Genomic DNA, 144,179 nt, shown 5'->3' with positions numbered 1-144,179 from the left:
TAGTGTAGCCTGATCTTGTCTGATCTCAGAAGCCAAGCAGAATTGGTACTTGGAAGGGAAGACCACCAAGGAAGACTCTGCAGAGGAAGGCAAACCACCTGCACTTCTCACTTGCCTGAAAAGCCCTTTGCTGTGGATACCATAAGTCAGCAGTGATTTGATGGTATTTTACCCACACAGATAGCCCAAACAGAGGGCACATCATCAGCCAGAGATGCTTGGCCTACTGTCTCCTCCTAAAGGTGTGCAAAACATTAATGCCCCATTCTCTTCTCCAGGGTAGTGCATATACACAAACATGCACACATACATAGGGATGGCATGCTTCGTGGAAAAGTCATTGGGAGACATCTCACCCATTCCCCCCAAACCTGGAGTGCAACCTGTTAATTGTCAAAAGTCATTGGGAGACATCTCACCCATTCACCCCAAACCTGGAGTGCGACCTGTTAATTGTCAAAAAAAAAGGATCTCTGATTCTTTTTTCAGAAAAGTACTGCACAGGAAATATCTATACCCACAATATGGGAATCCAGCAGCACGTACATAAAAAAAGGCAATTTTGTCTATTTCTGCTTTCCTGAAAAGAAAGAGGAACAGAGAGAAAGAGAAGCTGAAAGCAATTGATGAAATAGCAGCGGCAGAATTAGAATGCACAAGAAACATTCCTACAAAAGAAATTCATGCATGGGGTTGCCAACTCTGGGCTGGGAAATTCCTGGAGATTTTGTGGTGGTTCCTGGGGACAGTAGCACTTCGGGAGGGACCTTAGTGGGGTACAATGCCCACCCACCTCACAGGGTGTCTGTTGTGAGGGGAGAAGATATAAGAGATTGTAAGCCACTCTGAGTCTCTGATTCAGAGAGAAAAGCTGGGGTATAAATCTGCAATTCTTCTTCTTCTTCTTCAAGAACGTAAAATTACATAGAATTAAAATAGCTGCTTACCAAATACAAGAACTGGGAAAGAATCCATTTCTACTACAAAAAGAGAAAGAGGAACTTGTGGGGTCACAATCAAGAACTTTGAAATATTGGCAGAATTTTAGAAATATAACATTTTATACAAATCTTAGCAATGAAATCAGAAAGAAATATTTTAAATCCTTATTAGAAGCATATGTTGCTGCGTTCTAAAGAACATCATGTAGCTAAAGAAGTTTCAGCAACAGTTACAAATGAAAAACAAACCAGGTTCTGGGACCGAACGGTTCTACGAGTTCTTCTTACAAAATCTTTGAAGATGTAGTTTCCAGGTTGTTGGTGGAAAATACCTGGAGACTTTGGGAGTGGATCCGGGAGAGGGTGGGGTTTGGGGAGGGAGGAGCCTCTGCATGGTACAATGCCCTAGAGTCCACCCTCCACAGCAGCCATTTTCTCCAGGGGAACTGAACTCTGCCAGCTGGAAAGCAGTTATAAAAGTGAGAGATCTCCAGGCCCCACCTGGAGACTGGCAGATACAGCAAATGAAATTGTAAAAACAAAAACAAGTGTGGTAAGGGTGTGACACAATGCCAGATATTTCTGTGCTTTAAAAGTACCATCTTCACTGGTTTCAAAAAAGCCTGTACAAGATGTAAACAAAAATACAGAATCCGTATAGAATATAAGTATTTATCTATGTCCAGCTTGATTTGAGGGCAGGGCTATCAAGGTTGGGCCTGAAGTTCTTCCAGAAGGACAACTCATCTCCAGACTACAGAGAGCAGTTCCCCTGGGGGAAATGGCCGCTTTGGAGGGTGGACATTATTGTACACCATAGAGTCTAGAACTAAAAGGCTTAGAATGAGGGCAGCCGGAGAAAACGAGACAGGGGGTGGTGGCGGCTGGTGGTGATGGTATGGCATCATTTCTGGAGAAAAAACCCAAACCAAATGGTGCCAATTCTAGGAATTGCAAGAAACGTTATGGTAAAAACAGCAGCCATTTTTCGGCAGTGGGAAAGAGAAGCTGAAGTGAGGGCTCCCCGCTGGGGGCCTGGCAACTAGGGTTGCCAAGTCCAATTCAAGAAATATCTGGGGACTTTGGAGATGGAACTGGGAGTCTGTGGGGTGGAGTCAGGAGACTTGGGGCGACGCCAGGAGACTTTGGGGGTGGAGCCAGGAGCAAGATTGTGACAAGCATAATTGAACGCCAAAGGGAGTTCTGGCCATTACATTTAAAGGGACCAGACCACACACCTTTTAATTGCCTTTCCTCCATTGGAAATAATGGGGCTCATAGAATTTGACCACCTGGTCTAATGTTTTTGAAACTTAGCGGGTATTTTGCGGAGAGGCACGGGATGCTATGCTGAAAATTTGGTGCCTCTACCTCAAAAAACAGCCCCCCCCTCCGGAGCCCCAGATACCCATGGATCAATTCTCCATTATACCCTGTGGTAATTGGTCTCCATAGGGATCAACAGACATTTTCCTCCCCTCCCCCCACTTTCTGATGACCCTGAAGTGTGGGAAGGGCCTCCAAACTGGGGGATCCCTGCCCCTACCTGGGGATTGGCAACCCTACTCACAACCCTGGGTGGCATCACGGTTCTACTGAGTCGTCTTCCCGCTCCACCCCCCACATACATCACCCCCCCAATCTTCAGGGATTTCTCAAGCCACCACTGGCAATGGCAAACTGGTTTGGGCCCCAGCTCCTAGGTTTCCTCAGATCCCTCTGACTGAAAATGAAAATAGACTATCTCTGCAGACTCACAGGACTGCAACTTCTGCAAAGGTGCCAATGAACAGCTGCTGAAAGCAGCCTAGGGTTGCCAGCCTCCAGATGGGGCCAGGAGATCACCCACTCTTACAACTGATCTCCAGTTGGCAGAGATCAGCTCCCCTGGAGAAAATGGCTGCTTTGAAGGGTGGACTCTATGGCATTGTAATTCTGGGAAAGCATTGAGCCCTATGTGGAGGTTGGCAAACCCAGATTTTTGAGACTGTGTTTCTAGGTACCAAAGCTGGAAAATACATGTGTTGTTTTGTTCACACAAAATGATAATTGCACGAATCAGGAGGATCATGCATAACACACTGTACCTTGATGTCAGGCTGGAGAACCAAAACTGTCATTGTGCAGGACTTCCCTTCACTCATTCCTTCATTATGATGGAGGGATCCTTCCACCCCAGTCTATATTGCTCATGTTCAGGTTGTTTGTTTGTTTTTTTTTAAAGCAGGAACGCACAGGAACGCAGTTCCGGCTGGCATGGTGTCAGGGGGTGTGGCCCAATATGCAAATGAGCTCCTACTAAGCTTTTCCTACAAAAAAGCTGTGTGAAACAATGGTGATGGCAGGGGTGTAGTCTAATATGCAAATGAGTTCCTGCTGGTCTTTGTCTACAAAAAAAAGCCCTGCTCATGTTTATTCACAGTATCAGCAGAACTCTTTTCTGCGCAAAGAAACGAATTGGTGGCTTGCCTGCCTGCCTGCTGCCTGCCATCTGAGAATTCAACACCCAGAAGCATGTTTGCTCAAGAACTAGGCTCTCAGGGGAAGTCCCCAAAGAGCTAGCTATCAAAACAGGCAAACGTTGCATGTTGAGATAGAGAACTGAGAGAGGCAGTGACTGGTTTGAGTTGCACCAGAAGCCTCTGGCAGAAAAAGCATCTTGAGAAAAAAGATGAGATGCTGGAAGTCCTGACATCAAATCTTCAGTGCATTATTGTTCTTGCTGGTTAAATAGTAGCTGCAGGAGACCTACATTGGGAACAGGGCAAGGATGCAGAGCCCCTCCCCCCGCTTCTCTTTCCCCAGTTTCAACCCACCCACCCCACTCCACCAAGCTGCTATTTCCCCCTTTGTAGGGGCATTCTTAGCCAATGGGCAACTAGAGCAGTGTTTCCTCTAAGCTGAGTTTGTGTGAGCTAGCACACAGGTTTTTAGCCTCTGGCTCACACATTTTTATCTTGGCTCAGGAAAAATCAGGGTTGCCAGCCTCCCAGTGGAGCCTGGAGATCTCCAGCTGGCAGAGATCAGCTCCCCTGGAGGAAAAGGGCTGCTTTGAAAGGTGGACTTTATGGCATTGCACCACGCTGAAGCCCCTCCCCTTCCCAAACCCCACCTTCTCTCAGATCCACTCCCAAAGTCTCCAGGTATTTTCCAACACAGACCTGGCAATCTTACTTTGGAAAAATGGCGCCAGATCAAGCTACTTTATGCAGTAGCTCATAACTTTAATGCCAGTTGCTCACAAAGCAGAATTTTTGCTCACAAGGCTCCACAGGGTTGAGGGAGCATTGGTCCTAGGGTTCCCAGCTTCCAGATCTGGAGATCTCCCTCTTTTACAACTGATCTCCACCTGGCAAAGAACTCCCCTGGAGAAAATGTCTGCTTTGAAGGGTGGACTCTGCGCCATTGCATCATGCTGAGGCCCCTCCTCTCCCCAGACCCTACCATCTCCCAGTTCCACCCCTCAAAGTCTCCAGATATTTTCCAACACAGACCTAGCAACCCTAATTGATCTTCCTGGGTTCCCATGCTGGGTGGGGCCCCCTAAGCAGCCCCTACCCTGCTGCTGCAACCAACAGCGGGATCTCACAGCTGACTCCCTTTTCCTGCCCCATCTGGCATTCGGCCAGACAGCTGCTGCTGACCTTCCACAGGGTGAGGAGGACTATTCCTCGATTGGCCCCGATGGTGGGGGTGCAGGGACAATGATTCTGGGGCCCCATCCTGGCCTTTTGCTCAGGGCCTTGGAATCACCAACACCACCCCTGCAAGCACCATAATCCCATCCTGTTGGACTCACTTTTTAGCAGCAGCTCCTTTGCATATTAGGCCACACATCCCTGGTGTAGCCAGTCCTCCTGGAGCTTACAGTAGGTAGAGTTGCCAATCCCCCGGTGGGGGCAGGGGATTCCCCGGTTTGGAGCCCCCCCCCCCGATTCAGGGTCGTCAGAAAGCGGGGGGGGGGGAGGGGAGGGAAATATCTTCTGGGAACTCTATTATTCCCTATGGAGATTTATTCCCATAGAAAATCATGGAGGTTTGATCTGCGGGTATCTGGGGCTCTGGGGGGGCTGTTTTTTGGGGTAGAGGCACCAAATTTTCAGTATAGCATCTAGTGCCTCTCCCCAAAATACCCCCCAAGTTTCAAAAAGATTGGACCAGGGGGTCCAATTCTATGAGCCCCAAAAGAAGGTGCCCCTATCCTTCATTATTTCCTATGGAAGGAAGGAATTGAAAAGGTGTGCCATCCCTTTAAATGTGATGGCCAGACAGTTATGCTTGCCACACCCTTGCTCCTGGTTCCACCCCCCAAGTCTCCTGGCTCCACCCCCAAAGACCCCAGATATTTCTTGAATTGGACTTGGCAACCCTAACAGTAGGCCCTGTAAGAAGAGCCCTATAAGCTCCTGGAGGATTAGCTACATCAGAGGTGTGTGGCCTAATATGCAAAGGAGCTCCTGCTACAAAGTGAGCTCTGCGAGTGTGTTTTCTTCAACAGGAGAACAAGCTCAGGAAACCTTCTGAGTGGAGGAGGAGATGCAGGGGGAGGAGTTAACCTCCTTGCCAGTGTCCTGATCTGAATCCACTCCCAGCTGATACTTACACCATATTACATTCCCCTACTCTTACCAAATGCAGGAGAGAAGACTCACACTGAGGGAGGGGGAAGCTGAGAGCTAGGAATAAGGACTGTAGGGCTCTTGTGCCACCCAAGAGATTCCAAGCTCTTTCCTTGATATTTTATAATTGGAGGGTTTTTACATTAACCTTTTCCTTACAAAGATAGAAGGAGAAATATGCAAGCATGCATTTTCCACAGCACGTCTGCAATAAAGCAATGCCTAGTAGGAAGAAGAAGAGGAGGAGGAGGAAGAGGAAGAGATTGGATTTATTCCCTCCCCTTCACTTGGCGTCTCAGAGCAGCTTACAGTCTCCTTTCCCTTTCTGTCCCCACAACAGTGTGAGGTAGGTGGGGCTGAGAGAGCTCTTTCAAGAACTGCTCTTTCAAGAACAGCTCTGATAGAATTTGTGACTGATCCAGGGTCACACCAGCAGCTGCCCATGGCAGAGTGGGGAATCAAACCCAGTTCTCCCAGATAAGAATCGGCGTACTTAACCACTACACCGAATTGGCTCTCTTTGTATCCTGCCTTTCTCCCCCACAGGGACCCAAAGCAGCTTACATTGTTCTCCTCTCCTCTGTTTTATCCTCACAACAACCCTGTGAGATAGATGGCCCAAGGTCACCCAGCAAGCTTCCATAGTACAGGTGGGGGATTTGAACCTGGATCTCCCAGATCCTTGTCTGACACTTTTACCACTACACCACCCTGGCTGTCTTCCAGTAAAATGATTCACACTGCTGGGTCACTTTAATTCAAAGATGTTAAACCAGTGGGTTATGTTTCTGTGATAAAACTGATCGACAAAGACACAGTCCTGAACGCATTAAATGGAAACATATGTCTGGTTCGCACATGCAGGAGAATATAGCGGTGGGATGCTGAGATGGGGGACTGGACCACTCTGCTTCAAATAGCAGGTGGAGGATCATATTTGGAATGCTCTCCTGTGTTCCAAAGTCCCTGCAGTTAGAAAGCCAGCAAGCAACAGGAGAGTTGGAATCAGTGTAAATTTTTCTCCTGGCTGTGCTAACTTTCTTCCAGCCACCAAGCCCTCCCCAAATCCTGGACTGGCTACAGTAAACTGGGAAAGGAGTCCGCAGTGATAGCCTGGAGAGCTATCAACTGGCTGACTTCCTAGTTCTGAAAGCTATAAAGAACATGGTGAGACCAATCTAACCTGACGCACCACTGCTGTCCTTACATCTCCCCCCCCCCCGCCCCACAATTTTCCAAATGCAAACGGAGGGTGAAACGATGCAGTGTTTCCTTCCTGAGTCTGCAGACAGTCTGAGACGATGGCTCGGAGCCATTCAAATGGTTAACTCTCCCTTTTGTACGAAAGCCTGAGACTGGCTAAAAAAAAAAAGAATTTCTGTGGAACCGCTGAAAAAGGGGGTTGCAATTGTGTTGAATTTTTCCCGAAATTCTGGGGTGATGTGTGAAAGAGAGAGTTGCACATCTGTGTTTTTGGGACTCCCCTTTTCAGGGAACCTGGAAACGCAGAAAAAGGAAATTATGAGTCACTCATGCGTCTTGTTTTGGTACTTCCAATAAGGTGCAAAGCCTTCTTCTATTTTACAGTCTTGAAGACAAAGGGTTTTGTGAAAGGGCTCTGGCAAATGCCAGTTGTACAGTGTTACCATGGATTCAGGTGGACCTTTCATGTGAAAGTGCTAAGATGAGGCATCTGTTACTATTCAAAGCCTTCTGGAAATAGTCTCAAGGCACGAGTGGGTTTCCTCATTCAGCCAAGTGGCACCTCTCTGGCAGCGTCTGAGGCTGGGAAATGGGTGTGTGTGACTAAAGTCCAATTCAAACCGGGCATTGTATGCACGGGTATTGAGATAGGGTTGCTAGCACCTTGGTCTGGATGGGGTTCCCCCCGCTGTTGTGAAACCCCGCCTGCAAATGCCCTGAAATGTGGCATGATGACATCACCCAGAAGTGGCGGCATCGCACTACTGGCATCATGTGGCGATTCTCTAGTTCTTGGGCAAAACTCTATGGTAAAACGCTCAAACCATAGCGTTTTGTTCAAAAACTGGAATGTTGCCACATGGGGCAGAAGCTCCCAGAAAGGCCTATTGATCCCCCTGCTGACAGAAAGGTAGCACCTGGCAATGCTAAACTGAGAACCCACCAAATTTACATCTGATTGTGACATCCAGGGGTGGAATTCTAGCAAGAGCTCCTTTGCATATTAGGCCACACACCCCTGATATAGCCAATCCTCCAAGAGCTTACAAGGCTCTTTTTTGTAAGCTCTTGGAGGATTGGTTGCATCAGGGAGGTGTGGTCTAATATGCAAAGGAGCTCTTGCTGGAATTCCACTCCTGGTGACATCTGATCCATAGTGGGGACCTAGGGTGGCCACCTATCACAATTGATCTCCAGAGGACCAAGATCAGTTCCCTTGGAGAAAATGGCTGCTTGGAGGGTAGGCTCTCTGGCACTGTAGCCTGTGAAGTCCCTCCCTTCCCCAAACCCCACCCCCTCAGACTCCACTCTCCAAATCTCCAGGTATTTCCCAACTCACAGCTGGCAACCCTAGGGGCCCTCAGTCTTAAACTGAGTACTCTGTAATGTATGAACCATGTAGCAGGCCTAATTACATGTTACAAAGTTATGTCCAGATCTATCTTAAGGACTTTCAATCAGATGTGAGTTGTGAGTTCCCCACTCAGTTCCCAGGTGCACAGGAACCTGATCTGAGTAAGGACCACAAATGCATGGTGACTGGATGCTTAAACCATCCCTCTTTTCCTGACCTGAAACAGCCCCCAAGGTAGGCACTATTTACTCTGTTGGGAAAACCTATATGAATCTCATCAGTACACAGGGAACACTGAGGAGGGTTCCCAGCCTCCCACTAGGTACAGGGGTTCCTCCAGTTTTGAGGCCCCAACCTGCTGGCACGGAGCTGGCTGGCTGGCAGGGGCATCCCCGCCCCCAAAGAGCTCCTTCAGTGCTCAACATGCCAGGAGTGATGACATCACCTGGAAGTGACGTCATCGTGGGGGAGATGCTCTAACATTTGCATTAAAACTGCATGGTACCATAGAGTTTTTAAACCCAAATGATAGACTGTCCTCCACATGATGTGCCCAGTGCAATGATGTCACTTCCTGGCAACCCTACTCCTGTTTCAGCGCAGGAAAATAGCACCAAGGGGAAAGGAATAAGCATTCTCTCCATGCACAGCCTATGATCCTCCTGATCTGAATCATTCAGGACCCTAAATGCTTGGGAAATAAGTTACCAGCAGGGAATTCACAATTCATGTCTGACTGAAAGTCCTTGTGGCCTACCTAGATCTGACCTAAGGGTATAATGCCATTGATGGAGCTTTCTGGGAGTGGGAAGGCAGGGCGTTGTTGCTGTGCACAACGTCCCCAACATGATGACATCACATGGAAGTGACATCATTGAACTGAGGTGGTTGAGTGGCAACACTCTTGCATTTGGGGCAAAATGGTCACCAGAGACCATTTGGCCAAAATACCAGAGCGTCGTCTTGCAACATGCCCAGCATGATGACATCACTTCCATGCGGGATGTTGCACTGGGTCATGGCTGTTGAGGGTGGGGCTTCCCCCACCAGCCAGCTTGCCAGCAGCGAGCAAGAGTCCACAAAATCAGAGGATCCCCCACTCCCATCTGGGGTCGGGCAAACCTAAGCCCACCCTCCAAAGCAGCCATTTTCTCCAGGTTAACTGATCCTGGTCATCTGGAAAGCAACTGATATAGCAGGAGATCTCTAGGTGCCACCTGGAGATTGGCGGTCCTCAGGGCTTTTTTTGTAGCAGGAACTCATTTGCACATTAGGCCACACTCCTCTTATGTAGCCAATTGTTCAAGAGCTTACAGGGCTCTTATTACAGGGCCTATTGTAAGCTCTTGGAGAATTGGCTACATCAGGGGTGTCTGGCCTAATATGCAAAGAAGTTCCTGCTACAAAAAAAGCCCTGGTTCCTTTTCAGAAAGCCCCCCAGGCTTCCAAGATCATCACAAGATGTCTGAATCACATTCTTTATAGCATTTTAACCCACCCTTCTTCAAAGGTATTATGCACAACAGACTTGTGGAGTAGGTAAGGTTAGGCTGAGAGAGAGAACAACTGACCCAAACATCACCAAAAGAACTTCACCGCTGAGCATGAAATTGAGCAAGGATTTTCTGGCGCAAGTCCAGCACACCAGCTGATGATCATGATGAGGATGATCAAGTAGGCTAAAAGAGATTATTTGCAGAGATTGTGCCTTTGTGGAGCTGGAAGTGCTGAAGACTTAACAGAATTATTTGCTTATCTACTCCATTACATGCATCGGAAGGAAAGTGCAATTTTTGCTCAATATAAGTGCCATATAAATATAGGTAAAAATATAGTTGTGTAAATTATGTATAGTCACTCTTTTTTTGAACAGGCAATGTCTAATATTGGATGATCTCTTATGGCTGTTGTGGAGATAGGATCGTATTATAAGCGGGTGTGGTTGGGTGACCACTGAGTATTTTTGACATAGTTTTGATTAGGGCTTTTTTTGTAGAAGAAGCCCAGCAAGAACTCATTTGCATATTAGGCCACACCCCCTGACACCAAGGCAGCTGGAACTGTGTTCCTGCTAAAAAACAAACCAACCCTGGTTTTGATACTTTTGTGAAGGAATGTATCTGAAAACAGCTAAACCAAACACAATTCCTTAGGGTTTTTAACCTTGTTATTAAATAGCTTTTATCCATGTCATATAGAAGAAGAAGATATTGGATTTATATCCCGCCCTCCACTCCGAAGAATCTCAGAGCGGCTCACAATCTCCTTTATCTTCCTCCCCCACAACAGACACCCTGTGAGGTGGGTGGGGCTGGAGAGGGCTCTCACAGCAGCTGCCCTTTCAAGGACAACAACCTCTGCCAGAGCTATGGCTGACCCAAGGCCATTCCAGCAGGTGCAAGTGGAGGAGTGGGGAATCAAACCCGATTCTCCCAGATAAGAGTCCGCACACTTAACCACTACACCAAACAATCAAGCTCAGACATGAAAATATTCTCGTTTTGGCTGCCAGGTATTGGATGACAATTTTAAAAGTGCACATTTATTTCATAATTTAAAATGTGCATCCTAGGGTTGCCAATCCCCAGGTGGGGGCAGGAGATCCCCCAGTTTGGAGGCCCTCCCCCCACTTCAGGGTCATCAGAAAGTGGGGGGGATGTCTGCTGGGCATTCCATTATTTTCTAGGGAGACCGGTTCCCATAGGGTATAATGGAGAATTGAGCCACGGTTATCTGGGGCTCTGGGCGGGCTGTTTTTTTAGGTAGATGCACCAAATTTTCAGCATAGCATCCAGTGCCACTCCCAAAATACCCTCCAAGTTTCAAAATGATTGGACTGGGGGCTCAATTCTATGAGCCTCCAAAGAAGGTACCCCTGTCCTTTTCTTCCAATGGAGGGAAGGCATTTAAAAGGTGTGCAGTCCTTTTAAATGTGATGGCCAGAACTCCCTTTGGAGTTCAATTATGGTTGTCACACCCATGCTCCTGGCTCCACCCCAATGTCTCCTGGCTTTAACCCCAAAGTCTCCTGATCCACCCCCAAAGACCCCAGATATTTCTTGCTTGGCAACCCTAGTGCAACCTGCGGATAATTTTTTAATTATTATTCTGAAAGGAATACTTGATATGCTCTGTTTGACAGGGTATATCGCCAGAATAACTGGCTTCCTCTTTTGGTTTGCTCGCTGTCACTGTGACACTGTTGAGTTGAGCATTATACCTACTTTCCTCATTAAGTAGGTTTGGTATAGAAACTAAAAGTAGGCCATGATGGGTGCCAAGGCAGGACCCAACCTCCTTTGAGGTGGCAACTTCACATCTGGGATGGAGGCCTTCTTCATCTCACTGGCACTCCGCAACAAGAAAAGCTGCGTTTTCTCCTCATTAATTCACTCAGAAATGTAAATCCTAATGTTGATATTGTAAATAAACTGTCACCAAGGAAACTAACAGACAATTAAAATCAACCATCAAGATGTTAAAATACCATCAACACACACCCCAAAAACCAGCAGAGCAGGATTTAAATCTTGACCACATAATCTAGGGTACCAACCTCCAGGTGAGGCCTGGAGATCTCCTGGAATTACAACACATTTCTAGATGACATTTCTAGTTCCCCTGGAAACAATGGCTGCTCTGGAGAGTGGACCCTATGGGATCCCATCCCTGCTTAGTTCCCTCCCTTCCTCAAATTCCACCATCTCCAGATTCCACCTCAGATCTTCAGGAATTTCCCACCCAGGAGCTGGCAACCCAACATAATACCTCCAAACTATTGCATGTCACAAAAGCTGCTCTCTTATTTAGAGAGGCCTAAGTGATATAAAACAACTGCTGGGCATTATGCAGTATAATAGTTAATAAACCCCTAGTTCAGGGGTGTTGAACTCATTTGTTATGAGGGCCGGATTTGACATAAATGAGACCTTGTTATACAGAAGGAAGCAAGAGAAAGGGAGAAGGAAGCAGATGACAGCCAGTTGCTTGGGGGCCTGACAGGAGCCCTCCAGGGGCCTGATTCGGCCCTCAGGCCACAAATTTGATACCCCTGCTCTAGAATGTCACAATTAAAATCAACCAGCCTTGACTGGCTTCCCTGAGCAGAATATCCCAAATAATGCCACGACAGAAAAAGTCCTGTTTCTTGCATCTACACCAACCTTCAGTTCAAAGGCAAACATGACAGTGCCCAATTCTGTGGGTTTTTTATGCTGTTTTTATGTCCCTGGCTTGGTTTTACTGGCTTATTTTGTTTTTTTGTTTATAACTTTTCACTTGTAAGCCACCATGAGCAGGACTCTGGAGAGGTGGCATAAAGATCTCCTGAATAAAATAACACGACAGAGCTATACCTGATATCCTCTGAGCCAGTGAAGGCACATATATGAGAGGTGGTCACCTTTTAGACACTATATATGCAGGCTGCTTGGTCTATGGACATTAAAAACAGCTCTTGCACTTCTGCCTGGAAACTAGCTGGAAGTCAAATGAATAAGGACTGGTCTTTCCTTCTAGTGTCCCTCTGGCCAGTTCCTTGAGAGTCCGGCCATCACGTTCTGAACAAGGTGACATTTTTGAGCACTCGCCTTGGGTCCACTTGCCAGAAGGTTAGCCAGATTGACGACACACCATGTAGATGCTCCTGGCAATTCACATGGTAGCAGGGAGATTGCAGGGTCTAGATTTCCAAACCCTCAGTTGTTTACGGAGGTTGGGTGAAGGGCTGAACCGCTAGACCATTTCCTATGAGGCGTTCCTAAGAAAGGGAAACAGCTGGGGTGGTTCCTCAAAGTGTAGTAGGGCGGGTAACCGTGAGTAGGCATTTTCTGCAGAATCATGCTACATATATACATATGCACACGCCCTGTGGAAGGCATTGTGGGAGCACTAGGTGCAACCATGGTGCAGAAGGATGAAGACCATCTGTGGCCTGACTGCTGTGAGGAAGTCTCTTGCCCTGTCTTCCTGTCCTCCAGCCTGGAACTACCATGCTAGAATTGTAAACTAGTATTGGCCCGGTAGATTGGAATATAATAAAAAATGTAGATTGCATTTTACTGCCACGAGCCACAGTTCTTGGTGAGTATGTGTTTTAAGTGCTGTCAAGTCAATTCCAACTTATGGCAACCCTATGAATTAATGGTCTCCAAAACATCCTACTGTAAGGGTGTTTTTTGTAGCAGGAACTCCTTTGCTTATTGGGCCACACACCCCTGATGTTGCCAGTCGTCCAAGAGCTTGCAGTAGGTCCTGTACTAAAAGCTCTGTAAGCTCTTGGAGGATTAGCTACATCAGGGATGTGTGGCCTAATATGCAAAGGAGTTCCTACTACAAAAAAAATCCTGCCTACTGTTCAACCTTACTCAGGTCTTGCAAGCTAAGGAACACGGCTTCCTTTATTGAGTCAGACCATCTCATATTGGGTCTTGTTCTTTTTTTGCTGCCTTCAGTCTCTCCTAGCATTGTCTTTCCCAATGACTCTCAACTTCTCATGATGCGACCCAATTACGATAGCCTCAGTTCAGTCATGTTAGCTTCTAGGGAGAGTTCAAGCTTTGACTCTTCAGTAGCACCAGAGACTGTATCTGAATGTTCAAAGAAGCACCCAATATGGGTGGCTTGCAAGAATGCATCTAGCTTTGCCGAATCATGGCCACAAAGGGCCAATTCACCAGCTGTTGTCTAGCTTGAAAGCTTTTTAAGGGTCCTACATGGTGAAATCAGATTTTTAAAATGGGAATCTGGAAACAACAAGCAAAGCTGAACAGTGATCCATGACCCTCAGTTTGCAAGACCTGAGCAAGGCTGTTGATGATAAGAAATTTCAGAGGTCATTTTTTGCATAAGGGGGTTGGACTTGATGACCCTGTAGGCCAACGCTATGATTCTATAATTAATTCATAGGATCACTATAAGCTGGAAACGACTTGACGGCACTTAACACACACATTTATTCGCCTCTCTGCAAGACTGGCTTCTTAAAAATAAATATTGCTGACAAACATCTTATGACCATGTATACCGTGGACAAATAAAACTTAATTTCAACGATGCGTTCATTGTTTAAATGTGACTAATTTCATCCACAGTTTATCTGCTGTAATGTGAATGGAGACAAAATAATATGAGTGTTTTCAGTGCTATAACACTTGTTATCCAAATGTGCTGGTGGTCCTAGTATGGCTATATGGCTGTATGAGACTGAATGCTTCAACATGACGATTTTGTTCCAGTTCGACATTCAAACTGGAGCAGGGTTTGCAGGTGTGTGTGTTTCAGCGGATACATGATGTCATCTCCTAATCATTCACTAGGTTCGCCACCCCACCCCCACTTTGCTCTGATCTTTCCCAAACCTAGTTTGAGAATGATTGCAGTCAAAGCATGTTCACACACTATGTGGACAGGAAGGTACACATTACCATTTTTCAGACTGCAGCCACTTTTTGCATTTTTGCACGTGTTGGGATCAATTCAGACTTCCCCTCACTGTTCCATCTGTTCTGGTTCCTCCCCCCCTCAGTGTTGTTGGTTTTTCTGCACATGCGCTGAAGTGTTTGAGCACTTCAGCAGCCTTGTTTGCTTCACCTGTCTTCCTTTGAACATGTAGGCAGAGTGTAAACATCTTATTTATTTAGACAATTTATATTCTGCCTTTTCCCAAAAAATGGGCTCTGGGCAACTAACATTTTAAAACCATATAAAAGAACAGTTAAAACCAGATCAGTGTGAACAATACAATTTGATAGGTCATAAATTATATATACTAAGAGTCTAGAACAGTGAGTAGAATGAAATTAATATTATAGCAGAGGTGGTATCACAGCATAGGGCCAGCCAGTGTAATAGTAAGCCCACTGCCTCAACCAAACGCCTGGTGAAATAGCTCTGTTTTACAGGCCCTATGGAAAGGTAGTAAGGGCCCAGATCTCTAGAGGGAGTTGATTCCACCAGGCCAGGGCCAAGGCCGAGAAGGAGAGCCAGTAGCAGCAGATGAGAGCATGTGTCGATCCATGTTGTAAAGCATAGAGTTGTGGCTCTGTGTAACGTCAGGAGAAAGAGGCCAAAGAAGTACTGATAAGCGAAACGGTGAAGTTTCCTTTCAAAAGCGGTTTCTTATTCTCTCTGTACCTTCATGAGTGGAACACTAACAGATTCAAAGACTCCACTCACATCTTTACTACGTCTATTTTGAAGAAGCTTGTTTCTAAGAGACCGTGTGGGGAAATTTCAAGCATTAAGTATTTAAGTGTTCCTAAGTTCTGTCTTATTTTAGTTTGCACTAACGCATTTATACACGTTTTACGTGAGAATTTCATTTCTTCCAATGGTTGTTACATATAGCTCACTATATTTCCTCCACATGAGCTGACCTCTGTCTTCTGGAGATCAGTTGCAATAGTGGTCTCCAGCCACTACCTGGAAGTTCACAATCCTGCCATCCACCAATTTCCAAACCAGACAAAAGTGCATTTAAGACTGCATTTCATCCTAGGACTTCCTGCATTTCATCCTAGGACATCCTGCATTTCATCCTAGGACATCCTGCATTTCATCCTAGGACATCAAATGCACTAGAGAAGCTCCAAAGTGCTTTAAGTTAAATGTGTCAAATCAATTTCAGGTTACTTACTAGAAATAATATAACACATATTAGTTAACGTTCAACAACCTCTGATCATCAGTTGTACTTACAAACGCATAAACGAAAAGGTGGGTTTTTCTCCAGTCGTTCAATGCATGCTAAGACATGAAGGAGAAATTTTAATCTTTGTGCTTAAAATCACATGGGACCAGGTGGTGTTATTTCTTCTGGATAAATTAACAAGGAATACAAGGGAGCATTCTTTTTTCTCTCTCTCTCTCATTTTTTTTTTTACAAGGATACATTCTTAAAGGAAATACTTTTCTCCTGTATGACTGCAATCATCTGAAGAGGCCCTTTTTTGGTGTTCATTACCAGGGGCAAAAATACATTATCATGGAAAGCAGGCCTATTCCCATGGTGGAACCAGCCTTCTCAAGGGAAGACGCCTGGACTACTGAGGGGGGGTGGGGTTAAAGAAAATTGGTTTAAAACCTTTTGTTCTGCTGTACATTTAGCGACTGCTGATCCAGGTGCTGTCCAGATGCTAATAGTAATTGCTGTCTCTTGCAAAATGGTTTTATTATCATTCTGCTGTTAAAATGCTGGATATTGGTTTGGAGGGTGGGTTTTGAAGGTTTGAACCGCATTTAGTTTATCGTGCGTTTCTTTTAAGCTGCACATCTGGCTCCTGACAAGCTGAAACAGCAGAACAGGAATCTTAAAGAAATACATGTAAATGTTAAAAAAAAAAAAAAAGTGGCAGTGATACCGTTATGGTGACATTCTTCTGCCTCCGCAAGTCTCTGTTGCGTTTTGGTTCCCTATTACCGCAAAGGGCAAAAGCAGGCCGCAGCTCCTCCCCGTGAGCAGGGTTAAAGGTGGCGGGCTGTGTTTGTCTTGGCGTGAGGTGTAGCCGTGTGCCTGTGACACCAGCAGGATTTATGAGCTCCCATTAAAGCCAAGCAGATCACTGCCCTGAAGGAGAGGAACAGCTGGTTAGCAGGCCTTAGGGCTGGGCCTGAGACAGGGCAGGTTCCTGGCTTCGGCCTCTCACTTTTCAGGCCTCTCTCGGGGCCACTTCTCAAATTACTTTTCAACGGGGTGATTAATGCCACTCCTCCCAGAGAAAAGGAAAAACCCCAGCCGCTTCTCAATGGGTCTTGCGTTCACTGAAAGGTCTCGCTGAGGAGACTCCTCACTTGTAATTTGCCATTAATCTCATGCTCCATCCCTACTCTATCAAATGGAAGCTATAAACCCCCTTGGACACAAGGCTGCCAACAGGCCTGGGCATAAGGTTGCCAACCTCCAGGTGGTAGCTGGAGATTCCCTATCTTGGGATTACAACTGATCTCTAGCCTGGAGAATCCAGGTGAAAGAAGACAGTTTACCTAGAGAAAATAGCTGCTTCAGAAGGCAGACTCTTTGGCATCATACCCATCCATGTCCCTCTGCTCCTTAAACCTGTATCCCCAGGCCTCACTCTCCCAAATCTCCAGGTATTTCCCAACACAGACCTGACAACCCTACCTACGGCAGGGGGGGTTCCTATTTGTTAATTCACTGGGACAAAATTAAGAGATGCTATTTATCAGGGGACAATATTGACTTCGAAGCCATGAAAAGCTTCATCTGCCCATTTCCTAGAGTTGTCAGGTCTGTGTCAGACAATGCCTGGAGACTTTGGGGATAGATCTGGAAGAGGGCAGGGTTTGGGGAGGGGAGAGCTTCTGCATGGTACCTGGAGGCTGGCAACCCTACCATTTCCATACATTAAACCACTGTTAAAGGGAAATGACTTTTTCTCCAGGCGTATTAGCAACCCTATCCTGAAGGGCCCTTGCCCTTTTCCTGCTTCCCACAGCCTTTGAGGCATCCAATTTCTACTTAAAAAAAAACAAAACTGCTGCAAAGTGATAGAATGTAATACCCACTCATCTGCAAGTATTGTGGTAGGGTAGCCAAATCTGAGTTAGGAAATACCTGGAGATTTGGGGGCTGGAGCCTGGGGAGGGTGGGGTTTGGGAGAGGAAGGCTCCCATATGTTGCCAACCTCCAGGTGGTAACTGGAGATCTCCCGCTTTTACAACTGATCTCCAGGCTACAGAGACCAGTTCACCTGGAGAAAATGGCCACTTTGGAATGTGGATTCTATGCCATTGTACCCCAAACCCTGCCCTCCTCAAGCTCCACTCCGAAATCTCCAGGTATTTCCCGACCCGGAGCTAGCAACCCTGCTCAGCAGGGTATAATGCCATAGAGTCCATTTCCCAAAACAACCATTTTCTCCAGAGGAACTAATTTTGGTCATCTGGAGATCACTTGTAAGGTGGGAGATCTCCAGGTGCCACCTGGGGTGTGGCACTCCCCAGATCCTATACAGGAAATGTGTAAAGCCACCTTTCTGTCCCCACAGATGTGGCAACCTTAATTGTGTACACCAGGCCTGTAGCTATAGGGGGCCTGTGAGGGCACTGCACCCTAACCTGACTCCCACGGGGCCTCTAGCATGCGGTCTTCTTATTTCATTTTCTTTTTGCTATGGCTGAGCCAGCGAAGTGTCATTAGTGGCAGCCAGAGCCAGGAGAGCTGAGCAGGGCAAAGTGCAGTGCAGCAGCAAAAGCAATGGGTGGGGAGGAGGGAGGCAGAGGAAGCCATGTGGAATGGGCGGGGAGTGGGGGGCAGGGACAGATGGAGCTCCCGGCTGCAAAGTGCCGGGGTGGGAGAGAGGGAGGTGGAAGGAAACCCCCCTGCTAGCACGCAAGATGCAGTCCCTTCTTCACTCCAAAGTTTTAGGCTTGGCTGCCTCAATTTGACCACATTCAGAGCCTCCAGCTTTTGCCCCTACCTCAGAAAGCTTTTGAGAAGCGGCAAGCCCCACAGTGGGTGGAAAAGGGTGCCCCCCTGACTTTTAAAAAGCCCCCCGACTTGTAAAATCCTGGCTACGGTCCTGGTGTACACCTGTAGTCAATGATTTATAGCAGTGAGTTACACAATGTAAAGGAACTTACTTAACAGCATAGATTTGTCGTATTTCAGCCTGTAGAACTCCTCTCTTCAGCCCTTCTGAATAGCAGCTTGAACTTTGGTCAAAGGTCAGAGGAAGAATTGCAAGCCTGGAGATTTCCCGCCTTAACAACTGATCTCCAGCTGGCAAAGATCAGCTCCCCTGGAGAAAATGGCTACTTTGAAGGATGGACTCTTTGGCAGTATACCCTGCTGAAGTCATTCCCCTCCTAGCTCCACCCCCAAAGCCTCCAGGTATTTTCCTGTTCCTGACCTGACAACATTCATGATTAAATCAACCAGTGTTGTTGGGAATGGGCTCTATTGTGGCAACAATTTCTCATCCCATGGGCCCCTGTCTGTGGGCAAGACAGGATAGAGTCTCTCCTCTGAAATAATGTGAGGAAAAGCCCCCTTTCCGAACATCGTAGTCACCAGCATGGTTGCCAGGGCACCTGGAGAAGTAACACACACGTCTGGCCAGAGAGTGTGGGCAAACCTATCCAGGGATACAAAGGACTTATGGGTACAAGCAGCCACCAGTTACATAGACACTCTAAACCGGTACAGAATGCCTATCAGCAGAACCGACGTCTTCCCGTCGTAGCGTATGCCAGCCATGGAGCGGAAGAGACTGCGCCGCCAAGGAGCTATCCAGGCGAACGGTTATGAAGCGCTGACCATGGAATCCACCGTGGAGGGCTAACACCACACGCAGCCATCTTCCCGCCAGACTTGAACTCCATTTCATTGTAACAGAAGGCTCACGTACACACCAGATGTCACCTTTGGCCCACAAGCAACCCATCTACTAAAAGAATGGATAATCATCCAACAGTCACTCTCTTTGTCCAACGGAACCCTGGACAAAGACTAGTGCACAGAAGAAGAGGAAGACCATCTCCAGCCAAAAGCCAAGTCCTTTGTCTAAGTCGGGTGTTACCTAGGCCAACATTTGACTCTCTATTGTCACCCTTCTAGATAAGCCCATCTAATCTTAAGTGTCCCCCACCCGGTAGTCACCTCTATTCTTCTTCCCAACTGTCACTTTGGAGCCGCCCCAGGGTCCGTTTCAACCTGAAAGTTCTCTCAGGTACACAGGATCCAGGCAAGTCCATTGGTCAAGAGCAAGCACCCAATTAGGGGCCACCAATGAACTTTCTATTGGCTACTGCAGTAGTCCAGCCCTTATGGTCACTGCAGAGCCTCCCCTTTCTCCTCCCTCGTACCTCCCATCTCCTGAGGGCTCAAGAGAGTCCTTATAACCTGTGGACTAGCTACCCACAGGTGTGCTTCTATCAGTATCCCACCTTCCGCTGCATAGATCCCCGATTCCTGATCAGTTTCGGGTCCCTTACCCATGCCCTCACTCGTTGCCAATTGGAGCCTTCCTTGAAGACTACGATAGGTAAATATTACCCTGTGTGTCTACCCTTTTTGTTCCCCTATCCATCTATCTATATTTCCTAGGACTGTATGTGTGATTGTATGAGCATTTTTATCTTGTATGGAAGTCTATATTTTTCCAATAAATTATAATTGATTTTACTAAATTGGAGTCCCTATTATTTTAAGCATTACTCTCTGGTTGGTTAATCTTTTATACATTGGGAAAAAGATCCCGAGTGAGCCAGGTGCCCACCTGACTAATTCCCCAACCTCGTTTTGAGGGCATTTTGGCCTACAATAATTCCTAGCTCTCTTGCCCAATGCTGCAGTTTCCAGGATCTAATTAAAACTGGGAAGGGAAGGCAACACGGTTCAGCCTGATCTCGTCAAATCTTGGAAGCTCAGCAGGGTCAACACTTGGAAGGAAGACTACCAAGGCAGACTCTGCAGAGGAAGGCAATGGCAAACCACCTCCAATTCTCACTTGCCTGGAAAGCCCCTTGCTAACGCCACCTTAAATCATGACTTTACAGCACTTTGCACAGACTCGAAACTAGTTCTGAAGCACTTGACATTTGTAGAGTAGATGTGTCCTCGCCCTTTTTTAAAAAAAAAAAGCCAGTTTGCAATCCTGTTTTTCAAATATTTTTAGAAATGTTCAAGTGTCCAAAGAATGCTGGAAAATGTAACGTTTTAATAACACATCAAGAAGAAGAAGACAAAGCCATACCATCTTTAGTGCCACTTCCAGACTTCTGACCCTAAACAGTCACGACCTTTCAACTCAAGTCTTGATGCTCTCTCATTCAAATCAAAGGAAACTCTTTCCACATCGACTTCCCTTTTACCTTTCCCAAACATTAGGCAAGCTTAGTTAATCGCAGCCAGAACCTTTACCACCCTCACAAAATCCTTCATAGTGGTTTTCAAGATGCTTTCTAGAGAAGGGTTCCTTGGAAGTTTACCAGGGGTTCTCACAGGAAATAAGCCTGTGTATGGCTTTCTGAACTTCCCCTACAATGGGCAACCACAGAAAAATGTTGGGTGCGAACTAGGGCACATTGGCGGGTCAGTATGACTTAGTGGGGAGATCAAATATGCCTGCCTGAATGAAAGCACAGATTGTAATTCCCCAGAATCCTTTGCAACACTGATAGGTTCCATGGTAGGTCCACAGAGGTTAGAATCATAGAATCGTAGAATTGGAAGGGACCTCCAGGGTCATCTAGTCCTACACAATGCAGGAAATTTACAGATACCTCCCTCTAAAGTCACAGGATCTGCATTGCTGTCAGATGGCAATTAGCCTCTGTTTAAAACCTTCCAAGAAAGAAGAGTCCACCACCTACCGAGGAAGCCTGTTCCACTGAGGAATCACTTTGTCAGGAAGTTCTTCCTAATGTTGAGCCGGAAACTCTTCTGATTTAATTTCAACCCATTGGTTCTGGTCTGAACTTCTGGTTCCTTGGCAGACACAAGGCAAACATTTCCCTGAAGGTAGAAAGTCTGAAAATAATTGCAAATGCATTATTACAGGACAAATTTCTGTGTATTTGGTTTTTTAGATATCCACAGCCTACTTTTCTCCACACTGAAGAGACAAAAAGTGGTTTTTAACATAATTCTCCTCCCACCATTTTATCCTCACAACAACCTATGAAGTAACTTTCCATGCAAACTTGAGTCTCCCAGAGTCTAACCTGACACTCTAGACACTACACTACACTGGCTCTCTCATTGGATCTTGTTGAGGTCCTTTTTCCAGCATTCTTTGCCAATTTGTAGCTGCTGCTGATGCCTCAGAGAAGTGGAACGCTCCCTAGATCCTATGTAGGAAATATCTAAATCCACCTTTCTGTCCTCCTAGGTGATGAACAGCTTTTCTTTCCCCCAAATCATCACAACAAATCCTCTATCACTTTACAACATCATTATAAACACAATGCCCTGTCATATGAAGTCACATAAAGATGGTTTATAGCCCTGCTAGAGCAGAGAAGATCTGTGGAAGCAAAGAGGAGTGAGCCCAGCTTAGAATTTCCAAGTTTATGTTGCTGCATTTGATGAATTCCTTCAGTCTTCCCTTTGCTTAACTGATTCATGGCATTGGCTCTACCGTTTTCACAAGGGTTGTGTTTGTTTTGTTCTTTCTTCAGTGGGAGAATTCTTCATGGTTGTCAGCAGAAGAGAATTCTAAGTTGATTTGTGGAGCAGGTGGAAAGGAAGGGAAGGTGATTTCCCACTCCTTCCTGCAGCAGCAAATGAAATCCATGTTCTGGTGAGGATATTCCCCAGCCCCAGCATATACAAGGGAGGCCTGAGTTTGAATCTTTGCTCAGTGATGGTCTGCCAGAATGAGAAGGGCAAATTGTGTGATTTCAAGGTCAGCCACAGACAATTCCATGTTTCAGGCAGCCAGTCCAAATGGCGCTGTCCTCCCTCTCCTCATAACTCAGTCACATTTATTTATTTAGAAATAAATAAAGGACTCAAAGTGATTAACAACCCCACTGTCCCCTAATCCATTTTATCTTCATCTGTCCCATGAAGTACATGAGGCTGAGCAGTAACATATGAAGGGCAGAGTGGGGGGAGGGGTGCAGTCCACCCTGGGTGCAGCTTGAGGAAGGTCCTTAAAGAGGGCTCTTGAAATCAGCGTCACGCTGCATCCAGCCAAACCTCTTTCCTTTCCTTTTTCAAATGCAGTTCTTGCTGCAGCCACTAAGGGCTCAGGGACATCTCAGACTGATTCCCCCACCAGCAGGGGACTTGTGATTGGAGCAGGGCAGCAGGGATTTGGATCCTACTGCCCATTGTTCTTGAGTCCCCAAGCTCAGTCACTGCAGTGACTTGGCCTGCCTCTTTCTCACGGCAAGCAAGATCCTCTGAAAGCCAGTTTCTGCTTGCTACGGGAAAGAGGCAGGCCAAGTCACAGCTGTGGGGCAGCTTGTGCAAAATCAGACAGAAGTGTCAAGGGGAAAAGAACTACGATGCCAGAACAAGCCTAGTGGGGAATTGGTCCCAGCATAGCAAAAGGCACTCTTGGATCAGATAGATTTCCCTTTCTCCAAGACTGAAGCAAACTTGCTTAACGGATCATACAACCAAGCCAGGACGCTGATAGTTGCTATAGTAATTGACAGCCTACATGTTGTTTTCTCCAAAAACGTAGCCTTTCTCTCTTCCTTTCCTTGCACTCAGCTCAGCCAGGTCTTGCAAAAGCAATAGTTAGGATGCTGCAGCAAGATAAAATAACCTTTCCCTCTCTTAATTTCTCTTGCTCTTTTCCACATGTTTCTCATTTGTCTCCCTTCGCCTGATTTTTCTGTCTTAGTGTGTTTCTTAACATCCAGTCTGGTGAAGCTTGTGATCACTATTTTGTGATGCTTTGGCTAGTGTTAGTCAATAAAAGTCACAAAAATACCTTGTAGATGTTTGGGATGGTCAGCTCTTGGGATTCAAAATGGAGAACAGAAGCCTGATCAAGAGTCTGCTTAGAACATGAGTGGTGTGATGGATTTTTTTTTTTTTTTGCCTTCAAGTCAAGCTGATTTATGGGGACCCTGTAGGGCAGGGGTGTCAAACTCAGGAGGGCCAGATCTAACACAAATGGGACTTAATGGGGCCGAGCCATGTGTGTCATAAAATGTAATGCTGGGTAGTGGAGACATAAATTTTATAAAGGACACAGACAAACACAAAGCTTTTTTAAAAAAATTTAAAACAAAATATGCTTTAAAGATTAGCACTCTTGCAATGTTTTAACAGGTTCTGATAACTTACACCTCTTGTTCTGAATTATTGCATCTAAACCTGGAGGTGATGTCTGTGCTGTAGCAATCTTGAGTATGTTGTTCAGGTGTGTCTGCAAGTTGCAAGCCTGCTTTTGATTTATTGACATGGATTACAGTAAAGATCCAGGGGGAAACATGAAATGGCTGGGCATTGCTAGCTTTTGTGCATAGATTGCTTCATGTGCTGGTCAGCCAATGGAGAAAACAGAGGCTTTGCTCTGTAGCTCCATTGCAATTGAGCAAGCCTGGCAAAGCAAGCTGTGATGCAGAAGGAAGCAAGAGAGAGAGAAGGAATCAGATGACAGTGAGTTGCTCACGGGCCTGATTGGAGTCTTTTGGGGGCCTGATCTGGCCCTTGGGCTGCATGTTGGACAGCCCTGGGTTTTCAAGGAAAGAGACATTTGGAGGTAGTTGACCATTGCCTGCCCTGCTTAACTTCTGAGATCTGACAAGATTAGGCTGTCCTGGGGCTATCCAAGTCAGGGCTAGGCTGAGAGTCATGTGACTGGCTCAAGGTCACCCAGCAACCTTCCATAGCCTGAGCTGAGATTTGAACTTGGATTTCCCAGATCCTAGTCCAGCACTTGAACTACTACACCATGCTGGATCTCGTGTTGGAATATGATTTTTTTTTACAGCACGATTATATCTACAAAGTTAAATAAAAGAATTTTTTCACTGTCTAAATTTCTTTTGTGGCCACTGAAACAAAGTTTGGGTCCAGTGGCACCTTTGACCAAATTTTGCTCTGCTGCTTGTGACCAACATGGTTATCAATTTGAACCTTTTTTCTGGCCATTATTATTATTTGTTTTATTTCATTATTATTACAGTAAAGGGTTTTTTTCTGGAGGAACATGGCAAAATGGAGTTCTGGAATCTCTTCATGGAAACAGAATTCTCAAAAAAATATTTAAAAGTTCATAAGGGGGGGCTGTGGGCTTCTCCATTTCCCTCTTGAGAGTTCGGCACCTCTTTTTCCAAGGGGGGGGGAACCCTGATTATGGTAAATAATTTTGTTGTGTAGAGGAGGGGCCCTGACCTGAATAGCCACAGGATAGCCTGATCTTGTCAGATCTCAGAAGAGAAGCAGAGCCAAGGCAAAGACAGGCAATGGCAAACCACCTCTGCATCAGTGTTCCCTCTAAGCTGAGTTAGCATGAGCTAGCTCACAGATTTTTAGCCTCCAGCTCACACCTTTTTGTCTTTGCTCAGGAAAAATGGCCTCAGAGCAAACTAATTTATGCAGTAGCTCACAACGTTAATGCCAGGAACTCACAAAGTAGAATTTTTGCTCACAAGACTCCACAGAGGGAACTGCTTTGAATGTCTCTTGCCTTGAAAACCTTTCAGGGTCACCATAAATCAGCTGTGACTTGACAGCAAAAATAAATAAATAAAGGAGGACAGTGTTAAAAAAATTATCCACCCTGCCCACCGAAGATGGCTGCCAGGCTCCTGCTGGAGGCAGGGGATCCCCTGGTTTGGGAGGCCCAACACACCAGCACAGAGCAGGTCACCAGGGGATCTCTGCCCCCCCAAACAGCCCTGTTGCCATGTGATGTGTCCTGTGTGATGATGACATCACCCAGAAGTGATGTCACTGCACCGGGCACATCATGCCATGGATGCTCTAGGATTTGTAAAACTCTATGGTACCATAAAGTGTTTACTGTGAATCCTAGAGCGTCACTCCAGATGTGCAAGAGAAGAGTCCACCGCTGGAGAGGCGGATGGACTTGGCAACCCTAGCACCAAATAGGTTAGGTACAACACTGAGGCTGAGAGAATGACTGGGCCAAAGTCATCCAATGAGCTTCCATTGCAGACTGAACACTCAGACCTGGGTCTCCCAGATCCTACCACTATAAACAAAACACTATGCTGGCTCTCTTAAGTAACTAAGATAAGAAACATGTCTTTTGTGAAAGCCTTGTTGACATTGGGAGTTGTGTGACCTGTGCCTCATGGGTCAGAGCTGTCCCATTCTCTCACCCTGCCATCTTTAATGATGCCCTAAATCTAACTCCTGTTGTGGCCACTATCCCCCTCAATTCATCCTTGTGACACAGCTTGTATGGCCAGAGGTCCACAGCTGGAATTGTGAGAAGCTGTAGAGAGCAAGTATCTTTTCCACACCATTATCTCCCTCCACCACCATGAGGTTGCCACGTTCAGCTTGTGAAATTCCTTGAGATGTGAGGGTGCAGCCTGTGAATAAAAGGATTTGAGGCGGGGAGGTACCTTAGCTGAGAATCAGGGCTTTTTTGGTAGCAGGAACTCCTTTGCATATCAGGCCACACAACCCTGATGTAGCCAATCTTCCTGGAGCTTATAGTTGGCCCTGTAATAAGCTCTTGGAGAATTGGCTACATCAGGGGTGTATGGCCTGACATGCAAATGAGTTCCTGCTACAAAAAAAAGCCCTGCTGGGAATAATTCCACCCTCCAAAGCAGCCATTTTCTCCAGCAGAACCGGTCTCTGTAGTCTGGAGTTTAGTTGTAATTCTGAGAGATTTCCGGACATACACACACAAACACCCTGTCCAAGATTGCCAATCCGAATCACCACCCTGCTCATAACACTAGGCAGTTTGTATTGCCTGCCCTACTGGAATACATGTGATCCAACATAAATAGCATGCAAGGGATTATTTTCTTCTCTCGGGCAGCTTCTGACCCCAATACTCAGGCCTGTGGTCTTTTGCTTGTGGGATGACAGATCTTGTGGTTAACACATGGGACTGTCTGCTGTCAGCTCTGGGCTTTACTCCTCTTTGGCCATTCATTCCCATCCCAGTGTGATTTAACCCCGCCTAATAAGTTTCTCTGTCTCTCTCTCTCTATCTATATATCTCCTTTTCTCTGCTTCTGAACTTGCAGGAAAGTTGGAAATAAAGGTATGGAAACCCTGACATAAATGCTGAAAGAACTGGATTGGCCTCAAAAGACATTCCTATTCCTTCCCTCTATTGAGGAGATGTATACAAGTGACAGCCTTTCTAAGAACAGGAGGAGTAAACCCTTTTCAGACATTACAGTTACGTATACCGGGAGCCCACTAATGGGACCACACGCTACCCATGATGCTCCCAATACATGTGGCTGCCATTTTGGGTGAAGTGAACAGCATGCAGGCCCAGACAAGAGGCTAAAGCATAAGGTGTTTTCATGCCTGGTGGCTCCTTATACAATCTCACTACATGGTAAATGCATCCATGTGAGGAGATGGTTGTCTGTAATAACTGACTACACAGTAAAACCATCTTCTACCACAGGGGTGGCCAAACTGTGGCTCTATCACACGTATTGTGTGGCTCTTGAATCCCTTATCACCACATCAGCCAGCTTGGAGAAGGCATTTCTCTCTTTAAATCACTTCTCCAAGCCAAGCTAGCTGGTGGCTTGGAGAATGCATTTAAAGTTGCTTTCTATCTCCCCCACCCCCACCTATCTTCCTTCCTTCCTTCATTCCTTCCTTAGAGCTCTCAAACATTTGACATTCATGTCTTGTGCCTCTCAAACATCTAACGTTTATTCTATGCGGCTACCACTGTTTTACCACATAGCATGATTATTTACAGCTATGATGCTAAGCTAGCTATGTCATTAGAAACCAAGGTTTTAAAAAATCCTTCCGAAGGAGAAAGAAACTAAGTGTGAAGTAGGGTTGCTAACCTCCAGGCCACTAGAGCTGATTTGGATGATGAACAGCCTAACTAAGTAGTCTGAAGTCTTAATTCAGAAATATACAATGAAGGCAGACAATACTAGAAGTCACAGTACATCCTTCCGCTACACTGTAAACATGACCCCACCTTTGATATCTGATTGACAGCCCTGACCTGGATAGCCCAGGCAAGCCTGATCTTGTCAGATCTCAGAAGCTAAGCAGGGTCATCTCTGTTGAGTACTTGGATGGGAGACCTCCTTGGAATACCAGAGCTGGAGGACAGGAGTAGACTTTATTCAGCCACCTTTCTGAATATCCTCCAGTCGCCCAGTAGGGGTCAGTCACCAGAGATTGTCATGACTTCTAGATGGAGCCATACAGATACAAAGACCAAAAAAAAAAATCTGATTGACAGGTACCAGTAAATTGGAAGCTGATTCTGCTATCCATTTATCTATCCATGTGTTGTATTATTTGTATTTAAAAGTTTTTCTACGGTAAAAGTAAGGGATTTGGGGACAGGTTCTTTGTAGATGTTACAGGCTCTAGCCAAACAGTGCTGTGCGCCTTTGGCTTTTGCTGGCATCTTGTAGAACTGGCAGTTGGATTGTTGGCTCATGGGAGGATTATGGAAAGTTGATCCCAAAGGAGACTAAAGTCTTTTCTGAGAATTTTTAATGAGATCTGCAGTGAGGATTTCAAACCAATAATTTGGCAATATAAACAACTGGATTTGCCTGGTTTGAGTTCGGTGAGGAACATGAGATGAGTGTGCTTGCCAGTTAGGATCACAAGGCTAAAAATCTATATTTCCAACTAGTACTGGTGTTAATTTTTCCTTAAACCCAGAGCCCAGAAGTTCAGTCCTGTTCTAGCTGATGGAGTCCCTTTCAATCAGAATCACATGTCATCAATCATAAATAAACTTCTTTTAAGGAGGGAAAAAAGAATCACACATCAGTGCAGATAGCATGCTTAGAAGTATACAGAAGACTACTTGCAAGCAGGACTTTGTTGTAGAAAGCCAGTTGGGTGACATTGGGGCTGTTGATAGTGGGGATTATCAAGGGATTGTTCAAAGAGAACAAGTTATATTCAGGGCCGGCTCTGTCATTAGGCAAACTAGGCAATTGCCTAGGGTGCAGACCTTCTGGGGGTACCACATCCCCCCCCCTGTGACTTGGTGACATTATCAGTGCAGGGGGGTGCCAGAAGTTAGCCTTGCCTAGAGTGCCAGACAGTCTAGGGCTGGCCTTGGTTTGGTGCCTAATGAAAAGGACAAACTTTGGGTTCAGATTCCTCAGCCAGTTACCACCCCATTTTCAACCTTCCCACGTTGGAGAAGATCACTTACTGAGTGAAAGATGGCTCACCAGCTTCTGATGGGGAAGCCAGCAACGTTTTATCTTTGCAGTGCCCCTATGAATTAACATCTTCCAAAATGTCCCTTGTTCAGGTTTTGCAAAATGAGGGCTGACTGGAGCTTCCATTACTGAGTCCATCCACCTCATCTTGGGCCTTCCTCTTTTCCTGTTGCTTTCAGCTTTTCATAGGAATTTTGATAGTTGGCTTGTATTTTTAATTGGTTTTTGTGTTTTTAATTTTTCTTGTTATGCAAGTTTGCACTTTTCGATTCTTTATTCAATCGGTTTCAATGGGAAACACATTTTTGGCAGGGACTTTTTTGGTTTGTTTTAATATCCATTTGGGGATAGGCAATTAAAGTAACAATACATTTCTGCCTCTTTTTTTGTCTCCCAACAAACTGGGATGACATTCTCAGGGACTGGGCCTCTTATCCTGTCAAATTTTAGGCCCACAAGAGAAAATGTCTCCTTTTCCTAGGCAATTAAAATCCTCACTTACACAGTGGTCCCCAGAGGTGTTTGACAACAGATGTTTACACCCTTAAAAGGGCATAATTCTGCCTAGTTTGAACAGTGGGTACCTAGTCACTGTGCTGTCCCCAGAAGAATTACACTCTTTTAAGACTATTGACTACAATGGATTTAGGACTGCATGATAAGTCACTCTCTCACACCCAAGTTAGTAATGGCAAAGCAACACAAATTTGTATTTATTTACATTATTTATAGTTCACTTTTCTCACAGAGACTCAATGTAAATAAATGCAAATTTGTGTTGCTTTGCCGTTACTAACTCAGCTGAATTAGTATGCGCTAGCTCACAGTTTTTAAGCCTCTGGCTCACACATTTTTGTCTTAGCTCAGGAAAAATGGCCCCAGAGCACAATAATTTATGCAGTAGCTCACAACATTAATGCCAGTAGCACAGAACTTTAATACCAGTAGCTCACAAAGTAGAACTTTTGCTCACAAGACTCTGCAGCTTAGAGGGAACATTGCTCACAAGACTCCATAGCTTAGAGGGAGCATTGCTAGCAAGCCAGTACAATCACAAAAAACAGGACACCCTGCTTAGTTTCTGAGATTTGATGAGGCCGCACCAGGCTATACCATGCTACCTTCTTTCCTCCATAAAAGCTTAATTCAGACTATAATGTATAGTCTTTAACTACTGTTACTTGATTATGTAAGCCAGTGCAGAAAAAAGCAACGCTGGTTTGTCCTCTAATCTTAAATGCTATGAACCGGGGGGGGGGGGGGGGGGGGGTAGGAAAAAGTCCAGCAGGAACTCATTTGCATATTAGGCCACACACCCTGCCATTGTGTCACACACCAAAAGGCCCAGCAGGAACTCATTTGCATATTAGGCCACACCCCTCACACTAAGCCAGCTGGAACTGCGTTCCTGTGCATTCCTGTTCAAAAAAAGCCCTGCTATGAACAATATCTGTGGAGGGTGGGGGAATTCAACCTTGTGGGGCCCCAGGACAGTATCGCCTCTTTTGCCTTCCTTTTCTCTGCACTCCAGTTTGGGACAGAGTGAGAGTCATAAATGAAATAGACAATTACCATTCCTTTCTACCATTACTGGCTCCCTGTAGGAATTAGTACAAGTGCAATAAAGAGTTATTATCATTGTACAGAGACAACTGCCCTCAGCAGAAAATTTGATTCCCAGATAGCATATTCTAGAATTGTTTCTGCTTGTGAACTCCAGGCCAGGGATTCTGGAAAACGTTCCCATCATCCCAGACTGGTAGCTCCAAGGCCAGGATAAACGATAGGGTCTGCCAAAGTCCAAGAGAAGCTTCCATGATTACTTGGCAAGGGCAGTGCTTTTACCTACCACAAGGGGGCACTTAGTGTTTCCCCAAAGGGGCAGTTGAGGACAGAGCCCTCCACAGTGTCTCTATGACTACATTGTCTTTTGCAATGGGCCTCTGATGCTCACGCATACTTGTGACGTTGAAATTTGACCACAGTGGGTGTTGTAAAGAAACCACAGCAGCTGGCATCTGGGGAGAAATGTAACCCCTTCCTGGTTTCATAGAAAAATGAAAAGAAAAGATGGCATGATAGCTTAGGCAGCTGCCTGCCCATCTCAGTTCACTATTCTCTCCCGATCACCCCAAAATCAGAGAATGTGTGCAACACTAACCTCTGCAGAAATTAATTAATGGGGCATGGAGTATGATTTTTTAATTTTGCAAAACTGAGAAGTCTGAGCGACGGACAGTACAAAGTGTCTTAAACGTTGAGGGTTAAGAAAAATTCAGCTGTCCTGTAGGTCTTGAATTAGGATGCAACAGCAGGCTAGAGTGAGGCTCGCATTGGGATTCCTCTGCTACTGAGAGGAAAACCTATTTTTGTGTCTTTTACCTCAGGATTTACATCCATTATGGGCAACTCCAGGAGAAATCCTGCACACAGGAACAGCCTAGGAGGGGACAAGTTAAATTAGTAGTCAATAAAAATATGAGTGGCAAGCCAGAAGGTCCTTAATTCAAATTTATTTTAGGCATGAATTCATTATCGGTCATTTTTGGCAAGCTGTGGTTCTCAGGCTAGATGAGGCAGTGGTAGGCCAAAACTCAGGGGCCTCTCAGTCTTGTATAAAGCAAACGTAGGGGGAGAGGGAATCTAATTTTAAGACCCATATTGATATATAAGTAAGAAGTACTGGTATCCACCCTTTCAAGGTCAGTAAACTGAGTACCCAGCTTGCTGGGGGGTAAAGTGAATATGTCTGGGGAAGGCAATGGCAAACCACCCTATAACAAAAAGTCTGCCAAGAAAACCTTGTGATGTGACATCACCCTACAGGTCGGCAATGACTCAGTGCTTGCACAGGGGACTTACTGGTAAGGATGCCAGTATCCAGGTGGGACCTTGGAAACCCCTGGAATTATAGCTTATTTCCACAGAGATCAGTTCTCCAGGAGAAAATTGATGTTTTGGAAGGTGGACTTTCTGGCATTGTGTTCTGCTGAGGTCCCTGCCCTCCCCAGGCTACATCCCCAAATTTCCAGGAGTTTCTCAACCTGGACCTGGCAACTCTACCCCCATCCCGCTTTAATGTGGCCAGGGAACTGGCAAACCAAGGTACTGGACTCTGTGGCTGGCAGGGGGACTTACCTGGAGAAAGAGAAAGGCCCAGGTCTTGTTGCCGGCATTGCACAGGAAGTGACATCACACTAGTGATGTCAAGGTGACACTCTGGTATTTGGTTAGAAAGTATATGGTAACACCAGGTTCTACCATAGAGCTTTTGCCCAAATAAAAGAGGATCACCTAGATGTCACTGGAGGACAAGAATAGCCCACAGGGACAGACCACAGGGGAGCCCCACCTCCACTGGGGGATCTGGCAACCATAGCTCTTTGGTTGGGTTGCCAACCTCCAGGTGATGACTGAAGATCTCCCAAAATTGCAACTGATCTCCAGTTGACAGAGATCAATTTCCCTAGAGAAAATGGTTGTTCTGGAGGGTGGACTCTATTGGCATTATACCGTGCTGAGGTCCCTCCCCTCTTCCAAGCTGACTATCCCCTGTTGGGTTCTCACTCCCACTGGGGGGTGGGGGTTTCCTTGGTTTTGGGGCCCCCAACCTGCCGACACAGAGCTGGAGGGCAGGGGATCCCCACCACCAAAGAGCCCTGTCAGTGTCCAACATGCCCAGAGCAATTACATCACTCAGCAGTGCCTGACACATTGCACGGGGGACACTCTAGCATTTGGGCAAAACACGGAGACACTCTAGCATTTGCACAAGAAGCTTCCCTCACTGGCAACCAGGTAAGACCTGACAACCCTAATCCCCAGGCTCAACCCTCAAATCTCCAAGCATTTCCAAACCAGAACTTAGCAACTAAAATAGTAGCAGTTAGGAATATAAATTAAAAAAGGTTTCAGTGGGAAGGATTAATTTACCATTTCTATAGTACTGTAATGTTTAAACAAATAAGGCCAAGCAGGGGCTCTGTTACAAAAAGAGAAACCATAGGATCTGCAGTGTTGATCCCCCACCCTGCATCTGAGGCTGTTTATAATTAACATTTAAATGGTAAACATGTTTTTATCGTTTAAGCAGTTGCTTTTTAAAACAAAATCTGCATCCGGTACACCCTGGGAGAGCCCCACAGTAGTGGCGATTATGTGATTTAAAATTGCTGCTATTATTATTATTATTATTATTTCATACTAATGATGCAGCTTTTAAAAGATCCCTTTCATTATCTGTGTCCAAGAAGAAAGAATAATCCCAGGGAAAGTGATGAAATCTGAGCCTCAAATCCAGCTTCACCACTTACTCTGAAAGTTGTAGAGAGACCAGGGTCGCCAGTCTTGGACTGTGGAATTCTTGGAGATTTGGGGGTGGAGCCTGGAGAGGGTGGGGTATGAGGAGGAGAGGGAGGGTTTGGGGTATAATGCCATAGAGTCTACCCTCTAAAGCAGCCATTTTCTCCAGGGGGCTGATAGGGTTGCCAATTCTAGATTGGGAGTTTCATGGAGATTTGGTGAAGTATCCTGGGGAGGTCAGGGTTTGGGGAGGGGAGGGACCTCAGTGGGGTATAATGCCATTGAGTGCATGAGGGTTGCCAGCCTCCAGGTGGTGAGGCCCGAAGACTTCCTGGTGCTGCAACTGATCTCCAGGCAACAGAGATCAGTTCCTAGGGTTGCCAATCCCCAGGTGGGGGCAGGGGATCCGCTGGTTTGGAGGCCCTCCCCCTGCTTCAGGGTCATCAGAAAGCGAGGGGAGGGGAGGGAAATGTCTACTGGGAACTCTATTATTCCCTATGGAGACTTATTCCCATAGAAAATAATGGAGAATTGATCCACGGGTAACTGGGGCTCTGGGGGGGGGGAGCTGTTTTTTGAGGCAGAGGCACCATATTTTCAATATATTATCCAGTGCCTCTCCCCAAAATACCCCCAGCTTTCAAAACGATTGGACCAGGGGGTCTAATTCTATGAGCCCAAAAGAAGGTGCCTCTTTCCTTCATTATTTTCAATGGAAGGAAGGCATTTAAAGGTATGTGGTCCCTTTAAATATGATGTCCAGAACTCCCTTTGGAGTTCAATTATGCTTGTCACACCCTTGCGCCTGGATCCATCCCCAAAGTCTCTTGGCTTCACCCCCAAAGTACTCAGATATTTCTTGAGTTAGACTTGGCAACCCTATCAGTTCTCCTGGAGAAAATGGCTGCTTTGGAGGGTGGATTCTGGCATTATACCCTGCTGAAGACCTTTCCCTCCCCAAACCCTCCCTTTCCAGGCTCCACCTCCAAATCTCTAGGAATTCTTTCAGCCTGGAGTTGGCAACCCTCGAATCCACTTCCAGAGCTGCCATTTTTTCCCTAGGCAAACTGATCTCTGTCATCTGGAGATTAGGTGAAATTCCACGAGTTCTCTAGGTCCCACATGGAAGTTGGAAACCCTGGGGACAGATCCCTGTTGTCTAGAGCAGTGCTTCCCATTTGCAGGGTCGTGACCCAGTACCGGGCCACAGAAGCCTCACTACCGGGTCACAAGAAAAGCCAAAGCTAGCCCCGCCCCCAGCAAAGCATGACCTCTGCTCTGCTTCCTTCCTTCTCTCATCTCTCCATTGTGCAGAGAAAGGCTAGCCTTGAAGACTGACACAGGATGCAAAGCCTGAGCTCCATTTTGCTTCCTTCCCCCATCTCTCTGTAGTGCAGAGAAAAGCTAGCCTTGAAGACTGACACAGGATGCAAAGCCTGAGCTCTGTTTGGCTTTCTTCCTTCCCCCATTTCTGTGTTGTGCTGCCTCTCCTTCCTTCTCTCCCTCTCCCAGTGTCTGAGAGAAAAGCTGGCATCCACTGGCACTTTAGACCCATAAACTGTTCTTCAAGATATGAGCTTTCATGTGCCTTGCGGTATGTTCTCTTGGGGAGATTTCCCTGGTAGGCCTGGGCAGCAAAGAAGGGGGGGTGTTTTCTTCAGTAGCTATTTTTTTTAATCAAACGACCCCTGGACAGAATTGTTGCTGACTGGGGTAATCTGATGGTAAGGCTTTTTTTTCCTTTGCCCCTCCCCCCTTCTTTCTTTCTTTCTTTCTTTCCTACAAGTGATGCTCTGTCTATATTCTTCGTGCTGGGAGGGGGGGAGCAACAGTGGGAGGGCTTCTAGTGCCTTGGCCCCATAGGTGGACATTATGGTGCTTTTGGGGCATTCTATGGGAGAATTTTGGACTGGATGGTCCACTGGCCTGATCCAACATGGCTCCTCTTATGTTCTTTCTTCCCATGTCTTTCTTGCCATGTCTTTCTTTTCCTTTCCTTTCCTTCCATTTCATTCTTTCCCTTTCTCTTTCTTTCTTTCCTTCCATTTTTACTGGATGAAACTTTTCTGTTCATCATACTGTTGTTGCAGACATAGGAGCTCTGCCAATGAAAAGTTGGCACCCCCAGTTGTAGCCAGCTGGCCTTTCTATGAGATTTCTGTGTGAGTGAGTGAGAGTTGTGGGGCAGAAAGAGATTATTGGAGATTACTGCTGTATATCTCAACAGCACTGGAAGTGATGGTACTATGAACCTGGCACCATTTTACTGCTTCTAACAGCTGTCTGACACCCAAATTAAACTCCTCCTGTAGATATTAGAAAGGATGAAAGAAGTTCACTGGCTAAATATCTGCACAACAGGTTGCTTTTAAAAGGCATGGGAAACACAGCCAGTAAAAAGCTGCAAGCCCCACATAAATATCCTTTTTGGGATGACTGCAGAAAAGCTTGTATGAACTTCATATAACTTGAAATTAATTGATTAATTGCGGTACAGTTCTCTACTACCTTTCACAGCAATTTCCCGGTGTTTCAGCCAAGGAAAAGTATGAAAAATAGCTGTCAAAAGACTTTCTTGAAACCAAGAAAGCTTGGTTGTAGCATGAGGCAGTGTTCCAGTAGCAGCAGCTGAAGGAAGGGCCTACTAAATGTGTCAGCATATTTTGAGGTAGAGCAGCTGCCAGGGCCCAGTGTGGGTGATACACAGTGCTGGCATTCCTGATGGCAATGGCAACAGCACTCCGAACTGCATACACTGGCCAGTGCTGTTGAGGAAGGGGTGTGTAGGTGGTGCAGGCAATTGAACATGAGCATTAGGAGTGCTTGCAAGCTGGAGAAGAACACACACAAACAGATAGGTGCATGCAGGTGTGGGGGTGGAAAGAGAGGACCACCCACTTTCCACCCCCATTTTGGCTCAGCATGAGTTTCAGAGAGATTTTTCTGAAAAAGAAGTTACTTTAGAAGAAGAGGCAGGTTTGGGGGAGAGCCCTGGAAGTGACATCACAGGAAAAGGTGGAGTTTTGATTCAGTGTGCCCTGGAGGTGACATCACTTGGCCCTTGACCTGGAAGTGACACCACAGGAAATGATATAATTCCTGTTTCCCAGTTCCATCCCCAAAGTCTCCTGGCTCCACCCCCGAATTTGTGGCCATGAAGGAGAAGTGTTAAAAATAACTGGGTCACGGGAAAGAAAAGTTTGGGAAACCCTGGTCTAGAGATCAGTTGTAATTCTGGGAGATCTTCATGGCCCAGCAGGAGGTTGTCAATTGTATTTTGTTACCTTCCAGTTTTTCAGTATAACGAGTGAAAGGTGGGCAGGACTTGGGGTTCTGGGACATCTGCGTTCTTATCTCCTCTATCATTTATACCCTGGGCCAGCCCTAGACCGTCTGGCACCCTAGGCTAGGCTAACTTCTGATGCCCCCTCACACTGATAATATCACCAAGTCACATGGGGGACACTCAATTCGGCACCCCCAGAAGGCCGGCGCCCTGGGCAGTCACCTAGTTCGCCTAGAAGCAGGGCCAGCCTTGTTTATACCTCTGTATGACTTGAAAGTTTGCTCAAAGCTCCAGCAAGACAGTGAGAGCTGACCTATATTTCTATCTCTGCTTGTATTTCTACCTCCATTGAAGCTATTCAAAGTGCCCAAGTGGGATTAGATATCCTGATGCTTGATGCTGGGAGCAGAACATCTCCCTGCAGGTTCAAGCACCTGAGCTGGCACAGTTTAGCGCTCCCACCTTTCTCTCGGCCCTGGTTCCCTGAGGCTAAAGAACAGGGTACTGTGGCAAGGGAAGAGGTAGGGATTGATAGTCTTTTTTATGGCAACAGAAAATACGGCAAGTTAGGCCCATTGCCGGGAGCCTCCCAGGTAATGAATGGCTAATAGGATTACCTGAAAGATCCCAAGGGAGGTTGCCACCTGCGGAAACGCTATCTATTTATATTGGTTAGTCCTTCTGTACTGACATGGCTGAGGTCATTGGAAGGCCCTGACCCAATCAATGATCAAGACCTGAGGAGAGGAGCTTCATTTTATAGAGATGGCCTGAGGCCTTGGACTCTCTGCCCCCACCATTTCGCTGCATACTGGGGGGAGGGGGTGGATGATTAAAGAAAGATGAATTAGCCCATCCGACTAAATGCCTTGGCTTCTTAAAGCATAGTAGAGTAATGTTGACTGGAGCTGTCGGTGGGGAAGGGTCCGTTTCCCTCCTCATCTTTACAAAGAGGAAGATATCCTGTCAGGAATGATCAGTGGCAGACTGGGTCTAAAAATATTGCTTGCCAGGAGACAAAGGGGGCCCAGCCACAGCTATAAGACTACCATTTAATTCTTATAAGAAATAAATCATTTTTTCAAAATACGTAAGTGGAAAAAAGGTACAATTAAAACTTTTTGCAAAATTAATGTGTGTGTATAAAACAGTGTACATACATTGCACATTTTACTGGCAGTATGCAGTAGATATTAAATGTAAATACAGATTGCATTTTCTCCAGGGGAGATGATCTCTGCCAGCTGGAGATCAGTTGTAAAAGCGGGAGATCCCCAGGCCCCACCTGGAGGCTGGCAACCCTAAATACAATGCAAATTTTAGTTGCATTACAGTAAAAATTTTGTAACTTCTATTATATTTTCAAGCTACTAAAAGGACATTAACCTTTTTAACTTATTGTCTAATGTTTAAGGGAGCCCATTTGCCATTGGGCCAGTCCGCCAACGGGAATGATGGTCAGTTCTTTTGGGATTACTGCCCTTTATTTACTTGACCCCCTTCCCTTTCCACACCACTGTTTTCAAAAAGGGGTGTTATTTCGGATTTCAGTTGTGGGGAGAATTGCCAGTGACAGTATCCTGTCAGAGCAGTAGCAGGTTTATAAATAATGTTGTCAATACAGAACCAACAATTCCAGGAGGGGTTTTTTGTTGTTGTTGTTGGTTGTTGGTTCTAAAAATAAAGGATACCTGCAATCAATACACAATGTGGCTTGCTGCTTATTGCCTAGGAAGAGTCATTTTCACCACATCAACTTGTCTTGCTCACTGCAATTTGTTTTCTCTGGGCCCAATTCAGAGTGCTGATTTTGGCCATTAAAGATCTAAATTGTTCAGGACCACAAGAGATGTAGGATTGCCCACTCCCACATGAGGTTACTGGTGCACTGAGGTCATCTGACAAAGGCTTAGCAAGAAGGAGAGGAGCTGTGGCTCAGAGGCAGAGCATCTGCTTGGCATGTGGCAGGTCCCAGGTTTTCTGTAGTGTGGTTCAGAGCAGCATGGAGAACCAGGTTTGATTTCCCATTCCTCCACATGCAGCTGCTGGATGACCTTGGGTCAGCCACAGTTCTCGCAGAGTTCTCTCGGCCCAACCTACACCACAGGGCATCTGCTGTGGGGAGAAGAAGGGAAGGAGATTGTAAGTCACTCTGTGATCAGTTTCTCACCAGCGTTGCTCTGCCGCCAGGCTTCTGTTTCCCCCCTGCACAGGCATTCCATTCCCCACCAGTTGCTCCTCAGGTGCATTTTTATGCGGGGCTCCATCCAGTTCCCCTTGTGGCTTTGTGATGCTGTCTCTTAAGGATTGAGAAGAAGAAGACTGTAGATTTATACCCCGCCCTTCTCTCTGAATCAGAGTCTCACAATCTCCTTTATCTTCTTCCCCCACAACACACACTCTGCGAGGTGCCCTCTTCTGTTGCTGTCTTCCACCAGAGGGTGAAAACTTTTCTGTTTTGTTTTGCATATCCTCAGTGATCCCTCTTTCCTAACCAATATTTAAATGGCTGTTTATATTTTGAAAGTATTTTAGCTCTGTTTTAGTTTTAATGATGTGTGTTTGTGGGGACTGTTTTTAACAGTTTTAAGATGCAACTTTATTGTGTATGTTTTAAATTGTTAGCCACCTTGGTAGCCCTTGTAAGAGCAGAACTGTAGAAGACAAATTTTAAATAATAATAATAATAATAATAAAAATAAAAAATACTGGTGAATCAGGACTGTACAAGTAGGAGAGGGCAAAGGTCATGTACTTAATCCCTCTCCCACCCACTATGCCCCCGCTCCAACTTCTGAATCTGCCCATAAAAAACACTAATATTGGCACCTACGTTTCATTTTTATACCTGGAAGGGCCACTCATCCAAGAGTGGTCTCTAGCTAGGGCTGCCAGAACCCAGTGCTTTTCTTTTGTAGCAGGAACTCCTTTGCATATTAGGCCACACACCCCTGATGTAGCCAATCCTCCAAGAGCTTAAAGGGCTCTTAGTACAGGGCCTACTGTAAGCTCTAGGATTGGCTACATCAGAGATGTGTAGCCTAATATGCAAAGGAGTTCCTGCTACAAAAATAAGCCCTGCCAGCGCCTACTTTAGCAATTCTTGGAGATTTGGGGGTGGAGCCTGGGGAGGTTGGTGTTTGGGGAGGGGAGGACCAAAGAATCCATAATACCATAGAATCCATCCTCCAAAGCAGCCATTTTCTCCAGGGGAACTTATCTTTGTCACTTGCAGATCAGTGGTAAATCTAGGAGATTTCCAGGTCCTACCTGAAGAGCCCCGTGGCGCAGAGTGGTAAAGCTGCAGTTCTGCAGTCCGAGCTCTCTGCTGATGACCTGAGTTCAATCTCGGTGGAAGCTGGTTCAGGTAGTTGGCTCGAGGTTGACTCAGCCTTCCATCCTTCCGAGGTTGGTAAAATTGGACTATAGATCTCTATAGTCCAATTCTCCGGACTATAGCTTGCTGGGGGAGAAGTGTAGATGACTGGGGAAGGCAATGGCAAACCACCCCGTAAAAAGTCTGCCGTGGAAATGTCGTGATACGACATCACCCCAGAGTCAGAAATGACTGGTGCTTACACAGGGGACTGACTACCTTTACCTTTTTACCTGGAGACTGGCAATCTTACCAATAGCAAATAACTCTCTGGCTTCCAGGAATTGGGGGAGGCTATCTCAGAGCAGGCAGAAAATCCAGTCACAGTCTGGAGATGAGACCTGCCACCATGAACTGACCAACAACCACCCATCTCCCTTCGAGTCAAGATGCCCGTCCGCCTCTCCAAGCACATCAGAGCCACCTTCGAGGCCCTAACCGGATTACCTCCTTCCCAGAAGCCAGCCCATTTCGCTCCATCCCCCGCCCCTTCTATAAACAGCTCACTTCAGACTTTCTTCATTTTTCCAAATCGAATTTATTTCAGGCACATTTGAAGTCATTGTGCCAGCTCTTGATTTCATTAGCTGGACCCATGGCCCGCAGGGTGGAAAGGCCTGTCGGCTCGATGGAGATCTATAGTCCAATATTGGCCCAAACAGCCATAAAGGCAGGTTCCCGGCAGAGAGATTACGTAGGGGACAATCTACTCCTGGCTTCTACATTGAGGGTGATGGATTAACATATAAATTTTCACACATTGGGAATGGGCAGGGGGAGGGAGGTGGCGGCTGGAAATAGTTCTTTGGTTCAGGCCAACTTTCAAAGCCTGGAGGGCTTGTGAGGCAACCTGAAAGGTCCATTCTCCCCCACCCACCGCTGCTTGAAGATTCAGTGCAGCCTCATGGGTTCAAAGGCTTTCAAAGGTGAGACCTCAGAGTAGGATATAGAGCAACCCAGGGCTTTTTGGTAGCAGGAACTCCTTTGCATATTAGGCTCCCCCCTCCTGATGTAGCCAATCTAGGGTTGCCAACTCCCCTCCGTTCTCCGGAGGAGTGACACCCAGAAGTGACGTCATTGTGCCGGCGCACGCACTCACAGCAATTTTAGGCATTTATTGGAAAGCTTTATGGTTTTCTCGGACGCTCTAGCCATTTGAGAGGGGAAAACTCTATGGTACCTATTGTACCATAGAGTTTACCCCTCCCAAATGGCTAGAGCATCCGGGAAAACCATGGAGTTTCTCTGGAAACGCCTAAAATGGCAGCCACACACTGGTGCAATGACATCATTTCTGGGTGATGTCATCATGATGTCAGGGGAGGTTTCCCCTGCCAGCCCAATGTGGGCCGGCAGGTTGGGAACCCCCCAGGCAGGGGGAACCCCCGCCCAGATCGGGGGCTTGGCAGCCCTAAGCCAATCCTCCAAGAGCTTACAGGGCTCTTAGTACAGGGCCTACTGTAAGCTCTTGATGGATTGGCTATATCAGGGGGGTGTAGCCTAATATGCAAAGGAGTTCCTGCTGCAAAAGAGTCTAGGGTTACCAATCTCCAGGCAAGATCTAGAGATCTCATAAGAACATAAGGAGAGTCATGCTGGATCAGGCCAAAGGCCCATCACGTCCACCATTCTGTTTACACAGTGGCCAACAGTGGCTATCTCTAGGACACCCACAAAGAGGAAGAGCATCATCCTGCCTGCACTCCTCAGAAACTGATTTAAGAGGCATACTCAGGGCCCTTTTTGTAGAAAAGGCCAGGCAGGATCTCATTTGCATATTAGGCCACATTCCCTGACACCAAGCTAGCTGGAAAAAAATGGCTGCTTTGGAAGGTGAATTCTACAGCATTGTACCTCATTGAAGTCCCTCCGCTCCCCAAACCTTACCCTCTCAGGTTCCACCCCCAAAATGTCCAGGTATTTCCAAACCCAGAGCTGACAATGCCACCACTGAATTCCCTCCCCTCCCCAAAGCCTGCTGTCCCCAGGCTACTTTCCCAAATCTCCATCCATTTTCTCATCTGCAGTTGACAACCATTTATCACACTTACATTCATACTTTCCCTTTATTGTATTCTGGTTATAGTATAGGAGATGAATGCTCCAGAACAGGGCCATCTTAACAGTATTATGGGCCCTGGGCAAAGCAGTGTACTGGGCCCCTACGACAACTACTCACAGGAATAAAAATGTAAATGGTTACAGACCCCACCTACTTGGAAGTTGTCTACTTGGAGATCTCCAGCCCCCACCTACTTGGAAGTTGTCTACCCTACTCCCCAAGCTCCACCCCAAAAAGCGCCAGGAATTTCCCAACCCAGAGTTGCCAGCCCTATGCCAAGCAGATTTCAGAACAATGCTTCTGGGTCACGGGCAGGGATCATTTTGTAGAAAAACAGGTGATGGAGCTCATCCAGGGATTGTTATGCAGCTGCACCTACTATTCAATGGACAAGGTGGGAAGGAGGAGGGGGAACTCTCAGAAAGGTTCAGGAGCTGTGCTCCTGTGAGCTCCCGCTGAATCTGAGGCCTGGTCATCAATGTTCCCTCTAAGCTGCAGAGTCTTAGCAAAATTTCTACTTTGTGAGCTATTGATATTAAAGTTGTGAGTGACTGCATCAATTAGAGTGCTCTGGGGCCATTTTTCCTGAGCTAAGACAAAAATGTGTGAGCTGAAGGCAAAAAATCCGTGAGCTAGCTCACACTAACGCAGCTTAGAGGGAACACTGCTGGTCACGGGTATCACCAGGCTTTCTGCTTGGACCTCTCTTCTCCATAACCACAGCGTTGTGTCCGTTGGAGCTCCCTGCTTGCATTTAGCCAGGATCCAACAACCCAAGATACAACTCGACAGGAGCCACAGTGTTTGGGGATTTGGGAAGGTGGACCTTGCCGGTGTGGATACAGCTTCATCAGCCAGGTGTTGACACGCAACATGAAGTCAGAGGCCAGCTTCCCTGCAAGGCCCGGAGGTTTGCTTAACTTTTTGGACTCATCAGTGAGCCAGTGGGGAGGGGGGAAAGTCTGGTGCCAGCTCACCACACCACACAGATTTTCTTTGCACAGCAAACCATTTGCAGATGTGACGGGGGAGAGAAGGGAAGGGGGAATGGAAAAAGAGCTGAGGCATCTGGTGAAACCTGGGGAAGGGACAGCCTGAGTCCTGAAAAGAAGGAGTCCTCTCATGCGTAGCAGCCATGTCTTCTCCCGCTTCACAAACGGCAGAGTTGTCTTTGGACGGACCCCTGTGCAAACAGCAATTGCCAACATAATCTGAGCTGCATCCACGGCCTGCAGGAGAGGCATCCGTGTGATTTTAGTTCCCTCTCTCCTGCAGTTTAACAATGTCATTCAATCTTGCGCACAGTATTATGCTGTCTCCATCCTCGCTTTTCTTCTCTTTGTCTTCTAGACAAGATAACCTTGGGGCAGGGAACAGGAGGTATGGCTGTCTCATGCTACCTGTCCTTCCATGTCCCCGTCCCTTCAGAAACTGAACTTTCATCAGTGTTGACTTCCCCCACTGGGGAGATCTGCAAAGTTGCTTTGGAAACATCATCGTGTTCAAAAGATCTGTGGAGTTCTTCAGCCCTGGCCATCTCTACTTGCTAGGGTTGCCAACTCTGGGTTGTGAAACAGCTGAAGATTTTGGGGGTGGAACCTAGAGGAGGTGGGGTTTGGGAAGGAGGCACCTAAGTAGGGTGTAATGCCATAGAGCAGGGGTGTCAAACATGTGGCCTGGGGGCTGAATCAGAAGCCTCCTATCAGGCCCCTAAGCATTGGCCATTGTCTGCGCCCTCTCTCTTGCTCCCTTGCTTTGCAAGGCTTGCTCAATTGCATAGGAGCTGCAAAGCAAAACCTCCATTGGCTGAAGCTTCTCCCTTGGGGAGGAAGGAAGGCGAGGCAGAGCTTGCTTTGCCAGGCTCTTTCAATCACACAGCAGAACTACTGAGCCAAGCCTCTCTTCCTTCTATTAGCTGAGGCTGGTCCCCTGAGGAAGGAAAGAGCCAGAGCTTCCTTTGCCCAGTTCCTTGGATCCTATGGGAGCAATACAAAGAAAGCACCTGTAAGACCAACGAATGCTAATGTTTTAACCTTTTTTATTTTAAGGTTGTTTTTTAAAAAAAATTAATTGTGTCCTTTATAAAGTTTCTATCTCTGCTACCTAATCTTAAATAGGAACACACATGGCCCGGCCCGACACGGTCCAGCCTGACAAAGTCTCATTTATGTCAGATCCAGCCTTCATAACAAATGTATTTGAAACCTCTGCCATAAAGTCCACCCTCCAAAGTGGCCATTTTTTTTCAGGGGAACTGAGCTTGGTCGTCTAGAGATCAATTGTAATAGCAGGAGATCTCCAGGTGCCACCTGGAAGTTGGCAACACTACTGCCTGCCCCATCTCACTTATGTCTTGGGGATCATTCTTGACCCTGCTACATATGAATCTTTTTACATGAGATGCCAGGAACTGAACCCATAACCTTAAATAATCAAAGCAGTTGTGGGCTATATCATTCAGCTATGCTGAGGTCTCTTTGTTAGTTGAATATGCCATTGTGACTAAACCTTTATTTGGTATTCTACATGCAAAGCAGATGTAATCCCCCTCTCCTGAGTTTTGAGAATCAGCAGTTTGCTATGGCATTAGGGAGGGTTTTTCTGGTCACTTATAACGGGGGGCACTCTAAAATCCTGGAACCAGGCCTGGAGAAATACCCTCTGCATTCCAGGCTTGGGACCAAAATACACTCCATCAAGGGGAGTGGCAACAGCTCCAACCTGCTAGAAAATTCTCTACTAGTAAAGCAAGCCCCTAAAGGGAGGTCTGGGGGGAATCCCAACTTCCTGGCTTTGAATGTTACTTTTTAATCTCAATTCTAAAGCAATTGGGAGGCAAGAGACACATGCAGGGCACCCCCATGGGATTCAGTGATGTTATCAGCCAGGAGGGATGCCGGAAGTTAGCCTTGCCTAGGATGCCAGAGTCTAGGGTCAGCCCTGGATACATGATTTGTGTCCTGTAGATGAATCAATCTCTGCCTAAACAGTCACACCAGATGATAAGAACACAGTGAGCAGTATACTGGGGTGTCCAGAGATTGCATTTGGTTGATGATGTTTTGCCTCATTACTAAGGTCGCCAACCTCCAAGTGGTGCCTGAAAATCTCCTGCTATTACAGTTTATCTCCAGACAACCAAGATCAGTGCCCTGGGAAACAATGGCAGCTTTGGAGGGTGGATTCTATTATACCCTGTTTAGATCTCTCCCCTCCCCCCAAACCCACCCTCTCTAGGCTCCACCCACCAAATCTCCAGGTATTTCCTGATGCAGAGCTGGTAACACTACTCATTACACAGAGCACTCATACAGGCTGTGGGATCTCTTCTTCTGTGTAATACTCAGGGGTGGAATTCTAGCAGGAGCTCCTTTGCATATTAGGCCACACACCCCTGATGTAGCCACTCCTCCAAGAGCTTCGAAAAAAGAGCCTTGTAAACTCTTGGAGGATTGGCTACATCAGGTGTGTGTGGCCTAATATGCAAAGGAGCTTCTGCTAGAATTCCACCCCTGGTAATACTCATAAGTGAGTTACAGGTTCTCCTCAGTTGCCGTGTGTGCAGATTGTGACTGTGGTTCATGTGGAAAGGGGACTTCGGCCTTACACCACCCTGCACCATCTTCCTGCCTTGAAATGGTCTTGGTGAGTGCTATTTAGCCTTTTGGGGTATGTTTGTATGGGTTTCCACAGTGGGCCAAATAGTGCCCCCAAGGGACCATTTCCAGGGCAGGGGGAGGCTGAAGCACTTATCCACATGCACTACGGTCATCATCCAAATGGGGCAACATAATTGAGGAGAATCTGAAATTTGCAAAGGACTGTTACACAGGAGAATAGACCCCCCCACACCCTACCAGTGTGCTCTGTAATAGACAGGAATTAGGATTGAAATCTGGGAAGACACTACCTTAGCAGGGCATTGAGCAGGGAAGAGAAGGATAGCAACTGAGCCCTTTGGAAGATCAGTGAAGTGAGGCAGAGAACATGGCTTATTGGTTGCTAGAATTATGACTAAGTCTGGGAAAGTTCTGTAAAGACAATGTAAGGCCAGGGCTTTTTTTGAGCAGGAATGCAGTTCCGGCTGGCTTGGAGTCATGGGGTGTGGCTTGATATGCAAATGAGTTCCTGCTGGGCTTTTTCTACAAGAAGCCCTGTGTGAAACACCATGATGTCTGGGGTGTGGCCTAATATGCAAATGAGTTCCTGCTGGGCTTTTTCTACAAAAAAAGCCCTGCGTAAGGCTTTCAGCCAATCAAGGAGTCAGGCTGGGTGTCTGTCTCTCTAGACCTCGGAAATGCCACTGGAGAGGAAATCCAGTGCTTGTTAAGCCACTGTTTTAAGGTGCCTGCCCCTGGACCTAGAGGGCAAAGCTTACAGTTGCCTGATGGTCTGCACCAAACAATACATTGGCTCCAACCAGCCCTTGGTGAAAAGGAGAGGATGGGGAAATGTCCCCACCACCACCACCACCATGAGAAAGGCTTACTGGCAAAGCTAAATTTTTGGGACCCTGAAGCTTGAACTGTTATGAGGTTCCCTTGTCAACCAGAAACAAATAGGGTAACGCCCAACAAGGTCCAAAGGGCTTTGCTGCCCTTGCAAGGACCTCAAGGTCCAAATGGTGGAGAAATGGGCCATACAGTGAACCCAAGAAAATTTTGAAATTTAACCAATTACAGGGACATTTTGTGGCATATGAAACAGATATTAGAGCATATTCTAAGGTCGATATTAAGTACTTCAACTCCATTGGCTTCTGTTTCTGTCACTTGAAATAGCCTTATTTTAATAACAAACTTTTAAAAAAAAACTCCGTCAATTTTGTTGAAAAATTAGCTCATTTTTTTTTTAAAGTTACTTCAGGGTCCCTCCAGGATTAGGGGCCCTGAAGCTTAAGCTTCATTTGTTTCATAGTAGATCCGCCCCTCAAAAGGCTATTCTGGGAATCACAGTACCTGCATGGACAACAGCCATGGAGGACAAGGCTCTGGTAAGGAGGGGGATTAGTGATATGAAAAGGATGGCTGAATCCAATGTTGAAAATCAATAGCAACTTTCTAAAAACACTTGCTGGGCATTGGGAAAGGTGTTGGGCAGGCATCAAGGCACACGCTAGGGTTACCAAGTCCAATTCAAGAAATATCTGGGGACTTTGGGGGTGAAGCCAGGAGACATTGGTGGTGGAGCCAGGAGCAAGGGTGTGACAAGCATAATTGAACTCCAAAGGGAGTTCCGGCCATCATATTCAAAGGGACCGCACACCTTCCCTCCATTGGAAATAATGAAGAATAGGGGCACCTTCTTTTGGGGCTCATAGAATTGGACCCCATGGTCCAATCTTTTTGAAACTTGGAGGGTATTTTGGAGAGAGGCACTGGATACTATGCTGCAAATTTGGTGCCTCTACCTCAAAAAACAGCTCCCTGGAGCCAGCCCCAGCACTAAGAGTTCTGCCACTCTAGGCAGACCCCAGCTCTATGCCCCCTCCCCCCGCAAGCTCCCCTATGGGTAATCGTTTTGCACATGTGCAGCACAATTTCTTGAGAAGGGCAGGGAGAGGGAGCAACGGGTGGTGCACAAGAGTGCTGCACCACCACCACTTTCCCTACAGTGCACTCTTCAGAGGCTTCCAAGGAAAGAGCGCACTGTTTAAGCGTTGCCCAGCTGCTTTCCCTTGACCCGAAAGCGGCTGGGCACCGCCAAAATAGTGTGCTCTTCAGAAGTGCATAGTACACCGTGTAGAGCTCCTCCGAGCCTGCCTTCAAGGGGCAAGAGGGAGTAAGAGGCATCTAGCGGCGCCTGCAAGACGGGGTAGTTCTCTAGGCAGCCGCTGACTCCACATACTCCCACATGCCGGCCCTGCCCAGAGCCCCAGATACCCATGGATCAATTCTCCATTATACCCTATGGGAATTGGTCTCCACAGGGAATAATGGAGTAGCCAGCAGACATTTCCCTTCCCCCCCACCGCCTGCTTTCTGTTGACCTTGAAGTGGGGGAGGGCCTCCAAACTAGGGGATCCCCTGCCCTCACCTGCAGATTGGCAACCCTAGCACACACTAGTACCATGTTGGGGACCCCTGATCTAAACAGTGATTGAGGAGATGGAGCAAGAGGCTTCCAGCCAAGACAGATGATACATGAGTCTGCAGTTCCTCTTTCTTGTTCTTTTGGTCTCTCGGCCTCCCATTTAGCTATGTGTCTGAGAAGCCTACAATCTTCTACAACACTGCAGTGAGTATTGAGCCCATGCCCTGCGGGAGCCAAGAACTAAGTCTCAGCATCATTTGCAGTATCCCTGTGGATAGTGGGGCCCAATTACTGAATCCAGATTTACCCAGCAGAGGTGCCAAAATGTTAGTACTTTACTATGTAAAAGTTGGTATTGTGAAAAAGGTCTGGAGTTCACTACACTCTGCAGTGTGTGGTTTGGTTTGGTTTTATGATTCATCTCGAGCTATTTGTTCTCAAGGTTTCTTTCTGCAAACTACAACTGCAACAGAATGGATTATTATAGTAAGGGATGTTGCCAAGTTCTAGTGTTGCCAGCCTCCAGGTGGGGTCCAGAGATCTCCTGGAATTACAACTTATCTCCAGACTACATAAATCACTTATCTATTTATAATTTATATGTTTAAAACATTTACTCCGCTTCTTCTCAAGAAAATGGCTGCTTTTGAAGGTGGACTGCATGGCATTATATCCTACTGAGGTCCCTCCCCTCCTTAAACCCCACTCACCCAGGCTCTGCCCTCAAATCTCCACATATTTCTAAGCCTGGAATTGGCAACCCTATTGCCAACCTTTACCTAGGGCCTGGAGATCTCCTACCTAGATAATAGATTAGAAATACAAGCGATCTTCAGAATGTAGTGATCAGTTCTTCTGGAGGAAGTGGCTGCTTTGAAGGGTAGACTCTATGACAGGGGTGGCCAAACTGCAGCTTGGGAGCTGTATGTGGCTCTTTCACACATATTGTGTGGCTCTTGAAGTTAAAGTTGCTTCCTTTTCACCCCTCTCTTCCTCCCCCCTCCCCCATCTATTTGCCTTCTTTCCTTTCTGCCTCCCTCCCTGACTCCGTCCCTTTCTGCCTTATCTCAAACATCTGATGTTTATTCTCTGTGGCTCTTACATTAAGCAAGTTTGGCCATTCCTGTTCTATAACCTACTGAGATATCTTCCCTCCCCAAAGGTGCCCTCCCCAGGATCCACTCTCAAATCTTCTGGAATGTTCCAACCTGGAGCTGGCAACCTATAATGGTGAAGCCTTCTAACACTTAGGCCTGGTCAACCCAGTCAGCAGAATGAGGGGGTAGAATGTCAAGGTGGTAAACAGGCAGTACCACTTCTGGCTGTAGGTGTGGAAACCCAGGTTTTTGATCTTCCCCATGTCAAAACTCCCTACCGATACAAATTAGGATAATACAGAGAAAGGTTCTAACACAGCCCATTTTGGTTTTCTGCTTACAGAGATTTGTTAAGGGAATAAACCTTTGAAAAATATCATCCCTCCCTTGCCGTATGAAGTGATACGCTCCATTCTACCACCTCAATACTCTTCCACCTCATTACCACCTCATCCTGCATCATGTCTGACCACTGGTCTATCGATAATGGGATGGGAAAACCCTGGAGATTTGGAGGCGGAGCCTGAGTACCAGCCTCCAGGTGGGACCCGTGGATCCCCTGGAATCATAGCCCATCTCCAGACTTCAGACATCAGTTCTCTGGAAAAAACTGATGCTTCAGAGGGAAGACTGTATGGCATTGTACCCCTCTGAGGTCCCTGTCCTCCTCAGGCTTCATCCCCAGATCTTCAGAGTTTCCCAATCTGTATCTGGCAACTTTACCTCCACATTCCCTGCTGGTGTCCAAGGGGGATCTGGCCTCCCTAAACCTCAGCAGTGTATAATATTATAGATTTGGGGAAAGACGGTGGCTCAGTTGGTAGAGCATCTGCTTGGGAAGCAGAAGGTCCCAGGTTCAATCCCTGGCATCTCCAAAAAAGGGTCCAGGCAAATAGGTGTGAAAAACCTCAGCTTGAGACCCTGGAGAGCCGCTGCCAGTCTGAGAAGACAACACTGACTTTGATGGACCAAGAGTCTGATTCAATATAAGGCAACTTCATATGTTCATATTCTGCCCTCCAAAGCAGCCCTTTTCTCCAGGGGAACTGATTCCTGTCATCTGGAGATCAGTTGAAATTCCAGAAGATTTCTAGGCTCCACCTGGAGGACGGCAAGCTTATCTGTTATGACTGGCAACATCTCGCCAAAGTCTTTTCCACCTCTTTGTGATAAAGACAGATACTCTCTCTCGCTAAGCTGTAGCTTCACACTGGTGGGTAGCTGGTGCTGTTATGCTACGGGGGCTGACCTGTCAGTCTTTCAGCTTCTCTGTATTTGTATTGCTTTCAGTGATACAAATGAGACTCCCTCCCCAACCCCCAACCCGGGTATTTGCTCCACATTTACCATATCAGTCCTGCTATATCTGCTTCTATACTCCCAGCACTAGGTCAGCAGAGAGGAGGGAAGCTCTAGTAACAGAATCCCAGTTTCAGGAGACTTCTTTCCCACTCTTCTCCCAGCTCCAAAGCTCTCGACAATCCTTGCCTTGTCCAGGCCTCTTGGCTGAGTCTCAAGTCAAACAAAGTCGATGGCTGGTTACCGCAAAGTGAGGTGATTCCGGGGGCTGCAGGGCCAAGCCAGGCGGTACAGGAACAACGGGGCTATTGAGGGAAGGGGGCCTTACCCTGTTGAGACAGAAAAAGAAATATATATCTTTGCATTTTGCCAAATTACACTGCTGGGGCATGATGAGCGATGAGTCAAAATGGGCGCCGTGTTCTGAGAGGAGAGGTGAAAATGGGACTTGCTCTTGATGTAGCTCTGGAGGATGCCTCAGAAGTAAAGGACAGTTTTGACTCTTTAAAAGTTTCCCCCTCTTGTACTCCAAAGGCCCCCTCAAGAGCTACAGCATGGCAAATCCCATTTTCTCCTCAGAATACAGGGCCCATTTTTCTACCCTGTGTAACCTGGTTAGATGCAAGGATGTGTTTTCCTAGCTCATCAAGGTAAGTTTCTCCCCATAACAGCCAAAGACCTTTATGTTCCCTCTCCTTCTTCAAGAGCCCTTGAAAGGCATTTGCTCCCACCTCAGTGGTGTAAGACTCTCTCCAGGCCCAGACAATTCAATCAATTCAGTTGGATTAATCAGTTAAAAACCCTTGAGACTTATTAAAAGGATACTCTTAATTAATCAATCAATTAAAGTAGTTTTAATGTAGGAACCCTGGGAGAGGACAGTGCAGACCCTTAACACCCAACTTCTGGACAAAGACTTGATCCCACTTTCCACTGGTAAAGGACTCTTCCCACCACATCACATGGGTTTATTGTCGAAAGGTGAAGCAGCGGATTCTTCAACATTTTTTTCTAACCCTGTGTTTAGAAAGGGTAACTCAAGTAGGGTTGCCAGTTACCTTGAGAGAAAAAGAACAAATTTTGAGTCCGGTGGCACCTTTAAGACCAGCAAAAGTTTTTTTTCAAGGTATGAGCTTTCATGTTCATGCATACTTCCTCAGATACATAGACGTGGAAGTTAACAGTTCATATATAGAGATAGCTGCAAATCAGCATGTTTGACACATGCAACAATTAAATATGTTTGATATATATATATATAAATAACAATAACAAGCTGAGTTTACAGGTCACTATTTATTGCTATTTAGTCTTTGCATATGTCAAAACATCTTCATTAAGTTGTATGATAATTTCCTGTTCACCTATGTAAAGGCATTTGTTCATATATATACGAACTGTTAACTTCCATTTCTATGTATCTGAGGAAGTGTACATGCACATGAAACAAAATACCTTGAATAAACTTTTGTTGGCCTTAAAGGTGCCACTGGCCTCAAAATTTGTTCAACTGCTTCAGACCAACACAGCTGCCCAGTGCCCACCTGGATCTATCCTGAAAGAAAGAAATTGCCCTGACCCTTTAATAGAGCTTTGTGATGTTATCTACCAGGTAGTGTGATTTACCTCTATGCCAAGCTTCACCTGTCAGTAGCCACACATTAAGCCTCTATTAAAGGGACCGGATGCTTTTTCTCCAGGTGCTTGGCAAGGCTAAACTCAAACACTATTCCAAGGTTTTCGGCTGCTTGGGCTGGGGCCGTGACTCAGGGGCAGAGCATCTGCTTTGCATGCAAGAAGTTCCAGGTTCAGTGCCTGCTCTCTCCAGTTAAAAAGGAAATGATACAAAAGGCCAGCTCTACCTGAGACTCTAGAAATCTGCTGCCAGGCAAAGGTGACAATGTCGACGGTTATTGTGATCAATTAAGGGACTGATTTAGGGTTACCAGGTCTGTGTTGGAAAATACCTGGAGACTTTGGGGGTAGATCTGGATGAGGGCAGGGTTTGTGAGGAAAGGGGACTCAGCATGGCACAGTGCCTTAGATTCCACCCTCCAAAGCAGCCATTTTCTCCAGGGGAGCAATCTCTGCCAGCTGGAGATCAGTTGTAAAAGCGGGAGATCTCCAGGCCCCACCTGGAGACTTGCAACCCTAGCCAATTCCATAAAAGGCAGCTTAATGTATTTGTCTGTGTAATACAAAAGCAGCTGGTGTTCTTCTCACTCTGTTCCAGTCATCCTTGAAATTATGAGTTGGATGTTGGACTACCACAATCTGGTGGGGCCCATTCTCACACAATCATTGAAAAGGTGGAAGCTATGATCAATGTGTTTAAAAATCCTGGTTATGGCAAGCAAGGTCATCTGTCCTGCTGTCAGACATAGGGTCCTTTTTTAAAAAAAGCATCCCTCCATAAATATCCCATTTCCTACACTGACAGGACTATGACAGAAACACTCAGTGACAGATCCATAGAACTAGCTGCCCATGGCTTGTGCTAGTTGTATTTAATGTTTCCAGAGCAGGCCTGGTAAGTGATTGGGGAAGCGGGGAGGGATTATTGTGGTTTCCACTGACCTCTACAGGTGAGATATGGTCATTGCAACTAGCAGGAAAGAAGAATGATCTGTTAATGCAGAGGTCTCCAACCCCCAGGCCGTGGACCGGTACCAGTCCATGGCCTGTTAGTGATCGGATCATGAGTTGTATAATTATTTCATTATATATTGCAATGTAGTAATAACAATAATAACAAGACATTGGATTTATATCCTGCTCTTAGCTCTGCATTTCAGAATCTCAGACTGGCTCACCATCTCCTTTACCTTCCTCCCCTACAACAGACACCCTGTGAGGTAGGTGGGGCTGAGAGAGTTCTCCCAGAAGCTGCCATTTCAAGGACAAGTTCTGCAAGAGCTATGGCTGACCTAAGGCCATTCCAGCAGCTGCATTGCAAGGGGGGGACGGATCGTGGCAGAAGGGAAGGGAAGGGAGGCGGCTGGTGATGACGGCAGTGATGAGGGGGAGAGGCAAATTTAGGTGTTTGTCTTGGGCTCCAGGAGGGGGTCCCAATTCGGCAACCCCCTCCCAGTGCCCTAGACAACCACCTAGTTTGCCTAGTGGGCGAGTCAACCCTATCCATGTCATAATCTGACACTGTTACTATGGACAGACATAAGTGCCAGCAAGTTGCACCCAATTTATGGTGACTCCAGAAAAGGCTCTCCCAGTGGTTTCTCATTGCCTTTCTTTGCAGAGCCTTCCTTGGAGGTTCCCCCACCCAAGTACCAACCCCACTTAGCTTCCAAGATCTGATGAAATCAGGTTATACTTTGCTGTCTTCCCTCCTGACACTGTAAAATATTAAACAATTAGAATTTGTTTACATTTATATATGGATGCATATTGATTCTAGTGCACAGCTGGAGCAGGCTGAAGGAAAGCTCAATCATGTTCCTGCCACAGCTGTACCATGTCCTGAGAACTTATCTGCCTAGCATAGAATATCCAGGTCTCAGCCACTGACAGGGGATAGGGTTACCAGATCCAGAATGGGAAACTCCTGGAGATTTGGGGTTGAAGCCTGGGGAGGGCAGGGGCCTCATGTACGGTGCCAGAGAGCCCACTCTTCAAAGCATCCATTTCCTCCAGGGGATCAGAGATCAGTATCTCTGCAGTCTGGAGATGAGCTATTATAATTCTGGGGGATTCCCAGGTCCGACCTGAAGCCTGGCATCTCTTGCCTAGCAGGAGCATTGGGTGCCCCAGGAGTCATAGCGGCCTGGCACAGGGACCAAACACCTCTGGTTTCTAAAAGACAGAAAAGTGGACATACACACCCACAATCCTTTTGTATAGGGCAGCCTTTTGCTTGTCCCACAAGCAGTCTTGAAAACAAAGCACACAAAAAAGGAGTAATCCCTTGAATTGCTTCACAAAAAGAGATGAAAAGCTTGCTAATGTTTAAAAGACTGACTTTCTAATAGCTTAAACGGTTACTTTTTAAAAACAAAAAATTCATCCCTAACTTTTAACCACTGCCTCAGTTTATCATTCTCTGTTAAAACAATTTTATTTAGTAACATATGGTAACAATATCTATTTCTTGCATCATTAATAACTTCTTTTTATCTATCCCATATATTACTCTCTAACCACCCCTCCCCCGTTACTTGACCCCCGCCAGTGTTATTTATTTAAAATACTAATATTTAAAGGTACCCTTAACTAATAAAAACAAAGATTAATATTCTTCTTCCTTCAAAGACTTAATCATTATCAAAAATTGCCCAATTTCCTTTTATTTTCCACTCTTTTTCTACATATCTTCTGAACTTTTTCCACTCCATCTTAAAAACTTCTAAGTCATAGTCTCTTAAAATTCTTGTTAATTTGTCCATTTCACTCCATGTCATAACTTTTACAATCCAATCCCATTTTTCTGGTATTTTTTCTTGCTTCCACAACTGCGCATACAATGTCCTAGCAGCTGAAAGCAAGTACCAAATTATAGTTCTATCTTCTTTTGGAAATTTTTCCATTTGTAATCCCAACAGAAAAGTCTCTGCAACTTTCTTAAATTCGTATCCCAAGATCCTAGAAATTTCTTTTTGAATCATCTGCCAATACTTTTTTGCTTTTTCACAAGTCCACCACATATGGTAGAAAGAACCTTCATGTTTTTTACATTTCCAACATCTGTCTGGCATCTTATTGTTCATCTTTGCCAACTTTTTAGGAGTCATATACCATCTATACATCATTTTAAAACAGTTCTCTTTAATACTATGACACGTCGAAAGCTTTATAGAATTCTTCCACAAATATTCCCAAGTTTCCATCTGTATTTCTTTATTTACATTAATTGCCCACTTAATCATTTCACTACTTCATCTTCCGTAGACCATTTTAAGAGTAATTTATATAATTTTGAAATTAATTTTTCATTGTCTCGAAGCAGAACTTTTCCATTTCTGTTTGCTCTTTTCTTATTCCTTCAGTTTTAATATCATTTTTCACCAAGCTGTTTATTTGTTGCATTTGAAACCAATCATATTTATTATTCAGCTCTTCAGCAGTTTTCAATTCTATTTTGCCACTTTGTATTTTTAATAGTTAATTATAGACAACCACTTTTCTTCACCCGTCTCAACTGTTATTTTTATTACTTCTGCTGGCACTATCCATAACGGTTTTCTCTCATCCCCATATTTCTTATATTTCACCCATGTATTTAGCAAATTGTTTCTTATATAATGGTGAGAGAAAAAACCATCCATCTTTTTTTCCCATAGTACATATAAGCATGCCAGCCAAATTTATTTCCATGACCTTCCAATGCGAAGAGTATTTTGTTTAACAGCGTCACCCATTCTTTTATCCACACTAAACAAACTGCTTCATGATATAGTTTTAAATCTGGTAATTAGAATCCTCCTCTCTCTTTTGCATCTGTTAAAAATTTCATTTTGATCCTTGGTTTCTTCCCAACCCACACAAAGTCTGAAATTTTCCTTTTGCCATTTATTAAATTGTTTCCTGTTTTTCACAATCGGAATAGTTTGAAACAAATACATTATTCTTGGCAGAATATTCATCTTAATTGCAGCTATTCTGCCAAGCAATGACAAATTAAGTTTATTCCATTTTATCTTATCTTCATCCATTTTACGCCATAGCTTCTCATAATTGTTTTTAAACAAATCAATATTCTTCATTGTTATCTCCACACCCAAATATTTTACCTTAGAGGTCACTTCACAACCCGCTAGCTTCTGCAGTTCCTTTTGTTTGCTTACTTGCATATTTTTACATAGAAGTTTTGATTTTTCTTTATTAATATAAAGTCCCGCAGTTCTCCATATTCTTGTATTTTGACTAACAACAAAGGTGTTACTTGTATGGGATTTTCATTTATAAACATTATATCGTCTGCAAATGCCCTATATTTATAAGTAAATCCTTTAACTTTTAATCCTATTTCTTTGTCTTCTTGCATTTGCATCAGTAAGATTTCAAGAGTCATTATAAACAACAGTGGGGAAAGTGGACAGCCTTGTCTTGTACCTTTGCTAATTATCATATCTTCTGTGAGATTTGCATTTTTCCATAGCCTTGCACGATGTTCAGTATATATTGCTTTTATCATCCTTATAAAGTTTTCCCCCAACTCCATTTTCTCCATTACTGCAAACATAAAGTCCCAGTTTAAATTATCAAATGCTTTCTCTTCATCCGCAAAGAATAATGCAACTTCCTTTTCTGGATGCCTTTCATAATATTCCACAATATTTACAACAGTTCTAATATTGTCTCTTATTTGCCTTTTGGGAAGAAACCCCGCTTGATCCTCCTTTATAAAATTTATCAAATAATGTTTGTTGTTCTGCCAATATTCTTGTATATATTTTATAATCATTATTTAATAGTGAAATTGGTCTATAATTTTTTACATTCGTGACATCTCTATCTTCTTTTGGAATCAACAAAATAACAGCTTCCTTCCATGTATTTGGTATTTTCCCTTTTATTCTTATAATGTTCATCAATTTCTGAAGTTTCGGTATTAATTCCTCTTTGAAGGTTTTAAAAAATTTAGCTGTATATCCATCTGGCCCAGGTGCCTTTCCATTTTTCATTGCATTAATCGCTGCTTCAATTTCTATTTTTTCAATTGGATCGTTCAAAACTTTTTTCATATTTTCTGTAAAGGGTGCTATTTTAATATTTTGTAAATACGCTTCCATCTTTTCTTTCTTTATTTTAACACCCTTAAATAATTTGGCATAGTACTTAAAGAATTCTCTTTTTATTCCTTCCTGATCTACCAACTCTCTTCCATCAACCACAATTTTATTAATAATTTTACTTTCTCTCTTTTTTTTCAGTTGCCAGGCCAAATACTTTCCAAATACTTTCTTCTTCCAAGCTTTCTAGATTTCAATTTCCCACCTTCTGATTTTATTTTGTTTAACTTTAATTAGTCCTGGAATGAAAGATAGCGATCTGTACCTTTTCTGTAGTTATCCAGATCAACACCGGTTTGTGTAGGTTTAGATGTTTAGTTGTATCAAAGAAGATTAGGATCCTGTCGAGCTTATGTCAAATAAATGACTCTGGAAACTTCTGCAGATGATGAAAATGCAACTCGTCTCTGGAGACCCCTCAAAGGAGCACCCCCTCAGGACTCCCTTTTAGCCAAGGTAAATCTCCTCAAAGTTTCCTGTGCATATCTTGGACTGATCTCTGATTGAGAAAAGTAGGCAGTAGGCATTAGATTGCCTTCCACTACCCCGAATAGAAGTTCCAGCCTGCTCCCCTTCTGAGAAGCAGTTCAGCTCGGCATTTTCCAACCCCGGAAGTCCTTCAGTTTATCATTCTCATAGGGTGGACATAAAGGGAGCATTCTTAGGATGGTCACATCACTTGACCTGTGGTGTGAACCCAACTTTCTTACTTGTGTCAAAGGTCAACAGATCAGTGTGCTAAATGCTCAATCTGTGGTTTGCTTCTCATGGCTAGGAAGTCTATCAGATCACAGTCGTATCCCTTCCCTTCACATATTCTCTCATACTGGGGGGTGGGGTGGGAGGGACGCTCTAGGACATATAAGCACATATATGGTCATCCTCCAGCTAATCAAAATGTAAGGCACCTTTTATTTTATTTTTTTAACTGCAAACTTGCAAGTATCAAGGAGATGTGTTTAAGTCAAAGCCACTAGCCAACAGGCAGGACAAGTCCCTACCTGCCCAATTCAAGTGGAATCATATTAAAAACATGTGTTTTTTCTCCTCAGAGTTTGCCTCAGGACAAAAAAATTACTTATTTGGAGGACAGTGATAGTACTAGTAACTATTTTCTAATTCCACCACTCTTTATTCTGAGTTAAAGTTTTATATCACTCTGAGAGAAATTTCTGTCCGTTTGACAGAGAAATATCACACAGACTGAGAGAAAGATCACACTGAGAATGCTGTAATTGGACAGACCTCTCTTAAAAGGGGATCCTGTATCATACCCGTGAACTCTGTGTTAGTAAAAATATCAAAATAGGAACAGTTGCACTTCTTCCCAGGTGCATGCTGCCCACCCTAGAAATGAGAACTCTAGGATTCAGGTATCATGTGAGTAAATGTGAGGTGCAGCTAGCAATTAAGATATTATTTAGGGTTCTCAACCTCTAAGTGTGGCCTGGGGAATTCCAATTGATTCCCAGACTCCAGAGATTAGACCCCTGGAGAAAATTGTTGCTTTAGTGGAATCTATAGCATTATACCCCACTGAGGTTCCTCTCTCCCCCAAACCCCACCCTCATAGGATCCACTCACAGTTCTTCCGAACCTGGAATTTGCATCTCTAGGATTAGAGGGACTGCAGGGTGGTCTGAATGGATCTGGCATTCCACCTTTTCCAACAGCCACTCTGACTTCTTCATGTCCTGCGCAGAAGCAATTCTAGAATGTTCTAGAACTCTAGCCAAGGAACTGGTTCTCATGGACTCCCTTGCCAGAGTTTGCCTCCCTGGGCATGCTCTGAGGAAATTAGTGAGCACTTACCCGTGAAGTTCTTTGCTGACAGCCACAGCTCAGATACTTTTCTCCTTGGACAGCATTCTCCAGGGGCAGATTTGCCATTGCTCTGACCCAATAGTAGGGTTGCCAAGTCCAATTCAAGAAATATCTGGGGACTTTGGGGGTGGAGCCAGGAGCAAGATTGTGACAAGCATCATTGAACTCCAAAAGGAGTTCTGGTCATCACATTTAAAGTGCTGACTTGAAAATAGATAGCGCTGTAGCCTGTAGCACAAGGTTCCGGACATAATTGTGGCTTGATAAAGTCTTCAAAAGAAACATGCATGTAAACCGAGGCAGTATGTTGCCACTGTGCTCTACCTGAAGAGCCGTATGCTGCTCCTTTGAAGGACTTCCTGTACCTCCATTTGAGAGACTTTCTTCTTTTGACTCAGAATACCTCAGTATTAATTTAGAAGACAGCTTCATTCTCTTCACGTTGCAAGTCCAGTGGATCAACCAGAGTACATTGGATGAATAGCTGTCTCTTTCAAGGACTGTTTATTGAAAGACTGAGCCTTTAAGATATTTGTTTTGGAGTATGTGTGGCTGGTATAAGTAATTTGTTTACGTTACAAGCTAGTACATTTGATAGAAAAAGTATATTTAAAAAGTAAAGTATGAATATATGGTGTATAAGGATTATATGCAGTGTTTTCATGTGTTGCCCCACCTGGGGATAGGCAACCCTACCCAATAGCTCAACTAGCCTTACTTTGTCATATCTTGGAAGTTAAGCAGGGTTGGCCTTCCTCAGTATTTGATTAGACCACCAAGAAAGTCTCGGGTTGCTACACAATGCCAGGTAATGACAAACCACCTGTTAGTCTTTTGCCTTGAAAACCTTATGGGTAAGTCAGTTGTGACTTGACAGCAAAAAACCTGGTCCTTGACATCACTGCGATATTTCCCTGTAGGCCTCTACCCTGGAGAAATTGGGGGCGGGGGAGGGCTTTGTTGTTTCCCATGCCTGTCCACCAGAAATAGTTGGAAGTTTCTTCTGGGTCCCATGCTCTTTAACTTGTTCATAAATGATTTAGAGTTGGGAGTGAGCAGTGAAGTGGCCAAGTTTGCGGATGACACTAAATTGTTCAGGGTGGTGAGAACCAGAGAGGATTGTGAGGAACTCCAAAGGGATCTGTTGAGGCTGGGTGAGTGGGCGTCAACGTGGCAGATGCGGTTCAATGTGGCCAAGTGCAAAGTAATGCACATTGGGGCCAAGAATCCCAGCTACAAATACAAGTTGATGGGGTGTGAACTGGCAGAGACTGATCAAGAGAGAGATCTTGGGGTCATGATAGATAACTCACTGAAAGTGTCAAGACAGTGTGCGTTTGCAATAAAAAAGGCCAATGCCATGCTGGGAATTATTAGGAAGGGAATTGAAAACAAATCAGCCAGTATCATAATGCCCCTGTATAAATCGATGGTGCGGTCTCATTTGGAGTACTGTGTGCAGTTCTGGTCGCCGCACCTCAAAAAGGATATTATAGCTTTAGAGAAGGTGCAGAGAAGGGCAACTGGAATGATTAAAGGGCTGGAGCACTTTCCCTATGAAGAAAGGTTGAAACGCTTGGGACTCTTTAGCTTGGAGAAACGTCGACTGCGGGGTGACATGATAGAGGTTTACAAGATAATGCATGGAATGGAGAAAGTAGAGAAAGAAGTACTTTTCTCCCTTTCTCACAATACAAGAACTCGTGGGCATTCGATGAAATTGCTGAGCAGACAGGTTAAGACGGATAAAAGGAAGTACTTCTTCACCCAAAGGGTGATTAACATGTGGAATTCACTGCCACAGGAGGTGGTGGCGGCCACAAGTATAGCCACCTTCAAGAGGGGTTTAGATAAAAATATGGAGCACAGGTCCATCAGTGGCTATTAGCCACAGTGTATGTGTGTATATAACATTTTTTGCCACTGTGTGACACAGAGTGTTGGACTTGATGGGCCGTTGGCCTGATCCAACATGGCTTCTCTTATGTTCTTATGTTCTTCTCAAATGCTAGCTTCAGCTTCCCAGTTCAGGTAGCCCCCCCCTTTTTTTTGTTAGTACAGGTGAATTTGGTTCTTATTTTTTATATATGCTGAGATGGATGCATAAAAATCACCTAGACAGTTATGGAAGCAAACCCTGCCATAGGAATACCTGCTTTTGTGGATGCAAATTCTGCCAAAGATGCAGCAGTGAAATATAAATCCTGTTGGGTCTCAATTTAAGGGCTCTTTGCATCAGTGAGGATATGTCGTTTGAAGCTTGCTGTTTCCATTAAGCAATGTGACATACTTTATATGCCTACGACTTCAAATAAAAGACATTTATTGCTTAGGCAATAATGTCTTAAGACTTTCAGACCAATTGGCCCATCTAGCCTAACAGATGCCAGTGATCTTGAGACCATATACACCGGGGGTCTTCTTTCTGAGCCTGTAGGCACCACTGGAATTCTGACACAACATGGTGGGCACAGCCACAAAATGGCTGCCACAAGAGATAGGGACCAACTATAAAATGGCTGCCACAGCTTACCTTTAGTCACACAGCAAAGATCCTTGTACTGTCATGGCAGCTGCTGCCAAAGCCATATTTTTTAAAACTTGCAAAGCCAGTCAAATCTCTAAAAGCCAATCAGAAGGCTTGCTGTAGAAAGCTTCCCAAGCCCCACCCACTTTCTAAAAGCACTCAGCAGGTGCCAAGGAAAGCATCTGTGGGAACCATGTTGACCCTGTTACACACACTAGAACATGGACTGTACAGCTGAGCCAAGCAGGCAGCTTCCCTCTCCTCCCCAGTAGGGTTGCCAAGTCCAATTTAAGAAATATCTGGGGACTTTGGGGGTGGAGCCAGGAGACTTTGGGGGTGGAGCCAGGAGACATTAGGGATGGAGCCAAGATCAAGGCTGTGACAAGCATCATTGAACTCCAAAGGGAGTTCTGGCCATCACACTTAAAGGGACGGCACACCTTTTCAATGCCTTCCTTCCATAGGAAATAATGAAAGATAGGGGCACCTTCTTTTGGGGCTCATAGAATTGGACCCCCTGGTCCAATCGTTATGAAACTTGGGGGATATTTTGGGGGGAGGCACTAGATGCTGCAGGGAAAATTTGGTGCCTCTACCTCAAAAAACAGCCCCCCCAGAGCCCCGGATACCCGTGGATCAATTCTACATTATTTTCTATGGGAATAAATCTCCATAGGGAATAACAGAGTTCCCAGCAGACATTCCCCTCCCCTCCCCCCGCTTTCTGATGACCCTGAAGTGGGGGGAGGGCCTCCAAACTGGGGGATCCCCTGCCCCCACCTGGGGATTGGCAACCCTACTCCCCAGACATATGTGGAGAGTCTACTTTTGTAGTGATTTCTCTCTCATCATAGCCACCAACTCTTAATAACCCATGTGTTCAGTTCTGATGCCCCAGGCTAGCCTGATCTTGTCAGATCTTGGAGGTTAAGAAGGATCAGCCCTGGCCAGTATTTGGATGGGAGACCTCTATGGAATACCACAGCAGTGACATGAAGGCTGGCAATGGCAAACCAGCTCAAAACATCTCTTGCCTTGAAAACCCTATGGAGTCACCATAAGTCAGCTGTGATTTAACACTTTCTACCACCACTGCTCTTCATTGGAAGTAGGGAAATATTAACACACCCCACCCTGAAACACGTTCTAAATGTCTTTGAAATATTTTGTGTTGCTATTCTACCCCTTCCCCATCAGACTCAGGACTTAGGCAGTGTCCATCAGTATCTACTAGTCATAAGGTATAAAAAGGGAACACTGTGTCTGGGGCAGTGATGCTCTGTATTCTTGGTGCTTAGGTAGCAACACTGAACATAAGAGAAGCTATGTTGGATCAGGCCAACGGCCTGTCCAGTCCAACACTCTGTGTCACACAGTGGCCAAAAAAAATTATATATATATATATATATACACACACACATATACATATATACATATATACACATACACACACACTGTGGCTAATAGCCACTGATGGACCTCTGCTCCGTATTTTTATCCAATCCCCTCTTGAAGCTGGCTATGCTTGTAGTCGCCACCACCTCCTGTGGTAGTGAATTCCACATGTTAATCACCCTTTGGGTGAAGAAGTACTTCCTTTTATCGGTTTTAACCTGACTGCTCAGCAATTTCATCGAATACCCACGAGTTCTTGTATTGTGAGAAAGGGAGAAAAGTACTTCTTTCTCTACTTTCTCCATCCCATGCATTATCTTGTAAACCTCTATCATGTCACCCAGCAGGCGATGTTTCTCCAAGCTAAAGAGCCCCAAGCATTTCAACTTTTCTTCATAGGGAAAGTGTTCCAAACCTTTAATCATTCTAGTTGCCCCTTTCTGGACTTTCTCCAATGCTATAATATCCTTTTTGAGGTGCGGCAACCAGAACTGCACACAGTACTCCAAATGAGACCGCACCATCGATTTATACAGGGGCATTATGATACTGGCTGATTTGTTATCAATTCCCTTCCTAATAATTCCCAGCATGGCGTTGGCCTTTTTTATTGCAATCGCACACTGTTTTGACATTTTCAGTGAGTTATCTACCACGACCCCAAGATCTCTCTTGGTCAGTCTCTGCCAGTTCACATCCCATCAACTTGTATTTGTAGCTGGGATTCTTGGCCCCAATGTGCATTACTTTGCACTTGGCCACATTGAACCTCATCTGCCACGTTGACGCCCACTCACCCAGCCTCAACAGAAGAAGAAGAAGATATTGGATTTATATCCCGCCCTCCACTCCGAAGAGTCTCAGAGCGGCTCACAATCTCCTTTACCTTCCTCCCCCACAACAGACACCCTGTGAGGTGGGTGGGGCTGGAGAGGGCTCTCACAGCAGCTGCCCTTTCAAGGACAACCTCTGCCAGAGCTATGGCTGACCCAAGGCCATGCCAGCAGGTGCAAGTGGAGGAGTGGGGAATCAAACCCGGTTCTCCCAGATAAGAGTCTGCACACTTAACCACTACACCAAACTGGCTCTCTCTCCAAAGATCCTTTTGGAGTGCCTCACAATCCTCTCTGGTTCTCACCACCCTGAACAATTTAGTGTCATCTGCAAACTTGACCACTTCACTGCTCACTCCCAACTCCAAATCATTTATGAACAAGTTAAAGAGCATGGGACCCAGTACTAAGCCCTGCGGCATCCCACTGCTTACCGTCCTCCACTGTGAAGGCTGCCTATACTCACTTTCTGCTTCCCATTAATCAGCCAGTTTTTGATCCACAAGAGGACCTGTTCTTGTACTCCATGACTCTCGAGCTTTCTAAGGAGCCTTTGATGAGGAACTTTATCAAAAGCTTTCTGGAAGTCAAGGTAAACAACATCTATTGGGTCTCCTTTGTCCACATGTTTGTTCACCCCCTCAAAGAAATGTAACAGGTTAGTGAGGCAAGATCTTCCCTTACAGAACCCATGCTGAGTCTTCCTCAATAACCCGTGGTCATCAATGTGCCTACTCATTCTGTCCTTGATAATGGTTTCTACCAACTTTCCCGGTATTGAAGTCAGACTGACTGGCCTGTAATTTCCCGGATCTCCTTTGGAACCCTTTTTAAAGATGGGGGTGAAATTTGCTACCTTCCAGTCCTCAGGAACGGAGGCAGATTTCAATGAAAGATTACAGATTTTTGTCAGAAGATCCACAAGTTCAACTTTGAGTTCTTTCAGAACACTGGGAGGGTTTCTGGAGTTCTGGCCCTGCTAGTGGACCTCCAAATGGCACCTGGGTTTTGGCCACTGTGTGACGCAATGTGTTGGACTGGATGGGCCATTGGCCTGATCCAACATGTCTTCTCTTATGTTCTCAAGCTTCCTTTCTATCTGCACCGTGGCCCATACATTTCTTGGCCCCCACATCTTCAACAACAATTAGGACAGAAACCCATTTCACTGTTAAGCAAGTTTTTTAAAATTTATTGTAATGTGTTTATTGCACTTCAATATTAGACAAAAAATAAACTCTTCTCTCTCTCTCTCTCATCGGCATCTTTTGTGAGTCTTTGGACTCCCAGCAGCAGCAAATAAAAACCTCTCTATTATCCTTTTTTGCAGCAAATATACTCCACTTAAGGGAGGGAATTCTCTCTTTTTAATATATATATAACATATCTTCCCTCCTTTTAGATTTCTAAGAAAAGTGCAACGTTTGGTTTTATTTCAAAGCGAACAGCAGCAGCGACAGCGGCAGTGTCCTTCCCACCCTGCCCAGAACACTAACATCCCTATATCATGCACACAGGAGGGTGACCGTACATGCCATGACATCTCCTGTACATGGTTATGTGAACACCTGATACGTATCAATGCAGAGAACCAGGCAGGGCTGGCCACACCCATACTGGGATCCCACTGGGGAGAAGAGGGGAGTCTGTGTTCCATGTTTGGTCCCCTCCCTCGCAATTTCAAAAAGCGGGGGGGGGGGGTGAGTCCTTCTTCCAAATCCACACAGACCGATAGAATCATAGAGTTGGAAGGGACCTCCAGGGTCATCTAGTCCAACCCCCTGCACAATGCAGGAACTTCACAAATACTTTCCCTACATGCATACATCTACCACAAAAGCAGGAGGGGAAAAGATATTACTAGGACACTTTTATTTCAAAGCAAAATACTCCAGTAAACACTGGTGGAGGGGGCAGGGTAGCATTAGTGGTCTGCCCATAGCAGGCAAATGGCATCTCAAGTATGGGATTGGAGTCCATGACTCCCTTATGCTAAGTTTTCCTTTAAGGGAAAAAGACTTCCTCCAATGGGGAATGGCTTTTTCTGATGGAGAAAAGCCTTTCTTTCTTTTTTAGAAGGAAACCTCAGGGCCAGTGTTCCCTCTAAGCTGAGTTAGTGTGAGCTAGCTCACAGATTTTTACCCTCCAGCTCACACATTTTTGTCTTAGCTCAGGAAGGATGACCCCAGAGTAAACTAATTTATGCAGTAGCTCATAACTTTAATGCTAGTAGCTCACAGCTTTAATGCCAGTAGCTCACAAAGTAGAATTTTTGCTCACAAGACTCTGCAGCTTAGAGGGAACATTGGTCAGGGCTATATATAATCCCTGTGCCTGTAATTGTACCCCGTTTAGGGTTGCAGTTGGCAGGAACTTTGACATTGGTAGCACTCAGTGTGACGATGTCACTTCCCAGACTCAGAAATGACATCACCAAGTCATATGATGCTCTAGGAATTTCCCTGATCATTTTGGTCCTGGGAGGGGATTCCTAGAGCACATCAACGTCACTCCTGAATCCAGAAGTGATGTTGTTAACACTATTTCCGCCTGCTACTCCAGTAAACACTGGTGGAGGGAGCAGGGCAGCATTGGTGGTCTGCCCACAGCACGCAAATGGCACCCCAAGTATGGGATTGGAGTCCATGACTCTCTTATGCTAAATTTTTCTACAAGGGAAAAAGACTTCCTCTGATGGGGAATGGCTTTTTCTGATGGAGAAAAGCCTTTCTTTTTTTTTAGAAGGAAACCTCTTTTCTGCTGGAAGACGCTGGTCTGCCACTATTGTTTGTAATTGGGGCCCTGGAAACCCAGAAGCAGAACTTCTGGAGATCAGTGGGTAGCTTCAGGGCTTGGCACAGCTTCTCAAGTCTTCCAGGTCCCCCTAATTCTACAGTGAGTAGACTTGGAATACACTGTGCAAAGTAATTGCATCTTAGTTTCATTTGCATAACTGATTCAGGTCACAGGTTTTTGCATTTCTTGGCACAGAATCTGGTTCTTTTTTAAGTGCAGAGTAGACATCATCACAAATACTGGGAATGGGGAAAGCTGGAACCAGAACTTCCAGGTTCAATTCTCTCCCTCCTTCACCCAGGGTTTGCTGATGATTCAGAAAGAGTGATCAGCCAGAAATCCAAGGTTATTCTATCCTTGACTCTACAACAAAGATGGGGCCAAGTGAAACAAAAGCACTTTAGAGACAGTGAAGGATTCAGGGATTCTGTGCCTATCTACAACATTCACATCCCACCCTTCTGCCTCCAAGGAGCCTGTCCTATAAAGGAAGTGATGTCTAGTGGTTAGCATAAGACAGGGGTCCCCAGCCTACTAGAACCTGTGGGCACAACTGGAATTTTGAGAGGGGGTGGTAAGCACCACTCCAAAAGCAGCTTCCACAGGAGGTGAACCCAACCCCCCAACAACGCTTTCCTCAGGAAGCAGAGCCAAAATGGAATACCACCCTCCTCAGGAAGGAAAGCCTGTAATCTCTGTAATTGCATGGGGGAATGGAACCATGTACTGATCAAGGGAAGCCCAGGCACCTCCCCATCCTCTTGATTCTACAGTGGAAAACTCATTTCATTTGAATGAGGGTAACCAGGGCTCTTTTTGTAACAGGAACTTCCTTTGCATATTAGGCCACACCCCACTGATGTAGCCATTCCTCCAAGAGGTTACAGGGCGCTTAATACAGGGCCTACTGTAAGCTCCAGGAGGACTGGCTGTATCAGGGGTGTGTGGCCTTATATGCAAAAGAGTTCCTGCTGCAAAAAAAGCCCTGAGGGCAACCAATAACCAAGCCCTGCCTTACAATGGCCCCACCTACTTTTTTAAAAGCTCAACAGCCACTAAGGGGACTACCAGCAGGCACTTGGCGCCCATCAGTACCATGTTGGGGAACCATGGCATAGGCGGCCATGCACTGGAAATTTGGGAAGGAATACTCATAACTTTAAACATACAGGGGGGGAATCACAGGGGGAAAGCACCATTACCCAAAGGGAACCAGCAAGGTTCGACAGAAAGGTACTTAGGAGTGTTTGCTTTGCTTTCCTTAGGCCTTTCTTCTCCGAAGGCTTTGCTAACCTTTTCTTGTCGGTCTCAATCTCACTGGGCAGGGAAGGAATTCTTGGCTTATAGATACCATCTTCTTCCCCTCCCCCCACCAACAGAACCCTCCAACTTGTGCTTGCCTTCCGTTATGAACTGCCTTTCAGAGAAACCAGCCCCAAACCTCATCAGGCATCGTCACGGCCATCTTGAGTGCAATTCCGTCTATGTACCGGTGGAAGCTCCTTTTGTGGTTTCAAGATATTTTTACAAAATATACATTATATAGTTACCCACATCAGACAAGACAAAAAAAAATACGACTGTAGCCCTGCTCGCTTGCTCGGGAAGGAGTGGTAGAAACTGGCTAGTTTGCGTAGTTCTACTTTAGCTCTGAAGATAAGTTACCCAGTTGAATCTGCAGTATATACTGAACAACTTTAAAAGACAGTATAGCACCTAGCCCCACCCTCATACATGCTACTCCTTTCGCCAGGGAACAGAGTCAAAAGAAGGCTAAAACTTGGGGCTAGCATGCAGATTCAGGAAGGGAATGAAGGGTTTTCCCGTCCCGAGAGCTACCAACAGTTACTATTATGTACAATACTCGCGTTGTCTTTATATACAGAATAGAACCTCAAGACAATATCATATGAGAGGAAATGATGTATATATAAAACACACATTTAGGAACAAAACGGTACAATGCATGTCCAGTTCATTTGCTGGATCTCCTCTAGCGAAGAAATGATCTTCAAATCCACACAGGGCCCCGGAGAGCGCTGTCCGGGCGACGCGCTCTTCCTCCTGCATCGGTTCTCCTCACCAGGGAGGAATCTGCTGTTAGCAGATCCCAGCTTTGATGGACAATGGGCTCCCCGCCCTTGCCGGATCCCTTCTGCTCCTCTTCCGCTATCACCTTCTTTCAAAGAGCAAAATGTAGTCCAATCTTGTTTGATTCGGTTGATATGCCGTTCTTCTTCCCTCCCGCATTTCCTAGGGTTTAAGAGGCTGACTTGGTCTAGAGGGCTTACGGGTTGATCCGGAAGGCAAGGAGTTTCTCTGAATGCTGGTTGTTGAGGGTCCTCAGGTCAGGGAGACGGAGAAGCAGCTTGGGGAAGAGTGTGGAGTCATCGGGATGCTTTTTGGTTACTAGAGTTCTCAAGGATCGTATTAAGGTCTCCTGGAGGATTTCAACTGCATCCACATCAGAAATGCCAGAGCGATCTACGGACCAGAACAAAGATGTTAAATTGAGAAAAATGGGAAAGGTGCAGACAATAAAGCAGCTTTCTGGGAGTTTTTCCCCAGAAAAAAAATATTTTGGAGGAAATTTATGTATTTATTTACATTAGACTTTTATCTCGCCCTCTCTGCAAGCGGACTCAGGGCGGCTTACAACAGTTGTTTACACGATTTAAAACAATAAGTCAATAAAATCTATAAAACATTAATACAATTAAAATTTTAAAACTATTCTACAGTGCTGCATCATTACTATGTTGGCGGTTCTGCTTTTCAGACGGTTGGTCACCGGGAATTCTAGCTGATGTCAGGTGGCAGCTCTCTCTCAGTTTAAGCATCGAAGGCCTGTCGAAACAATTCGGTTTTACAGGCCCTGCAGAATGTAGGAAGGTCCCTCAGGGCCCTTATGGCCTCCGGGAGAGCATTCCATAACTCTGGTACTGCCACCGAGAAGGCCCTGGTTCGTGTCAAACACAACCTAGCCTCCTTTGGTCCAGGGGTGGATAGCAGATTTTTTGTCCCTGAACGCAGTGTTCTCTGGGGGATATATGGGGAAAGGCGGTCCCGCAGATAAACAGGTCCCTGACCATAAAGGGCTTTAAAGGTCAATACCAACACCTTGAAACGGATTTGGAATACAATAGGTAGCCAGTGCAGCTCTTTCAGCACTGGCTGAATGTGCTCCCATCAAGGGAGCCTCATTAGCAGCTGTGCCGCAGCGTTCTGCACTAACTGTAGTTTCCGAGTCAGTGTCAAGGGTAGCCCCATGTAGAGAGCATTACAGTGATCTATTCTTGAGGTGACCATAGCATGGATCACCATTGCTAAGTCATTGTGCTCCAGAAAAGGAGCCAGCTGCCGCACCCACCAAAGATGAAAAAAGGCGGATCTAATAGTGGCTGCTACCTGGGCCTCCATTGTAAGGGAGGACTCAAGGAGCACACCCAAGCTCTTGACCTTAGGGGCCGGTATCAATGGCACCCCGTCTAGAGCCGGCAGCTGGACCCCTCCCCTTGGACTACCCCGGCTCAGATAGAGAACCTCCGTCTTCATCGGATTCAATTTCAGGCGACTCAGCCTGAGCCAGGATGCTACAGCCTGAAGAGCCAGGTCCAGATTTTCCAGGGTACAGTCGGACTGGCCACCCATCAATAGATAGAGCTGGGTGTCGTCTGCGTATTGGTGACAACCCAGTCCATACCTCCTGACAATCTGGGCAAGGGGGTGCATATAGATGTTAAATAAAATCGGGGACAACTGCACCCTGAGGCACATCACATGTGAGTGAGTGCCTCTGGGATGACTCCTTTCCTATCACCACTCTTTGTCCCCGATCCTGGAGAAAGGAGGTCAACCACTGTAAGGCGGACCCCTGAATCCCCACATCGGCAAGGCGGCCAGTCAGTAGTAGCTAAACTGAAGTAGCTACAGAGACCTGACCTTGGCTTTTTTTTTTTAAGTTTACTTATTGATTACATTTCCATCTCCTCTTTATCAGAAACATTCAAGGCAGATTACAATAGAAACCTGTCCTAAAATATGCAAAATCTAGCCAGCCTGAGAAAATAGAAACAAAATAAAACCAGGAAAAACAGCAGCAGTCAAAACCACTGGGACAGACCCTCGATAATTACTTCAAACGCTCCACCTTTGTTTACTTCATTTGTACCCCAACTTTTTCCCCAATGGGGAGAGTCACACCCCTGTCTTCCATTTTATCCTCACAACAACCCTGTGAGGTAGATTAGGCTGAGAATATAACTGGCCCAAGGTCACCCAGCGACCTCTCACAGCACACAGATACTAGTCCGACACCCTTAACCACTGTGCCATCCTGGCTCTCTAAACTGCAAGGCTGCCCCTGGCTCAGCTAAATCAACTCCCACCTGCCAGTGAGGGTTCCTGGATTTGATTTCTATCAGGAAATGCCACTAATAAAAGGCACTGGAATGCCTGTCCAGGATAGGATGCCTCACTCCCACCCCCGAGCTGTGGCCTAGTTGTAGCTCCGTGACAGGGCCCATGCCTACCTGCTGAGACAAGAACCACGGCCATGAAGAGAGCCATTTCCTGGGCATCCAAGCCCAGCGAGCTGAGTTTCTCACTGAACTCAAACATGGCGTCCAGCAGGGATCCCATTCCCATGGTGCGTAGGCTGCAAAGAGAGTATGTCTCCCCACTCAGGAAAGTCACCACTTTCTCCTTGGGGTTGAACAGGGAGGAGAAGCGCACCATCAGCACCTGGGAAGGGAGAAGAGGCAGAGAAAGGGTGAGAGGTTGCCAGTGTAAGCAAATGGCGGCACCGTTTTAACAAATTGTTAACACCCCCTTCCCTCACAACAACCTGCTAAAAGTATCCTATTCTCAGGGGAAGAAGTACCGCCAGGCTCTTTCAAAAAAGGGAACACAGGCCTGGTAGTGGTAGGAACTCAGGCCTCTGCTCTGGGCCTCTGGGGAGGGGCTGTGGCTCAGTGGAAAAGCCTCTGCTTTACAAACAGAAGGTCCCAGGTTCAGTCCCCAGCATCTCCAGTTAAAAGGACCAGGGCAGCAGATGGTATGAAAGATGTCTACCTGAGACCAGGGCTTTTTTTGTAGCAGGAACTCCTTTGCATATTAGGCCACGCACTCCTGATGTAGCCAATCTTCCAAGAGCTTACAGTAGGCCCTGTAAGAAGAGCCCTGTGAGCTCTTGAAGGATTAGCTACAACAGGAGTGTGTGGTCTAATATGCAAAGAAGTTCCTGCTACAAAAATACCCTTGCCTGAGACCCTGGAGAGCTGCTACTGGTCTGAGTGGACAATACTGTCCTTGATAGACCAAAGGTCTGATTTAATAGAAGGCAGTTTCATGTGTATTCAGCTACCATCTCTGTTAGATGGGCAATGCCCGAGTTTCACATTTGGGGGCAAGGATGCCAGGCTTTCACAGAAATCAGGAAGACATGGCTTTGTCTCTCTCTAGAACCCCCTCATGAAAAAGTTGTGTTGATCAACTTCTCCCTGCTGCAGCTAATATAGGCAGAAGATTGTGATTTGAGTCAGGGCTTGCTGACCTTTTGCAGGAAAAGTGTTTAACTTGGGCTGTCTATCCTGCAAGAAAAATGTGGAATTCACTGCCAGAGGAGGTAGTGATGGCCACAGGAATAAACAGGATTAGATAGATTCATGCAAGATAAGTTTATCAATGGCTACTAGCCATAGTGACTGAGTGAACCTCCACATTCAGAGGCACCAAGCCTCTGAATCCCAGAGCTAGGAGGCAAGGCAACATCAGGTGAAAGCCTCAGCCTCTTTGCCCTGTTCTTGGCCCTTCAGAGGAACTGGTTGGCCACCCTGTGAGACGGGATGCTGGACCAGACGGGCCAGTGGTCTGATCCACCAGGGTCCTTCCTATGTTCTGAAGAAAGTGAAAGTGCTTCTAGAGTCTGCATTAGCTTAGCATGCTTGCCCTTCAAGTTATTCTCACTTTCATGCACATTTTCATTTTAAAAGGGGAGGAAATGAAGTCTCTATGAAGGAAAGCTGGTTCTCCAAATTGGTGTTTTTTGCTCCCCTTGCTGTGAACCCCACCCCCTTGCCCATCCCCAAAAGCTGGAAAAATTTAATCTTTGACCACAGAAATAAACCCGATATTCAAGTTAGCTTGATTTCTATAAGTTACGGTCCTCAAAGAAATGGCGTTATTTGGAATGCCCTTCGCCTTGTCAGTAGAAGATGCAGCGAGGATGACTGACTGACCTGGAAGGTGCCAGCTTTGAGCAGCATGACCTGGTCCTGCTGGCAGAGTGACTGGAAGCCCGGGATGCTCTTGGCAAACTCCACCACCTCCTTGACGGCTGGCGTGAAGCACTGCGAAAACTCCTCCCACACCTGCTGGCTGCTCTTGCCATTGCTGCAGTAGGGGGTGGCGTTCAGAGGACATGCCTGTGTGGAACAAGGAGGTGGCCAAGGAAGGTTTAGGTTAGCTTCTAGGCAAAATCAGAACTCTTTGAATAGGTAAACTGGAACATTCGTTTCCTTGCTTGCTTATGGAAAAGCATTTCTCCCACCTAACGCCGCAATGGCAGGCTCTCGAGGCATGTACCAAAATCCAAATTAAACCTCTGTTATATTTACAACTGCAACATCTGCTGATACCTAAATATGGCCAGACTGCACGAAGTGTTTCAGAATCTCCAGGGCTTTTTTGGTAGAAAAAGCCCAGGAGGGACTCATTTGCATATTAGGCCATACCCCCTGATGTCACCATTGTTTCGCATAGGGCATTTTGTAGAAAAAGCCCAGCAGGAATTCATGTACATATTAGGCCACACCCCCTGGCACCAAGCCAGCCAGAACGGCATTCCTGTGCGTTCCTGCTCAAAAAAAAGCCCTGAGAATCTCCCTTACTCTTGGAAACTCTCACTGAACCAATGCATGTAAAGGAAACCTAAAAGATTAATTTATAAGTATTTGATGTCTATTAATAAATTGGCTATTCAAAGTCTCAGAAATTAATGGAATAAAGAACTAGATAGCCCTATTTTGCCAGAGCAATGGAATATGACCCTAAATATAGCTGTTGTTTCTGTGGACCTTAAGCTGTGACTTACTGCGCAAAAAAAATATAGATCAATAATAAATAGGTAACTGTGTTAGTCTGCCCACAGCAGTAGAAAAGGGCAATAGTCCAGAAGAGCCTTTAAGGTCTAACAAAATTTGTTGCAGGGTAGGAGCTTTCCTGAGTCATTACTCATTCCTTCAGCTTTCTTCTTCAGTATCATGCAAGCTCATACCCTGCCACAAATTTTGCTAGACTAAGGTAGGAAGAGCCCCATGGTGCAGAGTGGTAAAGCTGCAGTACTGCAGTCAGAGCCCTCTGCACACGACCTGAGTTTGATTCCAGCAGAAGCTGGTTTCAGGTAGCCAGCTCAGGTTGACTCAGCCTTCCATCCTTCCGAGGTCGGTAAAATGAGTACCCAGCTTGCTGGGGGGAAAGTTGTAGATGACTGGGGAAGGCAATGGCAAACCACCCTGTTAAAAGTCTACCGTGAAAACGTTGTGAAAGCAACGTCACCCCAGAGTCAAAAATGACTGGTGCTTGCACAGGGGACTACCTTTACCTTTAAGGTACTATTGGACTCTTGCTCTTTTCTACTTCAAAAAATTATGCTTAGGATATACTGGACATCCTGGAGCCTTTTTAGTAAAAGGCTGAGTGATTTAACTTACAAGACGCATCTCTTAAACATGAGCTTGGGGACTGTCCAGTTATTCAGTCTTTCTTTGAGTTAAGTAATTATTCGTATCAATTTTGTATTAGAATATGAATTGATCTTTGAGGATGCTTATGTACTTTTAAACTATTTGCCTGTCTCCTGGAGACTAACTGCTGTTCAGTGAAAATGCTGCCCTTAGTGCTGCTAAAGACTTACGGTACATTACAACGCTGGAAAGATAAATGTCCACCTTATCAACATTTGAACATATAGCATAAAAGCCATAAAAAGCCATACATGGACTTATTTTTAATTACTTGGAAACCTTTTATAGATGCTTATCTATAGACTTGCCATCACTGTTGTTATATCTTGTTTAATTTTTTTTCCTGTTTGGGGTAAAATAAATTCTAAAATTTTAAAAACTATAAATCCAAATTAAACCTTGCAATCAAACTGCCCAGATTCAGGAGAGTTGTTTCTTTGGGGTAAGGGGTGGGGAGATTCCGAGCCACAAATGGCCTGGAAGCTTCACCCTTGAAACTGGACATCTAGATTAAGAGAACAGACAATGGTTATCCATCAGATGACGGATACTTTGTGTGTATTCAGAGACACTCTCATAAGTATTCATTATCAGGCACCTCAGTGGAAGGTCTGGTACTCAGACAAGTTCCGGGTCCTGATTCAAATTAAACCCCATCATGACTGCAGTAAGGGTTGAATGGTGCGTATATTTCCTGTGTACAACCTGTCATGCCATGGTTTCAGACTGACACTGTCACTAATCTCATATTACTAAAAATGATGTAGATCAGTGCCGTTTATAGCTGCAGGCAGATTCTGTAGCACAGGTTCAACTGTCTGGTTGAAAAGGTTGTTCCCTCAGGGAACCATACTGAGGGGGAGGGGACGTGGGAGCTAAAGAACTCCTAACAAAACATCCTCAGCAGCTTCTCCCATTGCTAGAATTCTCTGAGGAAAGCCATGACAATTAAAGTGGTATAAACCCAGTGTAAACCTCAGGGTGCAGTAAATATGCCCAGTGGGAGTGGGTTTTCCATAGCAACTCCTGCCCAATACTCAGCTCCCATTGCTTTCTAAATGTCTGCATTTATTAAAATACAGAGCCAGGCAAATGGCAAACCACCTGGAACACCTCGGGTCTTGAAAAGACCAATCAGCTGTGTGACTTGATGACAAAAAAAAGAGGGGGGGAGCTGCTGTACCTCCAAGGAACAGCAGAGGGAACTCAAAGCTTTGCAAACACTTCGTAAGGGAGCTCCCTCCTGCAGCAGAGCTGGGCCTGTTTCTTAATGCATGGGACTTTCTCAACAACAGCTCAAAAGGGGCCTCTAATATTTCAAATCAGACATGCTGTGGCTCGAGCTGGAAACCACATCATGTCTCTTTTCAGGCTGCTTATCCCCTCATCACCCACAGCGACGGAAATTCCCTAGACATGCATAAACAGAGCAAGATGGAGAGAGTCATCTCTCTGTTTTGGTCCAAGAGGAATTGGATATGCTCTTTCTGAACATGGAGAATCAATCAACAACCATTGCTTATAGCCACGATTGTCTTTCTAAATCCTCAAGGGGGACAGAAACAAACAGCCTAAATGTAAACAGCAACCTCAACAGCTATCCCGTAGTGATAAATTCCCCCCACCAGGTACTTACGATGCCTCTGCTGGTTGTCCCCCGCCAAGGGCAGCCCCTCTGGGCATTTGTCTCAGGATAGCCATACTCAAAGGCTGGGTAGCGGCCACCATTGTGCAGATAGCCAGCCTGCTGGGCCTGGAAGATCTCATTGCCGAAGCCACGGGGACTATTGTCCACATAACCGGATGATTCCTGAGGGCTGTAGCTGGACAAACGCAAGGTAGCCGACTCGTACTGCCTGTAGCCGTAGGAGTTGTTAAGCTGCTGGTCATTGTAGTTGGTCAAGGGGCAGGCCTCAGCCCCCGGAGTTCCTCCGTGCTTGCCCAGGCGGTCTTGGCCACTCACAAAGATATCATGGTAAGCCCTCGAGATGGCATTGATGGCTTCCTCTTCCTGGACGTTTGGGCTGGGTGGGGCATCTGCCTCAGGGCTCAGGCCGACGTCCATGGGGGCCTCGTTCAAGCTGTTCATATAGCTCTGCATCTCATCAAGGAGACGCTGCTTCTCCCTCTTGGGGATGCGCCCAAAGCGCACGGCTGCAGAAGGAAATGAAACAGCGGGAGGGGGGCAGAATAAGAGAGTGCTGCAGGGATGGACAACCATTGAGGAGGAGGAGTAGCAAGCCTGGCTTTTCCCATACACCCCAGGACTATGATGAAAGAAAGAGCACCACTCAAAATTCTCCCTTTCACTATTGCACTATTTCTCTGGATCTAGCAGCCCTATGGACAGCAAGCATAGACAGCTTCAAGAGGGGATTGGATAAGCATATGGAGCAGAGGTCCATCTGTGGCTATTAATCACAGCTTATCGTTGGAACTATCTGTCTAAGGCAGTGATGCTATGTATTCTTGGTGCTTGGGGGAGCACAGTGGAAGGGCTTCTAGTGTCCTGGCCCCACTGATAGACCTCCTGATGGTGCCTGGGTTTTTTGGCCACTGTGTGATACAGTGTTGGACTGGATGAGCCATTGGCCTGATCCAACATGGCTTCTCTTATGTTCTTAAACATGCTGGCGAGGACCTGCAAAAACAGCTGCGTGATCTTTCAGCATCATTTGCGACAACTGGAAGTTTGGACTGGCAGTGGTCAGATCAGGTATACTGCATCATAAGACCCATGCCCCAGAGCGCTGTGCTGATGATTTTTAATCTCGGGGTTGATGACGGTTGCCCGTTTTGACATAATTCTGCCAGAAGTAGAAAAGGCTGGATGCAACATCCAAGGAGCCACTGGAAAAGCCAAAATTAGCAACCCGCTTTTCAAGCTTCTGGGTAAATCCATCATGTACTCAGAAGAAAAGCCATGGTCATTAATCAAAGGATACGCTGCTTGCTCTCTGGGTGTTATAGTGCCTCTCTCTCCCCCTCCTTCTCCGTTGCTCTGGAAATCCTGGCTCGGAAGCATAAATCAGACCAAGGTTCCCATTTATCAGCCAAGGATTTGCTGACATTCTGTCCTGTGAGAGAGCAGCAGTGGCAGCAGCTAGTCAAAGGTTTCTGCCTTAAAGGAGTGATATGGGCTGTAATGACAATAGTGCATGAGCACAATCGTTTAGCTCCTTTTTGCCTCCCCCCATTTCCAAGTTATTCAAGGGAGAGGCACATAAGATTGCCAGTTTTTTCAGGAAGTATTCTTTATATCAGATGGAAGCAAAGCAATTGGGCTACCTATAACACAATGCAAAAATGCATGTAGAGTGTCACTCAGTTAACTCCAATTGAATTTGCAAAGAGCCACTGGAGCTCCTACAAGAATTTGTATCTTTAGACCAGAGGTGGCCAAACTGTGGCTTGGGAGCCACAGTGGCTCTTTCACACATATTGTGTGGCTCTCGAAGCCTCCACCAACCCCAATGGCCAACTTTGAGCGTTTTCGCACTGACCTTTTACTGGCGCGACCACCCTCTTCACACCGGAGGATCTGCCCGGATTTCGCACAAGAAGCGCCGGCGCACCCAAAAGAGCCGGCTACTTCCGTCGCGAAACCCGCTCAAACGGAAACCGCCAAGAAGCAGGAAAACGTTTGAGCGGGTTTCGCGACGGAAGTAGCCGGCTCTTTTGGGTGCACCGGCGCTTCTTGTGCGAAATCCGGGCAGATCCTCCGGTGCGAAGAGGGTGGTCGCGCCAGTAAAAGGTCAGTGCGAAAACGGCCTTTGAGAAGGCATTGTCTCTTTAAATCACTTCTCTAAGCCAAGCCAGCAGCAGCTTGGAGAATGAATTTTAAATTAAAGTTGCTTTCTTTCCACCTCTCTCCCCCTCCCCCATCTATTTTCCTTCCTTCCTGTCCTGTCCTGTGGCTCTCAAACATATCTGGTGTTCATGTTTTGTGGCTCTCAAACATCTGCTGTTTATTCTAAAGCACCCCTGCTTTAGACTTTTAATCCAAGGCTTGCTTCCAGACAAGGCACAAAACTGCACCCCTGCCATGATGGAAGCATCAGCAAGTGGCATGGGAATGGGCTGGAACAGGATCCATGCGCCCTGTTCCTGTACTGCTCGCTCTCCGTTGTCCACACCCCCACTCCTCCTTGTTGCGTCTGTGCACTGTTCAGGGGAACCCCCTCAGACTGCACCTCCTCGCTTAAAAAGCCTTTAAAAGCCTTCCCATCCTTTCTTTTCCCCAGCTGTGTTGTAATGCTATAGCATTTGTTAACACTGTAATGCTATAGCACAGCTTGATAGAAAATTTTTTAAATGAGGGGAGGCAGAACTTAGCTCTGCCTCTCCTCCCTCAGGTGACTCTGGGGAGCATCCATCTGGATGCTCCACCTGCAGCCACCCTATAGATTCCCCTTTATTTCAGAAAACACGAGGTTTAGATTTTCTCTGGAGTAAAGGAGAAAACAGAGAGTCAGATAAGATACATCCCTCTGGGGTACAATGTCACCTAGATGTTTCCTTTGCACTGGAGGCTTCTTGCTAGCCCTGTTAGAGGAAAATCTCAATATGGCATTCACGATGCCTGCCTCCCCATCTTCTGCCTCTGTCCCTGTGCAGACACTCACCATCTCTTGACATGCCCACTGCCAGACACTTCTTGAAACGGCAGTGCTGGCAGCGGTTGCGATTCATCCGCATGATCATGCAGTTTTCGTTCTTCACACACATCTTGTAGTTGATGTTCTGTTGGATGCTCCGGCGGAAGAAGCCCTGGTGAGCAAAAGCAGGGAGGGACTGATTCAGAGGAGGGTAGCCTAGGATGCTGCCAGAGTCTATTTTAATTTCTGTCTTATGAGTTGCCAAAGCCTGGCTCCCTAGATCAACAGAGGCCCAAACTGTGGACGTTCAGTACTGATAAGAATGGCGCTCTGCATGTGCTCAGATGAGCAGTACAGTATCCAGACCTGTTGCAGCCTTGTCTGGCTTCACTGCTAAAGTGAGACTGAATACTGCTAACTTGGCTTTTCTATATTGCACATAAAGGGTGTTCACACTCACATGCAAATACACATGAAGCTGTCTTCTGTTGAATCAGACCATCAGCCTATCAAGGTCAATATTGTCTACTCAAACTGGCAGCAGCTCTCCAGGGTCCCTGGCAGAGGTATTTCATATCACCTACTGCCTGACCCTTTCAAATTGGAAATGTCAGGGATTGAACTTAGGATCTTCCACATGCCAAGAAGATGTTCTACCACTAAGCCAGAACCCCTCCCACAATATATATATCAATCTATATACCACTAAGCCAGAACCCTTCCCATAATCTATATATCAATCACATTTTCACCACACTGTTCTGCAAAGACAATCTGGTGTACACAGTTTCCCTCCCTACTCTGTTTTACCTACACAACAACAACCTTGTGAGGTAGATCAGGCTGAAGGCAACTGACCCAAATTCATACAGCAAGCTTCCATTATAGATCTGAACCTGAGTCTCCCGGATCCTCGGCTAACACTGTGACCACTGCACCACACTGGCAGTCTTTGAGTGTGCGGTTGAGAGCTTCTTTCTTTCTTTAAAATGTTATTTAAACATTTGTAGCCCACACTTCCTCCCAAAAGGGGACTCAGGGCAACCGTTGCATGCTTCTAGTCCCATAGCTGTCTGCAGATACCCTTTAATTTCTTTTATTTAAGTATTATAATTATGTTATTTTGAGCCCCGCAAAGTCTTAGCATTCCTGCTTCAATATCTTTTGAAATAGAGTGCGAACAATAACAAATCTGAAAAAGGCAATTACGGAAACCTCATTTCGTCCAGATGGGAAGCGAATGCTACAGTCCTAAGCAGAGTTATGCCCTTTTAAGCCCACTGACTTCCATGGATTTACAAGGGCTTAACTTTGGTTAGGATTGCACTGTAAGCCTGACTTCGTTCTGTGGTTTTATGCTACTTTCTCCCGAGACCTCTTCTCTAGAAGTTTGCAGATGAAGGTGTCAGATTTATTTCTAGGGGAAAATCTAGTGGTAGTTCATTCCCTACCGTCTTTCCCCTCAAGTGCCAGCTGGGACAGATGGCAAAGCAATTAACCCGCTTAGAGACAGAAAAGAATTCATAATGAAAGCTTCTTTCTCACCTTTCCTATCAGTCTTCCCCCCCACCACCACACACAAACATTTTTAAAGGGTAGGAGATGGTATAGTGTCCCAATATTCAACACAACTAGAAGAAGAGAATGCTAAAAATCCAAACATTCCCACAAGGAATTTTAGAAATCAACAGTAGCTGATATGTTCACAATGAGATTGGGTTAGCTTTGGCTATCCAAGTCAGGGCCAGGATCTTTATTAACTGGAGGATCTTTACTGCCAGGATCTTTATTAACTGGAGATGCCAAGATTAGACCCTTCCACATGCAAAGGAGATGGTACATCCACAGCCCTTCCCATCTACAGTCAGAGAGTATGATCAGGGCTTTTTTGTAGCAGGAACACCTTTGCATATTAGGCCACACACCCCTGATGTAGCCAATCCTCTTGGAGCGTACAGGGCTCTTAGTACAGGGCCTACTATAAGCTCTTGGAAGATTGGCTACATCTGGGGGTGTGGCCTAATAAGCAAAGGAATTCCTGCTACAAAAAAAGCCCTGACTACAATAATCACCATGGTGATCTCTGGAAGCATACCTAAGAGTGAGGGTTACATGGCTGCAAATTCCACTGTGGAAATGAAGGATTTGGTTGCCTGGTGCAATACTCAGTGGGTTGCCTACAGATTACGTTTTCCGTGAACTGAAGGGAGGAGAGTTAAGTTCCATCAATTCCCTCTTGCTGCTAAAGACCCTCCCCCCAATTCTCTTCTCATGCTGTTCCTAAGGGTCCCCTACCTTCTAGGAACAGAATTTTTGGGAAATACAGGGTGCAGTATGGGGGGAGACAGGAATGTTCTGTACCCCTGACAGACGCCTCATATGAGCAGAAAATATGACAATGTCAGTTTTGGGTGTTTTTTAAAAGATCCTTTATAATCCTCACTGTTGCAGTTTTATTTAAGAAAAAAAAAAGGTGAAGGAGAATGTTTGCTTTTGCAGGTCCCCAGGAAACACCTTCCAAATGCCTGTTGATGTTCCCTATTGCCCTTTTTCTCTTCCCGCTGCTGTCCCTCTCCAGCCACCAAACTCACCTTGCATCCTTCGCAGGCATGGACACCATAATGGAAGCCGGAGGCGATGTCACCACAAACCTTGCAGAGTAGCACCATCCCTCCAGTCTCTGTTGAGGGGAGAGAGGAACTGTGGGTAACTCTCCACTCTGGACCTGTGCTGCTCCCTACTGGGTCCAAGGTGAACTCCTGAGATAACTGCAGCATCTCTGGAGCTCCCAACTTGCCTGGTCAGGCAAAACTCTCCTCTCTATCTATACACCTTTGTTTACCGGCTCATGGCAGCTCCACAAGGAGTCCATGCAAAAAAAAAGTTGTCTGCCTTTGGGCTAGAGAACAACCCACAGAAGCCAAGGTTCAGGTCCCACCACAGTGTCATCTCTGTGTTCTCTGGAGGTGGCTTCAGGCACACCAGAACTCATTTTCCTTCAGCTTTAAAACAAGGAGTAATAATTTGCTTGCTCTAAAGATATGTTAAAGGAAATGTTGCTAACAGCCTTGAGCTTTTGAGAAAAGGCAGGTTACGAGTTCATGGTCTTGCTTGCAACTTCAGAGCAGTGCAATAGGCAATTTTCAGTAATTAATTGGGCAGATGGGAGGGGACAACGGGCAGCAGGAGAGAGGCAATTGCCTCCAAGAATCCTTCAGTATGTTCAAAGCACAAAGCAGTCACTGACTTTTTAAAATCCATACAACAACTCTATGAGGCAGATCAATGTCACCATGCCTTTATTGCAGATAGGAGGAGGAAGAGGAGGAGATTGAATTTATACCCTGTCCTTCACTCAAGAGTCTCAGAGCAGCTTACTCCTCCCCGCCCCCCACCGCAACAGACACCCTGTGAGGTTGATGGGGCTGAGAGAGCTCTCACAGAAGCTACCCTTTCAAGGACAGCTCTGCAAGAGCTATGGCTGACTCAAGGCCACTCCAGCAGCTGCAAGTGGAGAAGTGGGGAATCAAACCCAGTTCTCCCAGGTTAGAGTCTGCGCTCCTAACCACTACACCAAACTGGCTCTCCAGACTGGAAAGAGACTGGGTTGTCTAAGGTCACCTTGTGATTTGAACATACGTGAACACATGAAGCTGCCTTATACCAAATCAAAGCATCAGTCCATCCAGGACAGTATTGTCAATTCAGAATGGCAATAGTTCTCCATGGTCACAGACAGAGATCTTTCCCATCACCTACTACCTAGTCCATTTAACTGGAGATGCCAAGGATTGAATTTGGGACCTTCTGCATGCCAAGCAAATGCTCTAATGCACTGAGCCACTGGCCCCTTCCCTGAAGTGAGGACTTCCTTGCTGGAAACTCATGGTCTTTAAGGCAACACTCCTACACAAGAGCAGGAGTTTGTATTGCTGGCACTTTAAAGCAAAAGATGTAAGGATATGTTGGTCTTTAGCTCTTGCCAGAGACTTGAGTTCCCCCCCCCCCAGCCCCCCTCCCCAACAAAGAAGGTAACAGATTGTGGGTCACTTACTGGTGAAGGTGCCAGTAGCTCCATTCTGCTTGGCAGCGGGCACTCTGCTCTGTGTTGGAGGTGATGGGCCTTTGTTAGAATAGCGAACCGCCTCAGGGAACTGGAAGGCTACCTTGGGCGAGGAGGGAGAGCTGGCTGTTTGCGGCTTGATAGCCCCGATCTCGGTAAGGGTCAGCTCTTCCAAGGAGGAGGGCAGAGAGTGTTGTGGCGAAGGCACCAGATATCCACTGGGTGGGCTGCCCGGGGTGGGGCTGGAGCCTGCAGTTGAGCCAACATACAGGATGACGCCACCTGGGGAAAAGGTGAGAAAGGGTGAGGGAGCCATCAGCACAGGAACCATGAATTGCATTATTAAGTTTAATTCAAGTAAGTGCTTAAAAGTGTTTGAGAACAATAGGAAGTGTTTAAAAATTAGTGAGAACAATGGGTCATCTTGTGGAAAATGAGTAAGAACTATGAGTCAATCTTGTGAAAAAATGAGTGAAAACAATATCATGTGGGAAATAAGTGAGAACAATGGGTCATCTTGTGAAAAATGAGTGAAAACAATGGCTCATCTTGTGGAACATGAATGAGAACAATGGGTTATCTTGTGAAACATGAGTGAGAATGATGAGTTATTTTGTAAAAAAATGAATGAAAATGAGTCATCATGTGAAAAATAAGTGAGAATAGGTTATCTTGTGGAAAACGAGTGAAAATAATGGGCTATCTTGTGAAAAATGAGAATGAGGAGTCATCTTGTGGTAAAAAATGAGTGAAAACAATGAGTTTTCATTTGAATGTGAACCAGCCATCCACACACACAATGCTCTTGCAAGAGCCATTTGGTCAGCACGTTCTGATCCCACCCTACCCAATTCCATCCACAATGTACAATAAGCAGAGAGCAGATACACTGTACAAAAGAATGGTAACTTCACATGTATTTATTTACTTCATTTATACCCCGCCTTTCTCCACAATGGGGGCTCAAAGCAGCTTACATTGTTTTCTTTAATCCCCCATTCTATCCTCCCAACAATTTTGTGAGGTAGGTCAGGCTGGGAATGACTGGCCCAAGGTTACTCAGCAAGCTTCCATGGCATTTGAATGTGGGTCTCCTAGATTCTAGTCTGAGACATTAAACAGTACCTCACACAACACTTATATGATGAATTCAATCCGTATTCCACAGAGGAGGGCAACACCTTGCTCAGCTCCCCGCCCCCACGCTGGACAGCCGGTATGGCCATTCCATTTAGTCACCTTTATTACCACAGTTCTGTGTAATATTACCACAGTTCTTGCGGTGGTCTTTCAGAAAGTGAAATATTTGCTTCCAACTGGTGACTGGACACATCATTATTCTTGGCAGCTAAGGAAGGGAAATGTTCTGTGTATCTACGGGTTGCTATCGCCTGATAGTGAGTAGGCCCAAGAGGGGGAGAAGAAGAAGACTGCAGATTTATACTCTGCCTTTCTCTCTGAATCAGAGACTCGCTCAGAGCAGCTTAAAATCTCCTATATCTTCTCCCACCCACAACAGACACCTTGTGAGTTGGGTGGGGCTGAGAGGGCTCTTTCAGCAGCTGCCCTTTCAAGGACAACTCCTGCAATAGCTATGGCTAACCCAAGGCCATTCCAGCAGGTACAAGTGGAGGAATCAAACCCGGTTCTCTCAGATAAGAGTCTGCACACTTAACTACTGCATCAAACTGGCTCTCAACCACTGCACCAATTTGTCACAGCTGTGCTACACTTTCAATAAAAACAGCTATCAGCCTGGACCAGCCAATATGGCCCCACAAACACAGGTTGCAAGCGGCTTCTATGGGGCACCTTTGCTCACACAGACTGAGCCTATTCTGCCCCTCACAACACCCCTCCCCTTTCAAATTCCCAGGCAGCAGCCTTCCAGCTCCTTTGGACTTTTGAAAGGGGAAAAGGAAGTTAAAAAAAAAAATTAAAAGTGAGACTCTGTCTGGAGCTGAAGATGGCTCCTAGGTCCTGAAAGATAAAGCAGAAGTCCTGGGATGCCTTAAAGACTAACCAAATTTTATTCCAGGATGAGCTCTCATGACTCACGATAGCTCATGATGGAATAGGTTTTGCTAGCCTTTCAGTTAGTTTATTAAATTTATACCCCACTCTCCCCACCAAGGCAGGCTCACAGCGACTTACAACATTGGTCATAATAACAATAAAAGACTAACACATTGGTACCTCATACTAATAAAATCAATTAATTAATAAAACAATTTAAAACAGTTGGTGCTAATAACATTTTGGTGGGGTCCCTCGTTTCTGCTTTATTTTGCGGCAACACTGCTAAGGTTGGCAGATCCAGGTTAGGAAGTTCCTGGAAATTTGGGGGTGGAGCTTGGGGTAGGCAGGGTTTGGGGAGGGGCTTTGGTGGGGTATTATGCCATTAAGTCCACCCTATGAAGCTGCCATGTTCTCCAGTTTGGTGTAGTGGTTAAGTGTGCGGACTCTTATCTGGGAGAACCGGGTTTGATTCCCCACTCCTCCACTTGCACCTGCTAGCATGGCCTTGGGTCAGCCATAGCTCTGGCAGAGGTTGTCCTTGAAAGAGCAGCTGCTGTGAGAGCCCTCTCCAGCCCCACCCACCTCACAGGGTGTCTGTTGTGGGGGAGGAGGGTAAAGGAGATTGTGAGCCGCTCTGAGACTCTTTGGAGTGGAGGGCGGGATATAAATCCAATATCTTCTTCTTCTTCTTCTTCTTCTTCTTCTTCTTCTTCTTCTTCTTCTTCTTCTTCTTCTTCTTCCAGGGGAACAGATCCCTGTATTCTGGAGACCACTTATAATTCCAGATCTCTACTCCCCACCTGGCCGTTTCAACCCTACTACAGTACCATGGCTACCCCTCTGGAATTACTACAGTGAACCCTGAAAGCTTAGTCCAATCTCTGCTCAACCTTCCCTTGAAAAACTCCAAGGAAGAAGATCCTGCAGTCTCCTTGAAAAGCACCTGCCTGTCGCTTCCTGTCTTCTCACAAGGTAGCACCAGCCTCCTATTGAAAGCCACTGTGGTGAAAACATTCATTGATTTTAAACTAGGCTCAACCAGTTCCTTCTCATCTCCTTGGCAGAAACAGCAAACAAGCACTCTCCCTTTTCCCGAAAGCCTCGTAAATATGTGTCAGCATCTGACCTGCCAAAAACTTTGGAGACCAGAGGGAGCAAAATGGGGGAAAGCCTCCGCGTGTTGTCGCCACAGATCTCTAACTACCCTTCTCAAAGCTTCCTTTTAGCAAGACACTGATCCACTGCGGCACTGGCAGGGGGGGGGGGTCAGCGGCCAAAGGTGTGAAACCACTGACCGACTGAACACGTGCAATGTGACTCCAGGACAAAGCCAGGGGGGAAAAAAACAGCGGGGAATTCAGTCCACAGGACACGTGCTGTGGGAAAGTAGGGCAGATGGATGGTACGCATACACAGTCACTGAACCCAAGCAGCCATCTGAAACACAGCAGCGCCAAGACCCCACAAGATGATCCTGCAGTATGCCAAACCAGAATTCCCTTTGGCTCAGGATGGGGCTTCTCCGGCTAATACGCACAGGAGGCATTCTTTAAGGGCACAAACACATGAAGGCTTGATTCATTAGTCCTGAATGGACAGCCAGTGTGGTGATTGAGTGGTTTGAGTGTCAGACTATCTGGGAGACCTGGGTCTGAACCCCCACCTCTGCCATGGAAGCTCATGGGGTGACCTTGAGCCAGTCACAAGGTTGTTGTGAGGATATAATGGACAGGAGAATTCTGTAAGCTGCTTTGTCTCCATTGGGGAGAAAGGCAGGGTATAAAGGAAGCAAATAATATTCTTTAAACACCTATGTTGTATAAAAAAGAGTCCTCCTTAATTGGAGAGAGTCAATATACTGTACATAGATCAAGATGGGTAGCTGTGTTATTCTGCCTGTTGCTGCAGAAAAGAGCACCTTAAAGACTAACAAATTTTGTGGCAGGGTTTGAGCTTTCATGAGACACTGCTCACTTCTTCAGCAGTGATTCACGAAAGCTCATACCCTACCACAAATTTTGTTAGTCTTTGTCTGCGATCACGTACACTAAATAATGCACTTTCAATTCACTTCCAATGCACTTTTCAACTGGATTTTGCCAGTTCACACAGTAATCACAGCCTTTAAAGTTGCTAATATACTGTACAGATTCTCTCAACAAAATTCCTGCTGACCCATCATGGTTGGTGTAAATGATTATCAGCTTAGGATGCAAAAATATACCATTGCATGCAAAATATACCATTCCTGTGGCCTTTTTTTGCATGCAAAATATACCATTCTTGTGGCTTTTCCAAGCCCTGGGATATGAGGATGTATGAACAGCCTGCCACACTGTAACTTATGTTATGCACCAAGTGAGCAGAAGGACAGCACAAAGTGGGCATTTGGCATGTACATATATGACCTGGGTGGCTAAATGCATATTGATGAGAACACAGGCAATGAAACTCAGAACAAGAACATCTATTTGGGACTGTCTTATGTGAATGACAAAGGAATATTCAACCATGGCTCACTTGATAACATCCAGGTTGCCTGATCTCTCCCTAATTATTCCATATTTTTATAGACATATACCCATTCCAGCCTTGGAATTATCAGGACTTGGCAGAAAATCAGGCAGACACTAGCGAGACGCGCATACCCTGTCCTTTTCCTGCATTCCTGAACCAAACTCGCACACCACACACACCCGTCCGCATGTGACCTATATCAGAAACAGGAGATGTACTTTCCAAGCAAACACATCTCCACAGTCTTGTTCTCGCCGTCTTTTGGTGACAGAATGAGTTTAATTCGCCGCAAGGACCAATCATTGTCACTCAGGGGGAAAAAAACAGCTTCAAAAAATGTGCCAAAAATAAACTGCTTTTTCCCTCTTTTGTAAGCATTGTGATGCTTATGAGACCAAGGATGGCTCATTCGCATAGCAAACCCATCTTATGACCAAGTCTGGATCTTGGAAAGGATTCGTATAGAGGGAGAACTCATTTCAAAGCCCTTTGCCCAGCAAGCTGTCAGGTAAAGGGGGGACCAAAGGAATGGTTCTGTAGCCTGCTCTAGCCATGCAGGTCAGCCGTTGCTCTAGATGAGGGGTTCCCAATACTTTTGGTATGGTGGCCCAAAAGTCCATATTCCCTTGTGATGACAACCCACTTCAAAAAGCACGCACAAATCAAGCAAAAGACAAAAGACCAGGGCTTTTTTGGCAGAAAAAGCCCAGCAGGAACTCATTTGCATATTTGGGTGGCCAACGGTAGCTCTCCAGATGTTTTTTGCCTACAACTCCCATCAGCCCCAGCCATCAGCCATGCTGGCTGGGGCTGATGGGAGTTGTAGGCAAAAAACACCTGGAGAGCTACCGTTGGCCACTCCCTGATGTCACCATTGTTTCACACAGGGCTTTCTGTAGTAAAAGCCCAGCAGGAACTCATTTGCATATTAAGCCATACTCCCTGACACCAAGCCAGCTGGAACTGCGATCCTGTGCATTCCTGCTAAAAAAAAAAGCCCTGCAAAAGACAGAGCTCTGTTTTCACAGGCTTTGTGACCCATTATGGGAAATGCTGATCTAAATCACCAGGGAGCTCAAAGGTTTGCACCATGGGCCAGCCAAGGTGAAGCAAACAACTGCCCAGTCCCCTCAAGCACATGGCAGAAGGGTCAACTAGTGCCATCGGCAGGGTTGGACAGTCCCACCACCCAGAGGTTGAAGGACAACCTGCCTTGGTGTACATGTTGTGTATATATCTGTCATGGAAAGGGCATGTACAGGGCCGGCCCTGCTATTAGGCAAACTAGGTGACTGCCTAGGGGGCCAGCCTTCTGGGGTCCCCTAACAGGGCACCTCCATGGGGGGGGGCACCAGAAGTTAGCCTTGCCTGGGGTGCCAGACAGTCTAGGGCCAACCCTGGCACACCAGGGTTATGTACACCAAGGCTTGGCCTCCTTTAACCTCAATTTCCCTTCTTCTGACCTCAATCTCTTCTCCCACACACACAGCTTAAAATTCCAGTCCCCTCCATGACCCACTGGGTAATGTGCCACTGCAAAACTCCCCAACCACACGACACAACATATACTGAATTCTTGCCACCACGGAGGCTTCATCTGTGAAATTCTAGAAAAAGGGAAACCTACATTGCAACACACATGTTGTTCCTTCCCTATATTTACAGCTTTCATATGTGGGGGGGAAAGCATGAGAGGCGAGTTTCAGCCATTCTTTGTCACATCTGGTCTGAAAGGATGCAGATACATACAGCCCAGCCCTTCCAGGGTGTTCCTCAGGACAGATTCCACACAGGAGAACCATATCTAAGGATTCTTCTTCAATGAAGTATCTTATAAGGCCTCTGCCAGGCCTTTCTCATCAATACAGGATCTGTAAGCAGCTGCAGACACAGAGGCAACTCACAGCAGCTGGCTAGAGAACGCCTCCCTAACGTTAGGATGCCTATATGCTTCAAAATTAATGATGCCATTAGAAGGCCTGGAAAACGCAGGGAGCTCTTTTTGTTCTTTTTAATTAAAGATTGATTAAGCACTATTCACCAGGCAGCACATGCAAAGGCTTCTAATTGGTTTCTTGCTTCTAGTGCCCCCCCACCCCACCCCAGAAGGTGGAAGGAGCAGCAGGAAGGAATTCTCTTTGAGCGAGGGTAGTGGAAAGTGCCGACTTATGGAGCCCTTGTAGGGTTTTCAAGGCAAGAGACATTCATTCAGAGGTGCCACCGCCTGCCTCTGCACTGCAGCCCTGGACTTCCTTGGCGACGTCCCACCCAAATATAGCCCAGGGCTAACCCAGCTTAGCTTCAGAGATCTTACAAGATCAGGCCAGCCTGGGCTATTCAGCTCAGGGCAAATTCTGTTTAGGGAGAGGGAACATTGCTATTTATGGGGGTCCCCTGGCCCTGATGCCTAGTCACATGGGGTGGGTTTCTACATATCAACTCCTGAATCTTGTCTGGATCTTTGGGAAAGAGCAGAGGCTCACAAACATAGTTTGTGTACATGGTTTTCAGGAGAAGGTCTCTGGATCCATTCTGGGCATCTTCAGTTGGGTCTGGGCCAGGAAGACCCTTCCCTGTCTTAAGATGCTGGATTGTCACTGTCAGTCAGTACAGCCAGTACTGGGCCGGGGGTCTGACTAATTATAAGGCACCCTGGGCCGGCCATAGACTTTATGGCACCGTAGGCAAGGCTAAGTTCTGGCACTCCCTCTGCACTGATATCGACACTGAGTCACATGGTGGGGGCACCGAATTGCCTAGTGGCAGAGCTGGCCCTGAAGGCACCTCAGTAGATCCCTACATCTATGGCCAGGCCGCCATTGCTCAGTGAGTCAAGGAGCTCCCATTCCAGCAATGTCAAATTTACAGTTCAGAGCAGATTCAATGGCTCTGGGTGATAGTTTATTTCCCCCCACTCCCACATCACATTTCTGTTCTGCTTTTCCAGCCAGAGAGAAAGCTCAAAGCAGATTCCATTTAAAAACAAAAAACCCTGTATGCTTATGATATGCCCGGGATGGTTAAGGCTAGCCTGATCTTGTTAGATCTCAGAAGCTAAGCGTGCAGGGAGCGGGGGGGAGAAGCCCCGGCTAGTATTTGGATGGGAGATCACAGAGGAAGTCCAGGGTTGTTCTGCAGAGGCAGGTAATTAGGGTTGCCAATCCCCAGGTGGGGGCAGGGGATCCCCCGGGTTGGAGGCCCTCCCCCCGCTTCAGGGTCATCAGACCGTGCAGGGGAGAGGGAAATGTTTGCTGGGCACTCCATTGTTCCCTATGGAGACCAATTCCCATAGGGTATAATAGTGAATTGATCTGCAGATATCTGGGGTTCGCAGGGGAGCTGTTTTTTTGAGGTAGAGGCCGCGAATTTGCAGCATAGCATCCTGTGCCTCTCTTCAAAACACCCTCCAAGTTTCAAAACGATTGGACCAGGGAGTCCACTTCTAAGAGCCCCAAAAGAAAGTGCCTCTATCCTTCATTATTTCCAATGGAGAGAAGGCATTTAAATGGTGTGTGGTCCCTTTAAATGTAATGGCCAAAACTCCCTTTGAAGTTCAATCATGCTTGCCACAATCTTGCTCCTGGCTCCACCCCCAAAGTCCCCAGATATTTCTCGAATTGGACTCGGCAATCCTACAGGTAATGGTCAATCACCTCTCGATGGCTCTTGCCTGGAAAACAGCACAAGGTCGCCCTAAATCGGCTGCGACTCGATAGTACTTTTCACAGGCACATACAGGCTATAAGCAAAAAGCGGAGAGCGTGCTTAAAAATCCAAAACCAGCCTGCAGTGACACTCCTGCCGGCTTTCTTTAGGTCCCTTTAAAAAGCTAGGCATTCTCTTCCTCAGAGGTTTATCCCCCCTTCAACCCCCCCCCCCCGTCCCCTTAAACCGCTTCTCAGCGCCTCTTGTCTGTTCTCAGAAAGGAAGGGAGGAAAAGGGGAGGGGGGGGGTTGCCCACCGCCGAAGACCGCCTCGCTTTGCCCCCGCTGTTTGCAGCAAATCTGTGCCAAGCAACACAAGCGCTGTTATTTTTAGCGCCTGCCAATCGCTCGCAGGACAAGAGACCGAGGGCTGGGGAGGAGGCGGGCAGAGCTCTCCGGTTCCCAGCTCGGCTTCGCCTCCCCTGCGGAGCGGAGCCTCCAATCGGGTCAGCGCCTCACGTGTCCGCCTCTGGCGGCTGCGGAGCCGGCGTCAAAGCACAAGCAACGTGCTGGAGCCCCGCCAAGCGGCGGTGGGCAGACACCTGACTCGCAGCTCACATGGCTCGGGCGGCACAGATCGTTCCGGCGGCTGCAGGCGGCGCGCCGCCTTGCACGCGAACCGCTGGGGAAGAAGAGAGAGGCAGGGCCCGCCGAGCGCCCTGGCCCTGCTCCTTTGCGCACGGAGGCGCTGCTCCCCGCTTAGGCCTGCCTCCAAGAGCCCTTAACGGCGCCTTTGACCATGTGCAGAGTGCCCTCCACCAATCCACACGCCCAAAAGCCATGCCGTGAAGACCTTTGTAGCGTCCTAAGAGGGGTTGGTCCGGCATCTGGGAACCCCGTTTTGAATCCCCACCACTCACACCATGGGAGCTTGCTACTGGGTGACCTTGCGCCAGTCTGTGTCGTCAGCTTAAACTACCTCTCAGGGTTGTTGTAAGGATACAGAGGTGAGGCAAATGATATAAATCTCTTGGGATCCCCAATGAGGAGAAGGCCAGGGGGAGGAGGAGACTGGATTTATACCCTGCCATCCATTATCCAAAGTAGTCTCAGAGCTGCTTACATTCTCCTTTCCCTTCCCCTCCCCACAACCAGGCACCCTGTGAGCAGGGTTCCCTCTAAGCTGAGTTAGCATGAGCTAGCTCACAGTTTTTTACCCTCCGGCTCACACATTTTTGTCTTGGCTCAAGAAAAATGCCCCCAGAGGGAACTAATTGATGCAGTAGCTCACAACTTCCATGCCAGCAGCTCACAAAGTAGAATTTTTGCTCACTCCACAGCTTAGAGGTAGTATTGCCCATGAGGTAGGTGGGGCTGAGAGGACTCGGACTGGCCTAAGGTTGGCCAGCTGGCTGCATGTGGAGGAAGAGTGGGGAATCAAACCCAGCTTTCCACACATTTAACCACTACACCAAACTAGCTCTCAATAAAGTAAAGAAATAATAAAAATGTAAAATGTTACTCCTTTTGTACCCTGCCTTTCTCCCCAACTGGGGTCCGTGAAGTGGCTTGCACCATTCTTCCCTTGTCCATTCTGTCTTCACAACAACCCCAATCTCATCAGATCTCAGAAGCTAAGCAGGGTCAGCCCTGGCTAGTATTTGGATGGGAGACCTCCAAGGAATGCCAGGGTCGTGACTCGGGCAGGGAATGGCAAACCATCTCTGAACGTCTTTTGCCTTGAAACCTCTATGGGGTTGCCATGTCAGCTGGGACTTGATGGCACTTTCCACCACCATCACTTAGGTGAAAAAGTCTGAGGCCAGCTCTTCCTTTGACATCTTATGGGTATTTCTTACCCAGGTGTTCCATATACTTTGTTCCTATACATTGTACTTGTGAGCAGAAATTTGATTCTCTTGCCCGAATTCCAGTGGATATTGCAGAACAAATCTGTACCCAGTGCTGGAGCACATTTCTAAGACAATCTATTTAGCTTTTAGGCTTTCGACCTTCTTGTTTGGTAAATGCTAGTGTTGCCAGACCTCCACCACGGGTGGGAGAATCTCTACTTTTGCAGGGTGGTTCCCCAGCTGGCGTGGGCAGAAATCCAACCCCCAGTTGGCCCAAAAGGTGACGTGATGGCATCACCCGGAAGTGACATCATCACATTGCTGGTGTCATGCAGCGATGCTCTAGTTTTTGGTAAAATCGGCTACAAACCATAGAGTTTTGCCCAAAAACCAGAGTTTCACCTCTCCCTCCAGAATGTCAGTGATGTGATGATGTCACTTCCAGGTGAACATCCTGGAGAGGACCAAGGATTCCCCCTGCTGGCAGCCAGGTAGAACCTGGCAACCTTACTAAATGCTATAGGAATGCTGGCAGATGCTGAACATACGATGGTGTAGGGACACACATTGTGAAAATTGGGGGCTTTTCTTATTCAGAGTGGGATAGGAAGGAACTAAAGGGGTATGGAGGGTGGGGCAGGGCCTCGGAGTAACGTAAGACCACCGCTGGGAAGGTAAAATGATTCACACAAGCCCCACACTATTGTTAATTGGCAAAGAGATGGGAACACACCTCCTGGGGCTTTGGTGGTGGAAAGGGCTACCAAGTCACAGCCGACTTATGACAACTCCACAAGTTTTTCAAGGCAAGAGATGTTCAGAGGTGGTTTTGCCCTTACCTGCCCTCTGCATAACAACCCAGGACTGGTCTCCCATCGAAGTACTAATAACCAGGGTTGACCCTGTTTAGCTTCCAAGATCTGATGAGATCAGGCTCAATCCAGCCATCTAGGCCAGAGGCTGGGGGCCTTAACAGCCAGTTCATCTGAAGGTATCTCCTCTCCTTCCTCCCAGCAGTGTGCGAGATTTTAAGACCAAACCTTTGGTTTTAAGGCCAGTGTTTGCAGCTGAATCAACACACAATTTACCGCAGCACAGCAACAATTCCCCTCTCCACACTGCATATCCTCCCCCCCCCCGCCCCCAATCCAGGATGGCATTATTAGTGACTGCGCGGCATGCCGCCTCATCCATCAGCTCAGTCACAGCTTCCACGCTGCTGATGCTGCAGTTAGTTCCTCTGCAGCGGTGGTGTGTGTGTGCGTGCATGTTAGAGAAGTGATTGCAGCCGCACGGGCAATCCCTGAACCTCTCCAGCAAACTGAGCATGGGTTTCAGCCATGTGCCACTTGACATGTCGTAGCAGGAAAAGGAATTGCTGCAGTGCACGGTTCCCTGGCACTCCAGAAATCAATCCACCGCACCCTTCCCCCGCATTGTGCTGAAGACAGCTGCCACAGTTGTTTCTACCTGGTGACCTCAATTCACCCGATAAAGGCCAATTCAGCAACTCTAGCACATGTTTATCAGGCATTGCGCTATCTCTAAAGCACTTGGCAGCTGGGGGAGCCCTGGTATATTTTGGAATCTAGGCCACGAATCTGCTGTGTTCTTATCCCCCCCCCCCTTTATTTTTAAAGCAGCGAAATTTTGATTTTCCTCCTCCCTCTGCAGATGGCAGCCAGCCGTGACCCTATTTTGGGCTTCCTTATCAGACTCCGCTTTGAAGCCGACCTTGGCATAGATTCTCTCCAGTTGGCTAGATCTAACTAAAGTTTACAGGAAAGGAAAAAAAGACTGCCGTTTCTCTTGCTGGGGCAATCAATGGGAAAAGCAGTCCAGCCAGCCTGTCTCTAATGGGGAAATTCTCAGTTCTGAGACTTTTCACTGAAGTAGATGATAACTTTGAATTGCTAGCTCCAGGTTGGAAATACCTGGATAATTTGGGGATGGAGAGTGGTGTTTGGAGAGGGAAGGGACTTTAACAGAGTAAAATGTTGTAGAGTTCACTTTCTAAGGCAGCCATTTTCTCCAAGTGAACTTCTCTCTGTCACCTGGAAATCGGTAGTAATCCCAAGAGATCTCCAGCTACCACCTGGAGGCTGGCAACCCTAATAGGCCGAGATTCTCTTGTCATGCACCAAACATTCACTGGTTTAGTCTGGCTAGCTGATTTCTTGGAGAAGGTATGCAGGGAAAGGAATCAATTCTATTCATTTTGAGTCAGCATTACAGAATAACACTGCCTTACCAGAACAGATTTGGGGGGTTGGAGGGATGGATTTCACTCCGAGTTTCAAGTCAGCTATAAGCTTTGGCCTGAGTTGTTATTTCTGAGCCTCAGTATTGCCATCTGTGACATGAGGCTTATTTGTTTGGCCCTCAGGGTTATTCCAAGCATATTGAAGAACAAGGCATGCTAAGCTCAAGTTAGATCAAACTTTTGACTGCTGGGAGGCTCTCAGCTTTGATTTTATCTTATTCAGAAAGTACTTTCACATCTCTGGGTTAACCCTTGTGTGTGATATAATCTTGCAAAAGTTTTAAATGCATCTATACTAATCTTCTGGTCTCTCTCTAGGCTTGCCAATCCCCAGGTCCCAGTGGGGGTTCTCCCGCTTTCCCAGGCTCCTTACCACTCCCAGTCAGCTGGCCAACGGGGGGAAGCCCCACCCCACAGCCACCATGTGCCTTTCCACCTCCAGAGGCTTCAGACTCCACTTGGAAAGGCTTCCTCTTCGGATGGTGTGTCTGTGTCTTTAATGCTGAATGGGGGCGGGGGCAGAACAACATGGCTGCTCCCAGTGGCTGTGAAAGCAGCCCAGACTTTCCATTGGTTGCACAATCTTTTCAGAGGTCGTTTGCATAGGAAAGGTAAACTTGAACTTTTGGTTGCTCTGTGTTACTTTGAAGAAGTTGGAAGTTCAGCAACAAGTGAGTAGAGATGCCAATCCCCAGGTGGGAGCAGGCCCTCCCCCGTTTCAGAGTCATCAGAAATGGGGGGGGAGGGAAATGTCTGCTGGGCACTTCATTATTCCCTATGGAGATTGATTCCCATAGGGTATAATGGAGAATTGATCTGGGGGTATCTGGGGTGCTCTCTCTCTCTGTGTCGTCATACTAAGCCAATAGGGTTTTTAAGGCAAGAGATGTTCAGAGGCATTTAGCCATTGCCTGCCTGGCATTCTGTGGCGGTCTCCCATCCAAACGCTAACCAGGACTGACCCTTCTGAGCCCCTCAGAAATATAGCTCCACTTTGTTTTCACCGTGTTTCATATCTCTTAATAAAAACACAGAAGAGTCTTAACACCTCAAGAGATTTGTTTTTCAATCTAATTTACTGCATCAGTGGTTCTCAAACTGGAGTACTTTGAGAGTATTCTTCGCCTTGGAAAGAAGCGAACGGCAAGTTTTCACAGCACTGCTGTTCCATCTGATCACCTAATTTCCAAATCACCTCAGAGCTCTGGCCAGAAAACAAGACAACTGGTTGCTGGGAACCAGTAGCTCTAGAATGTGTGATGTTGAGGCTATGGTTGCCAGCCTCCAGGTGGGGCCTGGAGATCTCTCACTTTTACAAATTATCTCCAGCTGGCAGACATCAGCTCTCATGGAGAAAATGGCTATGTTGAAGGGTAGACTCTATGGCACTATACCTTGCTAAAGCCCCTCCCTACCCCAAACCCCACCCTAATCAGGCTCCACCCCCAAAGTCTTCAGGCATTTTCCAACACAGACCTGGCAACCCTAGTTGAAGTACAAGGGGAAGACTTGGAAGCAGTCCATGAAATGCTTTTATTCTGATACTGCTAAAGAGACAACACTTGCTATCAGACAGAACATAGGGGAGGGACAGTGGCTCAGTAGTAGAGCATCTGCTTGGGAAGCAGAAGGTCCCAGGTTCAATCCCTGGCATCTCCAAAAAAGGGTCCAGGAAAATAGGTGTGAAAAACCTCCACTTGAGACCCTGGAGAGCCGCTGCCAGTCTGAGAAGACAATACTGACTTTGATGACCAAGGGTCTGGGTCTGGTTCAGTATAAGGCAGCTTCATATGTTCATATGCTCCTGCCTCGCTATTATTTCCCTATAATTAAATTTCTGTAAACCAACACAGCCCTGTGTCAGACTGATTAAATACAAACACCGCTTTGCCAAAAAACAAACACCCCTGACCCATCCTGAGGAGGTGTTAGTAATTGGATGGAAACCATTTCACAAGCCAACAGGACCAGATCTACATGCTTCTTTTTAACTTAGGGCTGCCAAGAAATATCTGAAGATTTGGGGGACAGGAGGGATAGAACAGGGTTCTGCAGGGATGGCAGTCAGAGTCCACCCTCCAGACCTGACATTTTCTCCAGAGGAACAGATCTCTATCATCTGGAGATCAGCTGTGATACCCCAACTCCAGGTCCCAACTGGGTCCTGACAACCCTAATTTTCTCCTCAGCAGAGAAACCACAGTTGGTGCAGAAGATTATACCTCAAGACGAAAAGCAGTGCCCCGGGGAGCCCAGTTTGCCGTCTTTTGGATCAGAACTCAAGCAAGCCCAGAGAGCCAGCAGCACCAAAATGTCAGAGAAACCCTCAGCAGCCCCATTTCTCTGCCCCCTCTCCCCATTACAACCAGCACAGCTGGACCCCAGGTGCTGCCCTTCAAAAGGAGAGGTGTTTGCTTAACAGTGAGAAGATGTTGGTACTTCCCTGAGAAAGGAAAGGAAAGGAAAGGAAAGGAAAGGAAAGGAAAGGAAAGGAAAGGAAAGGAAAGGAAAGGAAAGGAAAGGAAGATGTGTAAGTAAATAAGATTCCTCAGAAACTGAACACGAGCCTAGCCAGCCAGGAGACACTAGCTACTCGTGCGGTTTTAATCTGCCCGCACGTTCCTTCATCAGTGGAACAGGAGAGGGAGGGGCAGGCGAGGGAAGAGAGGCTCCCTTTTTTGGCTTTAAGTAGGTTAAACAAATCAGAGTGCATCTGTGGGCTTTGCTGGAAGTGCAGGCAGAAGCGGCGGTGGCAGCAGCAGCAGCAGCACTCCCAGAATAGGCAAGAAGAGCAAGACACCACATGCAGTCTCCAAGCTATTTGTTTGCTTCCCTGGCAGCTGAAGAAAAGGCAGGGTGAAAACTGGGCCAAATAACTCACAAGTGGAATGCCCATCTAGGTTTCCATTTTAAAAAAAAAAGCTCCAGAGACTACAACAGAATTACAAAAAGAAGGGATTGCCTTAAATGTAGTGTATAAAGTCTGTCAGATCTAGGGGATTTCAGAAGTGAGTTTCCCACAGTTGTGGTGCAGTTGTAAAGAGGGAAAGTCCTGCTTGTAGAGATATTTGGTTTTTTAAGGTGTGTGGGGGGGGAGTAAAGATGGATAATTTAACTTGGTTTAAATTTGTGTCTGGTGAACCTGTCACCTGAAACGCCGGGTAGAACTTTCACACCCTGCTCCTCACAGGCGTTCTGTCAGACTCGGTTTGTGGTGGACCATTCAGGCAAGCAGTTCACCACACGCGCTCTCAAACTGGGTTGACTTTTTCTGTTTCTGTCAACCTGGTTTCCAAACGTGTCTTTTAAAAAAATGGGCCACGTGAATCTGCCCTCCATTTCATTTGCTATGGGAGTATATGATCTGGAACCGAGATGATTATGGTCAAGGTGCCAAACTAAGCATTACTAATTTTCAACAGTCAGTGAGTACGTTGCTGAGGGGGGAAACCACACCTTTACACACAAACGCTTGTGAGAAAACCTTTCTTCTAGGCAGTCAAATTTTGGGAGGAGAAGGTGGTGGGGGGATCACAGAAAAGGCAGAATTACATAACGCTTTCCTCATCTTTCCCACTACAATGCTCCCTGAGCTGTGACCCATCAGGGATTTCAGGAGCAAGTTTATATGTGTACGGAAGGCATCCCATGGTGCTAAGGGGCAGAATGGCACCAGAAAATCCTTCTATACTTCTAATGATCTCCCCCCTCAAATCACTTGTCCTAGAAGAAATAGCCATCTGGTACTCCTATGTACATATTTTTGGTAATGTAGTTTGGCCTCAGAGACAGCCTCTCCACTTGAATGAGCATCCTTAGATAAGTCATACATCTGTAAACTATGAGGCATATTCCAAAGACCTCAGGATGCTTTTGAATCAAGGATTAAAAACTGTTAACTTTCTATAGAGTATGTGCTGTGTATTATCAAATATGCTTTGTTCCAGCAGGAGGAGGAGGAGGAAGAGGTTTGCATTTATATCCCGCCCAGGGCTTTTTTTTGTAGCAGGAACTCCTTTGCATATTAGGGTACACCCCCCTGATGTAGCCAATCCTCCAAGAGCTCACAGGGCTCTTCTTACAGGGCCTACTGTAAGCTCTTGAAAGATTGGCTACATCAGGGGGGTGTAGCTTAATATGCAAAGGAGTTCCTGCTACAAAAAAGCCCTGATCCCGCCCTTCACTCAGAGAGGTTTACTATCTCCTTCCCTTCCTCTTTCCCCAACAGACACTCTACCCTGTTAGGTAGGTGTGACTGAGAGAGCTCTGACAGAAACTGCTCTTGAGAGAACAGCTCTGAGAAAGCTGTGACTGACACAAGGCTACCCAGCTGGCTGCATGTGAAGGAGTGGAGAATCAAACCTGATCCTAACCACTACACCACACTGGTTACATGTGGAAAAGTGAGGAATCAAACTGGGTTCTCCAGATTAGAGTTTGCTGCTCCTAACCACTATACCACACTGGTTCTCAAGGGGAGAGTTCAATCCAAGACTTAAAAGGATCGACCGGGTTCCCTCATGTTCTCTCACACACACCCCAAAAGCTGTTTTTCTGATGTCATTATGCTGATGGCTAACAAAAAAGGTTAAGAGGGCCCTGACTTGGATAGCCAAGGCAAGCCCAGTCTCATCAGGTCTCGAAAGCTAAGCAGGGTCAACTCTGGTAAGGATAGGAGACCTCCTTGAAATACCAGGAATTGGGAGGACAGGAGCAGGCTTTATTCAGGCACCTCTCTTAATATCCTCCAGGCCCCCATTAGGGATCAGTCACCATGACTTCCAGGTTTGTTCTCTCTCTTTCTTATAAAAATAAAAAAGAAAGTTAAAAAGGGTTTCCCTGGCTGCTTGACGATCAAAGCAGCTCAACAAAACAGCAGGCCCCACACCCTGCCAAAATGTGCTTTTATTCTTAGGCCAGCAAATTCTGCCTGCTGCATTACATTTTGAGTTCGATCTCAGCCTCTCTGGCACCTGCAAAAGCACTTGCGACGCCTGCAGACAGTGAAGTAGGTCAAAGTCACCGCCGCAGGAGAAAGGGCAGAAATAGGTAGCACAGCGCTGGGCTGGGAACAGAAAGGGGTTTTTTTTTGCTTTTGCTTTTTTTGCTGCAGCAACTCATAGCCCAACCACTACATAACTTTAGCAAGTGAAAAACAAAGCCAACCCCAAACTTGAAATTACATACTAAAGCCAGCTTGAAAAAAATATCTATCCGTGCTCACCCATGGCGAGCAAATGCTGACTCCAGGCGACAAGGCAAAGAAGATTTTGCAGCCTTGGGGAAATTGGTTTATTTAATGAATTATCATATTCATGTCTTGGCCTACCTCATTTCCACCCCCACCCCCCCTTTCTGACTGTCAGTGTGCTGCAAATGATGTATGTATCAGCAGGTAAGGCTAGTAAATTTTATTAGCTTATTTGCAAGGCTGAACGAGAGCATATTTTTAACCCACACTTAACCTAGTTTAAAAATCATTTCCTCCCCCTATCCTGCAAGGGAACTGTCATTCTGCAACAGGATCTGAGGCTTTTATATGTTCATCAGCTTGCTCATCAAATTACAATGGCAAACTTTCTCCAGGGGGGCTAGCCAAGCAGGTTAAATGGGCATAAAAGTACGTAAGTTTGTTGTGTGAATGTGCCCACAGAGTGTGCAAACACAGAGATCAAGACACCAATAGGATCATCTGCTTTACCCCCTCTCCGTTGCAAGAAAACAGACGTGCATGTTGCAATTTGCCCCACTTCATCCTACCCGTCTCTAAGGCTTCTATGCCTTGGTTAAGCACCAAACTACTGGTCAGCCTAATCACATCCCCAGTGTGGGCACGATGTATAGGTTCAATGCTGACCCACTGCATGCTTCTCCAAGTGATTCAGAGGTGCATATCTCTGAATGCAGAGGGGCATATCTTGACACCACAGAGTGACAAGGGACAGGGAGCAGCAGCTGTTTGCAGCACGGTGACCCATTTTCACCGCCTGTTTACATCTCTGGCTTCTCCTCCAAATGCTGCAGACAACTGCGGTGAGAAATGGGGTGAGCAAGCTGCAAATACACCGGATGTGTAACAGGCTAAACCGATTGGCTAAATCAGCAGTTACCTTGATCTCCGGCAAGAACATTAATGGTATTAATCTACAAACAGTCCAAGGCTTTTGCCTTAGTGCTCTTCCTCCAGATCGTGCAGGATCTGGATTGGAGGATTCCTCCACCAGCATTATTTCATGACAGGTGTGGCGCCAAGGTGATAGTAGTGGGACCCAATTCTTACCGAAGTGGTTGCACAGCAATTGCCTTCAGTGTTGCTGTACTGGCTGCACCCCAGTCACCCCCCTTTCACAATTGGACTTTGCAAAGACCAGCTTTGGAGAAGTTAAAATAGGCTATAACTGGTACTTTTGAGAAGCATCGAATTCACAGGAACCCTGGAAGCAGGGAGCAAATGTACACCAGTTGTAAAGGAAGAAACAGAGGTTCTTAGAATGGGGATTTGGCATGGAGCTGGTGGAGCAAGAAATGGTTAGATCGTATTTCCCAGCCTTTCCCTTATACCTAAGAATCTTTTTCTCCTTGTTGTGAATTCACAGGTGGAGTAATTAGGCCAACCAGCTGCAATAAAGGGTGGGGGATTCGATGGTTAAGATTGCATTAAAACACAAACACAAGGCACATCCTAATTCTGCAAGGGTAAAGAAAAACGCACCTCCCCCAATTCACTCTTCTGTCCGACATGCCAGTCCACTGTTGCCCCACATCACCCTTGCCCCCATAGCTCCACTTCTGTCTGCCAACTCTTAAGAGAAGAAGAGACCAAAATTTGCAAAAATAATGCCAACTATTTCATTTCCAAATGTCCTCTAATCCAGCATTTCCAACCTGTGGATCCTGACCCAAAAGTGGGTTGCAGAGCCTGTGTAGGTAGGTCCCAAGCTTTTGCAGTTTTAATTATCTGTGTGTGCTCTTTTTTTTTTAAGTGGGTCACCATACCAACTAAATTTGGACTTGTGGGTCACCATACCAAAAAAGGCAGGGAACTGCTGCTCCAATTTATGTAACAAGCCAAAGTCATCAATTGCAGGTTTCTTCAGGAAACAGGGACTGCGGCTTGATGGCAGAGCATCTGGTTGGCACACAGAAGGTCCCAAGTTCAATCCCCAGCATCTCCAGTTAAATGGACCAGGTAGTGGCTGATGTGAAAAACCTAGACTCGAGACCTTGGAGAATCACTGCTAATCTAAGTAGACAATACTGACTTTGATGGACTGATGGTCTGACCCAGGGCTTTTTTGTAGAAAAAAGTCCAGCAGGAACTCATTTGCATATCAGGCCACATCCCTGACATCACTATTGTTTCACACAGGGCTTTTTTGTAGAAAAAGCTCAGCAGGAACTTATTTGCATATTAGGCCACACCCCTGACCACTATTATTTCACATAGGGCTTTTTTGTGGGAAAAGCCCAGCAGGAACTCATTTGCATATTAGGCCACATCCCATGACAGCAAGCCGGTGCTGTCCTGCTCAAAAAAAGCTCTGGTCTGACTCACTATAAGGCAGCTTTGTGTATTCACGTGTGTTCATTTCTTGCACCTACATTAGTGATTGGTTGGAATTTGCAGCATTTCACCAGCCTGCCCTGCTTGTCTCAGGGAGAACATGTTACCATGGGCACAGAGGACTGGAGAGCTGAACACTAGCCAGTTTTCATCACAAGAGGAACACAGTGGACAGGGATCACTGACAGTTGCCACCTGGATGTAGAGGGGACTAGGATGTGAAAGAAACACAGCAGTGGGCCGTTGGCAGGATGCCCAGAATGACACAGCCTAAAAGCTAGGTATTCAAACACTAGTAAAAGTGCACAAACCAGACTCTCCATGGTAATAGTCAAATGGGATCCTCCATACCTTTCAATGGAGTTCCATGCACAAGTGCATCCCTTTGAAGGGAGCGGAAGAGCCCTGGTACATGCAGGGGGGAACCCTTGATGCAAGTTTTCTGGATAAGATTGATAGGGTCTATCCACGTTCCACAGTAATATTCAAGTGAGGCCCTCCATGCCTTTCAATGGAGTTCCATGCATCCCTTTGAAGGGAACAGGGAAGCCATGGTGGATGGCAAGGGAAGTTATATGCATGCTGCAAAATCCTTGATGCAACAGTTTTCTCGATAAGACTGATAGGGTCTATCCACTGCTGGGTGGAGGAAGGGAGTAACTATGGTTTGTGGGTAGCCCCATTTCTGTGCCCCATTTAATCGTTTTTCCTAACTTTTCCCTCATTGGTATAAAAAGAAAAGTGACTCGGCAAATAACAGATCATAGACAAAAAGCAAGAGTGCAGGGTAGAGTAGGGGGGATGCGGGAAATAGTTCATTGAAACCACAGGCCTCATGGCCAGGAGTCCACACCAAGGACCTATTCAACTGCACTGAAACTGCTTCGATTACTGGGAAACTACTCCCTACTTTCCTTCATGGAAAAGCTTAGGACCTGCCTGTTGATGGAATTTAAAGGTTGGTTTAAACCAGCCACTTTGGTTAGCTTGGCTCCTGCAATGGGTTGCTCGGGAGCAGAACTGCTGGAAGTAACTTGGTGAGCTCTGAGCTAGCCAAATTCCAGGGTCAATACCTGATTCTGCCTTAGGAGAAATTTCCCCCAAACTGGCTAACAGCCTGTCTGTTATCCCTCCCAACCTTATCAGATGTCCATTGACGTTTTTGACAAAGACACTGAAAATCTTCATGGCTCTTAAAGGTGGATGCTGTGCTAGGTTGGCTGGAATGGCCCACCTGGTTTGGGAAAGGGAAATCAAATCACTGGGATGCTGTGTTATACTTGCACAAACGACAACTGTGCCTTTTTTATTATGGACACTCTCAGCGGGCTCATATCTAAGCGTGGCAACATTTCATTACTCAGTTGCCAAACTCGATATTATCCAGGGATCACTGCACTGGACAGTAGCCAAAAGTACATCTTGTTACACAACTCAAATCTCCCACACATACCTTAGGTAGTTAAGCTCTGTAATAAACTCAGAGTGCACTTGTGTAATGTGCTGTCAAGTCACGGCCAACTTATGGTGACCCCGCAAGGTGTTTCCAAGGCAAGAGGTGAATAGAGGTGGTTTGCCATTGCCCGGCTCTGCATGGTGACCCATGGACTTCATTGGTGGTCCCCCCATCCAAGCACTGACCCTGCTTAGCTTCTAAGGTCTGATGAGATCAGGCTAGCCTGGGCCATCCAGGTCATGGCAAACTCTGAGTAAGGAGATCTTATTGCTGTTGGATTATTTATATCACTATATTACCATACACGTTTACCCTGTTTTTCTTATAAGACACTCCAAGTGCTGGGCATAGTTTTCTCTTCCCCTATTTTCCCTTCCCCACAACTTTGCAAGGCAAGCTAAGTTCACAGATGGCCAAAGTTTCCCAGCCAGTTTCCACAGCAGGGTGGGGATTTGAACCCCCAGCTGCGATCACACACCCACCAAATAATGCACTTCCAATCCACTTTCAGTGCACTTTCCAACTGAATTTCACTGTCTGAACTGGCAAAATCCAGTTGAAAAGTGCATTGAAAAATGGATTGAAAGTGCATTATTTAGTGGATGTAATCACAGCCCCCAATGGTCTGACATTCTAACCACTGTACCATGCTGCTTCTCAGGATGCAATTAAAGCTATCGGCTAGAACACTATATAACAAAACCCAAAGAAAGGTTAATATTAATTTGTGAAACCCATTCAATTAAAAAAACATTTCCTGTACCTTAGGAGTGAAATGATAGACAATATTTCAGCACAGATACTGCTTTAAATTAGGCAGGGCAATCAGGGAACGGACTAAAATTATTGTGAAAGTCATGTGAATTTCTCCTACTGAAGGACCATTCCAGAACTATGCAAAACTGCAGCCAGCATTTGGGCTCCTGTAGAGAGTCTGGCCTGTGGACAACCGCCATTTTTGTGGGTTTAAAAAAGTGGTCGAATTTGTCATCAAGGGCTGAGGGAAAGGAGAAATTCCCATGGATTGCTCACATTTTTTGCCAGCTCTCTCTGTCATCTCACATAAGTGAGAAGTGACTCACAAAAATTCATACCCTACCACAAATGTCATTAGTCTTTAATGGGCCACTGGACTCTTACTCTTTTCTACTGTCACCTCACAGGAAAAGATGCATACAGATCTGAAATTGCCAACCCCAGAGATCAACAAATGATTTGACTCTTGTTCCTGTGGCTCACTTTGTTCCTGTGCTGACACTCGGGGCCGGTTCATGGGAGTAGGCTAAGTAGGCAGTCGCCTAAGGCGCCATCTGGCCTAGGGGGCACCACCGGGTCCCCCTCCCAGACGCATTACTCTGGCTCCTGACCACTGTCACCTTGTCTTCTCCCATCACCAAGCTGCCCTCAACAAAGCCAAGCTACCTCACTCTCCCCAATGTGTGATTTGGCCTCCCACCTCATCCTATCCTGCCACTCTCTTTCCTGGTGTGGCCAGCAAGCACTTATTCTCACAATTTTTTTATAAAAAAATTAAAATTAAAAATCAGTAAATTAAAAATGTGAAAAGTTTCAAGTTTGACGCTCTTCATTTTCCCTATATTTTTTAATAATTGGGGGGGGGCACTACTGGGTGATTTGTCTAGGGCGCCAGAAAGCCTAGCACCGGCCTTGCTGACACTCATACACTTGAAGGTGCTTTATCCTGAGCCAAGTCCAGTTATCTGCATTATCTGACCAAGATCAGCATTATCTGACCTCACTAGCAGCACCTCTCTAGGATCTCAAGTCAAAGTCTTTCACAACCCCTTCTCCCTGATCCTTTATTAACTGGAGATGCCGGGGATCGAACCGAGGGCCCTGAACATACAAAGCAGATGCTCTACCACTAAGCCACAGCCTCATGTCCAGCTTGATTTCGTTTGCCCTGTAAGATCACCTGACACTGCCTTATACTGAATTACGCCACTGGTCCACCAAGGTCAGCATCATCTGCTAAAACTAGCAACAGCTCTCCAGGGTCTCAGGCTGAAGTCTTGCACATCACTTCCTACGGTCCTTTTAACTCAGGGGTGGGGAACGTTTTTCTGCCAAGGGCCATTTGGATATTTATAACATCATTCACCAGCCATATAAAATTATCAGCTTAAAAAACTGCTTTGTCGAGGGAGAACGATTCAGGCCGGCAAAATTAATGCAAATAATTGTTTTTCTATTTGAAGTCATGTGGGGAGAGCCTAATTTGGCACACACACACCCCCAACGCATAGCCCTAGGCAAATGCCTAGGTTCAGGGCTTTTTCTAACAGCAGGAACTCATTAGCATATTAGACCACATCCCCTAATATTAGCATATTAGGTCACACATTCATTAGCATATTAGGTCATACCATTTATTTATTTATTTATTTATTTATTTATTTATTTGGGATTTATATCCCGCCCTTCCCACAAGTGGCTCAGGGCGGCTTCCAGTGATAGATCCAACAAAATTACAGTATTTAAACATATAAAGGGATCAGCATTTAAAACAGATAAAAACAGATAAAACCATGGTTATCAATAAATATTAATAAATATTAATAAATATATCAACTGTATATAAAATCTGGAATAATCAAGTGCAAATTAAACTGGTAGTAGCTGGGTAATAAAGGAAAATAAAGAAAGGGGGGAAGAAAGGAGAATAAAGGGAAATAAACAAATGGAGGGAAGAAATGGCAACACAGTGTGGCTGCACCTCATGATCCTCACTGGCCAGCTGGGCCCCAGGGAGGCTGCCGTGTGGCTCAGCCCAGTAATCTCCAAGGGCCAGACCAAGTGGTCTCGAGGGCCATAAACGGCCCTTGGGACAGACGTTCCCCGCCCCTGTTTTAACTGGAGATGCCAAGGTTTGAACGTGGGACCACCTGTGTGCCAAACAGATACTCTACCACTGAGCCACAGCCCCTCTAAACAGAAGGCCAATCAGAAGTTCAATCTAGTTGCTTCCCAGGGTGCCAAGAATCTCTATTGCTGTCTCCTGCCCAACATTTTGTTTGCATCTCTTAATCCCAACTGTAAAGCAGGAAATCCCATTTTACATGCTTAGTTATTGTCCGCTTTTTTCCCTACCAAGAGAACAGGTGGTCAGTTCTCCTGTGGTGATAACAACTGCCTCATGTTGCTCATCAAAACACTGGGTTGATGTTGACTTCATCAAGATTCTACGTGATCACTCTGAGTGCAAAAAGCTACCCAAAACAGAACCCACGGTGTAGATGAGTAAGGACAAGAGTGTCCCTGTGCATGTTTACTACATTATGCATAGAATACAGAAGGTAGAGAAAGAAGTACTTTTCTCCCCTTCTGACCAAACAAGAACTTGTGGACACTCAATGAAATTAATGAGCAGTAAGCTTAGAACAGATAAAAGGAAGTACTTTTTTATCCAAAGAGTAATTAGCATGTGGAATTCACTGCCACAAGAAGGAATGGCGGCTACAAGAATATAATATGATGTATTGTAGCTTATATCTGAAGTGGCTGAAGTAAGCTGGGGAAAATCCAAAAGGAAATTGTTTGACATCTAACCTCTGTATTGGTTAGTTAACACCTCTTGTGTAAGAATGCTTTGGTCTTGTAAGCGAGTTTAACAGGCTAATATCCAGTCCCCGTGCTTGGTGGGAAGAAGAAAGTCAAGAACCACCATTCTTAGAAGTAGCCATGTAGCTGTAAGGATGTAATAAGTAATGTAGAATGCATTGTGCTATTTTCGTTTATCCCAAGTACCTTTCCCTTATGTTTTATACTAGTAAACTTTCATTTCTTTTGATAAGCAGAAGTCTTGCCTCCTTTTATGCATCCACCTCACCTCTGATTTAAAAACAAATATATCAGCACAGCTTCAAGAGGGGACTGGAGAAGCATGTGGAGCAGAGGTCCATCAGTGGCTATTAGCCACAAGGTACTGATGGTACATTCTCTCTGGGGAAGTGATGATCTGTATTCTTGGTGTTTGGGGGACAATAGTGGGGGTCTCCTGGCATCTGGGTGGTACCTGGGTTTTGGCCACTATGTGACACAGAGTTTTGGACTGAATAGGCCATTGGTCAGATCCAACATGGCCTCTCTTATGTTCTTATGTATGCCAGTTAGGATTTTCACAATTGTATGTCCTGAAGCTCTGTACTTTTATTATTCAGTACACTGGTATCCCATCCTTCCTCCAAGGAGCTCAAGGTGAAGTTCAAGGACCTCGAGGTGAAGTTCACCATTGTCTTCTGCTACATTTTTATCATAACAACACTGTTGGGTAGGTTAGGCTGAGAGAGTGTGTTTGTAGACTGGGTTGTGGCTCAGTGGTAGAGCATCTGCTTGGCATGCAGACAGTCTCAGGTTCAATCCTTGGTATCTCAAGTTAAAAGGACCAGGCAACAGGTGATGTAAAAGGCCTTGGCCTGACACCCTGGAGGGTGGCTGCCAGTCTGTGCAGGCAATACTGACCTTGACAGATGTGTGTGCGTGATTGACCTGAGGTCATCCAGTGAGCTTTCATGACAAGCAGGAATTTGAATCTGGGCTTTCACAGGCCTAGGCTGACAATCTAACCACTATGCCATACTGGCTCTGTAACCAACAGAAGAGCTACGTAACACGCCAGAGCAAAAAAGGTGACTTTTTCCCAACATGCAGATGCAAGAAATGGTTAAAAGCAACAATACCTGCTGCATTCAGCATTACTGTCAAAGGCTAGCCTTTGCTTTTAAAAAAGAATCAAAAGATGTCTCTTCTTGCCACAGGCGCTGAAACGTTGCCTTTTAAACATCTAGCTGAAGTACAGAAAATGTGGAGGTAGCAGCTACTCCTACACAGTCTCTCCAGCATCTTATTGGCTGCCCTCCTTCCTTCTCTGCTGTGACAGGGCCTTCAGCCTGGCGAGGACCCTCAGGTGGGTCAGGGATGTAGGTCACATCAACCTCTACATAATGACCATTTACTGATGCTTTCTTTCAAAGGGCCTGTTGCTAGTACACACGTGTAGGGAGCGTATGAGTTCTGCCCCTCTCTGCATGCCCAGCAGAGAAGGAAAGAATTTCTATCGCATAGTTGTTAATTAGAGAAAGAAGCCTCCCAAAATAACAAAACTATCTACTTGTGCAATCAAACCTAAGTGCCAGCCTGAACTAAAAACACCCATTTAGGACTCTGGGTACTTCCTGAGCTATCAAGTGGGAGTGCTGAAAGCCACTGTGAGCATGACTGATCCAAGTCTACTGCATGTGGGAAAATTCCATCTTGATAAGTAAATGAAAGCCAGCATGGTATAGTGGTTAGAGCAGGGCTCTTTTTGTAGAAAAAGCCCAGCAGGAATTCATTTGCACATTAGGCCACACACCCTGACACCAAACTAGCCGGAAGTTCATTCTTGTGCATTCCTGTTCAAAAAAAGCCCTGGGCTAGAGTGTCAGGCTAACATTTGGGATCCAGGTTCAAATCCCTGCTCCACCATGGAAGTTTACTGGGCAACCCAAGACCAGTTATGCACTCTGAGGCTAGCCTACCTCAAAGGGTTGTTGTGAAGTCAGAGCGGAGGAGGAAAGAATGCTGTAAATTACTCTGTGTCTTCACTGGGGAAAAAAACAGGACATGAAGGACATTCATAAATCTTCCCTAGCTGCCTCTGTAGACAGTTTTCACAAAATGGTTTCCGCTGGAACGACAAGTTCTCCAGCTGCTGTAAAAAAAAGCGCTAGTCTAAGGAGAGCAAAGATACATTTAACACTAAAGATGTGGAAGAGGAGATTTCAGGAGGAGCATCTTTTCTTTCTCCAGTGGCTCGGTTAAGTCGCAATACCAAAAAAAAGCAGTGAGACAGTCATGCCCCAACTTAGTCAGCCAGGGCAGAGCAGAATTCAGCAATACGCCCTGAACTGCTCGAAACCTGGTCGAGGTAAATCCTGCTGTCTTGAAGGGAATTCTTAGCCAGGGCTTTTTTTGTAGCAGGAACTCCTTTGCATATTAGGCCACACCCCCTTGATGTAGCCAATCCGCCAGGAGCTTTCAGGGCTCCTAGTACAAGGCCTACTGTAAGCTCCAGGAGGATTGGCTACATCAGGGGTGTGTGGCCTAATATGCAAAGGAGTTCCTTCTACAAAAAAAGCCCTGCTCTTAACCATATTAACAAAGCCTACCTAGGGCTATTTGGCAAGCACAGTATTCCCATCCCACCCTACCGGTATTTAGAGTTGCCAAGTGCAATTCAAGAAATATCTGGGGACTCTGGGGATGCAGCCAGGAGACTTTGGGGGTGGAGCCAGGGACAAGGTTGTGACAAGTACCATTGAACTCCAAAGGGGGTTCTGGCCATCACATTTAAAGGGACCATGCTCCTTTTAAATTCCTTCCCTCCATTTGGAATAATGAAGGATAGGGGCATCTTCTTTTGGGGCTCATAGAATTGGACCCCTTGGTCCAATCTTTTTGAAACGTGGGGAGTACTTTGAGGAGAGGCACCAGATGCCATGCTGAAACTTTGGTGCATCTACCTCAAAAGACAGCCCCCCCAGAGATCAATTTTTCATTATACCCTATGGGAATCTGTCTCCATAGGGAATAATGGAGTGCCTAATGGACATTTCCCTCCCCCCCACTTTCTGATGACTCTGAAGTGGGGGGAGGGCTTCCAAACTGGGGGATCCCCTGCCCCCACCTGGGGATTGGCAGCCCTACCAGTATTTGAAGTAGCCAACCTGGCTGCTGAATGCGCGTCTGCATCCCAGCAGCCTCTGAATCAGCAACCATCTTCTCCGAGTGTAACTGACTGGAAGAAACCAGAGAGGCACGTGCAGTTGTTCAGGGCTGCGATGTGCAAGAAGGAGAATGCACAGTCAGGTTAGCACCATGCGAGGAGAGGTCACGCGCGGCCGTCTCCGAGATCATCCAAGCGAGAGACCTTACTGGATTGTCACTCCCATCAGACGGATTAGAGAGATGGATGCTGGCACACGGGGGTCGGCAGAAGGCAGCAGCCAAAGTCTCACAGGCTACCTTGAATGCCTTCGAGCAGGGATGCGCAACAGGTGACCCGCAAGCTGCCAGAGGCCCCCTCCCAGGCAAGTTTAATGCCCCCCTGCTGGCCCTACCCATTTTTACTGGCTCTTAGTCAACCAGTAAGAGTCAAGTTGTGTGAAACGAGGGCAGCTTTCATGTTCCCTCTCTCTCTCTCTCTCTCTAACTTTGTATGCGGTGCCCCAGATATGCCTGAATCGGTGCGCCCTAGAACTGCCAAGCCTTTAATGCTACATTGGTGCCAACTTTATTATGGAATCCGGCTGCTCAGGAGGAGGGCAATTTGCATGGCAAAATATGCTTGCAGACCCAACCTAGTTCTCCGGGAACCGAAGGGCTCTCACGAATCCAGAAAGTCACAGCAAAGATGAAAGAGCCTTGTTTCCTGCCCAAGGAAGAGAAGGTACAGCACCCCAGTGGATCCAGCTAAGTGAGAATCCCTAAGTCCCCAAGGGTGTCGTTGCATCTCATATGCACACCACTGTAGGCACTTGATATTAAATGCTCTTCATCAACCCTAAACACGAGCAGGGTGTTCATGCAATATTGAAAGATGCGGCAGCCAAGTATCAGAAAGTGATGTCAACCCACAGTTATGCATTACCACAGTAACCTCCTTGGGAGGACTTCAAGAGGGCAGTGTGATACTAGAACGCAGCACACCTCGGAACACTGCGCTACCTCTCTTAAGAAAGCCTGGCATCTCCTTCTCAAAATCAACAGGGTGAGATCACAGCAAAGTGAAGTTTTCGGCCTCACCTGGTGTGATGACACCGCACGGCCTTGCACACCTCTTTCAAACTCCTGCACGTCGGCACCTTTTGACGCCGGCGTCCCCATTGCAAAAGGTCCTCTAACAGTGATAAAGTGTCACTCACCCCAATTTGCTTGCTCCTCTATTCAGGTTAGCATCGTGTATTTTTAAAAATTTAGATATTTTATTTATTTATTTATTTGTAGTCCCCCTTTTTCGCTGGGACTCAAGATGGATCACACAGAGTGAGTAAATACAATTGATGCAACAGGATGTTTAGTAGCAGTGAAATGGGATTAGGGTTGTAGAAGCAACCAAAAAAAATATAAAAACATAACTGAAGCAAAGCATAAGCATTAGCATGACACGTTAAATGATGCAAATCTACTCAGCAGGATCCACCTTGCAGCAACCTATACCCAGTAGCATAGACTGCAATTCTTTGTGCCCCACTGTTTTCCCCAAAGGGGACACAAAATGGTTCATAACACTATTCTCCCTCCATCTTATCCCCACAACAACTCCCCTGTGAAGTAGGTTAGGCTGAGAGTAAGAGACTGGCACAAGGTCACCAAACAAGCAGAGCAGGGATTCGAACCTGGGGCTCCCAGACCCTAGTCCTACATTCCTTCTGAGCACTACAGCAATACTGGCTATATAGTGGCAGATTATTTCACATGATCCTCATGAGAACCCTGTGAGGTAGGCTGAGATGAGGAAGAGTGACTCATAAAAGGCTACCCAGTTTCTTGACAGGCTGGAACGTGGGTCTCTCTGGTTGAAGTCTCACGTTAGCTCCCCACATTAGCTCTTGTGGCCTTCAGGGAGTCTTGGGGGTGGCTACAGGAAGTGCTTCTTCTACACTGTACCCCAAAATCTCCTAAAAGATCACGGGGGGAGAGGAAGAGAAAAGAACATAAGGCCGCCCAAGGCTTTTCAGCCCTGTAATGCAAGAGCAGTCAGGGCCAAAGTGTCCCCACCATGACAGAAGAACCAAAGAATCTTTAGATAAGCCAGTGTGGTGTAATAGAGCAAGGGTGTCAATCATGCAGCCCGGGGGCCGAATCAGGCCCTCAAGCAACTGGCTGTCACCTGCTTCCTTCTCCTTCTCTCTTGTTCCTTTCTGCATCACAGCTTGCTTTGCCAAGCTTGCTCAACAGCACAGGAGAGACAGAGCAAAACCTCTATTTTCTCCATTGGCTGAAGCTCCTCCCTTGGGGAGGAAGGAGGGTGGCAGAGGTTGCTTTGACAGGCTCTCTCAATCACACAACAGAGCTACTGAGCCAAGTGTTTCTTCCTTCTATTTGCTGAAGCTCCTCCCCCTCCTGGTCCCCTGGGGAAGGAAGGAAGGAGCCAGAGCTTCCTTTGCCCAGTTCCCTGGATCCCATGGCAGAAATACAAAGAAAGCACCAATGGGTGCTAATGTTTTAAGCATGTTTTATTTTAAGGTTTTAATACATATATATTTAATTGTGTTTGTCTGTGTCCTTTATAAAGTTTGTATCTCTGCTACCTAATTTTAAATAGGTACACACATGGCCCAGCCCGACAAAGTCTCATTTATGTCAGATCCAGCCCTCATAACAAAGGAGTTTGATACCCCTGAGTTAGAATGTCAAGCTAGAGCTTGGGAGAATCAGGTCTGAATCCCTGGCTCTGCCTGGTTCAAATCCCTGTTCTGCCATGGAAGCTTGGTGGGTGATCTTGAGCCAGTCATGCACTCCCAGCCTAGCCTACCTCACAAGATTGTTGTTTTGAAGATCAGATGGAAAAGAGAATTATGTAAGCCACCTTGGTCCCCATAGGGGAGAAAGGTGGGGCATATATGAAGTAAGTAAATATGTTCTCTCAGGGCTTTTTTTTTTTTAGCAGTAAGGCATAGGAATGCAGTTCCGGCTGGCTTGGCACCAGGGGGTGTGGCCTAATATGCAAATGAGTTCCTGCTGGGCTTTACCTACAAAAAGCCCTGTGTGAAACAATGGTGACATCAGGGGCTGTGGCCTAATATGCAAATGGGTTCCTGCTGGGCTTTTTCAACAAGAAAAGCCCTGAGTTCTCTTTCATATGCCAGAGGATTGTTTCAGACAAGAGAAACCCCAAACAAAAAGGCCATAGGATAATCTGCACCGACAAAGAGCTATTTGCATGCATAACCCACATTAGTCAACATTTTTATTATCATCATTAATAGTCAAAGAAATAATAATAATGTATTCTCCAAGATAAGGCAACTCAAAGTCTTCGCTAAGAAAACGTGCAACTTGCATAACAGCAACCGCAAAAATTTCATAAGTTACATAAATTATACAAATGAAACAAATTAGCACCCTGTCTGGTTTTGCATAATTGGTTTTGCTTTTGCTAACCAGAAGACTGAGCAAAGACACTGACGCCCTGACGCCCAAGACCTGGAACTTCAGCTGCTGCTCTGGTTTCTGAGATTTCACCACACTACCAAACCTATGTTCATTGCACTGAGGACTAGAAACTTATGAGAGACTTCCCAGATACCGGAATTCTGCACTTACGTGACGCACCAATGCAATACAAACAGGCCTAAGGATGAAGTAGAAAAGCAAAAGGTTTCCATGCAGAACTCTCCCCACCTCCAGTTGTATCCTTAACATCTTCCCTTAAGGCAGTGTACCCAACTTATGGGTCAGGACCTAAAAGTGGGTCACGAAGCCTCTGCAAGTGGGTTACAGGGTAGCCCTTCCTAAAGGCTGACCCTGCCCTTACCATGGCTTTTTTGTGCATCTTGGAAACCAAGATCTGACCCTGGAAACAGTATCTTCCATGTCATGTTGATCAAGTCCAAAGTGTCCTGATAGTCACTGGAGTGAGTGAGAATCTGAGGGGAGGGTGGGTTAGAGGTAGTAATGGAGAAGGAGAGGGTGGCCAAAAGCTGGAATGTAACGTCCGTATGCAAAGGCTACATATGTCAGAATGCCACTTGCTCAGGGTTCAATGTGAGGGCAGCTGCACCCTTTGTGTGATGCTTGTTGGCTTCTCAAAAACATCTGGTTGACCACTGTAGAAAATGGATTGCTGAACTAGATGGGTGCCAAAGTGGTAGGTTTGCCTAGGCCGCCCAAAAACCTAGGGAGCTCACCATACCCAAGTAAATTTGGACTTGTGGGTCACCATGCCAAAAAGGCTGGGAACCAGGGCTTTAAGGCACCTCAAGTTGGCAAAAGCCTCTAGAGAACCAATTGTCTGATTCAGTATATAGAACATCCCCAGATACCAAAAAAAGGTTGTTCTCTGGTTTGATGTTCCTCCCCAGCAGTTCTTGAAAGCAGTTCTTCCTCTTTCAGGGACTCCTTCCCAATGCTGAACTGTAAAAGCGACTGTCCTCAATAGGTGGGTTTGCTGATAGGGATGCCAGCCTCCAGGTGGGACCTGGAATTACAAATCATCTCCAAACTACAGAGAGCAGTTCCCTTGGAGAAAATGGGTGCTCTGGAGGGTGGATTCTATGGCACTGTACCCCACTGAGGTCCCTGTCCTCCCCAGATTTCACCCCCAAATCGCCAGCAGTTTCCCATCCTAGATTTGGCAACCTTATCCCACCATCCCCCACTGGAGGCCAGGGGTGAGCCCTCATTTGTTCCCCTCCACCCTCCCAAACAGCATCCTTCAAAATGTAAGCCTCAAGGGACCTGATTCCCCCACCCCTCCCAGAACCGTGCAGTAAATGAAACGGTCTGCAGTATTTTCCCCACCTTGGATTGAAAAAAGAGGAACACACACAGCAGGTTTTCAGAACCATAAATCAGATTTTCGGCTGTTTGTTTACTTGGCTGGAGAAATCCAGATAGACCCATGTGATTCCAAGCCAATATTTTGTAAAAAACTAGTTGTGTGACCCAGCTCCATAACAACCCGGCGATTGTATACCATTCTATCCCCTAGCCCGCACCCTTGCAAAAATCATGCCAGATTTCGGAGAGAGATTTGCAGCCTCCTTTTAACTATACCAAGACTGTGTCAATCATCTTGTCTTTCTTAGAATGCAGCGGACAGATTTCAGGCTGACCGTGACTCCACTAAAAAAAAAATAAACATCAGTCCAGTGGCAAGAGAAACCATATTTCTATTTTCTCTTCTCCCCCCCCCCCCCCCCGTCAGTATCAAAGCTTCCGTATAAAATACGTGCACGATCCAAGCGGTTCAGCTTCAGGGAAACCCCAGACATTCCACAAAAACGCAAAGCTGGAATTCTTTTCCCCCTCCCCTCTTCCGTTTTGGCAAAACGAAATGAAGCAAAGCCCCAGATTTCTGCGCGCCTTCTGGGGTTGCGATCTGGAGGGAGACCCAGCGCGGCATCCCAGGGTCTATTGGATGAGGGACGGCAGCAAAGGACGCAAGGAGGGCGAACACAAATAAGAGACACCCCAGATTCCTGCAAATGGATTTTGTTTGTGGTGGGGGTTTTTGCAAACTATAACACACACACACCCGCATCTCTCATCCAAACTTCTTCCCCCGTTGCCTCTGATGGCTCCTAAGAGTAAAGTCAGCCCTTTACAAAAAGAGAGACACTTTACAAAACAACCAGCTTGGTTGGGCGGCTTACCAGAATTGTTATCCATGTTTCTTCCGGAGGCCCTCTTCCGTGGTCAAGCTGCACCTGGCTGCAAAGCAAGGCGTCGCGCCCCAGAGTTTGGGTGAAAGGGTTTGCGCGGGTTCCGGACTCCCCAAGGCAGGCAGCCAACAGAATAAGAACCCGGCCCCCAGAGACCGCGGAGGGAAACCTCTGCGGCTTTCCCTGCTTTTCCTTCTCTCTCTCTCGCAGATTGTGTGTGCTTCCTTTGCCGCCGCGGTTGCAAATGAGTCGAGGTTCCAGGAAAGCTGTCGGCTGTGAATCCCACGTGCGGGTTCGCCCGCCGTCCGTCCGAGCCTGACTTGCTAATAGCTGGAAATGCCCAGCCCTGGATGGTAGGTATAATAGGTCTGCATCTGCATAAATGTATATAGGTGGGTCGTGGGTGAGGAGTGCTGCCTGTTTTCCTTATTCGACTCCAGGGCTTAGCCGCTCCTGTTTTCTAGCCAGGATGGAGCGGGGGAGTTGGGATCTGGCATGCCTTCGCGGCTGGCTCATGTGTAGCCTGCATGTGACAGAATCAAAGGCATGCCCCACTGACACACATTTTCAGGCAGCCGGAGAGATGACATCAGCGCCAGAGCCGCACATGGACGGGAGGCGGGGCGAGGAGGAGGGAGGCGAGGCGGGGCCGGAGCCTGGCTCCCCACTGCAGCAGGGCGCGGGCGAGGGGGGACGGAAGACCCCCTCCCCGGGCAGGCACAGTCGCTTATGGGATGCCGGTTGCTCTCTCAGGCCCTTGGCGGTGCAGAAAGGAGGTCACGTATTTCCTTGGCGAAAAAGGGAGCTCAGCCGAGGACGACTTTGCACTGGAGGTGGCCTTTGTGGCTGGCTGCGGGCCTGCGGCGCTCTGCAAATGCTCAGAAGCACTGTTTCTTTTTATTTCTGTCTTGCTTTTCGGCCCAGTGGGAACCCAGATCGGCTTGCGTCATTCTCCTCTCTCCCCCATTTAGCCTCACAACAACCCTGTGAGTTAACTTGCCAACCTCCAGGCGGGAACCGGAGATCTCCCGCTATTACAAGCCATTTCCAGATGAACGAGATCAGTTCCCCTGCATCAAATGGCTGCTTTTGGAGGGTGGACTCTGTGGCATTATACCCTGCTGAGATTGCAAGCCGACTTGTGAGGGGAGTTAGGCTGATAGCGTGTGACTGGCCCAAGGTCACTAGGCAAGCCCAAGAGTGTATTTGAACCTGGATTTTCCAGTTCCTCCTAGTCTGACACTTTAACCACTACACCGCACTGGGTTTTAGGGTTGCCCAATGTTCCCTCTGTGAGCCTCAGCGCAGCATCTTATTAACACAGAAGCCCCGCTCAGCAGCAATCTGACCAATCCAATTCCAATAACTTTTAATGGCATAACAGTAGTTTTCAGAAAGGAATGAGTATACAGTTTGCCCATATGTAAAGATAAAACAATATAGATAAATCGAGTTGTAACACCAATTGATAATTAATAATAATAGGGATAAAAGGGACAATAATCTTAATTTTGAATATTGCAGACGACAAAAAAGAATGAAATTTTACGGTAAACGGGCTTAACAGGGACAGCAATCTGACCATTGCCCATTTAAAGACTACAGCAGTTATATTCTGCTCAGGATGTGAACTGAGCTCAGGGGGGGAACTAGAGGAATCATTGGTTGCCATTAGAATGACACTATGTCAGAAGCTGCACCTGTTGGATTGCTCCCTTGTCACCTGAAAGCACAGAATAGCATAGAATTAAATCAGTTGACTTAGACTGGAGTCACTTTGCCCAGGATTACACAAGATATATTCACAAGTTACAAAGAATGTACGTGCATCTTCTGCATGTAGTGAATGCATGTACATCTGATTATGATAAAGAATCACGGCGCATTTACTTACAAATGAAACTGGCCACCAGTGCCAAGGGTTTCAGTCACACGTTCATCTGAACATGTGTGGACTGTCGTGACAATTCATATACAAAGAAAAATTATGTGTACAGTATACACAGAAGCCCCATTCACATGTTAAGAGTGAACACATGTACATCTAGCCTGTATGTATGTACATCTGTTTAAAAGAAACAGCCAAGCTGCATTTGCTGTGTGAATGAAACCAAGGACAAGTATGTGGACAAATGTGAGGTTTGTATCACATGTTCAGCTGTAGGTGCATTGACTGTAACATGAGGATTACTGATTGCACATACAAAGTCCTATCAAGTGTACACTACATAGATTGGATATGCATTGTAGTGCGCGGGGCTGGATTGTGTGTGCGTTCACTAACTTGTGCACAGGGCTACAGTCTCACCCTTTCAGTTTCAAATCAGTGGTGCTTAACTTGGATTAGAGTGCCTGCTTAATTCATGAGTCCCAGCATTGTGTGTGTTTAGTGGCTGTCAAGTTCATTCCAAATTATGGCGAGCATATGGATTAATGTCCTCTCAAATGTTCTCTCGTTAACAGCCTTGCTCAGGTCTTACAACCTGAGGTTTGGGGGCTTCCTGGATTGAGACTATCCATCTCAGGTTGGGTCTTCCTCTTTTCCTGCTGCCTTCAGGTTTTTGATTTGATGGCACTTAAAACACACACACACCCTTCTTGACTTTCCTGTTGACTTTTGTCTTCCCTGTGTTTCCTGGCATTGGAAACAGGTATTTCTTGGACCCTGTGACTACCGACGCACATGCTTTCGTTGTTTTCTCTGCAGGAGTTACAGAGTGATTAGTAACCAAACGCAGAGGAACAACCAATGCAATCTTATGTAGAGTTGCTCTTGCCTTTGGGTGTAACAAGGAGTAACTCTGCATAGGAATGTAATGGTAAATCAAATCTAGTCTGCAGGATTGAGTGTTCTGCGAGAAAGGGAAGAGGTTTGGTTTCCAAAGTACCCTTTCCAAAGGGTTTGGGGAGGATAACAGTTGTTTAAAAAACTAATAACAACTAGAACACCCAGTTAAAATGTATAGCATTTTAAAATACCTTTTTATTTGCTTAATACTGGTATGTGTGTGCTGGCTTATGCAGGAAAAGCCTTTTATTTGGATATATTTTCTTTTGTGTATATGAAAGTTGTGTCGTGGTCAGGCCTCAGATTCAGCAGGAGCTCACAGAAGTGCAGCTCCTGATCCTTTCTGACAGTTCCACCTCCTCCTTCCCACCTTGTCCATTGAATAGTAGGTGCAGCTGCATAACAATCCCTGGATGAGCTCCACCACCTATTTTTCTACAAAACGACCCCTGGTCATGGTTAAGACTTCAACTGGGATCTGGAAGACCCAGGTTTGAATCCCCACTAGTTACGTGGAAGCTTGCTGGGTCACCTTGGGCCAGTCATACTCTTTCAGCCTAACCTACCTCACAGGGTTGTTGTGAGGAGAAAATGGAGCAGAGGGGAATTAGGTAAGATGCTTTGGGGCCTAAACAGGGAGAAAGGCAGAGTATAAATGAAGTAAATAAAAGTTAATAAAAATGCATTGATGTGAAGGGATGTTTATAAAGGAAAAGGAAACCACAGCCAGGGTATTTCCCCCCTATTTGTGGAATCATTTTTTAGATTTAGGTTGCAGAGCTGGAAAAAGTATAGAGGAGGGCAACCAAGATGATTAGGGGGTTGGTGCACCTTCCCTATGAAGAAAGGCTGAAGAGTCTGGGACTTTTCAGTTTAGAAAAGAGACAACCAGGGCTTTTTTTGATCAGGAACGCACAGGAATGCAGTTCTGGCTGGCTTGGCATCAGGGGGGTGTGGCCTAATATGCAAATGAGTTCCTGCTGGGCTTTTTGTAGGAAAAGCCCTGTGTGAAACAATGGTGGAATCAGGGGGTGTGGCCTAATATACAAATGGGTTCTTGCTGGGCTTTTTCTACAAACAAAGCCCTGGAGACAACTAAGGGGGGGGGGACATGATAGAGGTTTATAAAGTTATGCATGGTGTGGAGACAGTTGACCCAGAGGACTTTTTTTCTCTCTCCCAAAATACTAGAACTTGAGGACATCCAATGAAACTGATAGGCAGTAGGTTCAGGACAGACAAAAGGAAATACTACTTTACACAGAGAGTGATTAAAATGTGGAATCTGCTGACTGAGGACGTAGATATGGGCACAGGAATAAACAGCAATTAGATTCATGGAGGATAGGTCTATCAGTGGCTGCTGCTAGTCATGGTGACTGAGAGGAACATTCAGAGGCACTATGCCTCTGAACCCCAGAGCCAGGAGACAACATCGGGAAGCAGGGCCATAGCCGAGGGCCACGGCAGCATTTTTTGTATGGAGGGGCCAGGGGGCTACCCAGTTTGTCCCTAAACACTTTTTCTGCTTCTCAAGTAATGCAACAGCCCCCCACCCCCATTTGTCTAACTCAGTAAACCTTCCAGGGTGATCTGGCTGCAAGTAGGCTTCTCCCACCCCCAGGTGTTGATCTGAAGCCCCTCCCTGCTGGTCTCTCTGGCCAGGCAAAAGCAAAGCCTCTTTCCCACCATCCCAGAAGGAACTGCTCGCCCCTCAGATTCCAAGGTCCCACTGCCGCTGGCCTCTGAGGATCCAAGTAGCAGGGGGTTTTCTGTTCCAAGGAAGGCTTCCTCCCCCTGCAGATTGGAGGCCCTCCAATGGAGGGGCCGTACAGGTGGAAGGGAGCGTTGAATGGAGAGGCCTGGGCCCCCTGTAGCTACAGGCCTGAGGTGAAGGCCTTGGCCTCCTATGCCCTGTTGCTGGCTGACTAGAGGAACTGGCTGATCACTTTGTGAGACAGGATGCTGGACTAGATGGGCCATTGGTCTGATCCAACAGGCCTCATGTTCTTATTTTTAAAATATAAGCTACATATAGACAGGGTAGTGATCAAAGTGCTGGATTCAAACTAGGATGTGCTAAAGACATCCATTCAGTCATTAATCTGACTGGGTGAATCTTTTCAGCCTAGCCTACCTCACAGGTTTGCTGAGTGAATAAAATGCAGAAGGGGAGAATCTTGGACATCCCTGAGAGCTTGTTGATGATGCATTAAAGCAACTTGCAAGGGAAATTTCAGTGTGCAACTCCCTTGGAAATAAATACATTAGTAAGAAACAAGAAACCCAGTGTGGTGTAGTGGTTACCAGTGTTCCCTCTAAGCTGAGCTGGTGTAAGTTGCTCACAGTTTTTTAACCCCTGGCTCACACATTTTTTTCTTAGCTCAGGAAAAATGGCCTCAGAGCAAACAAATTTATGCAGTAGCTCACAACCTTAATCCCAGTAGTTTACGGAGCAGAATTTTTACTCACAAAACTCCACAGCATAGAAGGGAGTATTGGTGGTTACCGTATCAGAATACGATGTGGGACACTCAGGTTCGAATCTCTGCTCTAATCTGGAAGTTTACAGGGTGATCTTGGGCTTAACCTATTTTACAGGGTTGTTGTGAGGATAAAATGGAGAATTAATAAGACACTTCCTTCTCACACTGAGGAGAAAGGAGGGGGGTGTAAATGAAGTAAATAAATAAATAAATTTGGTCCCAAACTTGTCCTCTCCTGCTGTTTCTTTCTATCCCCTCAAAGCCAGATTTTCTCATTCTGACACCTCAATACCAGTGGTATCTGGAACTCCTCTGTTGTTACAGCTGAACTTTAGACAGCAGAGATCAGTTCAGCTGGAGAAAATGGCTGCTTTGGAGAGTGGACCCTATGGCATTGTATCCTGTTTAGATCTCTCCCCTTCCTAAACCCCATCACCCATGGCTCCACCCCTAAAATTTCCAGACATTTCCCAATTCAAAGCTGGCAACCTTCTAGAGTGGTGTAGTGGTTTGTGCCAGACTACCACCTGGGAGACCCGGGTTCAAATCTCCATTCTGATATGCAGTGCTTTTTTTGAGCAGGAGTGCACAGGAACACAGTTCTGGTTGGCTTGGCATCAGGGGCTGTGGCTTAATATGCAAATGAGTTCCTGCTGAGCTTGGGCCTCTAGCTTGGAGAAACGTCGACTGTGGGGTGACATGATAGAGGTTTACAAGATTATGCATGGGATGGAGAAAGTAGAGGAAGTCCTTTTCTCCCTTTCTCACAATACAAGAACTCGCGGGCATTCAATGAAATTGCTGAGCAGTCAGGTTAGAACGAATAAAAGGAAGTACTTCTTCACCCAAAGGGTGATTAATACATGGAATTCACTGCCACAGGAGGTGGTGGCGGCTACAAGCATAGACAGCTTCAAGAGGGGATTGGATAAAAATATGGAGCAGAGGACCATCAGTGGCTATTAGCCACTATATGTGTGTGTGTGTGTGTGTATATATTGGCCACTGTGTGATACAGAGTGTTGGACTGGATGGGCCATTGGCCTGATCCAACATGGCCTCTCTTATGTTCTACAAAAAAAGCCCTAGTGACATGGAAGCTGACTGGATGACCTTGGGCCAGTTACACACTCTCAGCCTAACTTATTTTACAGGGTTGTTATGAGGATAAAATAGAGAAGGGCTAAATATTGTAAGCCACTTTGGGTCCCCAATTGAAGAGAAAAGTGGGGTATAAATGCAGCAGAATAAATAATTTTTAAATGGCAATTAAAAAAACCCAGAATCATTAACTTTCCAAGGAATTTAGTTTCCAGTGGATGGAACTGTTAAAACAGAAAAATGTGTAGTCTTGGAACTGTGTACCAGGACAGAGAAAGACCTGCCGAAAATGAAACTGGGACACAGCTAAATAGGCGCTACAGGGTTTTTAAAAAAAAAAAAGAAAATGAAAAACTGGGACAGTTTAACGCTGTTAGCATACAGTCAAGACAAAAAAATTAAAAGGAAGACAGAAGACAGCATGTGTGGGCACCCCAGGTCATCAGCGAATTGGAAGCCATCTAATAAATTAATTTAATTCAGATTCCCATTTTCTTTTCACTCTGAAGAGAGATAGCGAAGAATCATGTGCTGGGTCACTGGTATGTGGGAATGCCTGGCTTAGAGTTACATCTGAGACATGGCAATTGGTGGCACACTGCTGGAGAAACAGCTTCTCTCCAGGTCCAAGTGTCTCAAGAGCTCGGTGTGTGTGGGTGGAGGACCACACAAGACACTATGTAGGCCACTGGGGCAGAGATGGTTCTGCCTTGTCGTGAGGTGAGGCAGATTAAGGATAGCCAATTAGAAGCCGGAGAGTCCATTTGTGGGGCACCATCCACTTGGATGTCCCCTTGTGCCAGTCTCCCAAGGTGAATGGGAGCTGTAACAGGAAAGCATAGCTCATGTTCATGTCAACAAAGCATGCAGATGTGAACTGTGCTGTGAATCGCACACCAGCTCTGTGGGGAGGAGGGTACGATTGGGGATTTTCTGCTCCAGGCATTATAATGTCTTGGGCCAGTATGGGAGGGTCTCTATGGTTACATGGACAGCAAAAAGGTGTAGTAAACTTTGTCACCGGGCTTGCAAGAAAGAAGGGGCAGAGCTTGCCCTGAATCGAGTGCAACTTCGGCTGTTGTGGCACCAGCAGAGGCCTGCAACGAAGGCCCATTTCACACATTACAGAAACAAATCTAAGTTTGCAATCAAGCATGTACTTAATTATTATTATTTAATTTGATTCAACCCCTCCCTCCCCTGCGCAGCAGGGCTCAGGACAGGTGTCAACAAATAATATGACATTTAAACAATTAAAACATAATTTCTCAGTAATTAATAACTACTTAAAAACAAGTGACACAGCTCACAAAATGGCAACCAGGCACAGTTTACGAGTGCCCCTAAGGAATACTATTTGCATGTGTGCCCAAGATGGGCCAAATACTGGTCAAGTGGGCAAAACCACCACCAGTAGCATAGTGCAGAGTAGAGCAGGAGAGGCTGATGTAATTAGACCCCTGCTACCTCAAATTGTAGAGAGCATTTAGCCAGAAAATCCAGAAAGCTTGTGCAACTGGTAAGAGAAGAGAACTAGCTTGCTCCAAAAAGAGATTTTTTTTTTTTTTTGCTATTATAAACAGTGCAGAGAGCATTTTGCCAGCAAAATCCCAGAAGTTTAGGACTGTCTTGCTCCCACTATAAACACTTAAGTGGTGCTGGGAGGTAAGTTCTTGATAACAATTAATTAATATCAAAAAATCATTCATTAAAAATTTAACAATTATCCACTTCTATTCAGCTTAGTGTTGTATCTCGTTACAATTACCATGGTTTATTCCAGGATTAGAATTTTTGAAGAAAGTAAAGACGCTGAAGAAAGCATTACTAATGAATTGTAACAAGAGGCTGATAACTTTGAAGGAAATAGGAATACTTCTGAGGCTGAGGAAGTCTCTGGACATGATGAAATGAGTGCTCATTGGGGATGGACCTTTCTCGTAATGTGGATGGACTTTTCTTGTAACGTGGTAAAGTTGTACTTCTGTATAATGTATACAAATAGATTTTCATGACTTTTTACAAAGTTTTACTAAACATTGTTAGCTTGTAAATCACAGTGTTTTTTTATCAACCAGGGGCCTGGCAGAACACCTCTATTTTACAGACCCGAGGAGGAGGATTCATACCCCACCTTTCACTGAGAGTGGCTTACAATCACCTTCCCTTCCTCTCCCCACAACAGACACCCTATGAGGTAGGCAGGGCTGAGAGAGCTCTGAGAGAACTTTTCTTGAGAGAACAGCTTTGAGAGAACTGTGAATGACCCAGCACCCAGCAGCTACATGTAGAGGAGTGGGGAATCAAACATGGTTTCCCCAGATTAGAGTCTGCACTCTTTGAGGGACGTTTGGGAGAGACCTTCCTGCTGCCAGGAGCCACTGCCAAGCTCACCATTCAGACTAGTGTATCTGCATGTACATCTGCACACAGACTTGTGAACAGTTCCCATTTTATATTTTGGGGAATATACCGAAAAAAAATGAACAGCTAACATACAATGTATGATAAAACTGCAGAAGCACCCAAACAAAATGGACTGCTTATTGGCACAGGTACAAGCATGGTGCAGAGGTTGGCGTGTTGGACTAGGAGAGATTGAGGTTTGAATCTCCACTCTGATATCAAAGTTTGCTAGGTGACTTTGGGCCAGTCACACATCTTACATAACCCACCTCACAGGGTTGTTGTGAGGATATAACAAGAGGTGTGGAGAATGACAATAAGCTGGTTTGGGTCCTTATAGGGGAGAAAGGTTAGGTACAAATGAAGAAATAAATAAATAAAACTGAACTGAGGCTGAGATGAAAACGTGATCTTAAAATATATTCTTTAAAAGACACTTTTGAGCCACAGAATGCACAATCAGAGCTTTAATCCTGGGGCACAGCTCTTCAAAGCTCAAACCATGGAGCAGGCAGTTCTAAATCATTAAATTAACAATACTTGTGAGCAGGGGGCAGAGTTTCTTACCTGATAAATCACATCCCAATGCATCTCAAATTAGCAAGCACATCTCCCAGATCAGAGGAAGCTGATTCCAGGAAAGTGCCTTTTTAAAACATAACATAAGGAAGAGGTAGCATAGTATATTGATGTGAGTTTTATGTATTTTAATGTATTTTATTGTATAATTATTAATATATTTTAAACTGACTTCCTGTTAGCATTTTGTATTGTAAGCCGCCCTGAGCCCGCCTTGGTGGGGTAGGGCGGGATATAAATTGAACAAATAAATAAATAATAAATAAATGTTGGATCAGGCCAATGACCCAACACTCTGTGTCACACAGTGGCTTAAAAAAAAAGGAAACCAGGTGCCATCAGGAGGTCCATCAGTGGGGCTAGGACACAAGAAGCCCTCCCACCTCCCTCCCTCCCCAAGCACCAAGAATACAGAGCATCACTGCCCCAGACAGAGTTCCAACAATACGCTGTAGCTAATAGCCACTGATGGACCTCTGCTCCATATGGTTATCCAATCCCCTCTTGAAGCTGTCTATGCTTGTAGCTGCCACCACCTCCTGTGGCAGTGAATTCCATGTGTTAATTAGCCTTGGGATGAAGAAGTACTTTTATACGTTCTAACCCGACTGCTCAGCAATTTCATTGAGTGCCCACAAGTTCTCATATTGTGAGAAAGGGAGAAAAGTACTTCTTTACCTTTTCTATCCCATGCATAATATTGTAAACCTCTATCATGTCACCCCCCAGTTGACGTTTCTCCAAGCTAAAGAGCCTCAAGCATTTTAACCTTTCTTCATAAGGAAAGTGTTCCAACCCTTTAATCATTCTAGTTGTCCTCTTCTGCACTTTTTCCAATGCTAGAATATCTTTTTTGAGATGTGGTGACCAGAATTATATTTTAGAAATGCACTATGTAGACCTTTGGTCTTGAAGTTCATAGTTCTCCCCATTTCTGATGGAGTTCAACTGACTCTTGCTGACTCAGTTAAAAGCCTCTGGTTTATACTGGCTACATCCTTAATTGCTGGAGAAGCAAGTTAATGCAGGTGGAAAATATGTTTTCTAGCAACTCAGTCTAGCCTGTAAGATGTCCCCTTATCTTGATATGCCTGAACTGGACACCTGAAGCCATGCCACAGTAGCATCAAGATTAAATTACTGTTATTACACTATACATTACTTTCCCTTCAAAATCATCTTGAATTTGCCCTGACCTGGATAGCCCAGGCAAGCCCAATTTTGTCATATCTTGGAAGCTAAGCTGGGTCAACGCTGGTAAGTATTTGGATGGGAGACCTCCAAGGAATACCAGGAGTGGGAGGCAGAGGCAGGATGTATCAAGCCAGAGGTGGCAGCAATACCCTGAGGCCATGGCGTGGAATGGCTCCTTCAGGTCAGAATTCCAGGAAGGATAGGCAGAGCCAGGGTCCGCCAGCTAACACAGGCCAGGTTCACCACAGGCCTATACTGCTGTGTATAGCTTATTGTAAGTAGGTTCATATGGTGTAATTTTTATACTGCTTACTGTGTCACGTGATTACTTATGCTATGCTTCAGTTCTTTCAGGTGGTTCCAGACTTCTGTAATCTTAATGCAATCACTGGTTACTGAATGTCCCATTTTGTTGATTGTACTGACTTGCAGAGCACTTTCGCACATGCCAAATAATACAGCTTCAATCCACTTCAATGACTGTTTGCAGGTGGATTTTGCCATTTCTTTCAGTAGAATCCAGTTGCAAAGTGGATTGAAAGTGTGCTATTTAGTGTGTGTAAAAGAGTCCACTATGTGTAATCCGCACAGAGTCGATGTGAGAAAGCTGGACTGTAAATCATGTGAATAAAAAGTAAATAAATGCAATAAAATTAATGATCCTCAATTTCAGCATTTAAATGAGCACGATTAGCCCCCATAACTGCTGTGCCCTTCCAGAGTTGACATTTGGGGCCCTGTGCTGCCACAAAACAGTCCAAAAAATCACTGTGGTGTAGCAGAGGATATGCTGATGCCCCACTGCTGGTGCGCAGTCGCCTCACTGCTAGGCAGGGTGTGGTAGCAAACCTCTGGCAGCAGATCTGGGGCTGCCATTAAAAGACACCACAAGATTTGCCTGAGGGCAATAAGTGAAGGGATTGCAACTGAAACAAAATGAGAGGCCAAGTGCTACAGCCACAAACTGTTGTGCCATGACCACCTCCCACATCCATGGCAATAATTTCCAAATTGTGCACCACCTGAATTAAAGAACAAAAGCTTCCTATGATGCAAAACCATGGCAAAATCTGCATTCTCTATCTCTGTACTGTCCTGCTTCCTTCCAGTCAGTCTCCAGAAGTGTGGGGGGAAAGGCAGCAGAAACGTCCTATCTTGGCAATAATGTATAAATAGTTTGCTTCCATGAAGTTTTTCTCCACTTTGGCACTCACTCTGGAGTGCATTATTTGGAACATTATGGTCAAACTGTGTTCCAGTTTTTCTTTCCCCACACTCAGTACATTCTTTCTCAAACCATCTTCCATCATTTTGGGTTCAAGCAACACATTATAATGCCATCTGGATAAGGACACATTTCCCAAGGTCACACAAACGTAAAAAGAGCCAGCTGGACCAGACTCAAAGCCCATCTAGTCCAGCATCCTGCTAAAAATGTGGCCAACAGTGGCTACCTTTAGGAACCCCACAAACAGGAAGTCTGCAACAACACCCTAGCAACTGATATATAGAGGCATGCTGCCTCTGGTACTGGAGGGAGTAGATACCCATCATGTTTAGCAGCCACTGATAGCCCAGTCCTTCATCAAATGATCTACTCCCCTTTAAAAACTTGCAAACTGGCAACCATGACCACATGCTGTGACAGTGAGTTCCACAAATTAACTATATGCCATGTAAAGAAATGCCTCCTTTTGTCTGTCCTGAATCTACCACCTTTCAGCTGCACTGGATGACTCAAGTTCAAGTGTTATTGGAGATGTTGAAAAACTTCTCCCTGTCCACTCTCTTCTTACCATACATGATTTTATAAACCTCTGTCATGTCCCCTGGCTGCATCCGTACCATTTTCCTTCTGTCAGCTCCCAGAGACTGACATTTTCCCACCACACCACTGGAGAGATTTTAAAAATAATGGTAACAAGCATGAGAGCTGGTGGGTATAATGGTTAGTGTCGTGGTTAAGCCAGGGGTGTGGCTCTTTCACACATGTTGTGTGACTCTCAAAGCCCCCACTGCTGTGTTAGCCAGCTTGGCAAAGGTATTTCTCTCTTTAAATCACTTCTCCAAGCCAAGCCAGCTGGTGACTTGGAGATGCATTTAAAGTTGCTTTCTTCCCATCCTTCCCTCTCTCCCCACATCTGTCTGTCTATCATCTATCTTCCTTCCGTCTTTCCCTTAAATATCTGATGTTCATATCTTTCAGCTCTAAAACATCTGACGTTTATTCTATGTGGCTTACATTAAGCGAGTTTGGCCACCCCTGGGTTAGACTCAATCCCCACTCTACCATGGCAGCTTGCTGGGTGACATACTCTCAGGCTAACCAACCTACAGGATTGTCACGAGAATAGATATGGAGGAGTGGACACTGTGAGATCCTCCTTGGAGAGGAAGGCTAATATAAGAACACAAGAACAACCCTGCTGGACCAGACTGGTGGTCCATCTAGACTAGCATCCCATCTCACAGTGGCCAATCAGTTCCTCTGGAGAGCCAACAGCAGGGCTATAAAGGCCGAGGCCTTCCCATGGTATTGCCTTCTGGCAGCTCGAAGGTTTACTGACTCTGAATGTGGAGGTTCCATTTAGTAACCAGGGCTAAAGCAGTAGGGTTGCCAGTGCCAGGTTGGAAAAGTCCTGGAGATTTTAGGGGTGGAGCCTGAGGAGAGGAGGGACTTCAATGAAGTATAATGCCATATAGTCCACCCTCCAAAGCAGCCATTTTCTCCTGGTGAGCTGATTTCTGTTACCTGGAGATGTTGTAATCCCAGCAGATCTCCAGCCACCACCTGGAGGCTGGGAACCCTAGCTAGTAGCCACTGATAGACCTATTCTCCTTGAATCTGGCTAAACCTTTTTTAAAGCTGTCTACGCCTGTGGCCATCATCACTACATTCTCTAGCAGCAAAGTCCACATTTCCATCACTAGTTATAAAACAAAGCTAATAAACAATCCAATACTATGGAGCAATAGCAATGACTGGTTTGTAAAAGCCCTCCAGTGGTGCAGCTGGGAAAAAATCCAGGGAAAATAGCATCTGATGGAAAAAACCACTCCCATGTGCAGAGACTCCACTGTCAGTTTAAATGTTTGTGTTGGCCAGGGTAATGAATGCAAAACCAAAACCCTCAACATGGAGAAGTGCCCCTGGATCAATGAATCTATCCCCATCTGGAGATGCAGCAGAATCACTTGGGAAGCTGCTTGTTGCATCTCTGTATGAATCACAGCTCTGGATGGACTGGTCTCCTTTAGGAGTCAGGCCTAGAATTGTGACTCACACAGAAACACAGGGCTGGCCTCCCCTCCAAGCAGAGTTAATTCTTACTCTTATATAATCTTATATATCAAGTTTAGGGAAGTAAAAACGACACGTGCCTTGAATATTCATTGCAGAGGCAAAAAAGTGTGTCTCAGGTATTAGTAACTTGGGAAACGCCTGGCTATATAGGACTTGGGGCTGTTCCAAGGCCTTGCCTGTGGAATTTGGTCTGTGCTAAGGCCTCTCTTGGGTAGCCACCACCAGATCTTGGGTTCAACTCCCCTACTCCCCAGCTTCTGTGCAGTCTCCACCCTCACTGCCTCTGTTACAGACACCCTGTAGTTCATTCAACAAGGAACTGTAGCTTTTTTGGGGGGGGGGAGGGGAGAAGATGCTGCAGCTTTCAAGAACTGGGTGAGGGGGAGAAAGGTTTGATCTTTGGATAACAGGAACCCTCCTGGAGCCAGCTGAGCCCCTGCTGAGCGTTTGTAGCAGTTCACAGAAATAAATGTCCCTGGGTATGTGGCAGTGAAATCCACAGCTCCCTCTATTCTTCTCTCCACTCTCTCCAGGTGACCCAGATTCCTGCACGGAGCAATTACCTTGTGCCACAGCAAACTGAAGGCAAAGAGTCACCCTCCTTTCAGATGTAAACCAAAAGGCCATGTGATGTTTGTTACATGGCAAGGTCTGCGGGGGGGGGGGGGGTGTTCTTTCTTTGTTGTTGTTATTTAAAATCAAAACTAGAGCAAGTCGTCCTCTGCCCTTCACCTAAATCCATCCTCAGGACAAATGCATGGAGGCATATTTTCCTCAGATGATGCTATGGGCTTGCAGGAAGATTGATGTCTGAGTAAAGAAACACCAAGCATCTCAATACATATACTCAGGGCTTTTTAAATAAAAAGCAGGAAGGCAGTTCCCGCTGGCTTGGTGTTAGGTGGTGTGGTCTAATACACAAATAAGTTCGTGCTGGGCTTTCCCCATTAAAAAGTCCTGTGCAAAACAATGGTGGCATCAGGAGGTGTGGCCTAATATGTGAATGAGTTCCTGCTGGGCTTTTTGTGAAATAATGGTGACATCAAAGAGCATAGCCTAATATGGAAATGAGTTCCTGATGGACTTTTTCCATGAAAAAGCCCTGTGTATACTTGACAACTGCAGCTTGGGGGATTCCTGCAATTTGGGGGTGGAAGTTCAGTGGCTGATGCCATATAAACTTCACCCTATAAGGCTGGCATTTCCTCCAGAGGAAATGATCTCTGTAGTCTGGAAATCAGATGTTAATTTCAGGAGATCTCCAGATCTCACCAGGAGGTTGGTAACCCTAAAGTACTTCAAAGAACCAAAATCTATTTTGGCGGGTCCAGCACTATGGAGTGTTACTCTGATCTGTCCTTTGATTTAAATGGACTTAAGAGTGGTATGCACTATTCACTGGTTGCAGCAAAAATGAACAAAATTCTTCTACCATCTGGAAGACTAACCAACTTTTATTCCATTTTAAGATTTTAATGGATTAGAGCCCAGCTTGCCAGATGCAGCTAGTGACTCTTTGGTAGGTAGAAAGTTGTTGTCAGCCACACTGGTCCAAAAGAAAAATTCAAAATCCCAGCACACAATTCAAATGACACAGAACAGGGATAAGCTTTCGAACTCTTCACGACTTATCTTCAGGCTGCATATTACAACATCAAAAAAAGGAAGAGGATGAAGCTTCAGGACATGAAATAAAATCCTGGTGCCGAATAGATTATGCCATAGATCAGGGGTCCCCAACATGGTGCCACTGGCACCACAGTTTCTTGCCCACCAAGACTTTTCCTGATGCCCACCAAGTATTTTTAGAAAATAGGTGGGGCCTGTCCTGGATAGCCTGATCTTGTCAGATCTTGGAAACTAAGCAAGGCCAACTGTGGTTAGTACTTGGATGGGAGACTTCCTCTAAATACCCAGTTGAGAGGACGGGGTAGGCTTTATTTAGCCACCTCTCTAAATATCCTCCTCCAGGTCCCCAGTAGGGGTCAGTCACTACAAATTGACATGACTACCAGGTGCAGACACACACACATACGCAAAACTACCCCCCAAAAGAAAGTGGGTGGGGCCAGGTGGTGCTGAAGCTCAGGAGGCTTCCGTTTAGCCATTGTAGATCTACTTGGCTTAAAGGTAAAGGTAGTCTCCTGTGTAAGCACCAGTCATTTCTGATTCTGGGGTAACAGTCACATCACAATGTTTTCATGGAAGACTTTTTACGGGGTTTTGCCATTGCCTTCCCCAATCATCTACCCTTTCCCCCCAGCAAGCTGGGTACTCATTTTACCGACCTCGGAAGGATGGAAGGCTGAGTCAACCTTGAGCCAGCTACCTGAACCCAACTTCTGCCGGGATCGAGCTCAGGTCATCAGCAGAGCTTGGACTACAATACTGCAGTTTAAAACTCTGCACCACGGGGCTCCCTTTGCCTGGCTTAGCAAATTTCTAAAAATGTTGTTTTGGGACCAGATGCCACCACAGCGTAAGTCACTGATGCAACAAAATATTTTAAAAGTGTATTCATTTTAAAAGGCATTCTGCTAAACAGCTTTTGTCCAAAATGTTGGAACAGTTACTATTGAGAGTTATGTATAACCTCACTCCTTGACATTTTGTGGTTGGCTCTGCTGCCTGCAGCAGCCATTTTACGGCTTTGCCCACCACCCTGTATCAGAATTTCGAAGGCACCCACAGTCTCAAAAAGGTTGGGGACCCCTGCTCCAGATGCAGAATTGATGAGTTCTGGGGAACTCAAAAGCTTGCCCACAGCTATATGTCATTTGGTAGTCAGTCCTAATAAAACATGTAGATTGCACTCTGGGGTTTTGGGCATTACTAGGAAGACATGTGAGATTTTTTTTTTTTAAAGAACCACCATTCACAAAGCAGGAAGTGAAGGACAATATTAAATTATATAACAATAGCACCAGAAATTGAGTCATCCTAGGATATACTATTTTACTTTTTGTCTTTGTAAATCTTCCACTGTCTTAATAAAACCTGAGCTCCCTCAGCCTAGTAGAAAGTGGACAGAATTTTTCTCCCTCTCCCAAAATACCAGAACTCAATGGTATCAATTGAAGTTGGTGGGCAGGAGATTCAAGATGGCTGAAAGAAAATACCTCTTTACTCTACAAAAAAAATCCAGAGTCCTTACCATTAGAGAATGTGCTTTAAATAAATGAAGTACTGATGATACACCTTGGTGGGAAGAAGGAACCTGTCGTGCAGGAGCATGCAAACAGAACCAGTCCTAAATATAAGTTGGCCCCAAGTCTTTAAAGTGCTTTAAAGATAATCACCAGCACCTTAAATTGGACTCCTAAATTAAGCAGCAACCAATAAAGAGACCTCGAAATGGGAATGACATGGTCCCACTGACTAGCTGTCTATAATAAAGAAGCTTCAGGCAGGGGGAAAATGGGTTTGGCTTCACCAGAAGGTTTCCATGGAAACAACATCCATACCTGATTTTCTTTCTTACCCCCACTGTCACAAGCCCAAATGACCAGGGAGGAGTACATGTGTTGGATTGTAACAGAAATTCTCCAGCGGATCAGAACCATGTATGCCTATTCTCTTGGCAGTTATGCTGGACCCTCAAAAGAACACTGAGGAAGGCCAACACCAAACCGCTGTTGATTTACCACACACACTAATTTAGACAGTCACTGCTGTGCCAAATCAAGCTGCTGCTCTGGATTTCTGATCAGGTACAAGTAGGGCTGCAGGCTTCAGGTTGCAAACCTGGAGATTTGGGGGGGAGGTGTGGAGCATGAGGAGGGTGGGGTTTGGGGAGGGACTTCAATGGGGCATGGGGTCCACTTCTAAAGCAGCCATTTTCTCCAGGCTTTAGAAGTGGATCTGTCATCTGGAGATCAGCTGTATTCCCAGGAAATCTCCAGCCCCCACATGGAGGTTGGCAGCCATAGGTACAAGAAGGGCTTTTTTGTAGAAAAAGCCCAGCAGAAACTTATTTGCATATTAAGCCACACCCCTGATGGCACCATTGTTTTGCATGGGTTTTTGTACAGCAGGGACTCGTTTGCATATTAGGCCACACCCTGATACCAAGCCAGCCGGAACTGCATTCCTGCTCAAAAAAAGCCCCAAGATATGATTAGATGACAGGAAAACAGAGATCAGGTTTTCCAAGGAGTTACATGAATCATTTCCCCAACTGCCTTCTGTTTTCTCTTATAAACAAGCCAAATTCCTGTATGCCCTACTAACCTTTGTTATGTGAGTCAATATTGATATTAATGGTATTCCTGGAGCCTTTAGGACTGAGCTTGGGGACTTGGGAACAATGGGCAGTAGGATCCAAATCCATACTGCCCTAGTCCAATCACAGGCCTCCTGCTGGTTTGAATGACCCACGAACGTGCTTGTGCAGGAACCCAGTGTTGTATAGTTGGCCCAGTGGACCCAGTTCTACGGACTTGTTAGTGCAGCCACCTACCATGCTGTACTCAATAGTTTATCGCTACCGGCTCGCCTCATCCATGCATAGAACCCACTATATTACACTTTCCAAAACCCTGAATATGTAAAGATTATTATTCACCTCTGAGCCACTTCCAAGGCCAGAGATTTGCCCTAAAATACCTTTTGAAGACCAAGGCAGCATCTTGGAAATAGTGAGGAAACATGAAGCAGTACTTCTGAGCATGTGCAAAAAAGCATAACCTAAAGTACCCACAACCAAGTCCATAATACTATTGCTTCAAGATGTCCTATAATTTCATAAGCAAAAGAAAAACCACTCCGAGTGCTCAAACCACATGGCAGTCAGGGAGCGTCTTCTTTACCCCCCCCCCCAAGTATTCTTTATTGAGTAGGAGGAGGCCTTCCTTCTGAGGTGAGACTCATATGGTGCCAATTTTTTCATTAAGGGCCCCTCTCTTCCTTCCATCCCAGCAGAGGATAGCCATGTGCCATCTGCCACAGCAAAAAAGAATAAAAAGTGCCACCAAATTCCTGCTTTATTTTTATACCTTTTTTTCTAAAGTAGTTTTCAATCAAGTTTATTGTGGTCAAAAGAACAGCAAGGTTGGAAATAGATTTTAAAAGATCGGGGTTTTTTTAAATTTAAGATTGAATTGATACATAAAAGGTAGAATCACATGCAAAAAAATTTTCTTAAGTAGTTTCAAAATCTAAAGTCTAGGAGGTTCAGTTTGCAATGTCCCAGACCGCGCTGGAACCCAAGGTTGCCAGCCTCCACGTGAGGCCTGGAGATCTCCCGGTGTTACAACTGACCTCCAGACTACAGAGATCAGTTGCCCTGGAAAAAATGGCTGATTTGGAGGGTGTGCTCTATGAAATTAGACCCTGCTGAGGTCCTCCCATCCCCAAACCCCACCTTTCCCAGGCTCCACCCCCTAACCAGATCGCCAGGTATTTCCCAACCCAGGCAGCTCTGGTTACCCGGAGCTGGCAACTTTTGGCGCATGTCTTTCTTTCGAAAGTCTACCCGAGCGAAGGCCCCTCAACACGAAAATAAACCAGGTGGTGTTGTTTTTCGTTTCCTCCTCTGCCCCCGACCTCGAAAGGGGAACGGCACGATTAAGCGGCCGAGATTTAGCTGCCCTCAATCCTCTCTCTCTCCCCTGATCCAACCCCAACCAGAGGCAGCCAGCGAGCGAGCGACCTCCCCGGCTCCGATTAGCAGCAGCCGACACGTGTGCCTGGGAGTCCCATCTGCAGAGCTGCTGCAGCTTCAGCCGCCGAGCCAAGGAAGCCAGGACGGATGGGGCTAGGCTCCGCTCTCCAGCTGTTTTTCCAGCCTCCTGGGACAAGCCCCGGGCGGCCGATTGCGCTAATTCCTCCCGGCGCTGCTGGCCCAGATCCGCCCCGGCGGCGCAGGATTAGCGTGCCGAGGCCATGTGCCGGAGAGGAGGGGCGCAGCGTGACTTCTCCGCACATGGGCAGGGACTGGGCGAGGGCTGGAAAGGAAGGGGAAAGCCAGCAGCGGCGCCACCTTCCCTCTCTCTCTCCCCAGGATCTTGGTATTCGATATAGCGCGCCCAGCAAGGCTGGGAAAGCCAAGATCCCTGCCTCGATGCACGCCCAAGAGGCTGACACGTGAGACGAGAGAAAGATGGGCTTGTCACTTTGTTTGCCTTGGCGCCGAGCCCATGCCTTGTTGGAAATGCGGCGCTTCCCCCCCACCCCCCCGTCGTCCTTTCTCCCCCCCACCACCCCGCTGCATTTCCATGCCACGCAGACCATACCGGTTGAATTTCTGGCTGCGAATGGCACAGAAGCTTGGCTAGAAATTGGCAGTTCTAGTCCACCGTATCATCATTAATGTTTTTAAAAGAAACTGATAGGGTTGCCAAGTCCAATTCAAGAAATATCTGGGGACTTTGGGGGTGGAGCCAGGAGACATTGGGGCGGAGCCAGAAGCAAACTTCTGACAAGTATTATTGAACTCCAAAGGGATTTCTGGCTATCAGATTTCAAGGAACTGCACACCTTTTAAATGCCACCCTATCCACTGGAAATAATGAAGGAAAGGGGCACCTTCTTTTGGGGCTCAGAATTGGACCCCCTTGTCCAATCCTTTTGAAACTTGGAGAATATTTTGGGCAGAACCACAAGACATAAACAGCAGATGTTTGAGAGAAGAAAGAAAAGGGGGGAGGAAGGGAGGGAGGTGGAAAGAAAGAAACTTGAAATGAATTCTTCAAGCTGCTAGCTGGCTTGGCTTAGAAAAGTGATTTGAAGGGAGAAATGCCGCCTCCAAGCCAGCTGATTGGGCAGTGGGGGCTTCAAGAGCCACACAATATGTTTGAAAGAGCCACATGTGGCTCCTGAGCCACAGTTTGGCCACCCCTGTCATAGACCCTCCATGGATCGGACTAATCATTTTTAAAAGACATCTGAAACTGTCCTTTACTACCACCTCTTGTGGTGGTGAACTGCATGCATTATTCACAGTATCATATACTTCTAATTGCCCTGACCTGGATAGAACAGACTAGCTGGATCCTGTCCGGTCTTGGATTAAGCAGGGTTGGCCCTGGTTAGTATTTGGATGAGAAAGGAAGTCCAGAGTCACTGTTCAGAGGCAGGCAATGGCAAACCATCTCTGAACATCTCTTTCCTTGAAAACCATATGGGGTCCCCATAAGTTGGCTGCACCTTGACAGCGAAAAAACCCGAAACCCTCTTGATTACAATAATTCCTAAATACTGGGAAAGTAAGGGATCAAGTTGAAGGTAATTAAGACAAAAGCACAAAGAGCATTACAGAATACAGCAAGGTTTACTTTCCAATAAAAATTGTTTCTAGAGCTTCAGGATCTGTAGGTTTTCAGTATGTGTAAAAATATAGCTCTGATGATAAGCACAAGGCCTCTTAATCCAGCCCCCTACTCAAGGGCAGACCCACTTAGCCCAGGCTGTGGCTCAGTGGTAAAACATCTGCTGGGTATGTAGAAGGTCCCAAGTTCAATCCCTGGCATCTTCAGGTAAAAAGTACCAAGTATTAGGTGATGTGAAAGACCCCTACCTAAAACTCTGGAGAGCAGCTGCTAGTCTGAGTAGACAGTACTGACCTTGATGGATCAATGGTCTGATTCAGTATAAGGCAGCTTCATAATTTCATAAGACCAAATTCATACACACAATCCAGATCACAACTATGTATACGCAGAGAATTAGGACGATGACATAACAGAGCTACTGTAACTTAGTGGTAGAGCATCTGTTTGGCATGTAGAAGGTCCCAAGTTCAATCCTTGGCTTCTCCAGTTAAAGGATCTGGCAGTAGGTTATGTAAAAGGCTTCCATCTGAGACCCTGGAGAGCTGCTGCCAGTCTGAGTAAGCAATACTGACTTTGATCCAGTGTGAAGTCAGCAGCCTTGGAACAAGATGTCCTGTCCCTATGTGGCTATGGGCAGCTAAAGATTTTCTTGGCACTGAAGAAAATAACATCATCTGGTAAATAACATCCCATTAAGCCTCTATGAAAGGGACAGGGCATTTTGCTCCAGGCAACCCTATCCGAAAGACCAGAATACCCCAAAGTAATAGGAAGGAGTGGGGGAGACCTCAAACAACACAGTTATGAATTTTTTTTACTAAGGGTCACATTGTGTTATAGTAACAATTGGAAAGTAAAATCCAGTAGGAGTTATGTACCAAAGGTATTCCAAAAACTTTAAAAATGCAATTCTGTTGCTTGCAAAACACTGTTTAAAGGGATGCAGAGATGTCTATACAGCCCATTTCCCACCTCCCCAGCTTAGGTGCTCATCATCAACTCATCCCCTGCCTTTCCATCCTCTCTGCCACCAGGCTTCTTGTCCCTTTTGCAGGCACAAACCTCCGTTCCCCAAAACCTCATACCAAAATAGCTTGCTTTTCCTGCAGTCCCCCCCACCCCCGCAACCCAGTCCTGATCTTTGCAACAGCTTCCCTGCTCATAAATATCTCCATATCCCCCAGGTGGCTATCATGCGGGTCCCATCAGCCCCTCTTACCCAGCATATCTCAACATTCCTTTCTTTGTGGAATTACATCTCCATGAGCAATCTGTGTTCCTATTGCAGAGGAGTGTCCCCAAGCCATTTGCTGATGGGAAACTCACAGAAGCCACACGCCATATTTAAGAGCTCCTGCTGGAATTGGCGGGGGGGATTATGAATACTGCCCCCTCTTTCAGGGTTCTACATCCCTGAATGTTAGTTCTTAATAAGGGCCATTTATTTTTTTTATTTATTAAAACAAAGGGTAAAAACCCAGCAATTCAGCACTAAGAAAGCTTTTCTCCTTATTATGCAACCCAACCAATCTCTCCTCTGCAAGAGATGAACACATAACATGAACACGTGAAACTGCCTTATACTGAATCAGACCCTTGGTCCATCGAGGTCAGTATTAGCTACTGGCAGTGGCTCTGCAGTCTTGGGCAGTGGTCTTATCACCTACTGTCAGAGATGTTGGGGACAGAACTTGGGATCTTATGGTTGCCCATCAAAGGCTCTGCTAATAAGCCATAGTCCCTCCACTACAGAGACCTTCAGTGCAATCCTAAACACACTCTTTAAAGACCACTGGTATCAATCAACTTCAAGAGTTATAACTGCTTAGGACAGCAGGGATGGTGAACAGTTGTGATTGATAAAATCCATGCCTCAGTCGCTGTTTTCGGGGGGGGGGGGGGGCTGCCAAAGCCTGGAGGGGAAATAATGTTCTGTCCCTTTAATAAAGGCTTATTGTATGGAACTGGGAAGCTAAAGCTTTTCATGGCTTGAAGGTAAATAATATTACCTGGTGAATAACTACCCATTGAGCCTCTATGAAAAGGACAGGACATTTTTTTCCCCAAACAGCTGGCAACCTTACATGGGGGTGAGGGGGGGGGAAATCCTTTAGGGTGTCTTGTGGGAGAAAAATGCTCAAATGGGGATGGGAATAGAGAAAGTTGTAAGGAGACAATGGAGGCCATATTGCCCCCCCTTCCCGCCCTAGTGCTGACAGTGGCTTTTTCATGTTATATGTTCTCCTCACAGGTCACGTGACCTCTACAAGGGATTTTCTAGAGGTCAGCCTCATGGGGTGGGATTTCTGCCAAGGAAGAATGGCTTCAGAAGTGCAGAAGACACCACTAAGCCCAACGGCTGCCCATCCACCCAATCTAGACCGCCTTCGCCTCCCTAGCCCCAGACACAATCTTTCTTAGGTTGCTTCCCCCTCAGTGTTCTCAGCAAAAGCAGCAAAGCATGCTGGGACCTGAGGAAGCCATTTTGTGAGCTGGGAGATTATCTCTCTGAAACGCTGGTCACTTACTGTGGCTTGGGCAGTCGGGTCGCTGAACTGAGCCAGTCCCACTCGGCCTGTAGCTTTGAGGTGTGGAGGAGAGAAGCATCCCCAGAGCTTTGGGCAGCTTACTTGGTGCTGAGCCGGGTCCCGGCCTTCCGACAGGCCGCACAAGAAGGGCCACAATAACGGGGCGGGGGGCGGCAAGCTGGGCAAGGAGGGGCAGGGGGGTAACAGCTGAAGCCCCCCCAGGAGGGCCGGGAGAAGCAGCAGGGGACTGGGAGCCGGCAAGCGCTGGAGCAACACCCTGTGTGGCAACAGGCTGAGGAGGGGCAATAACAGCAGGGAGGGCGGCAACAAGAAGGGCAACAAGGAGGCGGGTGACAAGCGGGGCAGGGAGGCCGAAAGCAGCTGGGGCAGCACATGGGGCAGGGAGGCGGGCAGCAGCCAACACTGCACATGAGCAAAGAGGATGAGAGAGGAGGCAGCCTCCAGGAAAAAGGGCAGGGCAGGGATGGGGATACACAACTCAGAGTTTCTTTCTACAGCTGGAGCAAGAGAAATGGACCCGAGTAGAAAGCCCCATAGCTCCCAGGAGCCTTTCCCGGCTCAGGGAGGATTCTAGGGCAGGCAAAGGGCCGGCTGGCCCACAGAACACGGCAGCCTGGTTTGTATTTATAGCTCCCTAAGGCCAAGAGCATCGGCTCCTAAAGCCGTCTGAGCCAGCACGCGGCCTTTGCTCACCACACCGCTTATCACTGGCCATAGGAGGCTGAGAACCATTCTCTCTCTCTCTCTCTCTCTCTCTGTGCCTCTCTCAGAAGTAGGTGTAATGTACTGAATGACGAGACGTATTGAAGGCAACATGCTTTATTAGCGAGTGCATCACAAGGCAGAGAAACGTGGGCCGGGTCCGGATTATATACATACCCTGGAACAACCCTCAGTCTGGCCAGGTCCAATCCTGGCCAGTTAAACTTCCCGCCACAGATCTTGATTGGCGGAGCATATTAGCGGAGCTACATCCGGGGACCAGTGGGCTTCCACTGGTCAACTCAGTAGCGTCCGCTGTGTTGTAACTTCAGGACTGAAATGCAAGACACAACACTCCTCCCCCCCCCCCCTAGTTAAAGACACAAAGTCTTTCAAGTAGGCTGGCGCCCTGCATTCCCGGGTCAACCTCCTCGGGGTTATTTGGGGAGTTGGAGCGGCCGCCGTGGCTGGCGGGGCAGCTGGTTCCTCGTGGTGGGGTGACACCAGAAAATGGCTGTCCGTCGCTTGTTGCTGTTCCAGAATCTCCTCTCGGGAGTGGGGGGTGCTCCATCCTCTGTGGTGCTCTTCTGCCTGCATAGTCGGTGCAGCCGGCATAGGCTGGGTAGCTCCCAGGGGTGTTGCTGTTAGTACTCCCCCGCTCCTTTGATCGCTGTTGGTTCTTCCGGCAAGGCGCGATGGCGCAGCTGGTCAATATGCCTCCTTAGGATCTGACCCCCCTCTGACGAAACCTCGTAGGAGCGGGACCCGGTCACCCACAGCACCTGGGCGGCTAACCACTCCAGCCCGCTTGCAAAGTTCTTTGCATATACTGGATTCCCTGGAAAGAATCCCCTAGCGGCTTCCCTGGTTTCGGGGGAACTGCGGAGGTCCGTAGCCCGGTCAGGATGCAACCTGTCTAGCCTCGTGATCAACTTCCTCCTCATTAGTAACTCGGCAGGGCTTAACCCGGTGACAGGGTTGGGGGATGATTCTGTTATCAAATAGGAAGGCTGCCAGGCGGTGGTCCCAATCTCCCTGTACAATGTGACCCAGGGCCTCTTTAGTGGTGCGCACCATACGCTCTGCTTGGCTGTTGGTGGCTGGATGGAAAGGGGTGGACCGAATGTGTTGGATGAGGTACCGATTCAGGAATTCCTAAAATTCCCGGGAGGTGAAAGTGGTTCCATTGTCCGTGACGAGGGTCTCGGGAATCCCATGAGTGCAAAAGACCCTTCGCAAGGCTCTGACCGCCGCCATGGTGGAGGTTGAAGCTACGGGAATCACTTCCAACCACTTGGTGAATGCATCGACAAAAAGAAAGAATATTTGGCCCTGGTATGGCCCCGCAAAGTCTAGGTGTAACCTGGACCTTGTTGGACTCCCAGCGGTGGACCGGGGCACTGGGTGGATCAGGCCGGGACTCTTGGCAGGGTTGGCACCTTTGAACCCACCCTTCTATCTCCTCATCCATCCCTGGCCACCATACATAGCTACGTGCCAGGGCCTTCATACGCACTATCCCCAGGTGTGTTTCATGTAGGGCTTCCACCACTTGCTTCCAAAATGGGGGGGGGGGGAACCACCACCCTGCTACCCCAGAGAAGGCACCCCTTGTGCATGGACCGTTCTTCTCTGCGTCCAGTTTGCCCACGGGCCACCCCCTTCCCATCTAGTCTAAAACGCGTGCGAGGATGCGGTCTCTACCCGTGGCCCTAGCTACCTCAGCTGCGTGGAGAAGCCTCTCTGGTAGAGTCTCTATAAGCATCACATGGTGGACGGGGGTGGGATCTGGGTCCATAGAGGGCAGCGGCAGGCGGCTGAGGGCGTCAGCGTGTCCCATAGCTTTGCCAGGGCGGTGGACCAAGGCATATGTGTACGAGTTGAGGAACTGGTTCCACCACAGGACGTGCTGTGACAGAATTTGCGGTGTCTGGCGGTCTGGGGCGAGGAGGCCCAGTAGTGGCTTATGGTCTGTGGCGATCGTGAAACGCCTACCATACAGGTAGTCATTGAATTTATGCACACCTGCCACTATTGCGAAGGCCTCCTTGTCTATCTGGGCATAGTTGCATTCTGCGGGGGTCAGGGTCCTCGAATAATAGGCCACCGGAACCTCCCTCCCGTCCAGAAGTTGGTGCCCCAGAACGGCGCCCACCCCGTACGAGGAAGCATCGCAAGCCAGAATCACTGGTAGAGATTCGTCAAAATGGTGGAGCACATCATTGGAAACTAGAAGGTCCTTGACTGCCTGAAAAGCGGCGGCCTGCTTCTTTCTCCAGACCCATGGGGCGTATTTATCTAGGAGCCTATGAAGGGGTTCTGCGATGGCCGCTTTGTGGGGCAAAAATGAATGATAAAAATTTAATAATCCCAAGAAACTTTGTAACGCCATCTTGCACGTGGGGGCCGGGGCGTGGACTATAGCCCTGGTCTTGTTGGTCGTCAGGTGGATTCCCGCGGTGTGTACTGCAAACCCCAAGAACTCTACCCTCGACACGCCGAGGGAACACTTCTTCCACTTTACTTTAAGTCCCACTGTCTGGAAATGGCGGAGTACCTCACGCAGATGGCTGCTGAACTCCTCAGCCTCCCGGGTGGCGATCAAAACATCATCAAAAAATGGTTGCACTCTGGGGATCCCTTTGAGAAGAGAATCCATTATGCTCTGAAAAATCCCCAGAGCCACACTAACCCCAAATTGCAACCACCGCACCCGAAAAACTCCCCTATGAGTCACAATGGTCTGGGCTTCTGCTGTCTCGGCGTCCACCGGGAGTTGCTGGTATGCCTGGACCAGGTCCAGTTTCCCAAAAACCTTAAAGCCTGCTAGAGCTGTTAGTACGTGGCTGACCACCAGAACGGGGTATTGATTGTCCTGAAGTGCCTTATTGATTGTGCACTTATAGTCAGCGCATATGCACACATCTCCATTCGGCTTCACTGGAGTGACTATGGGTGTTTCCCATGCAGCGTAGGATACCGGTTCTAGCACTCCCTGGGCCGTGAGGCGGTCCAGCTCCGCTTCTATTTTAGGTTTGAGCGAATAGAATTCACCTGGCCTTCAGCCTTATTGGTCTCACGTGGGGATCGAGGGGCAAGGTGATAGGAGGTCCCTTGTAGCACCCCAGGGACCCATCAAACACTTCCGGGAATTCCCGGCACACTTGCTCGAAATTTT

At 46.4% G+C, this 144,179-nt stretch overlaps 1 protein-coding gene across 2 annotated transcripts; it reads right to left on the bottom strand.

Moving 5' to 3' along the window:
* Positions 1–67,891: 67,891 nt before the first annotated feature.
* LOC132581118 (nuclear receptor subfamily 1 group D member 1-like) lies at positions 67,892–140,506 on the bottom strand. 2 transcript variants are annotated; one of them, XM_060252198.1, is made up of 8 exons: positions 140,279–140,506; positions 82,908–83,198; positions 81,445–81,533; positions 78,881–79,025; positions 75,892–76,409; positions 72,750–72,935; positions 71,043–71,253; positions 67,892–68,994 (listed from the first exon to the last, which is right to left on the bottom strand). In XM_060252198.1, exons 1-8 carry the CDS (start codon positions 140,355–140,357, stop codon positions 68,798–68,800), a joined length of 1,716 nt encoding a protein of 571 aa, XP_060108181.1. In that variant the 5' UTR covers positions 140,358–140,506; the 3' UTR covers positions 67,892–68,797. The 2 variants fall into 2 exon arrangements, with proteins under 2 accessions (XP_060108181.1, XP_060108182.1); XM_060252199.1 differs by lacking the exon at positions 140,279–140,506 and adding an exon at positions 116,613–116,755.
* Positions 140,507–144,179: the final 3,673 nt, after the last annotated feature.

This window comes from Heteronotia binoei, chromosome 13 (genome assembly GCF_032191835.1).
Source record: "Heteronotia binoei isolate CCM8104 ecotype False Entrance Well chromosome 13, APGP_CSIRO_Hbin_v1, whole genome shotgun sequence".
NCBI classification, from domain to species: domain Eukaryota; kingdom Metazoa; phylum Chordata; class Lepidosauria; order Squamata; family Gekkonidae; genus Heteronotia; species Heteronotia binoei.
The sequence above is the reverse complement of the archived record's forward strand: the minus strand, read 5'-3'. Positions and strand labels throughout refer to the sequence as shown.

Excerpts from the sequence above, each read along its gene's own strand:
- LOC132581118 (XM_060252198.1), bottom strand. The coding sequence starts at position 140,357 with ATGCTTCTCTCCTCCACACCTCAAAGCTACAGGCCGAGTGGGACTGGC. Across the intron at positions 76,410-78,880 it reads AGTGGGCATGTCAAGAGATG|CCGTGCGCTTTGGGCGCATC; the intron begins GTGAGTGTCTGC and ends TTCCTTCTGCAG. Across the intron at positions 71,254-72,749 it reads TCAAAGCTGGCACCTTCCAG|GTGCTGATGGTGCGCTTCTC; the intron begins GTCAGTCAGTCA and ends CTCCCTTCCCAG.